This window comes from Schistocerca cancellata, chromosome 5 (genome assembly GCF_023864275.1).
Source record: "Schistocerca cancellata isolate TAMUIC-IGC-003103 chromosome 5, iqSchCanc2.1, whole genome shotgun sequence".
In the NCBI taxonomy this organism is placed as follows: domain Eukaryota; kingdom Metazoa; phylum Arthropoda; class Insecta; order Orthoptera; family Acrididae; genus Schistocerca; species Schistocerca cancellata.
The window spans coordinates 304,433,546-304,577,724 of record NC_064630.1 but is presented as its reverse complement, the minus strand read 5'-3'; positions in this window follow the sequence as shown (position 1 = coordinate 304,577,724).

Below are 144,179 nucleotides of genomic sequence, written 5' to 3'. Positions count from 1 at the left end.
CACAACACCCAGTCATCACGAGGCAGAGAAAAATTATTTTGGGTTTCTGTACCTCTAGTCGATATTTAATTGTCTTGAGATAGAAAAATATATATTTCTAAAAAACTGGAAAGGCTTTTGTTAAAATAAAATCAGTGTGTGTAACTATGAAAGCAGTTGCCCTTGCCTGTTGGGCTGCTGCAGCCTTCCACTTCACTGCCACTTGCGCTGCACGTTGAGTCTTTTAGCCCAAAGAGACGCATTACAGTTGGTGTGGCACCTGGAAGAGGAAGACATCCTATCCCGGTGGAAATTACTGAAGAGATTGCTGTTGTTTTAAATAATCGTGCGCCACGTCCCCCGGGCAGTGCTACTGCTCGTGCTGTGTCACGAAAATTGCCCGTCCAACGGTCAACAGTATTGAATGTGTTGCGGTCTGTATCGCACTGATACCTGCACAAGATCCAGACGGAGCAGCAACTGAAACATCGTGATCCGCAGCAACGTTCTAAATTTGCTCTTCGTTTTCTGGCATGTATCGAAGTTGATTACATGATGCCGGGCAATATTCTGTCGAGTGAGAGACACATTTTCCACTACAGTGTGCAGTAAATACCCAGAACTGCCGAATTTGTGGTACTGTTGAACTGTGTGTTGTGCACGAATAGTCACTGCACTCGCCGTATATGAATTTGTGGTGTGGTTTCATAAGCACCTTTATTCTCGGTCCGTTCTTCTTTGAAGAGACTACACCCAGAGAGCATGTCAGGTGTACCGTGACGACTGAATGTTATTGCGATCTCCTTGAACAGTGAATTCTTCTTTGGTAGAGTACAGATTTGTGGGATCCACTGTTTTCAAGCAACACCTTACGACATCCGACCAGTGAGAGATCTACTTCACGCAACCTTCCACGAACGTGTTATCTCCAGAGATTTTCCGGATGCATAGTCTGCAAGATACCTGTACTGAATCCAAGTGACTTTTGACTCTGGGGGTATCTAAAAGAACACATTTACCAGGGACACGTTTGGTCCCTACCTGATCTGAGGGCAAATATACAGGAAAAAGTGGTTCAGTTTCCGCCGGAATTGTAGCTATCCACTGTTGATCACGTCGTTATACGGATGCAGCATCCTACCGAAGCCTCCTTTGCTCATGTTGAACAAAACGTGTGAGCAGCGGTTAATAATACAAGTAACATTATGCCTTCCTCACTTGTTTGATCTTCTCTGTCCACCTCCCGTTCCTAACCCATTACGTACGGAAAACTATCAATACGTCTTCCCTGCAATCACAGTGTCATATTTGCACCTAGCAGCTAAAACTGGAACTAATTTATTTCCGATGTAAATCGTTTTCGTATTAATGCATTAGAATATCTACCAAGTTAACCTGCCATACCCTAATTACAACCCACTATGGACCTCTGTGAGTAGCTGCACTTTGTGCATAGCCACCCAGTCATTGGAAGAAGTTCGGCCATTCAGACTAAGAAGTCACTTCAGGTGATGCGGTATGGTCCGCCTAATTAGAGCACATTTTCACAATGGAGCTAGTGGCGATGGTGTCTAATGTGAATCTTCTAAAAGGCGACGGACAGTGCATTGATATATTCTAGTAGATTGAGGTTTGGTACAGACACGTAGATTCAATCCAGACGTTACTTAGGCTAAAATTACCATAAATATCTGTATGAGAGCACAAACATCTTGGTATATTTATTTTGAGTTTCAGCCGTTATGGACTACGTTCAATTCAACTGTTTCACTTTTCTTTCCGTCCATATTTCTCGATGCTTCTCTCCTCTTTGGTCTTTTCAAGGAGCTGCAAACTTCATCATGGGTTTTTCATGGAAGCCTTCGGAATCTCTCTCTGAGCGGTAATTGTTCCTTACTATCTTGTGAAATAACTCTGAATTCGTCTATGTCCCCTCAGAGTTCCTATCATCATTTTGTTACCCCCTCTTAACTTACAGAAAGAAGTGGATATTCTTTTTGTCAAACTGTTGGAGGTCACTCTATGAAGATGGTCTTAGAAAGCCATTCTTTCCCTAATCAGGTCTGTAATTTTTCCAGTTGTGTGTAAAGCTCATTTTCACTATTATAACTTATTTTATATTGTGTTCGCTCTCTAACCAATACCAAAATTTTCCTTAGTATGAACAGCTAGTTGTTACTTTTATTGATTAGGTCATTTATTAATTTCTTGCTCATTTCGAGGGCTCTCTCTATGTGAATCCTTTCTTGTTCCTGTGGTTCACATGTATACTACGATTATTACTATTACTATTATTATTATTATTGTTATCGTCTTGTTTGGGATGTGGTCCGTCTAGGCACCTAAATAACAATCTACACTGTTTATGCCACACCCGTTTGGCTTCTTTTTTATCAGGCATCCTGAATGTTGTGCAATACATGTTTGTTGTATCCATATAGTGAATGAGTTGTATAATGTTTCGAGACATGTTACAACATAACAGTTTTTTTTATTATTCTGTTACTGTTAGGTTAGAAATAACGCTCTGGAGCAGAAGATAGGCTGAATTACCGTTTGATTCTTATTAGTGTTATTTGGGACCTTTTCAACACAAACGCGTCGATCTGGAATTGTACGTTGTTGTCCTGTGTGCACCAGGGTAATCGATTTTCGGCGTTTGTATGCACACTTCGCGTATCAGTTCTCTTTTACTGTGTGTTTCTGTAAAAATGTGTGTTGGTCGTGTGTGTACTGTTTATGTGGTTGGCAACTTTCGTTGCGTGTTTTTCGATCGCATTTTGTTTGCATTGTGGTGTATGCAGTTGGATATTAGTTTGCTTGTTATGTAGGTGGGTTAGCTATTACATGTGATGGGAGACGCTCAGGCCAAAGAGGGTGGGGGTGGTGGCTTGTGAGGGGGACGAATTTGAGTGAAAGGAACCGCATATTTTTTATTAATGGAAGTGTCTGTGGAAGGATGCATGGGGAAGTTGTTATCAAATCTTAAATTTATCCACCGTTATCTGTGTTTACACAAACATGATTAAGTAACAAATGCTGATTTTTGTACTAATACACAAGAGAATAAAAATCACGATTGGTGTTGTTTCCTATTATTCAATCTGTCTGTATTCTGCTCCTCAGTTTGTTAGCGTTTTGGTGGCTTACATGCTCAGTGGGTTTACTTTTATTGATTTCGCCATTTATTACTTTCCCGTTCATTGCGAGGGCTCTTTTTAAGTGAAACATTTCCTCTTGTGTTAGGAATCGTCGTTTGTGATCCATCATTCGAATAATTTTCGTACCCTGTTCTACGCTAGATTTTAACAAAATATTGCCGGCCGGGGTGGACGAGCGGTTCTAGGCGCTACATTCTGGAACCGCGCGACCGCTACGGTCGGAGGTCCGAATCCTGCCTCGGGCATGGATTTGTTGGATGTCCTTAGGTTAGTTAGTTTTAAGTAGTTGTAAGTTCTAGGGGACTGATGACCTAAGAAGTTAAGTCCCATAGTGCTCAGAGCCATTTGAACAATATTTTTACAAAACATTCAGAGAAAGTGGAATGGATGTTTCCACATTTCGAGATTCTTGCCTGTTCTTTGTATTTCTGCCTGTCATACGCGGGTACAGTGCAGCTTAGATATGATCATTACTTGCAGGTCAACGCTCGTAAATTTTGCGCCCGCAGCACTGACTCTCAGAACATACAGTAGGCATGTATGAATGTCAAAACGCGATTACGCTGGGATGTTGTCGAATAGATCTGGGGGTAAACAAGACGCCGTAATGGCAGGAGACCGCAGAGCGGTAACTGCGGAGCGGCCGATGCGCCGAGTCGTAAAGCGCGCTGAGATGATGCGCCGTTAACACTCCCGGAATCGTGCCGCTCTTTTTACGGCTCTGAATTTGACAGGTTACACCATGTTACCCAGCTGCCAGCTGCAGAGCGGGTTTACGCCTGGCCTTAGCCAATCAAGGGAGCCAGCCACGGCGTTAACGCGCCGGCAAGCTGCTCCCAGTTATGGCTCGTTAACGGCGCACTGTCCGTATTAGCCGCTGATGGGCAGTTAGGCCGGGCTCTCCTGTGGAAGACTCATGCCTTGTTCTCGACATGACGTACAGCCTGCTCGTCGTTATCTCTTAACTGTACACGGCGGATAGCGACGACTTGGCACGGCTGTTACACGATGTCCGAGTTTAACAAGCGCAGGTTCCAGTCTCAGTGAAATACAAACAAAAGATGTCTCTTCTGCTCTTCAGGCGGGGTAGGATATAGCCTGTCCCTCCAGGACGTAATTAATGCCTGCTATCTACAATCAGGAACAATTTTCAAATGCTGGCTCTTTCTTTTGTTACTGGTCTCATCTACTCAAAATATGGGCATTTAAAACGTACTCGTATTTTATGTGTATCTTCATATTTTCGCTGGGCAATGATTGTTCCATAAAACGTCGGGCGTGCGGCCGCATAAATTTCACTTCTTCTTCTAATATTTCAGCTGTATACTGTCCAGCCATCTTCAGGGTGAGCCGAGGTGACTAACGCTCCAGCACTTGCTACGTGCTTTTAAACCAGCGGTCCGCACCACTGCCACAGATACACAAGCCACCAGAGGCGTTGACCGCCGGCAAAGAGGTGTAACATATGCATGGAATTAGATACAACAGAATTTCAACTGCTTCTTTCACTATTGTGCCCCGGAAAGATGAAGTCGAGGCTAAAATTTCAACGTCATCGTACATCATAGAGCGTCCAGTGTCAATACAGCACTCTGCCACACCCGATTGATTAGGTTTTAAGAACCAGGTATAACTGCGGTGCTCTGTGCATCCATCATGGACTATACGTGTCATCTGTCCGATGTATAAACAGCCAGAGCCGGCCTGTGTGGCCGAGCGGTTCTAGTCGCTACAGTCTGGAACCGCGCTGCTGCTACGGTCTCAGGTTCGAATCCTGCCTCGGGCATGGATGTCCTTAGGTTAGTTAGGTTTAAGTAGTTCTAAGTACTAGGGGACTGATGACCTCAGATGTTAAGTCCCATGGTGCTCAGAGCCATTTTGAACCATGAACAGCCACACTCACAGGGGATCTTGCGAACATCAGGCTTCCGAAGCACTACATTATCTTCAACGGAACCCGGGAATGCTGCTGTCTTTGGTGCAGGACGAAATTTTACCCTCGACTTCATCTTCCTGGGACTCAGTAGTGAAAGAAGGAATCGAAATTCTGTTGGCGACGAATTTGATTAACACAGATGGCGGCTTCTGTTTGGACAAATCATGTAATCCGGCACTTTCTGTAATGGCCCCTCAAAAACATCGCGACGGTGCAGCTCACAGTGATACAAATCGATATCGCCGCGCGGGAATAGCCGAGCGGTCTCAGGTGCTGCAGTCATGGACTGTGCGGCTGGTCCCGGTGGAGGTTCGATTCCTCCCTCGGGCATGGGTGTGTGTTTGTCCTTAGGATAATTTAGGTTAAGTAGTATGTAAGCTTAGGGACTGATGACCTTAGCAGTTAAGTCCCATAAGATTTCACGTACACAAATCGATATCACCGTGTGAATTGACCGCACAGCCGTAGATCTAAATCCACGCATATGTTATACCTATGTGCCGCCAATCAGCGTCTCTAGCGCCTTGTGTGTCAGTAGTCGCATAGGGAGTGGTGCGGTTGGCGGGTCTGAAAAGACGGAGCAAGTGCTGGGGCGTCAGTCACCTCGACTCACTCTTTAAGGGGCTGGACGGTATACAACCGAAATATTAGGAGAAGAAGTGAAATTTATGATGCTGCTAGCCCGAAATTTTATGGAACAATATTCGTATTTTATTTCTAAAGCTCCTCAGCTTCTTCAAGGGATGAGGTATTAAATAACTACCAAGAGTTTATTTAAAACTTTATTTATTTAAGACACGTTTCGATAAAACGATCATTTGGTATCACAAAATTATCAGCCTATATGGAATCGCCCTTAATGTTCCTTCAAAAAACTAATTCGAAAAATCATCCTTTGCCACTAAAACTACTTTCAGTAATTTTGAAGTTCATGAACACACGATGTACGTTTAATAAGTAAGACAACAAATTTTTCTTCTGAATGCACGTTTGATTTATTCAAGGTTCCAATAAACCATAATATTTTCCACTCTTTTGGTTCTAAAATTCTACTTTTCAACATAATCCCCGGTCATTGCGAGCAGCCCATGTCACTTAATTGGGAGTGCCTGAATGCCAACATGCTACCACTCTATTGGGCGACGTCGGAGGCAACCTTCTGCTGCATCAATATTATTCCTGTCATCCACGTACTCCTTCCCGGGAAGTGCATCCTCCTTTGGGCCAAAAAGACGGAAGTGAGAGATTTGGACTGTGGTGTGGATGAGGAAGAATAGTCTAATGAATCTTTGTGAGCTCCTCATGGGTGTGCATATTTCTGTGAGACCTTGCCTTGTCACGGGCAAGGAGAAATGCGTTTGCATTTTTGGGGCGACGAACCTAGGATGAGAGTGCCCTCACGTTCCACATGAGTCACAGCTGAATGCGTTCGGCTGGCATGCGGGAGATTGGACTAGTTTGCGCGACCTTGATGCGATGCTGATAGACGCCCCGCCCAAAGACTCACCGCATTCTTGTCCACTGCTGGGTCTCTGAAGACATTCTGCAAGCACGTATGTATATATACGATGCTCTTGTTTACCGCCGAAAGAAACTCAATGACAGATCTCATACTGGAGCGTAACTCAGTTGCAGATGCTATTTTGAAGGCTACGTGTAGTGTGCCACCTATCGGAATTCCAGGAAACTTTAGAGGGTGGAACGGGGAAATTCTAAGATGTCCCATAACGAATTCCGCATTTTTTCGACTGATATTGGGCGAGAAATCAAATGTGTTGCATTATTTATTTAACGCGCCTCGTACAAGCGAATCCTGTGTTTGCAGACCATGCGTTGTTTTTTTTATGTTGGTGTGATTCCCCTGACTGACTGGCCTGACCGAAACACATTTATGTTGCCATAATTATTTGGTAGAACCTCCATGGTGACCTTGTTCCTCTCTGATAACACACCCATCCTACTACAGAGTAAAAAGCCGTAAGACTAACCCATAGTAAAAATCTAGTCCCTAGGCAGACAGAAATAGCTTTAAAGGAGTTCCAGCCCCATATTCCAGTAATTGTGCAGCATCCTCGATAAGAACAGCTAACCTTAAGAACCCCTGTGCGAACTCTGGAACGCATAATGTGCCACAGAACGAGTATCCTTAGTAATCATTATACAACAACTGGTAAAATACAACTCACAGAGGAACTCATTATCAAAATCACATCCTGATGATAACACAAGAACCAGCAAAATGCCACATCACACGTCGATGGAACACCCATAAACGTGTATCAGCGTTCGTCAGATAAATAAGAACCGAATACCGGCCAGAACCAATTAGAGATGTCAGTAAAACAACATTAATCCAGAATTAATGACAAAAGAGTCCATCTTCCCCATTAGCTAGCAATTGCAAATATTTCTAAAATGTCTGACTATATGTGAAGATACCATAACTTCAAAAGAAACACTCATCTAGAAAAACGAGGTAGCAGGCCGTATTAGCTCCAGTTGGAATAACAATGAATAAACCATCCCTGATCACGGGTACTAAAAACACGCGGACCTATGTATCAATATGACTTGTCCTATTGGTACAATCGATCCCTATGAACCACAAATGGCAGTATGATAAATTAGGCAAACCAATACATACATACATACACAGAATGAGTATGTGGAATCCTAGAATCCTAAGGGCCGGGACACACACATATCCATCATACAAAAACGAACAGACTAAAAGCAATAGCAGTGCCATACAGTTTGAAGTAGCCATACAAATGGTAGTCGTAACGAAAATTTAAATATCAGGTGAATACCTCATCGCTGTTGTCTTCGAATCTTCGCATGGCGGAGACCCATCACTGGCTCCGTGCTCACACTCTACGGCCGCGGAAACGAGTAACCAACCGATGGAAAACATCCCCAATAGTGACTCTGCTTTGCCTGAAGCGGAGGAGCAACCGCTACCAATCCCTGAAGCCTAGACGAAAACAGGTGCCTGTCTGACTGAAGTGACACAAGCATTTAGGATGGCAACAGAAACTCAAAGCTTATCTATCTTTCAAACTCTATCACCCAGCAGACGATCCTTTCCACAAATCAACATTTAGCAACACATAGCAACACATAGCAACATACAGGGAGAAGAATGGGATATGCATAATGTGATTTATAATAAAGATATGCAGTGACGTTCCTTCCTTCACCAGCGGTTGACAGATAATATGAAGAAACATGAAATGACAATTTACGTAATTCGAGCAACAAAAGCATAATGTCCTCATGTTAAGGTAATGAGGCGGAATAACTGGTTCGGCATCATAGTTTTCAATTTTCTTAAAAAATTTGCGCTGAAGTATGAGCGATACCATACTGCTGGTGTAAATAACTTTGTGACACATGATGACGATCGTTTGAGAAGATAATGGCGTTATAAGTGGGGGTCTGAAGCAAGGCCACGAACTCATTCCAAAGATCATGTCGGGTTCAGGTCAGGACCCTGGGCGGGTCTGATCGTTACAAGACTGTGACTGTTCACAAAACACTGCCTCATATTTGCTGCTTTACAATAGAGTGAACTGTCGCGCTGATATAAACAGTTATGGGCTCCGAACCGTTTCTGTACTGTACGTAGTACACAATACTGTGAAATACGTTCATATTATTCCGTACTTAGAGTTTTCTTAGGTGCAATACGGGCATCACGTCCTAACCACGGAAAACGCCCCATAATCTAACACCGAATCCTACACTGAAGAGCCAAAGAAACTGGTACACCTGCTTAATACCGTGTAGGGCCCCGCGAGCACTCAGAAGTGCCACAATACAACGTGGCAGGGACTCCACTAATGTCTGAAGTAGTGCTGCAGGGAACTGGCGCCATGAATCCTGTAGGGCTGTCCATAAATCCGTAAGACTACGAAGGGATGGAGATCTCTTCTGTACAGCAGGTCGCTAGGCATCCCAGATATGCTCAATAATGTTCATATCTGGGGAGTTTAGTGGTCAGTGGAAGTGTTTAAACTCAGAAGAGTGTTCCTTGAGCCACTCGGTACGAATTCTGGATGTGTGGGGGGTCGCATTCTCCTGCTGCAATTGCCCAATTCCGTCGGATTGCACAATGGATGTGAATGCATGCAGGGGACCAGACAGGATGCTCACGTACGTGTCATCTGTTAAAGTCGTATCTAGACATGGCAGCGGTCCCACATGACTCCAACTGGACACGCTCCCCACCATGACAGAGCTTCCACCAGCTAGAACAGTCCCTGCCGACACGCAGGGTCCATGGGTTCAGGATACCTCCATACCCGTACGCTTCCATCCGCGCGATAAAATTTGAAACTAGACTCGTACCACAAGGCAACATGTTTCCAGTAGTCAACAGTCCAATATCGGTGTTGCCTGTCCCAGGCGAGGCGTAAAGCTTTCTGTCGCGCAGTCATCAAGGGTACACGAGTGCGCATTCGGCTCCGAAAGCCCATATCGATGAATGGTTTGCACGCTGACAGTTGTTGATGGTCCAGCATTGAAACTTGCACTGATTTGCAGAAGGGTTGCGCTTCTGTCACGTTAAAGGATTCTCTTCAGTCATCGTTGGTCCCCTTCTTACAATATCATTTTCCGGCCGTAGCGATGTCGGAGATTTGATGTTTTACCTGATTCCTGATATCGTCGTACGAGAAAATCCCCATTTCCTCAGAACCTTGGAGATGCTGTTTCCCATCGCTCGTGCACCGACTATAACACCACGTTCAAACTCACTTATACCTTGATAACCACCCATTGTAGCATAACTAATCGATCTGACAGCTGCGCCAGATACTTGTTGTCTTACATAGGCGTTGCCGACTGCAGCGCCGTATACTGGCTGTTTACATAGCTCTGTATTTGAATACGTATACCTGTACCAGTTCCTTTGGCACTTCAGTGTATAAGGAGTCCCATCAGTGTTGGTTCCGTGTCATATCCACTTTTCCAAAGATGCGCTCAATTTTTCAAAACCATTCTGTGGCCAAAATCGCATAAAATGTTTCTTCATTTATGATAACTGGTTTCAACAGACTTTGCTGTTATTTTCAGGTCTTAAAATCTTTCTGTTGTAAGAAATGTTCAGTTTAAACTGAACCCCACGCACAATATGTCTATTGGATAAACATCAGCACAAGATAAAGGTCTGTCATTGCCATAATATTTAAAAACATAAAATACCTTCTGCAACTGGCAAAGTATGTTTCATGTTTTTAAATATTTGAGCAATGACAGACGATTATAATGTGCTGATTTTTGTCCACTGGACATCTTCTGCATGAGATTCAGCGTAAAATGAACAGGTTTCACAACAAAAAGATTTTGAGGTCTGAAGATGACAGCAATGTCTGTTGAAATAGATTGTCTTAAGTAAAGAAATATTTTTTGTGTCCTTGGCTGTTGAATGGCTTTTAACATTTAAAACACATCCCCTTTCAGTACCCTCAAAAGGAGAAAATTCAATTCGCTGAATTAGCCGAGTCCAAAACAGATATCCGTACCTGAGGATATATGACTACCTCTTATTTTGAGTGTTAACCTTACAGTATCTACGTGCTGATGGCTTTCATTGACTAAAGGTATCCCACAGACCTTCCTGTCATAACAGATCTGAAGTTACACAGTTAAAACATATTTTTACTCAAGCAATTAAACCAATAGGGATCAACCAGTTGATGGTACGGCTAGTGAGGCGCCAATCCTCGTGACCTTGATCCCACTGCAGCCGGCCGGTTGGTTGGTCGGCTGCTCCACGGCTGAGTTCAGTTGGGCTACCCCCGCTGGCCCGCGCGCCGGCTTAGCGTTCCCTTTGTTCGCGGCAAGTCTCCGCTGGAGGGCCCTCCTCATTAATTAAAGCGCATTGTCTCATTATCGTCGCCCCCTTGCCCGCTCCAGTTCCATCGGGACAGCAAACAAAACCGTTTCGCGTTCCCCTTCTTAACGACTCGGCGATTTCTCTCTGCCTGGCTCTCGCCTCCCGTCTTCTGGGCGCTGCCATCGGATTTGGTTTCGGTGTCCGGAAGCGGAACTGCTCCGCTTTGCTGCAACCGTAACTTGGAAAACTGAAAGGGGTGTTTCGCTTCAGTTCACTTGTATCCAGAAGCAAATGTGCGGCCGCTGCAAAGCAGCTAACTTCCACTAGCGAATAATTTCTAGAATGAAGTCGACCATTAACCTCGTCCGCTGGGATGGAAGCCGAAAGCTGTTGGCGCGTGAGAGTAAAGAGACACTGCAAATATCATCGAGAAGGTTTCCAGCCTCTTCTGAATACGTTTTACTATAGTCGAAAATGGTTAGTACTAATCTAGTGACGGAATCCTGAAACTCTGACTGTCTAAATAAGACATTCAGCCAAAAGTAAAACTTAGCTTAAATTTTTTGGTTATTATTGCACTTACTTGCAATTTTAATGTCATACGGTACCTACGAAAAGAAAAATAGTTGGTGAGTGCGATTGGGAGGCAATACTAGTTTCTCATCACGGGAGACAAAACAAGAAAAATGTTGGTTTATCCCACATTCAAGATATAGATTTTTTTTTTTTTTTTTACACCGTCATACGCCGATGGCGAATACAACATTACGTGGTCAAGATATCGTACATATTATTTCTGAAGTCAACATCTCTTTTTTTCAAACGTAGTAATCGTACCAGGATAAATGAGGTATTATTCGAAAGGTTATCCAACCGGCTTCTGACAATGCATATCGATTTAGCGCTAAATCGTACTATCTGCGGAAAATTTTAACATAATATAAACTTTTAGCTACCGTAGGGTTGGTTCAAATGGCTCTGAGCACTATGGGACTTAACATCTATGTTCATCAGTCCCCCAGAACTTAGAACTACTTAAACCTAACTAACCTAAGGACATCACACACATCCATGCCCGAGGCAGGATTCGAACCTGCGACCGTAGCAGTCGCGCGGCTCCGGACTGAGCGCCTACAACCGCTAGACCACCGCGGCCGGCAGCTACCATAGGGAAAAGGATATCCTGGATGCCGAACTTCATACCTATATTTTACTTATTAACCTCGACTAAGAGGTTCACCTTCCATATTATCCTACTACAAATACTGTTTTATTTCAAGAATGAGATTTTCACTCTGAAATATGCCCCAGGCTGTGGCTAAGCCATGTCATCGCAATATCCTTTCTTCCAGGAGTGCTAGTTCTGCAAGTTTCTCAGAACAGCTTCTGTGAAGTTGGGAAGGTAGGAGGCGAGGTACTGGCGGAAGGACAGCTGTGAGTGGGTCGTGTTTGGATAGCTGACTTGATAGGGCACTTGTCCGTGAAAGGCAAAGGTCTCGAGTTCGGGTCTCGGTCCGGCACACAGTTTTAATTTGCGAGGAAGTTTCACAGTTTTATTTGTTTTAAAGTGGGTCATTTGTATACAACATAGATAATAACCAGCTCGTCGTACAAGCTGACTTTTCTAACCGAATATACTCGTACTTTCCGATATGACAAACATATTTATTATTTTCGCCTTGAAACGTGATTAACCTATTGCTTCTAAGGCTTAACGTGCTTACGGTAACGGAAAATGATTTCTCAAGTTAAAATTATAGGTTATGTGGCCCTACTTACAGTCCCTGATTCCTCCCATCGTACAAGCCGGGACGAGCATTCAGAATGCAGAACACATCTTTGGACACATGGAAATGCATATGCAAGTATGCATCATAAATTCATAATTATTATGTCACGTCGTTCAGATCAGTTTTAAAGATGTTTTATCTTCATTCGCACAATTACTGTTATCCCAAGTACTACACTGTCATCATTTAAAACTGTTAAAGTGCGAAACTTACGCACAGATCGTCTGTTACTGTATCGGAAATTTCATTAGTTAAACGATGACACAAAAAGAAAACGAATTCAGGTAGGTTGTGTATTTTCAATCTGTATTTTTACCTCAGTGTTTGTTTAAAAGCCACATCATCCTTACGAACTACGTCGTACCTTGGAATGACAGTCAACGTAAATTAGCCACTTGGACGAGAATGTGCATGCACAGGTCTTTCGTCGAGCAGTGTCCAAACTTATATATGCTTTAAGATTAACTGTGGTATTTGACGATCAGATGTTTGTAACATGATATGACAGTTCAAAAACACAGATTTTTACCAATTTTCCTTTTACTGCTTTTGCCCTACCAGACTATAACTAGTTGTACCATACGCTACCATGACTCCTGTTTGAAAAAGAAGCTGATCAAGAATCGGAAACATTTTCTTATTAAGACCCATAAGCCACTTCTAAGAAACAGCTATTATCGATAAATTTCAGGGTCCATTAAAAAAAATATTATACTGGAGTTGCAGAAAACGTAAAGTGTTTTAATATTCTAGATCAAATTACTGTGTTCGTTAACCACACTTTTGTGGATGAAATTTAACATTTCTCTTCAGAAGTGGAATATTTATTCATTCAATTGTATGGTTGATCTGTCGAAACAGAGGAACTTTAGCAACAGTTGGAAGATCTGAGTGCTAAAGGCCTTGCAGGAAGGATGGTTGTGTGTAACATCCTGTCGACACTGAGAACAGCGGAGATTGAATACATGCCTGTTGTACGATACTGAAAAGGAAAACTAACCGTGCCCTTCATAAAGACACTGTTCCGGGATCCGCTTGAATATTTATCAGTTCCTGAAAGCCTAAAAGAACTTATTTGTGAATAGTAATTCAAGCTAATTTATCGAGAAACGTATAGTGTACAACAGTCAGTATCAACTAGTTGCTTAATTAACTCCTGGATGTGTAAGTCATTCTCTTAATCTGCGGTGAACACGTTCCTCATCATGCCAATATTCCCTTAAATGTTGCATACAACATGTCAGTAGCCAAACTTAAATGATAATGTCATTTTCTGATGTCAAAATGACATGACGTTAAGTTCTGCGCCATCTCTGAGCGTCATGTTACTTCTGGCAATCAAGAGTAACACTATCAATCTTAAATGAATTTTGTCCATCCTTCATAGAATAACGACGAATATCTCCAGCAAACCGCTTGTTTCCTGGTTGAGATGTGTGTTCTTGAAGATACATTCAACAGTATTATTAGTAATCCTGTTTTCACAGCGAGATCCCTCTGACTTCTTTTTCTTAAGGAGGGTCCTTTTTAGGATAGATTTCATAAATATCGTTGCAGATGAGATGTCGCTGTTACTATGTGAAATGACTCTGATATGTTAGTTTCACGATTATATCAATACAGCATACAGGAGAGATTGATCAAATGCTAATAATAAGTACTACAAAAAATGTTCACTCGAACGGTACGAAAATATTCTTTACTTTCGTAATCCTCCAGCCAGACGAAAAAGTTCATAACAGTCTGTTAACAATGGGGTGCTTCAAGATTTGTTGATCTCGCCTACTGCCAGTAGTTGTGGATTACGGTCGATCTATCCAGAAACACAACCTTGTTTTCTAAAGTGCTCTATTTCCTTATCACTGTTAGACATAAACTCGTTGTAAGGCTTTCAAATTCAGTATTTTGCGTCTTGCTGCAAAATGTTCAAATGTGTGTGAATTCCTAAGGGACCAAGCTGCTGATGTCATCGGTGCCTAGACTTACACACTACTTAAACTAACTTATGCTAAGAATACACACACACACACACACACACACACACACACACACACACACACACACACACACACACACACACACAACACCCATGCCCGGGGCAGGACTCGAACCTCCGGCGGGAGGGGCCGCGCACTCTGTGACATGGCGTCCGTGACATGGCGCCTCTAGCCGCACGGCCACTCCGCGTGGCTGTCTTGCTCCCCTGTACAACATGTAAACCTATGGCAATGAGTTGTAGTCAGTGCGAAAGAGCCAGAGAAAAAGCATGGTAGTGTCTATTGTGAGACGCCACAGCAAAGACGTAGCGCATCACGCGACAGATTTCTCTTAAAAATCGAAAGCGTGAGTTCTAGTAAGAATGAGAAAATATTTCACCCACTTAGGGTAAAGCCTGAACTGCATGGAGGATATTAAACACTGATGTGCAAAACCAAAGAACGAAAGTAACTTTAGCATGATGTGCCACGGCCAAGTAATACAGTTCGATGAATCTTGAACTATACATAGACTGAACTGTCACAGTGTATTACAGAATATAACTGAAAGGAATAAGCTACTAGACGAACAGCAATGAGACTTTTTTTATCAAATACAGAATTTACCCTGGAGTCACTACCATTTATGGTGGTCCACTGGACATTAAACTAGACGGTGAATGGTTCTTCATAGAATGTGTGATCACGACCGACGCGTACTGCCTAAACTGAACAGTTGACGACTGTTAGATTGTCGTTGGTGCATGTGGAATTGCTGCAGTACGCCTCGCTAATGCATCCCACACGTGCTGGAAGGCAAGCGGACAGTTAGTCTATTCGCAATATATCCTCATTTTCCAAGCGGTCCCCATTTGTGATGCTCGATGTGGTTGCGCATTTTCATCCATAAAAATGATGTCAGAGCCGAATGCATCGCTAATAAGACGCATCTATTGAAAGAGTACAGAGTCAGAATGATGTTTTCCGATGAATGTGCCGTGTTCAGAGCTTAGTGACGGTGCTAAGGGCTTAGGGACTGGACCAACGAGATCTAGGGACGCTTGCTTTTCTCGGATGAAAGCATTTTCAGCCTGTGTAGTGATTCGGTACGAAACTTCATACGACGAGAGATGGGACGTGTATTGTACCTAAGAGCGCCGTCGAACGTCATGATTTTGGTGGTTCATTTACTCCCAAAATGGAAGGGGTGACTTACTATAAAATACGTGGAGCCCTACAGAAGGTTAAGCCATTATTCGGCTGGACATGAAAAATACTCACGCTATATGACAAGATTTGACTGCAGATCGAGCAGTTCATATGATTGTGGCTGTTAATGAACTTTTGACGGAGTGATTTGGAAGTGCAACAGTTGGTAATTATAGCTTTCGTCCATTATCGTGCTCTGTAATCCTGAGAAAAGACAGGCTATGTAATAAATCCCGCTAAACAAAGAAATAAGGTTTTCCTGAAGGTATTAGAAATGTGCCAAGAGGAAGGGAGGGAAAACCTCAGAAAAAACCAAGATATCCATCTTGCAGAAACAAGAACAGCAGCGCGGAAAGACTCAGTACATGATGGAATAGTTATGGAAGTTGTCAACGTTGCTTCGAGTGCTCCTTACATATCCTCCATACAATCACGATCTCTCCTTATGTGATTTCCATGTTTTTCGAGTCACGAAGAAGGACATTCATGCCCGTCGATTTGCTTCGGATGAAGAAGTGCACCCCTTGGTACAAATATGGGTGCGTATGTTACCGAAAACATTTCCCCATGAAGGCTCTGATCGTCTTATAAGTACGGTTATGACGAATACCTTCCACATAATAATCAATTTACTTACTTTTCTTCCATCTGTCTCGTTTTCATTTGACTGCCACTTGTAATATTAAATGGAGAATGTGAGTATATGTTTGTTGATTTTCGGGGCTTAATGTGTTTTGTTTTTGTCTTGTTTGCGAACTGTGAGACACGAAACTAGCTGGTAGCTGTGGCCCTCATTGAGTAAACACTCACCAAATGTGGACTCACAATTCTGCAACCTCCATCAGCGTTCATGTTCAATAACGTGGTTGCTATGTCTTTACCTGAATGAACATACAATATCCATCAAATGCGGACATGCAATTTTGTATAGTTCACTGTTGACTAGTAAATAGTTCTAGCATATTCAAAATATATTAGGCTGTGGTTTTCCTCACATATTAGGAAATGCTGTAGTTGCAGGATTTCAGTGGTTTTAAAATACTCTCTGATACCTTTCATAGGTGTGGGATTGTACACCACTTCCTGTAGAGGTTGGGAGTGGCAGAAGATGGAGCGTAGAGGAGGGATAAAATTTTCAGTTTTGGTTTCGTATACTAGATACGGTAAGTATGGAGACACTAGTTCAGGCAAAATTATCATGCCTAGCTCTGCTCTGAAATCCGCTTTGGACGTGGGGACAGATACGACAGGGTGAACCATTGAGTGAAAAGCTGCATGTTCGTTAGCTACTGTGTGTTGTGAACAGGAAGATATTGCTACATTTATAAACGTAGTGCTTCCATAAATTTTGAAACAATGTGTGTGTGTGTGTGTGTGTGTGTGTGTGTGTGTGTGTGTGTGTGTACTGATATCAACGTTTATATGTAACTAATATATGTATTTGCAAATCCAAATTTTGAACTGAATATTTTTGCGTTGACTGTTTAACTTCTGTAAAATACGTGGAGCTGTCTTGCAGTACCTATCGATATACCCTGTTCTTATCTACATATCTGGTCCAGTACACACTAAGGGTCTTTCATGAAAAGTTGTTGCTCATAATCGTCCAAGAATATTTCAGTCAAAAGTAGGGAAGTGGGACCCTCATAGCTAAGCAATCTAACTGTTCACAGAGGAGTTACTTACAACTGAAAATAGTTTTGTGCTAAGCAGGTCTGAGTGGCCAGTCCCAAGTCATTCGGTTTTACACCACTCACACTACATCTTTACGTTAATTTTTCAGAATATCAAAGCATTTCCCTAACTTCCATACAGATATGTTGGAAAACAAGCGGAGTACATTAAAGGAAATAAATGTAGCCCAGAGGGGGATAGATAAATCGCATATATTATTTACAATATCCTTTGAGTTAGAAATACCATGCTTTCATTTGAAATCCACAGCATCTCGACCCCGGGAAATATTATGTTCGACAATATTTCTGGGAGAGCAGCGTATTCACACCTCGCACCGTATGTAGAGTACGTCGTCGAAGGTTACGCCACGAATTGACCGGCCTGATTGTCCCACAATTAAGAGACCATCGACCACGTGTGGGACGCGCTGGGGAGACTTATTGAACACACACCAACGATCAACCTGCAGCTACCGACTTCGCTGTTGGAGAAACGGAACGCTCCTACCACAATATTTATTTACGAACTTTGTGGTGAACATGGGAGCACGCTGAAGATCATGCACTGCCATGCGTATCGCGTCGGCCATGTCCCACCGTTTCTAATGTCCAGGAGACCATCGCGAATGGTGGTGTCCTATTCAGCGAAATTAATGACTTTGAATAAAAGAGTCGTTTCTGTGCGTCTCATCGCGCATTTATTTCAGTTACCTTGCTTACTATGCCGTAGCAGTTCGTTCTATGTACAGTCTAAGATTCTTCGACATATGGTACGTGACACTGACACATCTTGTGACAGTTACTTTCGTCCTTAACTTTTGCACACCGCCGTATTTTTGACTGTTTTGTTTCATTTGCGATTAGAATACATTTTCAGAGGGAAACCTGCGACCACCTCAGTTATAAGCAGCAGACATATTCTCCTTTAGTTGTTGTAGCTAACAATGGACGACCGACGTCATCAACGGCCGGGAGCCTTGGAAAGTGCCTTTTGGCTTCTACTCAGTCTTACGTCAGAGTCGCCATTACGAAACGACATCCTCCCGAATACGATGGAGAGGGACGACAGAAGGAGAGAGCGAGGCAGCGGAATGGAGCTGCTGCAGTCATAGATGTGCGTTCTTCGGTGGAATTATTAATTTCGTTTCCCGCGAGTGAAAGGAAGAAAGAAAGTTTTCCGATGTATTTCCGTGGCGTTTGGACACAAAGCGCGGGCGGCAACTGAAAGGCGCTCCCTGAGCGGCTTCGCGCCGATTGCGCTCTTTCAGCGGCGGACGAATGCGTCTGTCGGGCTGCCGACGGACGCCAATTACGCTCCGCCCCCGCCGCCCCCACCGCCTCTCACAGCGGCCCGTGGAGGGCCCTCGCCGCCACTCGCTCGCCTCTCCTGTAAAACCGCCGGCCGGCGTCACACGAGGCAGAGCCGCGCCGTCAATGACTCGAGCATCCGTACACGCCGGACGGAACGACGGGTTACCAGCCAGGCTCCCCATCAGTGCTTGCCACATTTACATCAACAACTAGCCTTGAAATGTATGGAATAGGTGTGGTGGCACTATCATTTTTCCTCTTCCCAGCTCCATTCGCGAAGGGTGAGTAGGAACAACGAATGTCGATAAACAAGTTTATGTATAATTTCCCTGAAGTTCTCATCGTGGTCATTACACAACGTGCTCCCCGAGGCTTAACGCCACAGTTTCAGCTGTTGTATAGAGGGACTACGGGCAGATATCTCGATCTCCTCGAAGAGATGGAGACATTCTACGATCAAAAATCGGACAGCGCTGTCCTGCTCAATAAGCAAATGATGACGAAGACCACCCACTTCTTGGAGTTCTGCGAGGGATGGCTGGCTGCCCATGTTTAAAAATGAGCAGTCCATCCGTCTCCTAGGAAGGCTCTAACACGCCCTTTCTTAAGGAAAAAATCTTCTCATTTTAATGGCCTCGCCCCATATGCACCTGGTTGGCTGTCACCGGATACAAATCGCTGTTCTTCCGCCACAAGAGAAAAAGTTCAAAACATATAATAAAACTGGACATTGCGATTGAAAAAATGAATGTTTTACACAATTAAAAGACACAGCTGGTTGCATAATTCAAAATATAAAAGGGAGATTTGTTTATTAAGTAAAAGACTGACAAAAATGAAATGGCAAATAAATGTTTCACAAAAGATAAAAGACAGAGGGACAGTTGTACAAGTTAAAAAGGTAGAAAGACGGGGTGTTGACTGAGTAAGTTAAAGTCACACACAGATTAGTCAGAGTATTATGACCACGTACCTAATAGCTGGTAAGTCCAGCTTTAGCACGTACAACAGCGGTGACACGTCGTTGCAAGAAAGCAATAAGATCTTGGTAGGTAGTTAGACGGAGCTGGCACCACATCTTCATACACAAATCACTTAAATTCCGTAAATACCTGGAGCAGGAGAGGGAGGGGGAGGCAGGGCATAACCTCTGACACCACATTCTGTCACATCCCAGATGTTCAGAGCTGGCGAGTTGATGGGACAGCACATCAGCTGGAATTCGCCAATGTATTCCTCGAACCACTCCGTCACACATTTGCCCTCGTGACAAAGCCACTGTTGTCAACAAATACACTCCTGGAAATTGAAATAAGAACACCGTGAATTCATTGTCCCAGGAAGGGGAAACTTTATTGACACATTCCTGGGGTCAGATACATCACATGATCACACTGACAGAACCACAGGCACATAGACACAGGCAACAGAGCATGCACAATGTCGGCACTAGTACAGTGTATATCCACCTTTCGCAGCAATGCAGGCTGCTATTCTCCCACGGAGACGATCGTAGAGATGCTGGATGGAGTCCTGTGGAACGGCTTGCCATGCCATTTCCACCTGGCGCCTCAGTTGGACCAGCGTTCGTGCTGGACGTGCAGACCGCGTGAGGCGACGCTTCATCCAGTCCCAAACATGCTCAATGGGGGACAGATCCGGAGATCTTGCTGGCCAGGGTAGTTGACTTACACCGTCTAGAGCACGTTGGGTGGCACGGGATACATGCGGACGTGCATTGTCCTGTTGGAACAGCAAGTTCCCTTGCCGGTCTAGGAATGGTGGAACGATGGGTTCGATGACGGTTTGGATGTACCGTGCACTATTCAGTGTCCCCTCGACGATCACCAGTGGTGTACGGCCAGTGTAGGAGATCGCTCCCCACACCATGATGCCGGGTGTTGGCCCTGTGTGCCTCGGTCGTATGCAGTCCTGATTGTGGCGCTCACCTGCACGGCGCCAAACACGCATACGACCATCATTGGCACCAAGGCAGAAGCGTCTCTCATCGCTGAAGACGACACGTCTCCATTCGTCCCTCCATTCACGCCTTTCGCGACACCACTGGAGGCGGGCTGCACGATGTTGGGGCGTGAGCGCAAGACGGCCTAACGGTGTGCGGGACCGTAGCCCAGCTTCATGGAGACGGTTGCGAATGGTCCTCGCCGATACCCCAGGAGCAACAGTGTCCCTAATTTGCTGGGAAGTGGCGGTGCGGTCCCCTACGGCACTGCGTAGGATCCTACGGTCTTGGCGTGCATCCGTGCGTCGCTGCGGTCCGGTCCCAGGTCGACGGGCACGTGAACCTTCCGCCGACCACTGGCGACAACATCGATGTACTCACGCCCCACGTGTTGAGCAATTCGGCGGTACGTCCACCCGGCCTCCCGCATGCCCACTATACGCCCTCGCTCAAAGTCCGTCAACTGCACATACGGTTCACGTCCACGCTGTCGCGGCATGCTACCAGTGTTAAAGACTGCGATGGAGCTCCGTATGCCACGGCAAACTGGCTGACACTGACGGCGGCGGTGCACAAATGCTGCGCAGCTAGCGCCATTCGACGGCCAACACCGCGGTTCCTGGTGTGTCCGCTGTGCCGTGCGTGTGATCATTGCTTGTACAGCCCTCTCGCAGTGTCCGGAGCAAGTATGGTGGGTCTGACACACCGGTGTCAATGTGTTCTTTTTTCCATTTCCAGGGGTGTATAAACTTCATGTTCTGCAACCAGTGTACGATACTCCTTGGCCATCATGGTGCCTTGTCCAGCTCCACTGAGCCCGTGGGAGTCCACGTGATCGTTCCCCAGAACCGCCGCCAGCTTGTTTCCGTCTCGGAGTACAGGTGTCAAGAGCTGTTCCCCTGGAAGGCGATGGATTCGCGACCTCCCACCGGCTTGATGAAGAAGATCTCGGTATTCATCCGAACATTCAACGCTCTGCATTGAGCCAAAGTCCAGATCCGACGGTCACGTGCCCATTTCAGTCGTAGTCGCTGATGTCGTGATGCTGACAATGGCACATGCGTGGATCGACGGCTGCGGAGGCCTATCGTTACGAGTGTTCGGCACACTGAGTGTTCAGGCATACTCTGCCCAGCACTAAAGTATGTTGCTGGTTCCGACACATTGGCCACCTGCCCTGTTTTACCAGTCTGCCAGCCTAATACGGCTAACATCTCTAATGAGATGCGGCAGCCCAACCCCACGAAATTGGCACGTGGTTTCACCTCGGTTTCGCCGTGTGTTGAAGACACTCATCACAGCATTCCTCGGACACCCGAAAGTCGTGCAGTTTGCAAAATGCTCGTGCCGAGCTATCACAAGCTTCCCCTCAGTCTAACTCAGATAGGTCGCGCGCCTTCCACCTAGTCCGCGCGGGCAGCACACACACTGATACTATGCGCACAGTGTGTATTTATGACTTGCAGTCATTCCTCGCGAGGTGACGCTGCCACCACCTGGACGTGTTTATATCGATAGTAGATCGGCGGTGATAATGTTCTGGATGATCAGTGTCAAGAGTGGATCGAGCAGTGGTCATAGAATTAGTGGTCCTGTACTACCGAGTCGAGGGGTATCATGGGAACTTAGCAGTAGGCTTAGCGCGTAGTAGTGTCTTTGTGTGGACAGATGTTGGGAGGAGGGATTCGGTAGGGTGAATAGGGGTACCGTTCGGGACTAGGCCTTAGGTTATGGGTGGAGAGGAGTGAAGAGGAGTGGATAACTGACCGGATAGATGAGGTGGGTTCTTTTTCCGGTAAGTTAACACAGATTTAAATGAGGGCTTATACAGTGCCATGATAGCTGTTCACATTGCGAGAAGGTTTTCCATACTGTTTATCTGTACACATTTCATTCACTAACTTGTTCTTTTTTGTATTCCTATTATTCGTAACTTTGAACGACAACGTACGTTTGTTAGTATAAAGAAACTAATATTAATGTCAAGAAATCACGCTGTATCATACATCTAGTGGCCACCAGCCGCAAGTAAATATTTTTAAGACGGTTTGTCCATGATATGTATTGGTCCCTTGAAAGAAACGAAAAGTCTTGCATCTGTAATTTGTCTAAAGTAACTGCCAATAATTTCTAAAGTGGCAATGAAATAGATTTATTTGGATTTCACACGCAAGAGGGCATATTTTTTAATCTTTTTTTTTTTACTTTCAGTTACAGTTGAACAAGATACTTTAATAATAAATACATGTATTTTATGTGTTTTTGTTTTTAACTAACTCATATTTCTAGAAAAGGCAATTCTATTGGTACATACGCAATTTGAAATTACTTGTAATACCATTCAACATTATAGTTAGCGTTAGTAGCGTTCGAATTATCTTGCACTGTTTTTTTTTTAAGGTAACATATTTTTATCTCTATAATCCTACATTTCATTTAAAATAAATCTCTGTACAAGCTATTCCTTCTACTGTACAGACAAATACTCTAACATAAATGTACGCAACAAAGAGAGCGCTGATGACTTCCACCACAAATATGGAGCTTAGGTGCATAGGTTTTGTAAGCAACTGGCTGAGTTTGAATCCTACATGCTAGTTCAGATGATCTCCACTATGAACACCTATGTTTGAAGTTACATTCGTTCATGACCGTACAGGTCCACTGGACTTAGTCTTGGTGTGTATTTTACCTTGTAAAATTCAACGTTTTCTATTGCAAATTGACATATTTGTTTGTACAGTCATCTTTCAGGTTTGACTTTGTGTGTCTGTCTTTCATTTTAACACTGAAGAGATCACTTCGTGATTCAAATCTTTATGCAAAAAAACTGTTTTAAATCACTGCCACCAATGCTGGTGTTTCTTTGCTTAGAATATTTCTTAAAACGTGTCGGTTGGAGATATTAGGGTAAAGTGACCATATTTCAGGTGGTTGCCTAATTCCAGGTAGCTAAATAACTACCTTGCTTTGTGCTATACTCTGTAGCTCCAACAACCAGTAGCGAAGATCATTCTGGTACGTCATTGTGAGTTTGGGACCGTTTCGGTCTCCAAGGCTATTTTTGCATTACGGACAAGATGAACATTTTTTACCATCTCCCTTAAACCAGGTAAGACATCCTTTCAACGTTATTTCTTGTGAGACAATAGCTTCATGCATACTCTTTCTTACGTCATTGATAAGACGTATCGTCCACAGTGCACTTAAAGGTTAGGTCGTGAGTAAATAAATGTAACGGATGGTTCCACTCTTCTGGTACCCGAAATTTGGCGGTAGTTCATGCAAGCAGATGTTCCGAATTTAATTTCAGATGCCACATTTGCAGTGTTCGTAAGAAAAAGTTGTTGTGCCATTGATGAGTTGGGCATACTGCAGAGTCGCAGCAACGTAAGTCAACAAAAATAGGGATACGCTATAGGGAAAGGAGGGTAAAATACAATATGCACAAGATCAAAGACGCAACTATTAGTCTAGAAGATCAAGAACGAATCGCTCGTATTAAAAAAGCGCGACTTTTTTCTTCTATTTTGCGTATAACAGGGACGATTTGACCAGTTGTCTAAGGGAGGCGTCATTGATAAACAAACAGAACGTCACGGTTCCGTGTTCGAACCCCACAGCTGCATAAATATTGATCAAAAATCATCAGCAATGGCGGCTGAAGACTTTCGGCATAAGAAGTCACCCTCATTCAGCCAACGGCTTTGCAAATAGGGTGCAGGAGCATAAAGAGGCGGAAGAATCAGAAATTATTAATGGCATGCACATGCAGAAGGCAGCGGAAACCACTGCATTAAAGACACATAATATGTATCTACAGCACATGTACCTCGTAAATGAAAAAAAGAAAAAAGAAATTCACGATGATCTCTCCATCGATGAGATTCCGGACTAGTACCCCATTTGGAGGATACACTTGGGAAGGCCGAGACAGACGGGAATTAGATTACTTCATTGTCAGGGAGAGATGCCAAAATCAGATACTGGATTGTAAGACGTACACAGGAGGGAAACGATAGCAGGGAAGAGTAGGCTGAAGTTGGAGTGTTGAGTCAGGAAGATTCATTACACAAAGAAACGGGATACGGAATGTACTAAGGAATGAGGAGGTACGCTTGAAGTTCTCTGAGGATATAGATACTGCGATAACGAATAGCTCTGTAGCCAGTTCAGTTGAAGGGGAATGGACATATCTAAAAACTGCAATCACAAATGTTTTAAAGAAAACCGTAGGTACACCGATGCTTCAGCTGATCTATGAAAGAAGTCACTTAGGAATGAATTAAATAGGAAATGTAGGGAAGCTAACGCGAAATGGCTGCATCAAAAATTTAAAGCAAATGAAAACGAAATGATTGTGACTGGCGATATACCATCAGACTTTCGAAAAGACACCATCCACACAGTTCCGAAGACTGCAAGAGCCGTCAAATTCAAATGGTTCAAATGGCTCTGAGCACTATGGGAATCAACTGCTGAGGTCATCAGTCCCCTAGAACTTAGAACTACTTAAACCTAACTAACCTAAGGACATCACACACATCCATGCCCCAGGCAGAATTCGAACCTGTGACCGTAGCGGTCGCGCGGTTCCAAACTGTAGCGCCTAGAACCGCTCGGCCGGCAACCGTCAAGTACGAGAACTATAGTACACACAGCGTAATAGCCAATCCATAAAAGTTGCTGAGAAGAATATCATACAAAACAATGGAAAATTACTGAGGGTTTATTAGCTGACGATCAGTTTGGTTTTTGGAAAGGTTAAGGCACCAGAGAGGTAATTGTGACACTGAGACTGATAAAGGAAGCAACGCCAAGGGAAATTCAATACATATTCGTAGGATTTGTCAATCTGCAAAAAGATTTTGTTAATGTCAGTTGGTGCAAGATGTTTCAAATTCTGAAAATAGGGTACGCTATGTACAAAAGCCAAGAGGGATCTACAAGAATGGAAGACCAAGAAAGAAGTGCTTGGATTAAGAAATGTGTAAGGCAGAGATGCAGTCTTCCACCCCGACTGGTCAATCTATACATCGATGAAGCAATGACGGAAATAAAAGTAATGTTCAAGAGTGGAATTAAAATTCACGGTGAAAGTGTGTCACTGATAAGGTTCGCTAATGACATTGCTGTCCAGAGTGGAAGAGAAGAAAAGTTACAGGACCTACTGAATGAACTGAATGTTCTAATGAGTACAGAATATGGACTGGGAGTAAACCGAAGAAAGGATAAAATAATGAGGTGCAGCAGAAATGAGAACAGCGGAAACTTAACTTCAGGATTGGTGATGACGAAGTACATGAAGTTAAGGAATTGTGCTACCTAGGAGGTAAATGACTCGTGACAGACGAAGCATAAAGAACATCAAATGCAGACTAGCACTGACAAAAAGGGCATTCCTGGCCAAGAGAAGTCTACTAGTATCAGCCATAGGCCTTAATTTTAGGAATAAATTTCTGACGATGTACGTTTGTAGAACAATATTGTATTACTTAAAGATGCGCTGAGGAAAAACCGGTAAAGAAAAGAATCGTAGCATTTCAGATGTGGTTCTACAGATAAATGTTGGAAGTTAGGTGGACTGATAAGGTAAGGAATGAGGAGGTTCTTCACAGAGTCGTCGATGGGAGATATACATGGAAAAAACTGACAATAAGAAGGAACAGGATGACAGGTGCCTATTAATACATCAGGGAGTAACTTCAGTTGTACTAAAAGGAGACGCAGAGGATAAAAGCTGCAGAGGAAGACAGAGCTAGGAACACATCCAGCAAATAATTGAGGTCGTAGGTTGATAGCGCAACTGAGAGATGCAAAGTTTGGCACAAGAGAGGGATTAGTGGTCGGTCGCCTCCAACCAGTCAGAAGACTGATGACTGAAACACAAAGTAAATTAACAGTAAAGGATTGCTTTACGTTTTTATCTACATAACATTTATAATTGTCGAGAACCAACCCCCAGTCCTTGCACCAACCACCAGTTCTCAGTTTCTTGTCAAACATGAATGAAGAGGAAAACTTTGGCAATGCATGTACGCAAACATCTTTACTCTGCTAACCACAGACGGTGTGTGACAATTCTTCCCTGTTCTATTCGCAAATACCGTGTCGGAAAACAAACTGTCCTTAATGCTCCGTATAGACTCCCATTTCTTTGATCTTCTCTTTGTGTTCATTTCGCGAGACATATGCTGCAGGAGGTAATAATTTGCGCGACTTTTCCTCGAACGTACGCTCTCGGAATCTGAACAGTACATTACTCCCTAAAGGACAATGCCTCTCTTGTAGCGTCTCCCACCATAGTTTGACGCGCTCTCCACAAGGCTCTCGCGCCTACCTAAAATTACCATGACGGTTAATACAGTTTGGTAAGACTCCCAAATCGATGGGAAATCCGGCAAAATAGGTCCACTAAATGTTTTTATGCTACTTTATCCTTGTACATCCCTAAGTTTCTCGAACGGGACGGGTAATCAGAGGTCCTGTATGGTTTTCAAGAGAATCTTATACCATTCTTCCTGCAAAACAGTGGAATGTTCAGGTAACGATGAAAAAGGCTAAATAATATTATTATCTGGAAACTATGGGGGCTGGGTAGATGCGACCGTTCATTCTCGTGATCACGAAATCTGTCTTGGACTATGCGAATTGCTTGTACAGGGGCCCTGCCGCCTTGGAACAGGTACTGTGGAGTATTCCATTTGGTTGATTTATTTTGACTGCTGTGAGAAAATGTTGCTGAGGTGGGCGAAGTCCTGCTCGTACATTATCGTCTAGAAAAACGAACCCATCGCTGTAATATCGACAGTATTGAAGGTTAGTAGGACACTGGAGAGCCGTCAAATTACCATCGAGAGCGTCCGATATCAATAAGGGATACAGGTCCAAAACATGACTGGCCCATTTCCCTGCTGAACGCATGGGATTAAATGGCTGGCCATACATAGTTGCTAAGCTGTCTTATCACACGTCTATGGCGACCTTGTCAGTGAATCCTGCAGCTTCGGTGACAAGAAGACGCCGCTATTGACCCACGTTGCACTCATGGTTTCCTCTTGTCCATCTTATTCGCGATCGAACAAGACACAACGGCCAGATAAAACCGGCCCCGTAAAGTCAACACATGAACATAAAAAGAAATGTAAAGCACTGAATATGATTACTCACCTTCACAGTAGGTGGCGAAAGTGCCCTCCGCCCACTTCAGCACTCATGTGATCACGCTTGAGGAGATTCACATGTAATGTTGGCAGTACTCTTGTTGTGATGCTATTGATGACATCCTGTATCCTGGTCTTGAGATTTTCAGTTGTGTACGTGTTTGTTTCGTGTACTCTTCCCTCTAACAGGCCCCCACAAGTAAAAATCACAAGTGTACAAGTCTGGTGACAGAAGACACCACAAGCCTATGCTGATTGCCCTCTCTGGTGTAAGCATCTCATGCATACGGGACAATGTTGCAGCTGATGTGTGTCTTTATCTCAACTGGTCTCGACAAGTTTCACCAGCTGCGGCAGCAGCTCCATTATACATCTACAAAGATCCGCACAGTGTCGGTACATCAAGGGAAATGGTTAGTCCGTGAGCGATTGTCTGGATGACGTTTCACGTTTTCCATTTTTACTGACGCATGCGCTCTCAACGTTACGTACAACGAGCCGGTTTTACGTGCCGCACGCTGCAGGCCTATCAGTCCATCAGTGAAGCATCACAGTGGCCGACATGGGTCGCTGTTGACGTGGTAATGGTAGTAGAAGTGGTACCAGGAGGTAATTTGAGTATATCCGAGGGTCGGAGTGAAATGAAAACCTTAAAAGTGTAATTAAATGTCTACATTTTCGGTCCATTGATCTTAAAAGACAGTATTGTCAACAAGGAAAGTCCTACAAGTGGCAGCATGAAACAGACAGGCCAAATTTGGCGACAATACTTGTCAAAATGGATGCCCCACTTATTCCATGCAGCACGGAAGTCATTTATCCCGTCGAGACTTCTTCCAATGAATTGCACGTCTGTGGATATACAGTGTCTGAATGTTACACTGCAATCTCCTCCAGTCATGGGTGCATACAATTTCGTTTTTCCAACGTGTATGTGGAAGCAGCCCACACAAGATAGTGCTGATTACTTGTTTCACGCGACGCCTAGTGTTGATGGAAAATCTTGATACCATTACAATCAACATCATTTTTAAAACGGAATTTTCGATGCCAATTCGATTGAGCAGTCCGAAATTAGTCTAGTGCGATTTTTTTTACTGATATGTATTAACATGGGTAGCAAAAATGTAGAATAATATTTACACCAGCTGCGACTGAACAGCGGTATACTGCAGGGACGAAGCTGTTAGCGGGCACAGGATGGCGTGTAAGTTGCTGCTGGAGTAGTGTTTTGTTTTCGTGTTCTACTGTCCCCTTTAATAAACATCGACGAAACAAGTATCGCACTAATTTGAAACCGCTGTATCTAGCGGGCATGTAAAATGTAAAATTCCGCTTTAAAAATCATTTTGTTTGTAATGGGAAACAAACAGACGCTTTTCATTGACACTTGGTGTCGCATGGAACATGTGGTGAACTATTTGGCCTACTCCAGCTACCCACTGCAAATCAAAATAGCAGATATCTGCCCAAATACCACAGAAAATGCACCTGATGGTTCGGATGAGAGGCATCAGTTACACATATGTGTGTGTGTGTGTGTGTGTGTGTGTGTGTGTACTACGCGAACTGATGACTTTATAATGTTTCCTTAGAATTTCCGCTGGCAGCTGTTGGAAAAGAACTGCTCAAAACAAAGACTTCCAATAAAACTTTAATAATAAGTTCATTCTTGCAGTATATGTGTTTCCCTGTTATTAACATGTTATAATTCTCAAACATTTCTTTTTTTAAATTCAGATCTTTGGTGAACAGTAAATGAGCAATATCTTTGCTTAATGGACTTGTATTGTGAACAAACACGTTAGATGTCCGCCGCTCGTGGTCTCGCGGTAGCGTTCAAGCTTCCCGAGCACGGGGTCCCGGGTTCGATTCCCGGCGGGGTCAGGGATTTTCACCTGCCTCGAGATGACTGGGTGTTTGTGTTGTCCTCATCATTTCATCATCATCCAGGAAAGTGGCGAAATTGGACTGAGCAAAGGTTGGGAAATTGTACGGGCGCTGATAACCACGCAGTTGAGCGCCCCACAAACCAAACATCATCATCATCAAACACGTTAGATGTGAGGCACAAGTGCGAAGCTCGAGTTGCCATGAAGAACAGTGTGAAGTGTTTATGGGCCACAAAGGTTTATGTAGAGCATGTGTGTGTTTGCGCTGCAACATCTTGTTTACAGAACTGGAAAACCATAAGGACCATAGCAAGAACACTGCCATCCCCTGGAATATATGCAAGTCTATACAATTGTTTCACGCTATACCCAAAACAATGAAGACATATTAGCATGTTTTAGTATCGGAACAACATATGAAGTGGCATTAAACATTAAAATAGCCTAGTACAGCGCAGGAGCGGATCATATGCTAGTGACTAAAACATCAACGTAACCACAAACTTTAGCTCTCTGAAGGTGTGAAGGCCAGCCCGAAACATGTTATGACATTCAAATAAAAGGTTGTAATGGTTTTTGTGCCTAGTTTCGTTAATCATCAACAATTAAAACTAACAGAACTCAGTCCATATCTCAGTGATTCAGTGTGGTAAAACAATTCCATGTACTGGGGATACATCTAAAACGAAACTTACATATTTTCTATGGAATAAATGTCTGTCTTTATCTGTGGGCGCCGCGTTGAGCCAACTTTTCAATACTCTCGTCATAGAAGCTGTTGCTCAAATGTTCAAACGTTCAGATGTGTGTGAATTCCTAAGTTACCAAACTGCTGAGGTCATCGGTCCCTAAGCTTACACACTACTTACACTAGCGTATGCTAAGAACAAGACACACACCCATGCCTGAGGGAGGACTCGAACCTCAGGCGGGAGATGTCGCGCAATCCGTGACATGGCGCCTCAAACCGCGCGGGCACTCCGCACGGCGAAGCTGTTTAATTGTACTGCGTTGTACTGTGTCAGTGTACTGAAAGTCCGGATGGAGCATAGCAAGAAAAGAGTGCCATCCACGGAATCTGCCAATTCTCTATGCTGGTCTGGCGCTCGTTGTTTCTGCCAAAATGCTGTCATCGTAGAAAGCAAATCATGTGAACAAAAAGATGAGAATCAGAGGGAGCCAAATCCGCGTTGTACGGTGGGTGACGAAACACTTCCCAACGGAAAATGCTGCAGGAGCGTCTTTGTTGCAGCTCCACTGTGTATCCGAGGGTTGTCATGAAGAACGACACTGTCTGTTGAGAAATTTCCTCTTCGCTTGTTCAGAATTGCCTTTCATAGACGATTTTCACTGATCGCCTGCTCCCCTCGTTGACCATCGGGTGACACTCGCTTCCTCAACTGACCGACTGTATCATGTACGTCTGTAAGTATTGCTTCAAAGTACCTGCACCATTACCGCACACTGATGTAACATATGACAGTTACATTATGTGGGCTGCATGAAACCATGCAGAACCTCCTCAGTATGAAGCACACACTTCGTGTGTGGTGAGAGACACTATTGTTCTATGCGACTTTACGTGTTCATTGTGTGCTCTCAGAACTGAGAAGTGCGACGTGACGCGGTACATGTGACGCTGTAGACGGGCAGATTAGAGGCACTACATAACACACCTGCGCAAAGTTTCATCGGATTTTTCACTGTCGTCTTAATTTTGAGCCCGATTGAACCTTGAATAATTGTTCACATAAAAACTTTTTTTATATAATATGTTTTTAAACTTGGCTTACAAAAGTATAAAATAATATTGCCTTTCTGCATACAGATTCCTAACCCCATACATATAGTCGAAAATTGGCGAATTTTTAATAACTATGACAATACTTGTAAAATTAAAAACGAAAAAACCGAGGCACATGCAATATTGAAGTTTATCCCCGAAATTCGAGGTTCCTGTAAAAGGCATAGACTTAATACCTAAAGCAACATATGAAAATTTGTTCCGGACCGGGACACCAACGCTGATTTCCCATTCATCGCGAGTGGCCGCCTTCCCACTTAGGCTAGCCAAGCACGCTCTCCAGACCAACACAAATCAATGATGCACAAATAGTTAACCTACGCCACTAACAGTTTTATTGCTTGCAAATGATATGAAATGTTTTGTGATTTTTGTCAAGGACAGCCACTCTATATGCTCCTATCAGCTATTGCATGTACCCCATGTTATTCGTTTTATGTTTTAATTGTCATAACTATTAAAAATTCAGAAGCGCAAATTTTCAGTAGTGTCCATCTGAGGTTAGGGATCTGTAAGGAGCTATGAGATATTATTTTATAGTTTTTAGTCCGTTTTAAAAACGTATGATACTAAAAAGTTTTTATGTAGGTAGTTATTTTCTGGTTTTGAGACACTCTGTGTGTTATTTTTCAATAGATTTCAAACATTTCGGTAAAGTTACAATGGAGGCATGTGGTAAATTTCAGGTTTATATCAGTTTCTCTTCACGTAAGCCAACCAGTGTAGTGCGTCCTTTTTCGCATATCTCGCGAAAGGGTCGTGAAGGTAATAACCGGAGAGAAACTAGTTCACACGGAGGCTTAACAATAGTCGCCATTGTTGCGAAACTTTTGCGACTGCAATAGGGAAACGACGAATTAGAAGTGGTACACAAAAATACTATCCACCACACTGCAGGCAAGAATGCGAGCTAATATTTCATTATCGCCCAGTTTTGAGGTATATTCAAATTTTCAAGTCTGTAGCTCATGTAGAAGTTACTTTAAAATCAATTGCAATATTTCTGCTGAAAAGAAAAGGAGACAGAAAGAAAGCTAATAAAAACGTGATAAGAAAAATAGCTCTCGTGGTAGCCTGATGTATAAGAAGACCTTTCCAAAAGAAAATTAAATAAACAAATGAGAAAAGAATAATGCCGAGAGTAGTTACAGTCAAATAAATGTTTTAGTGACTTGTTAGTGGTAACGGCATATAAAAACGTCAGGAAGATCTTTAAAGCAGATCGAGGCTACAGGTGTTTACTTATAGAACTGCTGACCGTTTACAATTTTTCAAATAGCACGGTGAGCAACACCACGCAGATGTAGAGCGAAAGAAATGTTAGTACTGCCTGGTGCGGTACCCCTACGGGGCTCATTTCTCGTTAATTACCATCGTGCAGTACACACAGAAGCGGCGGCGGCAGCAGCAGCTGCGTCGGCAGGGATCCAAGGGAAGGAGGCGACCGCAAACAGCAGGCCTTCCCCCGCATAACGGCGCTGCAGTCGCGATTAGCAGGCGATATCGCGCCCCACTGCTACACACCTGGCGCGCCGTGTTCGGGCTTGTAATCCGCAGCCAAATGTCTCCCCCACGTCTGTCCCTGCACAGCAGAAGGCTCGCTCGTACTGCTCGCTACCTACCGAGACGTCGCAGGAGGGGGCTGAGAGATACGGGACGATCCAGCTAAGCCGCTCACCTTAGATACTTGAGGAACTGTCTAAGAAATCGTAATTTTTGGTTTCAGGAATAAAACTCCATCGACTGTATGTATTTACTATTTTCAGGATTTTATTTGGAAATAAAAATAAAAAATGGACCAATATGAATTCTTTAAAATATCCTAATTTTAGTTTTGCCAAGAAGAATTGTATGAAAATTCTCGCTAACCGATGTGTAACACCATCTCGTAGGTGTGTCAGTTACGGAAATTAATATCGATGTATTTGTTGAAACTGAACTATTGTAATATATGTTTGGTGTAACGGGTGTAAGTGAAGATACTTTTATATTCGGTACCTTAATATGAACATACGTCATTATGTTGATTTTTTTCCTCTCTATCAAACAGTCCTCCCACTGTAACACCATAGCTCTAATATTCTACTGATTTATTTTGCTTTTGTTTTATTTAATGTTACATTGTTGATCTTCTGTAAATGTGTTTCAATCGATAACATAAAATTGTATACTCCTTTCTTTGTTAAAACTTTGATGTCCTGGTTTGATTCTGTGCAATGTAGTGTATCTGTCATTTAAATTCTTTGTCCCATTTGGAGGGAACAAAACTTACTATATATAATTGTAATTTCTGTGACAATAATTTTTTTTGTAGAAATGTCAATATGTGCAAATGTTCTGTTTTATTTAATGTCTTTGTTTGCTGTTATGTAAACTGCTGATCCTCACTTAGGGTTCTTAGTTAGTTTGTATGTAAAAGGTGTAGGGGTTCTCCTCGGGAACGGAACTGTGTAGCGCGCGCAAATTGTGGTTGGCCTATGTAGAAAAGGTGGAACTCATAGTCAGTCGGGGACAAGCTACGAGTCGGGGACTAGCTACGAGTCGGGGACGAGCTACCAAACTGTGCACTGCTATGTAAATGTTCCATATTGTGCTGATTCCGAGAGAGGCTTTTCCTGCCGCTTTACAATGCCTCGGATGGATGGATAAATAGCTGGAACGATTCTGGAATTGGTATTCATCATCGCCACCAAGAATGGACAGAGTCCAGCAATTCTGCCTGCAAATCCACCTACCAACATGCAGTTTCCATCACACTGCGCAATCACTGTAGCGGAATGCTATAATAATGTATAGTGAAGGAGCAGCTCATTGGATGTTTTAGTGTGCACAAATATAAGGTAACTTATAACTGAATTTATGTACCTACCTTGATTTTTTCCTCGTCATAACACCTCTCAGGTTCCTCTCCGTTTGAACTAAAGTGATTACCGAGTGTCCCTACTGAAAGAACGTTTAAGACCAGCGTTTTTGCTAATTAATGCCTCTTGCTCATATTAAAAAAAGAGAGTTGAAGTTAATGTGACAAGAGATTGAGTTAAAGCTAATGATGCTTGCTGAAAATAATTTTCCTAGTAAAACAGCTTACTAACGTGTTGTTGCCAACTTCAAATTAAAAGTTCTTAAGACTGAGGCTTATAAAGTTTGACTTAGTAAATGATCACATTACTACCTGTTGTAAATCGCAGAAGGTGAGTCAGCATCTTACATATATGTTAATTTTGTGTCTCACTGTGGTAAAAGTGGAAAAATGCAGTTGTGAAACGTTGTATACTCATGTTTGCTAAGTGTTAGTCTCTTGTGTATTAGTAGTGCATATTAATAGTATAAAAGGATCCACAGTTTGTCTATTGTGTTAATGCTCAGTAACAAATAACATGAAGATCACTAATTATGAAAACCATAATTTCTTTATTCAAATGACAGTGAGAAGCAACCTGTTGGTGGATTCCAATTACCTTCCATTTCAAATAGTAAAGTAATTAACTGAGAGAGACTTAACCTATGTCCAATTTATGATCCTGGAGGGAATATTAATAGTAATGTTATAAAGACCATTCAGTTTGTGTAAGCAATGAAAGTAATAGTGTGTTTAGGTATCTGTTATATTTTCGCAAATAGTTTGTGCTGCTCCAGTTGTTAGTTTCAATCTTAAAACATATGTATGTTTCAGAGTTCATTGCACTCGCGTGTGGCCAAGTCTAGGTTGTGTTTGTCCGTTATACTTATACCTACTTTCTTAAACGAGAATGTTAATCATTCTCCTGCCTAGTTAGGCTGGCGACCGTTTTCTTTATCCGTTGAACAGTGCAGATAGGCAACATTTTGTTTGTTACTGTTCGAATATTTACGTAATTCTGACTTTCACTTCCGATAAGCCATTCCCGTCAACGGTCAACATAACAAAATTCCTCTCAGGGGGTAACACTGCTCTGTTGCTTTATACCATTATTACTCCAATAAAATAATTCCGTTTTGCAAATTGTCTCCAGTTTCGAGGTTATGGTATAGCAGTAGCAGACGGAAGTGTTATACCACAAACACCTGACAAACTTTATGAGCTGATATTTTTTGCGCGGTAGTACTGCACTAAGTGGATTACATCTGCTAGTATAGACGAACGGTCCTGAATCCACCTGCTGTCCAAGGGAAAATATGCTTTAATCGATGCTCCTACTCTGTTACTAGGAGGCACTAACCAAGCTAAAAATATACGGCTTGTAATAACCACATATTAGTCTCCAAATGTAAATATTGATGTAACGTTTACTACGCAGCCCTCGCTCACCAACAAAAACATCTACAATTTTTGCTCAGCTGGTCCCACCCCTGTGTTTTATTCAACGTGTATTGCCCTAAAAACCATGCTTGATGTTTTCATATTCGTGCTGATTATTAGTCGTATAGAAAAAATTAAGTAATTGCATTTTGTACTGGGATACGATTTCGCTTGAGGCCACCGAATTAGATTTATTCAAGAAAAACGCACTTAAAAGTCACTTTTCTACGTTTTCCTTGAATAATTTGAAAACTACGGCACATGGCAAAAACGTATCCCAGTGCAAAATTTAACTGCGTTAACTCTTCTACAAAAAGTTTCCGTTCATTTTTTTCTGTTTGCTAGTAGTTTGTGCATGGTGAGCAAGAGAATATGAAAATGGTGTGTGTGGTACCTAAGGGCGTTATATTTCCACCTGACGACTCTTAGGAGAGACACCACACATATACAGGATGGTTCAGCTAGGCCTCTCTATGGGTTTTATGCTCTTATTCTCTCGCTTGGTACGAACAAACTATTAGCCCCACAGAAAAAATAAACAATGCATTTTTGTAGGAAATTTCACAAACTTTTCTTGAGTAACGCTGGCCTTCAGTGAAAATGTATCAGTACAAAATTTACTTAAGTTCAGTTTCCTACAAAATGGTCCTGTTCAACCTTTCTGTGGGTCTAACAGTTTGCATGTGGTGGGCGAGAGAGCATGAAAAGTCTCGCTTGTTGCTATCCAAGGTGTCATGGGTCGCATACGTGTAGGAAGGGACAGCTGAACAGAGAGAGAGAGAGAGAGAGAGAGAGAGAGAGAGAGAGAGGGAGAGAGAGGGAGAGAGAGAGGGGGGGAGAGAGAGAGAGAGAGAGAGAGTGAGAGAACAACCAACATCTTTACGTGAGTACATATTAGGGTACAACATATAAAAATATTTGCACTTATACCCATTACACCACATGATGTAATTATGAAGTGATGGGTACAAATATTTTTCGAAGTGATACCTTAATATGTACACATAATGTTGGTGTTAGATGTTTTTTTTTTCTCTGCATCGAACAGTCTTTCCACAAACACGTCACAAAATTTTGATCTGATGTTTTCTGTACAGTCGTAATGCTCCACTAAGTGGACTATTCCCCCGTCAGTAAACATATACACTCTTCAGCACCTGACCTTCTACCCATGAAAAATAAACGTTAACGGCTTGCTTTTGCCACAATACTTGGTGGTACTAGTCAATCTAAAACCATACAACTTGTGATGGCTATAATTATTAGGTTGGAAATGAAGTAAAGTTTATACCCAATTTGTTGCAAATTTGTTGGGTTATCAACGCGGACTGTCGGATGTTCGTTCCATTTATATGTGTTAACAGGGAAATTAAAGCACGAAGAACAGCGAGTACTCGAACATCGAACGTGCTGCACCCTGGCAGTGCTGTCTGTTACCGCCGCTCAGTCGCTGCTGGACTCGTGGTTATTCTATCAGATGGCCATGTAAAATTCCGCTTTAAAATTATCTTTGTTCATAAAAGGAAACATCAGTAAAGGGAGTGGCATGAAAGTAGTAGTGAGCAGCTTTTGTTTAAATTGACTGTAGCTACATATCCCAAAACCCAAATTCGGAATAGCGAACGAAACACTATATATACACCACAAACACCCATTACTGAATAATTATCAGCGAGGAATTGGAAACAGTCATATCGTTTAAATATCTGACCGTATGAGTACAGAGAGGTTTAAGGTGGAACGACGATATAAGACTATTGGTGGGTAAGGTAGGGCAGATAAGCGTCGTTAGGAAAATCCTCAGGACATGCAGTCCATCCTCAAATGACGTAGCTTACAAACATCTTATTCATTCGATACAAAAATATTACTCGACAGGCACAGGTCTCCCTCTGTGCCTGACATTGGTATGATAAGCCCAACATACAAAAATAGCCCTTACTAGCGGATACTATTGGACGTGACTGTATGCGTATAACAACAGCAGCACCAACTTCTAACACCAGCTTCCAACAGGGTGGAGGAACTGCCCGTACAGCCGGCCGAACCTTGGAGCACATTTACAAAATCTTCATGGCTAACAGAGTTAACAGAAGAGATTAGTCTTGTCTCGACCCTAGCTAGTCACCCGGGTCACCTGTCAGTGTGCGATTGCCTCGTAACCTTGTGTGGGGATCCTCAGGTAGGGGTGTACCGCAACAACCCTCGTAGTCTTCGAGAACTGCAGCAGAAAATTTCTGCAGTCCAGCTTCGGCCGTTAGCAACTTTCTGAGCAGCATCCGCTAATCAGGTTAATACTGTATTTCCTATCGTCTGCTGCATTTCTTTATGCCCAGGAACCGTCTTCTCCAGGCCGCTTCTATCTGCCCCACCCTGCACTACTCAGCCCGTTAAAACAGCACACGGATCGCTTGAAATACTGCAGATGGCAGTGAACTTGAGTCAGGGCAGTGAAGTGGTGTGTACGTGTCTGTCGGTTCTATGGCATCAGCGCCCTAAGGTGGTTGAACATAGAGAAGTGTTAGCATAGCAGGTAAACAGTTACGTCTCTGCAAGCGCTCATGATTATAACGTTAATTAAGTTGCTCGATTTGATGATGTAGCAATGCGGACTATTTATGTGTTTGCAAGGAGTCGTGTACCACACGCAGCAATGTTATCCGGCATGAGAGCAGTAGTCGTAAAAAAGATCGTAAGTGGCAGAGATCGGAGACGTCATATCTTTTCGCTGTCAGTCGGTCTCAGACCCGACGGGAATTGTTGTCAGCTACTGTAGGTCCACCTCAACCAGTTTCCGTGAGAACATTCCGAAGGGTACTGCATGTAATGGTTATTCGGAGTAGGGCAGCACCTGAAGCGAATAGAAATGAGACTAACGCGCAAAATAGGAGGTGTGCAAGGTGAATCGAAGACTGTTGGAAAAATTCTGTAAGGTATCTGATCATACGTAAAGAAACCCACATACCTACCAGCGGCTAGTACAGCTTGTATCCTATAGTACTGTTCCTGCAGTTTAGTGTGACTGTAGACACTCGCAACACTACTGGATATATGTAGGAGACCGTCGTCCGAGGAAGGATGTGAGGCAATTATTTTGCGTGCGTCGTATATAACACGTATGGATCGTGAGAATAAGAGAGATTACGCTTGTAAAGAAGCATATGGGTCAACTATCTGTCGAGGAATATGAGAATCGCAAGACACGAAATTGAAAATACTTGCTAACCTTTCCCTTCACCAGTGTTAAGTCTAAAGAATAAGAGAGATTACGCTTGTAAAGAAGCATATGGGTCAACAATCTGTTGTCAAATGTGAGAATCGTAAGACATGATATTAAAAATACTTGCTAACGTTTCCCTTTGCCAGTGTAAAGTCTTCAGTTATGCCTTTTACGTTGGCAACAACTGAGACAAGCGATCTGTCGTAATTTTTATATTAAGGACTGAAAATCCGCGAAGTGGTAAATAACTTTTCATTTTCATTACTAGTTTGAGCTACGCACGAGCCATCACAATACCATAAAATATTCTCAATTAGTGTAATTACCACAATGGCTCAACAAATCCTTAAAACATTTTCTTTTTATTTTGTTCTACTTTCTTAAAATGGCAACATTCATATAGAACGTTACACAAAATACCTTTACATTGTTCATAGCCCATGAAGTAGAACGAATGTCATAAGGCAAACTAAGTTTATGCGCAGATGTAGATTTAGGAATCTTTGTGGAGGAATATTTAATAAAGAATTATTTAGAAACTTCACGAAGTTTGCTAGAGCGTTGATCGATGTAGGTGACGCTAGCTGTGACGTTTGAAATACGGTAGCCTTTATTTATCAGAGAATGTGTGGGGGCAATGGCGTAAATACGGCGCCTATGCGTGTGAAAGAACGTAGCTTGTGCATTATGGGAAGAGCAAACGTTCCAGTTTCAGACAAGAGTCTTCTACAGAATCATAACATAAAACTCACATTGCTATACGTCTTTGTACTCGAGAACCGTGCGAAAGATAAAACAGACGACACAAATTTTATTATGTCTGCTCTTGGTATTTAGCTGTCTGTGGCTAAGGAACATGTAAGAGGGCCAGGAAATCCTCGCCGTAATTCCGTTCTAGCAGCCGTCAGTCCGATTCTGACTGCTGTCAAAACGAGTACCAGGAGTTTAACCTTTGTCGAGAAAGTTAAAGCCCTTTGCTGATCTCATTATTTCCAAGTTCTTGGCAAGATTCGTAAAGCTGGAGCTCTTCTCCGTTCTTTTCAAAAAACATTTCCAAGAGATTGGATGTTCCTGAAGGAAAGTGAGGAGTTATGCAGGGAGACGAACAAAGGGTAATGGTCTTTCATATTACTCTTCATTCTTTTGCGTCTATAATGCACTTTTATTACTGTCAACACAACAGACTCAACAAATTAGAAAAAGATTCAATCTGTGTCTATATAGAGCACCCAATCTTTATTTAAATAGCATTTTATTAGCATTAAAACTGTAATCTTGACTTCTGCATTGATTATAACAGTCTACGCGACACCTTCTTTTTACAGTCGCAATATAAAACAGTAAATCTTTAATCCGAAACATAAAAATAAGGTAAAATATTTACCCTCCAGATCACCATTCAGTTAATAGGCATATCTGCGTGTTTTCATTAAGATTCCTCCAACAGCAGGCAGCATTTCTATCTACTGAACAATCCAGTTACGCGTTAGTCGCAGTGCACTCAAATCTTCACGTAATTAACACTCCCCACGCGTTGAAAAATGCTGCATGGTGTTATAAATAACTGTAAGGCGACAAACGGAAGGAAACTGAAAAGGGAGTTAGGTTATCCCAAACGTGAGTGATGTAAGACATTGATTTCCAAGTGGGGTCTATAAATCACTGTAGATTTTATGGTGAGTGTATATGTCATTTGTGCTTTTGTACATATCACTGCAGGCAGCGACTGTAATTGAGAGAGCGATCGACATTACTGTCTACTATTTTAGTGAATTCACAATCTTAGTTTGACGGTGCAACGAGTACCTAGCAAGTTAGAGTGGATGTTGGATACGAAATTAATTCTTCTCTAGCATCACATCTCAAATGCTTCGATTCTCTTGAGTTCAGGTTTCCTCACAGTCCATGTTTCATTACCATCCAATGCTGTGCTGTAATCGTACAATCTCAGAAATTTATTCTTGAGATTAAGGCCTATGTTTGATACTGGTAGATTTCTCCTGGCCATGAATGCCCTTTTCGAGTGTGCTAGTCTGCTTTTTATGTTCTCCGGGTTCAATCTGTCATAGGTTATTTTGCTGCCTAGGTAGCAGAATTTCTTACCTTCACCTACTCCGTTTACCCCAGTTGCGATAATAAGTCTCTTACTGTTCTCATTTCTGCAGATTCTCATTACAATTCGCTTTCTTCGCTTTACCCTCAAGCCATATTCTGTACTCAATACACTCTTCACTGCGTTCAACACAGCAATTCCTCTTCACTTTCACAGGGGATAGCAATGTTGTCAGCGAATCTTATGGTTTACATCCTTTCACCTTGGATTTTAATCTCACTCTTGAACGGTTCTTTTATTTTCGTCATTGCTTCTTCGATGTATAGACTGAACAGTAGGAGTGACAGATTACATCCGTTTTTACATCTTCTTTAATCAGACCACTTCGTTCTTGGTTTATCACGTAGTTATACCTTCTGAAAACACAGTTTTTAAACTTTCTCACGCACCAGATGTTTACCACTCGCTGCGCCTAACGCACAAGCACGAAATACTGTACAGTAGAGAGAGTACACGGTTTATGAATTCAATGTATCTTAGTGTGCGGTATTTAACATGCAGCTGCTGCAAGAGGTCTCTTTGCTTCGAACGTTCTTATGTTAAGATTCGCAAATGCAGTACAAATGAATGAAACGCCTTAGAATTTCATTAAGGAAGTAGCACAGCACAATGTAATTATTATTAACGTAACTGCTGTGCTTTATTTTCTTTCGATATTGAAGCTAGCACTGTTAAAGTGAAGTACAGCATATTTACAGGAGATGTGTGATACTTAAATTGTGAATCGAAAATGACTAATTACATTTCGCAACAATTCTCCATTCCCTTAGGAGTCTTCATTTTGATTTTGAAGCGAGTGTATAGTTGCAGTATATATAAAAATAAATATCGGTACGGCGTTGACATATTACATATTACTTGCCGTTTCTCGCGTAAAATAATGTTTTCTCGAACAAGGTTTCAAAATAAATTGGGCTAACGTATACACCATCTCTCTCCTCTTTCTCGCCGTCGACATACCACAAAGAGAAGGTCTCTGGTTGTCACTCTGCTGAACAGTGTTTCACGCTAGGACATTAGCTGGTTGCAGGGAGGCGGAAAGAGTGACAAGAAACTGGAGGTAGTAACTACATATTATCAGAGCTATGGCCCAAATTTCCGTATGCGGTCGGTTGCTGTGACTAATATCTTGCATGTGTGCTTTTTTCGCCTTGGAATGCGAGATCGAGTTGTGATGTTTTCTAAGTTACGTTGCACATCCTGTGGAAACATGTCCCGAAACTTTTCAAGGACGTGGGAAGAAACGGATTTCCTCCAGCATGTGGTGGCAGTATTTTCATCCCAGTTGAGAAACTCATCAACATTGCACCCAAGTACTAACGGTTTTTGGTAAGGTATTCAAATATCCCCATAGAGGAAATATTTATTTCGAAAGCGGGAGAAAATTGTTCCCCGGCTGCCAATTTCTTGGCATCAACAGCATTAGGTATATATCTAGAACGCAAGAGAGACATACGAAGATTTGTGCTGGATCGGGACTCGAACCGGATTGGCTGAGTACGGGTCGGTCAAGGAGCACGCATCGACATCCGAAGTAGCTAAGGGGACCACCGGCAATTAATTAGTAATCGGGGTTTAACTCCCGGTCCGGCAAAATGTTTCGTGTGTCAATATTGGGTAGTAGGTCTATACCTAAAACAACTGATGTCAAAGAGTTCGCAGTCAAGGAATAAATTTTAAAGCATTACATACAGATATAGATCGTCAAAATTGTATGTCCTTTGAGGAATGCATGTAAGTATCACAAGACTAGGAGGGCATACGACAATAATAACATTGGTCTCCATTACTCAAAGTCTCAGTCCCCCTGCAGCAGTAATCCAGCAATGTTACGAGCATTCGATAATGAATTTAGTGGACTACAATCTAAGGATGTAGACAGTGTGACATGTAGAAGTTTCGTTCGGTCCAGGAGCGTGCACAGACAGACGAAGCGATTAAGGCAACCGCTCACGATAAATGAGAATTCTGGGTTCGAGTCCTGGTTCAGCACAAATTTTCATACCCCACTATTGGGTAGTAAATCTGTACATAATACAGCTGATACCATCGTATTCTTAGTTAGCTTATTACTTTAGAAGTAATTTGATAGCTGAGGATCGTCAACAGTCAGTGTCCTTCATCATATGCGTGTAAAACAGGGTGGGACTTGTATGCATTTAGTTGAAGTGGCATGATTTTTGCTCATCGTATCACCAAAGACAGATGACCATTCATCCTGGCGTTCGGAGTATAGATGTTTCCAAGTCTAACGTGTAGTTCAAGCTTATTTTCGCCGAAATGTAATTGATATTTGAAGAAGAACCCACAACGAAAACAATAATTGGTCCAGGAGTGACAAACGTGAGACTCCTGACAGAATGTGCTTCCGGGACGGAATATCATTTCCACAGATCCACAAGTCACTTCAGCTTAGCATCTGACATTTTATGATGTCGTCTTTGTCTGAGAGGCAGGTCAATGCAGACGGTATCATATGCTTTGCTGAAGTCTAGGATTGACATTATTGTGGTACACAGTTATCAATGGCATATTTCAGGTCATCAGTTACTTTAATTAATGTAGTGCTTTTTCTATGATGCTTACAACGCCAGACATATTTGCAGACAAGTTGAATTTGTGTAATTGGAGAATAATGGCTGATTGTACTGATCATCGAAGCACTTATGGCCTCGTTGAAGTTCATCTAAGATGCATGGATGTCTTCTTGCCTGGTCCTAATTCTGAAATGTCCCCGTCTAAGGAGTCATCCACAAAAGAAGGCAAGATCTTCCAAATTTATTGATAAACTCAGTTAGAATACTTCCGAAGTTCTTGTGAGTCTGAATGGAACAAAAGTCTTCAAAACGCAAATATATGAAACTTCTTCACCAATGAAATTAGTTTAAAGTTCCAAGTTCACAAAATAAATAAGTAAGTTCAATGATGCTGGAAACAGTCAATCACTTTAAGTAACCAAATAAAGCTCGCCCGGTTGGAAGTGCGGTCTAACGCACGGCTTTCTGAGCTGCGCAAAATAAGTTCTCCACGTACGCGTACACCACCATTACTCTACCACGCAAACATAGGGATTACACTCCTTTGGTGTGAGACATTCCCTGGTGCGTCCACCGGGGGCCGAACCGCACAGTAACTCTGGGTTCGGTGTGGGGCGGCGGAGGGGTGAAGTGGACTTCGGGATTCGTCGTGGGGTTGTGACCCACTGCGGCTGCAGCGGGGACGGAGCCTCTCAGTCGTTTCTAGGTCCCCGGTTAACACAGAATACAATACAAACCAAATAAAGCAATATTCAGAATTTCAACTTGAACAGGAGAAAAGCTTTCTGCATCTCTGGTTTAGTAAACCGGTCTGCAGTCAGCTACTGTTTATAGAATGAAAAAACACTTGACGAAATCATATACAGTTACTGCACTTGCTGAAGTCCAACAGGAAAGAAAATTTATAAGTCCGACTGAATTAGTAAAATTTAGTTCTGACTCTGTCTTGACGGTCAGTAGAACTAATTCCCAGCTGTGGCGTGGCCTAACAGTGCAGTGGAGGCCTCTTGCTATCCAGAGCGGAGGATGAGTCCTTGGCGCGGTGTTCCTCAAGGACCTCCGGCTGCTGGCTACGACGGAGCTGCCGTCCAGAGCTTGTGCGCAGTCCTAAATAGCCAACTAACGGATGGATTCCTGGAGGCCTATTTCCTGCAAGTGATACGGCGGATGTCTGAAGAGTGCAGCTTCTCAAAGACCTCTATCAGTCATCGTGGCCTGACTGGAGCGCTGTTGATGCCATTTGCTGGTCTTGTCATTGTGTTCCTGGCTTTCGAAGTCTGAACTGTAGTGGCTGAGCTTGGTGCAAACCGCAAAATGTATTGTTGCGAGTGATGTCATTGGCACCTGCTGTCTAGGGCGACACGGCACTTACTAAATGGAACAACAGCTGACTGACGCCAGTCTCATTGGATTTTGTGTCCACCTTATGTGTGTTCCTTGCAGCCAGTACTGAAAGAACTACACTGAAATATTAAATTCAAGAACTCTAGCGCGAATTTTTTACCTACAATTTCTCTTTACAGTTGTTTCTCTATGCTTGAAGGCCATACGCTCTGTTTTAAAGAAATAGCCGTCTTGGCGGTTATTTGCATTACACCATCAAATATTGACACGTAAAAAAATACGAGCAAGAAAATCGTGTAAAGAATGAAGAGGTTGCCTACAGAATTGGGGAGGGAAGGAATATAACGAAAACACTGACGAGTATAAGCCACAGGGTGATAGGGTATCTGACAAAAAATCATGTAATAACTTCCGTGGTAATACAGGCAGCTGCAGTAAGTAAAAACTGGAGACAAAGACGGAGGGTGGGAATACATCCAACAAATAATTGAGGACGTAGGTTGCGAGTGCTATCCTGAAATGAAATGGTTGTCACAGGAGAGGAATTTGTGGTGGGCTGCATCAAACCAGTGAGAAGATTTCAGCCCCATTTGGCACAGAAACAGCGGGCATCAGGAGTATTACCACTGTGGGATTTATGGCCTCCTAGCCCAACTTTTGTGATGTAGCCTGCTCTGCACAACAGGCAGGTTGTGTGGGAACTATTGGCCTGTCAAATCAACATGCTTTGCAGGGAAACCTACACGTCTTGGGGAAAGAAATGAGCTCTGAAATGAAGGCTGACCTGTGTGACAGGTGTGTTGTGTTGTAGTAGTACTGGCCCAATTTATCGACATATTTGGCATAGCAAACTGTACACCTAGGACAAGTCCTTGATATGTGGTCTCCCCTGCATGACAGGCAGATTGGTTTACTCTACTGAACTGCATTGCATGGGTTACACATGCCAAAGAGAATGACTGGGGGCTGGCTTAAATCGGTAGAGGAAGGGATGGGTAGGAGAAAATGGGCGGAGAGAGATGAGGAGGGGAAGATGAATGAGGCAGGTGGAAATTGTAGTTGGGTCATAGGTACGTGGAAAAGGGAGAGCGTAATGTGGAGGTGGCAAAAGAGAGGGGAGGAGAAAATGGTCAGAGGGGGTGGGAGAAGATAAAGTATGTGAAATGGTGGTAGAGGAAATGTACAAATACTAAGGACAGAAAGAGATATAGATGGTGAGACAGAGGAAATAGAGAGACGTGGCAGGACGAATTGGGCAGACTGAGGAAGGAGAGATGGGCACAGGGGGCAGGAGTAGTAGTAGTAGTAGTAGGAGGAGGAGGAGGAGGAGGAGATATGACCAACGCATGTGTCGAATGCTTGCTTATATGGGAGAACCCACAGATGGAATTTATAGCAAGCTCATCATAGTGATTGTCATGAAAAATTTGTAGTTTCCAGTCAGGTGTAAAATTGGGTGTTATCTCCCTAATCTGCTCGGGTTAAATAAATGAATATATTAATTAATAAATAGGTAACCTCCATGTTACATGGACCGGCAGTCTTGGGGCCCTCTTGACCGAAGCATAGGATGCATAATAAAGGCAACCATCTGGATGAGCAACCATAGCCATCATGCTGTTACTCGCAGTGACTCTTAGTCTAGTTTAACAATCGTTGATAGAACATACTATCGTCGCCGAACCACGAAAACATCTTTTTTACTGTTCAGGTATTGCAAATCTTCTACTGCAATTGTAAAAATTATTTGACAATGATTCCCTCCTGCTCACCTCATCGTATAATGCTATTAGTTACCGTCGAGTTTCTTTATACACCTACCTGAACATTATATGCAAAATTTATTCTTGTGTTCGGTTTAATGACGAAACCAGTCTTTGTTACCCATTTCACTGTATCGATATTCCTCAACTGGTATGCTTGATTCGTATGTAACTTTCAAGATCACTGTATATCTTTTCATTGACTCAAAGGAAGCTCTCATTTCTCTGGCGTTGTTAAGCTCCCCCGCCTACTCAACTGTCTGTCTTAAAATTCTTTTTCTAATCACGTCAACTGCGTCCGAGTCAATAGTTTGATCTTAATTTCACTATGACGTTAGGGAATCTGATGGTAAGTATCAGTCAGAACGGAACCTAATACGCAGGCTTACTTTTAGCAAAGCTTACCCAAGGGGAGGGAAGACAATAGCCGTTATTCCCGCAACTGATGGTCTACAGACATTATGCAGTAACCAGGAAATTGCACCTGATCAGAAGGTAAATAAAAACAAAACAATAAACAAAGGCCAATTATAATTATTAAAATGTTTCGTTTCATGAGAAAAACAAGTGAAGATCGGAAAAAACTTTGTCATAATGGTATATGCCTCCACTAGTAACATGATAGGAGAGATGGCCTTGCTTCAGGTTTTAAATACCCAGAAGAAAACATGAATTGTAAGCAGAAGTAACCATCCATATTTTCCACCAATGATGTTCCAAGCAACTCACATTGTAATTTTTGCATCAGTGTTAGCAACATCACCCGTTTCCAAAGAGATGGGTAGTTACAAGTACATTTAACACAACTGGTTTAAAGGGCTGTATCCTCTCTTCATCATACTGTTGTTGTGCCTGTTAATCTACTTTTAAAGCTTGTGCCTGCAGACCAAACCTAGCTGAGTTGAATCCTTTTACGACCAGAGAAATTTTCAGTCTGCTTCAGTCTATCCTTATCCTCTCAATGATGTAAAGAATTACCAGGAACGACATGTAGTTCGGATTGCACGTTAAACTCTAGGCCCCCCACTCGGCCATTAAACTGGGCTAGATTACGTCATCAAAGGCACGTCCTAATAAAATACATGCACCTGAGCGCTGATTCACACGAAATTATTATTGTTAATATTATTATTGTTATTTCTTTCCTTCCTCAGACGTTATGTCTGGTTAAAAATAGAATGTGACACGGACCTTGACCAAGCGTGACGTCCTTTTAACTGTACGGTATAGGTTACATTGCATTTAGGAACTTTCGGGTAATTGAACATGTATCAATAATTACAGATTTCTGTAGTTGCATATATACGTTTGGATGTAGCTGTATTGCGTTGATGTACTGGTGGATATTGTGTGGTATGACTCCTGTAGTTGATAGTATAATTGGTATAATGTCAACTTTATCCTGATGCCACATGTACTTGACTTCCTCAGCCAGTTGGATGTATTTTTCAATTTTTTCTCCTGCTTTCTTCTGTATATTTGTTGTATTGGGTATGGATATTTCGATTAGTTGTGTTAATTTCTTCTTTTTATTAGTGAGTATGATGTCAGGTTTGTTATGTGGCGTTGTTTTATCTTTTATAATTGTTCTGTTCCAGTATAATTTGTATTAATCATTCTCCAGAACATTTTGTGGCGCATACTTGAATGTGGGAACGTGTCGTTTTATTAGTTTATGTTGTACGGCAAGTTGTTGATGTATTATTTTTCCTACATTGTAATGTCTTCTGGTGTATTCTGTATTTGCTAGTATTGTACATCCGCTTGTGATGTAATATGCTGTTTCTATTTGTTGTTTGCAAAGTCTGCATTTATCTGTTGTGGTATTGGGATCTTTAATAATATGCTTACTGTAATATCTGTTGTTTATTGTTTGATCCTGTACTGCAATCATGAATCCTTCCAACTCACTTTATATATTGTCTTTTATTAGCCATGTGTTGGATGCGTCTTGATCGATGTGTGGCTGCTTTAGATGATATGGGTGCTTGCCACGTAGGGTTTGTTTTTTCAATTTACTTTCTTCGTATCTATTGATGTTATGTGATCTAAAGGGTTGTAGAAGTGGTTATGAAATTGCAATGGTGTAGCCAATGTATTTATATGAGTGATTGCTTTGTGTATTTTGCTAGTTTCTGCTCGTTCTATAAAGAATTTTCTTAAATTGTCTACCTGTCCATAATGTAGGTTTTTTATGTCGATAAATACCCTTCCTCCTTCCTTTCTGCTTAATGTGAATCTTTTTGTTGCTGAATGTATGTGATATATTCTATATTTGTGAAATTGTGATCGTATAATTGTATTGAGTGCTTCTAGGTCTGTGTTACTCCATTTCACTACTCCAAATAAGGAGGTCAATATTGATAGAGCATAGGTATTTATAGCTTTTGTCTTGTTTCTTGCTGTCAATTCTGTTTTCAGTATTTTTGTTAGTCTTTGTCCATATTTTTCTTTTAGTTCTTCTTTAATATTTGTATTAACTATTCCTATTTTTTGTCTGTATCCTAGATATTTATAGGCATCTGTTTTTTACATTGCTTCTGTGCAGTCGCTGTGGTTGTCCAATATGTAATCTTCTTGTTTAGTTTGTTTTCCCTTGACTATGCTATTTTTCTTACATTTGTCTGTTCCAAAAGCCATATTTATATCATTGGTGAATACTTCTGTTATCTTTAGTAATTGGTTGAGTTGTTGATTTGTTGCTGCCAGTAGTTTTAGATCATCCATGAATAGCAAAGGTGTGATTTTGTGTTGGTATGTTCCAATAATATTATATCCATAATTTGTATTATTTAGCATGTTGGATAGTGGGTTCAGAGCACGGTAGAACCAGAAAGGACTTAATGAGTCTCCTTGGTATATTCCTCGCTTAATCTGTATTGGCTGTGATGTGATATTATTTGAATTTGTTTGGATATTAAGTGTGGTTTTCCAATTTTTCGTTACTACGTTTAGGAAATATCAATTTAGGATCTACTTTGTATATTTCCAATATTTGTAGTAACCATGAGTGGGGTACACTATCAAAAGCTTATTGGTAATCAATGTATGCAATGTGTAGCGACCTTTGTTTAGTTTTAGCTTGATATGTCTCCTCTGCATTTGTTATCAGTTGCTCTTTACATCCTCTTGCTCCTTTGCAGCAGCCTTTTTGTTCTTCATTGATAATTTCGTTCTGTGTTGTATGTGTCATTAATTTCTGTGTACTGACTGAAGTTAATATTTTGTATATTGTTGATAGGCATGTAATGGGGCGATATTTTGTTGGGTTTGCTGTGTCTGCTTGATCTTTAAGTTTCAGGTAAGTTATTCCTTGTGGAAGTGTATCAGGGACTATGTATGGGTCTGCAATTCGGTTAGATGCGATTGTGTTGAGGTGAACTTCTTTAGCCAGAAATTTTCTATTTCATGTTATCTAGGGGCTTTTCAATTGTGCATAGAATTAATTGCTCGGATGACTTCATGTTGCAAAATTATCACTTCAGACATTTGTGGTATCATCTTGTACGTGTCTGTTTCTGTTTGTATCCACCGTTCATGTCTGTTGTGTTGTACCAGGTTTGACCATATGTTGCTTCAGAAGTGTTCCATGTCTGTTATGTTTGGTGGATTGTATATTTTAATGTGTGTGTTATCTATTGTCTGGTAATGTTTGGTTTGTGTTGAAGGTTTCGTTTTGTTTCCTTCTATTTTCACTTTTTTTGGTATTTTCTAAGTGGTTTGGCCAATGCTTGTAATTTCTGTTTCTTTTCATCTAATTGCTCTATCGCTTCTTGTTGTGACATTTTACCTGATCTATTTCGTTTTTTGTCTGATATTTCATTTCTCATAAATTGTGTTAGCTGTCCGATGTCTTTTCACAGTTTTTCTATTCTTATCTGTAGCCTGTGTTGCCATGCTGATTTTGTGGGTTTCTTCTGTTTGTTGGTTGGTTCTGATATCTGCCTAGTGTCTATATTTAGTGTAGTGAGTGCTCCTAAATAAACCAGTAGTTGTAACTCTTCCATTGTTGTATTTTCATGTATTTTGCTTTGTATGATTGTGTTGATAGTTGTTATTGTTGTTTCGACTTGTGGGTTATTTGGTGGTCTATGCAAGAATGGTCTAATGTCTGTATTTGTGTCTTTGTTTTCTATATATGTCAGTTGTAATTTTGTTTCTATAGCTAACATGTGTGTCACTTCGTGTTCTATTTGTGCTTGTTTTGTTGGCTGTCTTAAGATCTCGTTTTCCTCTGATTGTTTAATCGATGCGTGTTGTTCTTTGTTTGTTTGCTTTGGTATGTTTGAGTCCATTACTGTATTTTCTTCATCTTCTGTGTGCACATTATTTTGTTTTAGTATTTGTTGTACTTGTTGTTTGATGTTTTGTAATTCTGATGGGGTATCCTGTTAGTTTTGATTACTACATGGATCTGATCAGCTAATCGTTGTTCTGTTAAAAATTTTAATTCTGGGTATCTGGTAATAAATGTTGTGTATACTTGTGATCTGTATCCAGTTGTGTTGGTTCCTAAGTTTGTTGCTTGGTAATAACAGAATATGAGGTGTCGGTTAACTTCATCTGACCATCTCATCCTCTGTCTTTGTTTTCCTTCTAGAGTGGTTGCAGGAAGCATATCCTGCAAAACGCCTCTATTTGGATTTAAATCATTTACCGTGTGGCTAGCAGTGCCGTTAACGTTGTGGACGGGCATAGGGTTCAAGCGTCGTCCCAGACCATTACAGCGCTTGTCCGAGGCTTCATTAGTTCTGTCCTGAACCAACTAATCACACTAAAATAGGGGTTAGCCCCATTAGTGGTTTGTTCCTTTCGTCGCCTTTTACGACTGGCAGAACATACCGGAGGCCTCTTCTTTTCCCGGGCCTCCACGGGTTTTATTATTATTATTATTATTATTATTTTTTTTTTACTTTTTTTTTCTCAGACTTAAGTCTGGTTAAAAATGGAACGTGACGCGGACCTCGATCAAGCGTGACTTCCTTGTAACTGTATGGTATATGTTATATTGCATTTAGGAACTTTCGGGTAATTGAACATGTATCAATAATTACAGATTTTTGTAGTTGTATATATATGTTTGGATGTAGCTGTATTGCATTGATGTACTGGTGAATATTGTGAGGTATGACTCCTGTAGTTGATAGTAAAATTGGGATAATGTCGACTTTATCCTGATGCCACATGTCCTTGACTTCCTCAGCCAGTTGGATGTATTTTTCAATTTTTTCCCCTGTTTTCTTCTGTATATTTGTTGTGTTGGGTATGGATATTTCAATTAGTTGTGTTAATTTCTTCTTTTTATTGGTGAGTATGATGTCAGGTTTGTTATGTGGTGTTGTTTTATCTGTTATAATCGTTCTGTTCCAGTATAATTTGTATTCATCATTCTCCAGTACATTTTGTGGTGTGTACTTGTATGTGGGAACGTGTTGTTTTATTAGTTTATGTTTTATGGCAAGTTGTTGATGTATTATTTTTGCTACATTGTCATGTCTTCTGGGGTATTCTGTATTTGCTAGTATTGTACATCCGCTTGTGATGTGATCTACTGTTTCTATTTGTTGTTTGCAAAGTCTGCATTTATCTGTTGTGGTGTTGGGATCTTTAATAATATGCTTGCTGTAATATCTGGTGTTTATTGTTTGATCCTGTATTGCGATCATGAATCCTTCCGTCTCACTGTATATATTGCCTTTCCTTAGCCATGTGTTGGATGCGTCTTGATCGATGTGTGGCTGTGTCAGATGATACGGGTGCTTGCCGTGTAGTGTTTTCTTTTTCCAATTTACTTTCTTTGTATCTGTTGATATTATGTGATCTAAAGGGTTGTAGAAGTGGTTATGAAATTGCAATGGTGTAGCTGATGTATTTATATGAGTGATTGCTTTGTGTATTTTGCTAGTTTCTGCTCGTTCTAGAAAGAATTTTCTTAAATTGTCTACCTGTCCATAATGTAGGTTTTTTATATCTATAAATCCCCTTCCACCTTCCTTTCTGCTTAATGTGAATCTTTCTGTTGCTGAATGTATGTGATGTATTCTATATTTGTGGCATTGTGATCGTGTAAGTGTATTGAGTGCTTCTAGGTCTGTGTCACTCCATTTCACTACTCCAAATGAGTAGGTCAATACTGGTATAGCATAAGTATTTATAGCTTTTGTCTTGTTTCTTGCTGTCAATTCTGTTTTCAGTATTTTTGTTAGTCTTTGTCTATATTTTTCTTTTAGTTCTTCTTTAATATTTGTATTATCTATTCCTATTTTTTGTCTGTATCCTAGGTATTTATAGGCATCTGTTTTTTCCATCGCTTCTATGCAGTCGCTGTGGTTATCCAATATGTAATCTTCTTGTTTAGTGTGTTTGCCCTTGACTATGCTATTTTTCTTACATTTGTCTGTTCCAAAAGCCATATTTATATCATTGCTGAATACTTCTGTTATCTTTAGTAATTGGTTGAGTTGTTGATTTGTTGCTGCCAGTAGTTTTAGATCATCCATGTATAGCAAATGTGTGATTTTGTGTGGATATGTTCCAGTAATATTGTATCCATAATTTGTATTATTTAGCATGTTGGATAGTGGGTTCAGAGCAAGACAGAACCAGAAAGGACTTAATGAGTCTCCTTGGTATATTCCACGCTTAATCTGTATTGGCTGTGATGTGATGCTATCTGAATTTGTTTGGATATTAAGTGTGGTTTTCCAGTTTTTCATTACTGTGTTTAGAAAGTGTATCAATTTAGGATCTACTTTGTATATTTCCAAAATCTGTAGTAACCATGAGTGGGGTACACTATCAAAGGCTTTTTGGTAATCAATGTATGCATAGTGTAGGGACCTTTGTTTAGTTTTAGCTTGATATGTCACCTCTGTATCAATTATCAGTTGCTCTTTACATCCTCGTGCTCCTTTGCAGCAGCCTTTTTGTTCTTCATTTATAATTTTGTTCTGTGTTGTATGTGTCATTAATTTCTGTGTGATGACTGAAGTTAATATTTTGTATATTGTTGGTAGGCATGTTATGGGGCGATATTTAGCTGGGTTTGCTGTGTCTGCTTGATCTTTAGGTTTCAGATAGGTTATTCCATGTGCAAGTGTATCAGGGAATGTGTATGGGTCTGCAATGTAACTGTTAAATAACTTAGTTAGATGTGAATGTGTTGAGGTGAACTTCTTTAGCCAGTAATTTGCTATTTTATCATTTCCAGGGGCTTTCCAATTGTGTGTAGAATTGATTGCTCGGGTGACTTCATGTTGCAAAATTATCACTTCAGGCATTTGTGGTATCATCTTGTATGTGTCTGTTTCTGCTTGTATCCACCGTGCATGCCTGTTATGTTGTACCGGGTTTGACCATATGCTGCTCCAGAAGTGTTCCATGTCTGTTATGTTTGGTGGATTGTCTATTTTAATGTGTGTGTTATCCATTGTTTGGTAAAATCTCTTTTGGTTTGTGTTGAATGTTTGGTTTTGTTTCCTTCTATTTTCACTTTTTTTGTATCTTCTAAGTCGTTTGGCCAATGCTTGCAATTTCTGCTTTTTTTCATCTAATTGCTCTATTGCTTCTTGTTGTGAGATTTTACCTAACCTTTTTCGTTTTTTGTCTGATATTTCATTTCTTATAAATTGTGTTAGCTGTCCGATGTCTTTTCTCAGTTTTTCTATTCTGATCTGTAATCTGTGTTGCCATGCTGGTTTTGTGCGTTTCTTCTGTGTGTTGGTTTGTTCTGATCTCTGCCTAGTGTGTATATTTAGTGTAGTGAGTGCTCCTATATAAACCAGTAGTTGTAACTCTTCCATAGTTGTGTTTTCATTTATTTTGTTGTGTATGATTGTGTTGATAGTTTTTATTGTTGTTTCGACTTGTGGGTTATTTGGCGGTCTATGCAAGAATGGTCTAATGTCTGTATTTGTGTCTTTGTATTCTATATATGTCAGCTGAAATTTCTCTTCTATATCTAACACGTGTGTCTCTTCGTGTTCTATTTGTGCTTGTTCTGGTGGCTGTCTTAAGATTTCGTTTTCCTCTGATTGTTTAATTGATGCGTGTTGGTCTTTGTTTGTTTGCTCTGGGATGTTTGAGTCCATTACTGTGTTTTCTTCTTCTTCTGATTGCACATTATTTTGTTCCAGTATTTGTTGTACTTGTTGTTTGATGTTTTCTAATTCTGACTGGGGTATCCTGTTATTTTTGATTATTACACGGATCTGATCAGCTAGTCGTTGTTCTGTTAAAAATTTTAATTCCGGGTATCTGGTAATAAATGTTGTGTATACTTGTGATCTGTATCCAGTTGTGTTGGTTCCTAGGTTTGTTGCTTGGTAATAACAGAACATGAGGTGTCGATTTACTTCATCTGACCATCTCATCCTCTGTCTTTGTTTTCCTTCTAGGGTGGTTGCAGGAAGCATATCCTGCAAAACACCTCTATTCGGATTTAAATCATTTTCCATGTGGCTAGCAGTGTCGTTACCATTGTGGGCGGGCATAGGGCTCAAGCGTCGTCCCCGACCATGACGGCGCTTGTCCGAGGCTTCTTTAGTTCTGTCCTGAACCAAGTAATCACACTAAAAGGGGGGTTAGCCCTATTAGTGGTTTGTTCTTTTCGTCGCCTTTTACGACTGGCAGAACATACCGGAGGCCTATTCTTTTCCCGGGCCTCCACGGGATTTATTATTATTATTATTATTATTATTATTATTACTATTTTTATTATTATTAGGAAGCTGTTACCACACAGGCTGTAACAAGCATTAGCATCCAGCTGAGTTATGAGCAGGTCGATAGTAGTCCCAATTATACACTCCTGGAAATTGAAATAAGAACACCGTGAATTCATTGTCCCAGGAAGGGGAAACTTTATTGACACATTCCTGGGGTCAGATACATCACATGATCACACTGACAGAACCACAGGCACATAGACACAGGCAACAGAGCATGCACAATGTCGGCACTAGTACAGTGTATATCCACCTTTCGCAGCAATGCAGGCTGCTATTCTCCCATGGAGACGATCGTAGAGATGCTGGATGTAGTCCTGTGGAACGGCTTGCCATGCCATTTCCACCTGGCGCCTCAGTTGGACCACCGTTCGTGCTGGACGTGCAGACCGCGTGAGACGACGCTTCACCCAGTCCCAAACATGCTCAATGGGGGACAGATCCGGAGATCTTGCTGTCCAGGGTAGTTGACTAACACCTTCTAGAGCACGTTGGGTGGCACGGGATACATGCGGACGTGCATTGTCCTGTTGGAACAGCAAGTTCCCTTGCCGGTCTAGGAATGGTAGAACGATGGGTTCGCTGACGGTTTGGATGTACCGTGCACTATTCAGTGTCCCCTCGACGATCACCAGTGGTGTACGGCCAGTGTAGGAGATCGCTCCCCACACCATGATGCCGGGTGTTGGCCCTGTGTGCCTCGGTCGTATGCAGTCCTGATTGTGGCGCTCACCTGCACGGCGCCAAACACGCATACGACCAACATTGGCACCAAGGCAGAAGCGACTCTCATCGCTGAAGACGACACGTCTCCATTCGTCCCTCCATTCACGCCTGTCGCGACACCACTGGAGGCGGGCTGCACGATGTTGGGGCCTGAGCGGAAGACGGCCTAACGGTGTGCGGGACCGTAGCCCAGCTTCATGGAGACGGTTGCGAATGGTCCTCGCCGATACCCCAGGAGCAACAGTGTCCCTAATTTGCTGGGAAGTGGCGGTGCGGTCCCCTACGGCACTGCGTAGGATCCTACGGTCTTGGCGTGCATCCGTGCGTCGCTGCGGTCCGGTCCCAGGTCGACGGGCACGTGCACCTTCCGCCGACCACTGGCGACAACATCGATGTACTGTGGAGACCTCACGCCCCACGTGTTGAGCAATTCGGCGGTACGTCCACCCGGCCTCCCGCATGCCCACTATATGCCCTCGCTCAAAGTCCGTCAACTGCACATACGGTTCACGTCCACGCTGTCGCGGCATGCTACCAGTGTTAAAGACTGCGATGGAGCTCCATATGCCACGGCAAACTGGCTGACACTGACGGCGGCGGTGCACAAATGCTGCGCAGCTAGCGCCATTCGACGGCCAACACCGCGGTTCCTGGTGTGTCCGCTGTGCCGTGCGTGTGATCATTGCTTGTACAGCCCTCTCGCAGTGTCCGGAGCAAGTATGGTGGGTCTGACACACCGGTGTCAATGTGTTCTTTTTTCCATTTCCAGGAGTGTATTTCTGCAGGCTATAATATGCTAGCGTTAGATATCGTCAGGTCGGTAGAGAACAAGCGACATTGCATTCTACCAACGGTAGAAAGCTGTGTTGTTACATGTTGTAGCATATGGTGGCGTTTCCACAGCGGATTACATGACCAGAGCTGGAGTTCTTTGAGAAAACATCCATCCGGATGGAATATGAATTTTCGTGTCTCGCCTAGAAGTTTTCGGTATACTATCTTCTTCTGGCGTTATCTTTCGAATGTAAGGGTAGTCAACAAAGGTCCTCAGCAACAATGTCTATGAATTAATCGGCAAGCCAGCCTAATGGTTCCTGGCTTCGAACAAATTCCGCAGGGGCAGGGCTGCTCATTGTCCTCCTGCGCCTGGAACATCAGCAACCCGCGTCGCTCTGACTTTTAACTCCGGTCACCTTCACGTTTCTGTCAGGCAGCCTGCTGGGTCTTGCATCAGCGGTTGTGACAAGGGGTCAGCATGGACGTGAAGCGCTGATTCAGCCTTCTGTTCTACTGACGTAACACAACCACACTTCGATATTGGCGGCAACAACTGTATTGAAATATGGAGACATAGATCAACAAATGAAGCACAAATTTGTCTTTCATTACTAACTATGCACCTACTGTGCAGGAATCAGAAGGGTCCACCTATTAAGACTACAAATTTTACCGGAGGAGCTAGGAGTACGGATACTTCCTCCACCCGGATATGTTTCTGCATGTGATACGCTCCACTCACTTACTCAGCTGTGGAATTGCAGCCGTTGCTAGTTTTCTGGCGGCCTATCGACACCTTCCCATGTATTACTACAGCATCCAGGTATAGCATTATGACTACGGCTTATGCGTCTATACATCTGCTGGTTGAGAAGGGCCACATGTAGCAAGTGTCACACCAAAAATTTTAAGATATGCGTATACCATATATTGTTGTAAAATCAATGGAGAGTCATTACAGCGCACAGCTTGAAAGATAGGGAGACGAGATTCCTCACGCCACACCTTTGTTATGAAACACGCAGCCCACTGTGAACCAATGCCTTATCACTGATTGACGAATCAAAGCTATGGCTGAGGTAGCAATAACAAGTGCGTTATAACCGCCATAGTCGTGTGCAAATCTACCTACCCCAACTTTACTATATTACAGAACGTGTATCTTACTACATCGATTACAACTGACATTGAGGTAAAGATCAAGCGTAGTCTCTATGGCGCACATTTTTAACAAACTGGCACGTCGTTTTGCAGCCCATGCGTTGTTAAAAAGCTATATACAGACTTAATATGCCCTCTTTGTAGTTTATTTCCGCCACTGTCTCCTGTAAGCAATTAGCGTTTGTGAAAAACAGTACTTGCTTTTTAATTTGTTCGATTTTCATACTGCACACGCAGTGTAGGCTGCGAACGTGTAACGGAGACTGTGACGAACAGCAGTAGTCCGCCACTGTTAGTCGCACAGCATGTACATTCAGGTTCAAGAGTAGCATTTGATGGCGAAAGAATTTGTGATGGCATTTCTGTCATCTGTGGAAGTGAATAGAAGAAGAACCTGTTGACTGAAATAGACATTGTAATGAGCACACACTGTGACCAAACCAAAGGTAGTAATGAGGAGCAGCAGAAACGAGATTAACGATATTCTGTGCTTTTTAAACTGGGGACCATGAAGGGCCCGAAGTGAAGGAATTTTGCTTCGTTGGAAGCAAATTAACAAATGACAGAAGAAGCAAAGTGGACTTAAAAAGCTGACTAGTTCATGCAAACAGGGCTTTCCTGGGCAAAAGAAACCCATTAACACGAGGAAAATGTTACTAAGAAAGTATTTTATGAGCACAGACTTGTAAAGAGATGAATGAAAATTGTGGGGAAACCGGAAAATAGTCCATGGAGATATTTGACATGTGGTGCTGTAGATGGGTGCTAAAAAATTGGTGGACAGAATAGACAAGAAATGAGGTTTTGAGCAAAGTCAGTGAGTACTAGAGGGAGCTGTAAACGGAAGAAACTGCAAGGGGGAGAGAAACAGGAATATGTCTAACAAATATTAAAGGTCGTCGTGAGGAGGTATCACTTTTGAGATGACGGCGTTGACAAAGGAAAGGATTTCCTGGTATGCCTCAGCAAACTAGTCAGAAGACTGATGATAAATAAAAAAAAGACAAAAAGATATTCTTTGGTAAAAAGTTACATGCAGTCGAGAGTAATATCCTGAACAATGTGCTGATATTCAGGGCTCACTGGTGTGGAAATGAAACAACAAAACAGTGATTTTCATATTCATACAGAAACGCCAAAACACTTTTGTGGGAAGGTTGTCGCTCTGCTGTGCGTATATCGATGTTCATGAATTTGACCCAACAGGAGGGTAGTTTTTACTTACAAACGGAAAATCCAAACCCTGTTCTTGCATCTACGTTGAAGAACAAGTCACTCTTGAATATTCGGTAACGCTGCAACACTATTATAGTAAAGAAAGGACTGTGTCCTTCTCATGGACTGTCACATTAACGTGGTGAGGAGGGTTATGTATCTCAATGATCAACAGAGCTATGGTGACTGGAGCTTTGATACCGGCAGGGTGATCCGTGTCCTACTGGTCAGTAGGTGGGATAGCAAAGAATAGTCCCACTAGGTGGTCCCCTATGGGGGTAATGTTGGCGACAACTAAATGGGACCATAGCTCTGTCTGACATTGCTTCCATTTACTTGTTGAGATAAATTCTGTTTTCTTTCCTATCGGCCTCTCTTGACCGACTCTTGTTTTTTCGACCCTGACGGTATTCGACGGCTCGAGGTTATCTTTCATTTTTATTTTCTATTGAAGAGAATATCGGCGGCTCAGACATCCCAATGATACAAGTGGCAGAAGACATTTCTCCACGGTAGGCAGAGCTTAAAGCTACGATAAACGGTCTGCGTAGGAGTGGTAATCCGAAATATTACTCAGTGGGCTTGGAAAATGTAAGGTGGCTGCCCCATCACCAAGCCTAAGCTGCGCAGCGCTCTTAACTCGGTTAGGTGGTTCTATACAAGCTGGCTCTTTCCAAAATACGCAGCCTCAAATGAAAAAGAAAGCATCAGGGAGACGACGAAGACAAGTCATGAATAAATGAGTGGGTGTCACTGACAGGACAAAAATAGCTACGTGGAACTTAAGACAGATTGGAAACACATCAATAGAGCTAGAGCATAAATTAAGAGATAAAAAAGTGATGCAGCTATTTTATAACAGAAACGAACAAGAGGTTAACAGACACAGTAGATCTTCTGTGATTATAATAAATACATGAGTGCACAAAAAGCGCGGGCGAGTTGTGTGGTGGCAATCCTAAAATGTAAGTAGTGGAATTATAGACTCATCCGTTACTAATGAAAGAATTGTCACATGTATATTTAAAGCTCATTGAGGATATTTAGTCATTATTGATGTATAAGCACCTAAAGAAGGAAAGCAAACACAAACAAAACTTGCAAATTCGAGCCATGTTGCCGCAGGGTGGTAGGTTCGCTATTGTTCAGTACCACTACATGGACAAAATAGAAAACTATCAATTTCCTTAGAAACAAAACTGTTCTAAAACAAACTGCAAACGGTCCAAAATAAAGTAAATAAGTGATATATCAGTTTCTCATATATAGAGTAAGCAGCATACTTGTCTGAGAAGTTGTGAATGCCTTTGCTGAATAACACTCCATCAAATATGGCGAAGAACTTGGTCTCGAGCGCCGGCCGGAGTGGCCGTGCGGTTCTGGGCGCTACAGTCTGGAGCCGAGCGACCGCTACGGTCGCAGGTTCGAATCCTGCCTCGGGCATGGGTGTGTGTGATGTCCTTAGGTTAGTTAGGTTTAATTAGTTCTAAGTTCTAGGCGACTGATGACCTCAGAAGTTAAGTCGCATAGTGCTCAGAGCCATTTGAACCATTTGAACTTGGTCTCGAGCCCTCAACCAGCTTAAGATCGCTGAGATATTTTTAGAAAAAAAGAGAGGTACGTAACATTACTTGGAGTGCTAGGGGCTGTAAGTGTTTAACAGACTACGTAATGACAAACGAGAGTACATGTAAGAAAGTTCACGATGTAGATGCAAGTCGAGAAAGCAATATCTGTTCTGACAACTATTTAGTCATCGCAACAGATACAACGCGTGCTACGTGAAAGAAACCGGTCAAGAAGACAAAAAAATGCTTGCGGATTTCTTTAAAGTTTATTTTATGTAACAAGACAGTATTAGAAAATTTCGTCTAATCCGGCTACAGAAACATTTGCTAGGACTCGAACTTTTCAGGTTGTATAGAAATAATGAAAAAATATTAAAGAATGCTTACACAGGGCGCAAAAGAGGCACTGGGAAAAAGGTGCACTTAAGTAAAAGTAAAAGGGCTAAGGGTTTGGAATGACAACATTGCAAAAGATATTGAAGAGAAAGACAGCGCCCACAAGAAATTCTTCTGTCTCTAATGATCTCGATGTCGGTGGGGCTCTAACCCTTCTTCTTCAAAAAAACTGCTCCAGCATAAAACACCAGTAGCCAAAAATTAAGGAAAAACGGAACCGTGCTGTACAATAACTATGTTTGCCCACCAAGTGTCATGAGATCAAGTAATAGATGAAGTAGAAGAGGATATACATGGGAGGGAAACTTTAGTCTATAAACTAACGGAACACTTCCGTACAGCAGAATTAATATAATTACCGAAGACCAGTGGAAATAATTTTATAAAAGACTGTGGCGAATAGATGATTCAGGATTCAAGGTGAAGGAGAACACAGTACATAAAGGTACTGTGGATTCTGTCACAACAGAAGAACTGAGTGTAGTTTTAAAACGTATAAGAAACAGAAAATCGTGTGTATCAGATGATATTAATATGGAACTTTTAAAATATGCTGATCCCCTTTATTATTTTAGGTTATTACATTTATTTAATGAATGTTGGACTAGTGCATAATTCCAAATTCTTAAAAATTATCGGACGTGGTAACAAGGTCAAAGAACAAACAGTCCTGTTGGAAGAACATCCGCAACTGAGCATTATAGCAGAGGTTGAAAATACCGCTTCAGTTGTAAATTACTTTATTTTCACGACCGGTTTCGGTCTGTTATAAGCCCATCCTCAGGTGTCGTAGCTGTTCTGTGGTACCCGAGGGCCGCTTGTACCAGGAGCGATGTGCTGCCTATGGGCGTAGAACAGAACTTAATGAGTAGCCAGTTACAATAATGACTGTGTGTACGATGTGGCCTACTCTACACCGTATTTTAGATCTATGTGACGATGCTGTCCTGACTATATTTATATGTTTTGATGATGCCATTATGTCGTTATCACTTTAGGACATGGTGTAGAAAAGATTTGAGAATGGTCATTACGGACTGAAACCGGTGATTGTCAAAAGAATTGATATTGTGATCAAAGACTGGAATAAAAAACATTTGACAGTATTGGATCACTGTTCGTATATGCAACTATGTCGCAGCTGGTGATATTAAGACTCAACTAGATATTTATAATATTAATGAAAAGATTGAAAAAATATAACATTATCAAAACATCGCGTAAAAGGAGTGAGTATCGAGAGAATCATACGTTAAGCCATGCAGTACCAACTGAGAGGAAGAAGGATCATAGAAATACCCAGAGGTGGAGTGAAAAGTAAAGACAGAATAGGCACAAGTGCCTAAACCGTGACGTGCAGAAAAAAAGAAGAAGAAATGACCGTCCAGCCTAATTTCTATATAGCTATTTCATCGTAAACACAAATCGTAATTAAAGGTCAGAAGGGTATTTTGTAACCAAGATAATTCTATACGTATGCTCATTTTAGATGTAGGTTTGCATTATAATGAAAAATGTCTTTGATGTTTTCATCACTTCTTCGTCAAATAGGGGAGAAATACCTTTCAGGCAGTGTACAATAGCAGTCTTGATATTCTGGTGATTGAATGTATCGTATGCACATGAAATTTCCTGCTGTATTTGTGACGAAGATCACAATAAAATATTGTCGATATTGTTATACGAAGTGATCAGCAATCTATTTCTAGACTGGTGTACGTAGACTGCCCCATTTTGTCTCATTTCGCTGTATGTCACCACTTTTACTGCGATAGTTATGAATGTTTACTTCATAATATGCTGCCATTCGCCGATTTCTGAGAAAAGATCGGAATTTTTTTCCCTGAAGTGTTTTCTTCTACTAAGTTGCTTCTTAGAGAGTTGTCTGAGGCAGCTAATAACATTCCTGCAAGATACAATCGGTAGGGCTTCTCTCTCAAGTAGAAATTATTGAACATCTGGAAGTCTGATACAGTTTAGTCCATCGTTCTTTTGCGTCCGAATAATATCGAATAACATCAGTTCTGTGATCTAGAGGAGCTCCGCTGCATTCGTAACAGACGTAAGCCCTGGCTATCCGATAAATGAAGAAAGATTTTAACGCTTTGGCCGGATCTCTTCGAGATTCATTTTGTACAGGGAATTCAATAAGTTCTCTGTATCATTTAGAAGTCCATATTTCAATAATACGAATTGCCTTACTGAATCTAGAAATTCCATCATGCTCTTAAATCTAAAAACTGAAATTCCTTTCCTGTTTCTTTCGAAATGATATTGTTCGTGTTGATCTTTCACCTCAGCTTACGATTCAATAAGAATGTAAATGCGCTGACATTTCACTGCTACGGCTGAAAAATAGTGTTTAGAAACACATGCGGTTTTTGCTGCAGTGGGAAACATTCGTCCACGTTTCAGTCATTGCTTCATACATTAAAAATTTCAAATGAGTCACAAATATTCCAAATTCACAAGACACAACACAGCATGGACATTTCACTCTACTGTTTCACCACAATGGCGACAAGACCGCATTCTCTTCTACACTGGTAAAAAGAGTATGAGGCCATATGTAATATCAGTTTGTGAAACTTACAGTCTCGAATGAATCGTGGGTACTAGTGGCGTGTCATATAACGTCTATGCTAGCGGCGATGCGCTAGAGCAAACAGAGCGACATCCCTTCAGTGGTACTGCATCTTATTCATATTAAACATGTGCGATAATTTACAAGTGTGCTATTAACTTAGGCTAAACCATGGTTAAAAATTCACATGATTGATGATTTAAAAAAGTCATGTATGTTCAGCGGCATCTGTGGTCGTTGTCAGATCCGTTTAATTCGCTTGGGTTTCTGATCATGTCTTGTTATTTCGTTGTGGGAAGCTGTACTCGATCAGTAGTTACTGTAGAGGAAGGTCTGTTAAATTATTGACAGTCCCTAAGTATATAGATTGCGTCAGTTAAGCTATTCACCTCAGGTACGAGAGGTGTTATGTAAGTAATGCAATACTTTTTTTCTCGGCCATTTTCGGTTGAAAATATGCAGAATTTGTAATGGGACATCATGGAATATTTCCGATTCAGCCCGTATAGTTTCATGAATTTTCGATAAATGGCGGAAAACCAGCATCGAAGATATTGATAGACGCTTACTGAACGCCTACGGAGACCTGGCAGTGAACAAAAGCACGTTGAGTCGTTGGGAGACGTGTCTGTCATCATCGAAAGATCGTGCAAACGCGTACGATCTTCCGCGTGCCATCCAGCCGCAAATAGTTGCGACTCCTTCAATTTTGGAATGTGCTGTCATTTTTAATCGAGATGATCGACGGATAGCAGTCAAACACCTCGCTACACAGCTGTACATGTCTGTTGATAGTGGTGCCACACTATTCCACTGGTTGGGGTACACTAAGGTGTGTGCCAGCTGGGTTCCTAAACGTCTAACAGAAGGCGGACCACGAGTGCATATAGGTCCTCTCACTAAAGTGGCGTAAGGCCGTCGTATTCAAGGGAGAATATATTCAAAACTAGAATTTTACAGCCAAAGCAGTGAGGAAGAATATGGTGTACGGGAATCCTGAACAAAACTTGTTTAGCTTTAGAAAAAAGGTGTTGCCTTACTTATTCAACGCCCCTCGTATTTCCAGAATGTTTCTCGATATTGCAGTTCTGTTTTCACCAAGGTGAATTCTGAGAAGGTCCTCGCCCCACTCCTTGTAGTTTCTTTTCATACCTACATTAATTACAGTGACATCGGCATCACTTTCGCCTTTCCAGTAGCCTGTTCTTAGTAACGTATTTTTAAAAGAGACGAATTCAACTGCATTTCGCCCCTAACAATCTGATTGCTGGTTTGAGAGCTGCTGTAATGTTTATGACTTACGGTTTATCATTTTTTTGCGGTTTTCAAAGGTGGGGGTTTGTAGTTAGCAAATGCTGAGGCGTATACGTATCACGAAACTTTTCAACGAAAAACTGAAACTGTCTTGTAAACATTCTGTGGTTGGCAGGCTAAAATGTGCTATTATTATCCCTTAAGATGGCTTCTTGCTCATGCATCGCACAGTACTGATATATTTTTATATCGCAGAAACCACGGTAATATACTACGTTTGCAGCTGAACTAAGAGTGGCCAAGCCAAGCTCCCATTGCGGCAGTATTAAGTACCTGAAGCGCAGAAGACGCTATCTTTTTAATTTCGCCTCCTCAAAAGGCAGCGTAAGAGCCATGTCAAGAGTTCCCGTTGGCTAGCAGAGCAGAGCAGAGCAGAGGGTCCCTTTTAATAAAGCGGCCCGGAACGGCGCGCCGCGCCTCCGGCAGAAATGAAGTACGGGCCGGCCCCCGGCCATCACAAAGAAACCCGCTTCATTATGCGTCGATTAATTGCTACATCCGAGTTAATATAAATATTTACTTCCAGTCTAAGCTTTTTCCGATAATTGATATCGGAAGTTTTCATCTTACCCATTATCATGAAAGCTCTCTTTTAAATCAACATTTGGAAAAAAGCAGACTATAGCAGCTATCGTCACGCCCTTGTATCAATGACTGTTGTACTTTTGTGCGTAGAATCGGTGCACAGGAATCTTCTATGGCTTTTCTTCTTTCTCTGGTTTCCGCTTGGCCATTAAATTCTTTAGGAAATCAGGAAAAAAGCGCCAACTAGAGCAGTAGTTGAACCTGCACTATAGTGCGAGAAGGGACGTAGTATACAAAATCGTGTTGTTGTCAAACACACGACGAAGTCAGAGATATTTATCAAAACTTGTCACGGAGTCAAGTGACAGGCTGTCCAGCATATAATCGAGTTCTGCACGCAGTGCAAAAAATACATGCGGGTTCTACCGTAGTCCTTCAATGTCAGACATAGCGTCAGTATTTCGAAGAGTTTCTTCTCATGCTACGGAAGGAATGGCCACGATTCATGTGTCTTGCAGCTGTCGAAGGTGACGACCTCCCGCTGAGCACGTGATGTTTGTAGTTTTAGATTGCCATTTAATCGAATAGGGCTTGTAGCTATTAAAAGCCAACGAAAATTTGAAGAAACGTAAAATTTTTTTCCAAAATTTTTAGAAAAAAATTCAATTAACCTCTCACGATTACGATGCTTAGATCATCTAATACAGCACCGCGTTACCATAGGCAGTTCTCACAAATTAAGCGTACCTCAATGTGCATCGTAACAGCATAGAACCTGGTCAAAAGATTTATGAAAATTCTTCGATTGAATATTGATTATAAAAAGCGATACTTAAAAGTGCAAATGTTTTCCAATAATGTTATGTGTGTAGATGTTTTCTAACGAAGTTAAATGTCATTGACGATGTGTTAAAAGTAAACGGAGTTTGTGATATTACTTAAAAATCTAAGAAATGGTTCAAATGGCTCTGAGCACTATGGGAGTTAACTTCTCAGGTCATCAGTCCCCTAGAACCTAGAACTACGTAAACCTAACTGACCTAAGGACATCACACACATCCATGCCCGAGGCAGGATTCGAACCTGCGACCGTACCGGTCGCGCGGTTCCAGACTGAAGCGCGTAGAACCGCTCGGCCACTCCGGCCGGCAAAAATTTAAAAGCATAATAATGAATGGTTGCTATAATTATAACGAGTTTAATATTTATTGGTTAGCTGAATATGTATATTACTTTTGACAAAGCAAACACGAAATTCAGGAATCGACTTCGCGTTATCAAACTGCTGTTGCGTGGATGACCTAGGCACTATGTGGTGCGGAAAGGACGGAGCGAAAAGAAAAGCCAGCAGCAGGCTTGTGTACGTAGCTGTGCCATGTCTGGCGATGTAAAAATTTTGTGTGCTAAAACTGCGCGTAATCTAGTGAACGGTAGTGTGGCAGCGGTATTTGTGTCATAAAGTCCTCTCTAACAAACGTGGTAGCTGGAAAGCAAGACGACCCAATATTAATGTAAAATGGAATTTGGAGGCTATGCAACTTCAAGGAAATTGGCTACTGCATACGACGTGGTAGTAATGAATCTATTTCGTCCTACAAGACACGTGGAGAGCGTAGCCAATTATCATTCAGCAATTTTCAAATATGGACCACAGCAGCTACGATAAGGAAGACAAGACTTTTTATTTAATCTAGGTAATCAGAAGCGTAATGGGTTATCATGTTACAAACTTTATCCTATAGTCACAAACCTAATCCTAATTTCACTGTGTTTAAATAAGTTCGAGTATATCCAAGTGGTCAAAAGATCGTGTAAACCAATTTCATAATTAAGACAATGCAAGACAGTCCGAAGTATATTTAGCTATAAAATACTATTTTAAATGTATATTGTCAGTATAAAACTATCTGATCACATTGCTAATTCATTTAATGGTTCAGGTTTTGAGATTACTTTCATATAATTTTCATTTATACGTAACTGCAGATTTTAAAGATGGTAGCCATTGGCCTGTGAAAGAATCTCAAGCATGCATCAATCTTGATTCCAAGTAGAATATAGAAAATTAATCGTAATAAAGTAAATTCATTTCAGTAACAGTTACATAATTTTTGAGAGGGTAAAATTAAATTACTAGTTCAGAGCTGGTGACCACAAATCTATTTGAATTAATATTTTCTTTTTTTTATCTCGAGAGCGACTGTCTTACGGTAATGTTATACGAATCTACAATTCGTTCGCTACTGTGGGGAGAATAAATTGGTTAGTTGGTTGGGTTGAGGGAGGAAATCGAAGAGCGAGGTCATCGGTCCCATCGGATTGGGAAAGATTGGGGCAGGAAGTGGGCAGTGCCCTTTCAAAGGAACCATACTGGCATTTCCCTGAAGCGCTTTAGCGAATCACGGAAAACCTAAATCAATATTACCGTACGCGTGTTTGAACCTTCGTCCTTCCGAACGGGAGACCAATGAGCTAACTACTGCGGCACCTCGCTCTGTGTGAGGATAAAACTACAAGGTAGGCAGTACAGTGTATTCACTTCGATACCCTTTGTTGTGTGCCGAAATTGCTGATCGAGCCCCGTTATCCTCATCAAGTTTTGGAGAGAATTCCAACTCGAGGCAGCAGCTGGGTAGAGTGCTGCGCTGTCGTAAAACCGAGCAGGACAACGGCCGGTCTTTTAGTAGCTCCGTGGGTGTCTAAGCCTTTCCTTTCCAATAAATTAAAACGTTGTTATACACCGTATCAAACATCACGGAAGGCAAGCACAGCTATTACATTTGCTAAAAGGTGCTAGTTTCGTAGTTGAAAAGAAATGGTTTCCCTGCTACGAAAACATTAAAAAGTTCGATTTCACGTTAAAATTAAAAGAGGAATCCGTGACATGCGGAAATCGCGGATTCGGTTATATGTTATAACGTACACATACAGAAAAATGTACAGGTTTCATGTTCCGAACAAAGGCAGTTCATTATTATTACAGTTTCCATTTATATCCAGGCAAAAGTATAACCTCAGTCCTAGAACCCAAGAAAGGGAAGAAGTTGTAAATTACGATGTACAGAAATAATATAAGTTTATGCAAATTTTGGTGTGGATTGCAGATTAATTTCAATCGAACAGTACTTTACACCACAAGAACCCACGGTCGGAGGCACTAAAGTAAAATACAAGTAAAACACAATTTTAGATACAAATACACTTAACGTTGTGATCAAGTGATACAAACAGAAGAAGTAAAACTTGACACACTGTAAATCAAAATAAATTAAATACACATACGAAGCAGAAAATTATAGCCACCTGCTTAAGAGCGCGTTGCTCAAACCTTGGCAAAGCAATTCAGCAGCGATTCTGCGTGGCACGGTCTCGACATGTTCTGATGGTTCAAATGGCTCTGAGCACTATGGGACTTAACATCGGAGGTCATCAGTCCCCTAGACTTAGAACTACCTAAACCTAACTAACCTAAGGACATCACACACATCCATGCCCGAGGCAGGATTCGAACCTGCGACCGTAGCAGTCGCGCGGTTCCGGACTGTAGCGCCTAGAACCGGTCGGCCACCATGGCCGGCTCTCGATTAGTCCGTGATAGGTTTCCGGAGGTAGAGGTATGCAGCACCCCATATTTACCCACAGGTTGCGCAGTTCCGATACATTTTGCACCGACGTGGACGTGGAGCTGGCGTCCCGGGTGTATACCACCCCCCTCCCTTTCCGCCCCCACCTCCGACCCCTTCCTCTCTTTCGTCCCCACCACTCCCCTTTTTCAGATTCCCGTAACACATTGCTACATAAATGTTTTGATAAAGCAAAATATAGGAGAGTGATGGCGTATCTCAGTACAGATACTCTACAAAAACTTTCAACTACCAAGATCGCATAAAATATATCTTTATTTAAGACAGTCGTTTTCAACAGACCTTACTGTCAGGTCTGTAAGAAAGTTCATATGCCTACCATATGTCTCATAAGCTAAGATGAAACATTTGATGTAGTAATATTAGTTTGGTATTCTAAAAATCGGAAGTGGACCTGTATATTCACATAACTCAAAATCTGTTTGTTGTAAAACATGTTCATTTGACGCTGACCCTCACGTACATTAAGTCAAGTGGATAAAAATCGGCACGTTGTAAAGGTTTGTCATCGCTAAAATATTTAACACCCTAAAGCACCTCGTACGAAAGGCCATGTCCACATACATGTATCTCACAGATGCTTGTTACATTATATAAATACAATAGCACATCTGTCTACACATGCTGAACATATTCTAAACAGTGCGAATCCACTTTAAGTGGTGTATAAGGTACAACTGACAGGTATTATTGTAAAGATAACATGTATATAATGTGTTGCAGCCACTAGATAGCCCTTGTATCGGAACCATGTAACAGATCACAAATACTTCTCTTTTCATATTCACAATTAACTAGTGTAGTGAGTAGCCTTTAAGAATAGTAAAGATAACGAAATTTTACTTTACTAACAATTGTAACACGTATTGAATTCTCACAATCCTCTCCACGCGCTCTTATTACTCCAAGCATAATAGGAAAATTAAGGTATTCACTCTGCAATTTTTTTTATATTGTTGTTGTGGCGCTTACCTTCCGCAAGCGCGTCAGACGCATAAGCTCACTGTTGCGTGTGGGAGGGAGGCATAGGGGAACATGCAATGAAGAAACAAATATTTTATCGATAACGAACGTTTAAAATGTGCCGATTTTTATTCACATGAAATCTTGTGCGTGACGTTCAGCTGAAACTGAACATGTTTTACACGAAAAACGTTCTAGGGTATGCAATGCGCAGGTCCACTTCCGATTTTTGTAATACCAAACTAAAACTTTTACATCAAATGTTACATCTTAACTTAAGATACATATTCCATGTATATGCACTTTCTTACAGAACCGAAGATGACAGCAAAGTCTGTCGAAATCGGTTGTCTTGAATAAAGATATATTTATGTGATCTTAGCTGTTGAATGCTTTTTACAATTAAAAATGATCGTCCTTCAGTACTCTCAAACTGAGATAATTCAAACGCATACATTGTTGTCACACTCGCAGTTTGCCTTCAGGATATGAGGATATACAGAAAATGCAATTTTGGGACAAACGGTATTTTGTTTGATTTAACAAAGGCATTTAATTCTGTGGACCACATAGTACTCCTGTGCAAGTTGGAACATTATGGAATTAGGGAAAAATCTCAACTATGATTCACTTCACACCTCGAAATTGGGAAGGAGTAGGTATTCCTCCAATGTGAACAACAGGGAAGAAGTTGAAATTGACCAGAACTGTGAAAAGTGGAAGAAACTTGGGAAGAGTAGTGTCAGAGTGTTGTGTTATGGTTCTTTGCTTTCCCTAATATACATCAATGATCTGCCGCTAAACATGACAGATGACTCAAAGTTTTTTATATTTGCATTATGAAAGAATGCCTCAAAGTTTTGTCCGTTTGCATAATCAAAGTCGTGGACCCAAATACAAACGGTGTAGCTCAGAGAGAAGTCAGTAACATTTGCGACTGGCTTTCAAGGAATTAACGCTTAACTGCAAGAATTCTAACGCTAAATTCCTGCTTAAACCGTATTTTAGGGTAAATGGAAATTAACGGTTGGCGCCATTGGCCGGGAGGCCCCTTGCGGGGCAGGTCCGGCTGCCTTGGTGCAGGTCTTATTACATTCGACGCCACATTGGGCGACCTGCGCGCCGGATGGGGATGAAATGATGATGAAGACAGCACAACACCCTGTCCCTGAGTGGAGAAATTCCCCGACCCAGCCGAGAATCGAACCCGGGTCCCTTAGGACGGCAGTCCGTCACGCTGACCACTCAGCTATGGGGCGGACGTATTTTAGGGTGTCAAGTAGTCAAACAATCAGTCAGATCAACAATTTCAAATTCTTAGGGTTACGTGTTGATGAGAGGCGTTCTCGGATGTAGAACGCGCAAGATCTTCTGCAAGAACTCAATTCTGTTACCTTTACTGCACGAATGATCTCCAATGCCGCTGACACTGAAACTAGAACACTTCTTTCCTTTGCTTGCTTTCAATCAACACTGAGGTGACAGAAGTCCTAGGGCAGCCATGTGTAAGTATGCAGATGGCTGATGTATCGGTAAACAAGGTATAAAAGGGCAGTGCATTGGCTGGGCTATCATTTATACTCAGGTGGTTCACCAGGAAAGGTTTCCGCTGTGATTATGACCGCAGGACGGGAGTTAACAGACATTGAACGCGAATGGTAGTTGGAGTGTATACATGGGACTTTTCAATTCGGAAATAGTTAGGGACTTCAGTATGCCAAGATCTAAAGTGTCCAGAGTGTGACCGGAATATCAAATTTCAGGCATTACGTCTCATCACCGACAACGCAGTGGCCGACGGTCTTCACTTTACGACCGAGAGCAGCGGCTTTTGCGTAGGAATGTCAGACCCAACAAACAAGCAACACTGCATGAAATAACCGTAGAAATCAATGTAGAACGTACAACGAACATATCCATTATGACAGTGCTGTGAAGTATGTCGTTAATGGGCTACAGCAGCAGACGACTGACGCGAGTGCCTTCGCTGGCATCATGACATCTCCTGTAGCGCCTCTTCTGGGTTCACGATCGTATCGATTATATCCTAGACGACTGGAAAACCGTGGCCTGGTCAGGTAAGTCCAGATTTCGGTTTGTAAGAGCTGATAGCAGGGATCGAGAGTGGCGCAGATCCTACGAAGTCATGGTCACAAGCTGTTCACAAGACACGGTGCAAGATGATGGTGGGTCACGTGGTGTAGGTTGACTGCGTCCACTGGACCAATTGAAACGATAGTTAACTGAAAATGGTTACGTTCCGCTAGTTGGAAGCCATTTGCAGCCATTTATAGACTTCATGTTCCCAAATAGCGGTGGAATTTTTATGGATGACAATGCTCCATTTCACCGGACCACAAGTGCTCGCGATGTTTTGAAGAATATTGTGGACATTTCGAGCGAATGATTGGGCCACACAGATCGCCCGACACGAAGCCTATCGATCATTAATGGGACGTAATCGAGAAGTCGGTTCATGCTCAAAATTCTACATCGTCAACGTTTTCGCAATTATGGACGGCTGAAGAGGCAACATGGTCAATATTTCTGCCGCGGACTTCCAACAACTTGTTGACTGCAAACAACGTCGAGCTGGTGCACTACGCACAGCAAAATGAGGTCCGACACGAATTAGGAGGTATCCCATCACTCAGTATATATATATACATATATATATATATATATATATATATATATATATATATAATTTTGAGTCATCAGTCTTCCGACGGGTTTGATGCCGCGCTCCACGAATTCCTCTCCTGTGCAAACCTCTTCATCTCGTAATAACTCTGTACGCTCAGCAAGAATAAATTTAGAACAGGAAACTGTGATCGCATTGATCTGCTGTGTCGGATTGTGAACTTTATTCAGGACATTGTTCAGGTGTCTCTGGATTCTGACACTGTGTCCCTGTACGTAATTTCACTATAGGATTTTCTTTTGACGGTACTGACTTATCAAAGGATCTTCATCATTCATTTGGGGACCACTACACGGAATAAACAATATGCACTTAGGTAAGACACTTCCTGCAAACCTTGTACTGTCTGAGTCCAGATTTGGCTCGCATAGCCCCACGGAACCTGATAGATAAACGAAAATATGAAGTAAAAGAAATATTAAACAGAAAATGAGTATACAAGCAAGAATTTCACGAGAAAATTCTCTAAATTATATACTTTTCAGATTGTTCCTATTCAAATATCAGGATTCCCATAATTGAATATCTCCGTCAGCCCCGTAGGAGTATAATGCGAAAATGTGCTTCGCTATTTTTATATAGTGAATTTTTCCTACGTAGCTTAACCTTTAGTATATGAATCGTCGCGGCAACAAAGTTTGATCGCTTCTGTGATAAATGCTAAACAGGAAAATTGAAGTTTCTGCTGTAAATGGCTGATTTGCTTCCTTCAAAGCTCATCAAGAGAGATATGTTATTCCATCTGTCATCAGATAAAAACATATATATATAACAATAATTAAGTTATAAAAGCAGCTTCTAATTATTTGGAACGTATAAGGTATCCTTCTACAAACTACAGAAACCGTCATCATAATTATGATGTTTTATGCTGAATATATCTGCAAGTGTTCCCATTTTCCTGTCTCATTAGTTTTCAAACAACAGTTCTCTTGAATTGCCTCTTACCCAAGCTTCTACTCCTTTGGGCTGAGTACAGTTGTGAAGCAATCCCATTCCGAGAACTATGTCCTCGTATTACCTTTGTGACAACCTGCCAAGTACCTCGGGCAGTGCCCTGAACTCTGCGGCCAGGCTATAAATTCACAAGAACTATGTCGTAACCTGCCCCTGGTCGTGGAAGAGGGAATGCCACCCTCCCTCTTCCACGCTGAAAGCGCTATTGACATGCCGCAGCCTGCTTCACTCTTGTGGCTTCCTGACACTCCAGCGACCCGTCTCTCACCAGTGGCTTGCCCGAACCGCAACTTGTCTCCTCGAGGAGACCGCATATACTTCAGTGTTCCTATCAAGGCCGATGTTGCTCGGTCTGTAGCTTAACCGTAGCCTGACGTTGGAGGGTCGTTGAGGGTTTAACACATCCCTTGGAACACAAACGTTTGTCACACGTCATACTTATCAAGAGCTAAATTTGATGAAAACTACAGGTGTTCTTGACAGCTGTAATTAGCCGCTGGAATAGGTGAGGCAGATCTCTGTGTTCAAGTTGTGAAACGAAGACGTTGCAGTGCACGTTGCATAACGGAGGTTAATGTAGAGAACATTTATGAATTACTTTTCTTTGTGGAGATGACTAGAAATGCGACTAACTAATCTGCTTATTGTTCAGCCAGTCTAGACTATGTAATTTATAATTTTCGCAACTAGCAAGATTTAATCTAAAGCAACATTAACTTATCAGCACGTAGACCAGTAGAGCCTGAACTGTACCTATCATGTTGCCCTCCTTGTTTCTTGGGCTCCTTCTTCCCGCAGGGGCTGTTATAACAATAAAGTAGGCTATGACCGTCCTTTGCGAATATAGTAAAAGTTACTTCCTAAATGTTGTTGCTAAGTATTGTCAAGTCATCTGCAAATTCAAGATATTTTATGATTGTCTTTTTTGCACGTGTTCCTCCTAACTGAATTCCTTTCACTTTTTCTTCCCATTGCTTGATAATTTTGTCCAGGACTATGTTGGATAGAAGTGGTGAGAGACCATCTACATGTCTGACCCCTATATATATAACAAATGGTTCTGAGATTTCTCCCATAAATTTTATTTTGGATGTTCTGTTAGTGCCCTAGTTTTTCTGTCTATTCCATATTCTTCTAGTGTGTCAAAGAGAGTCTGCCTGCCAATGGATTCAAAGGCTTTCTTATGGCCCGAAAACGTAACTGAAGTGTTGTTCGCCTTTCTGACCTTCAAGAGCGTTCGGAGGTTCCAAATTTGTTCAATACAAAGTCTTCCCTTTCTTAACTATTCAGTAACACCCTGGACAGAATTTTGTAAGTGGATGGTAGTAATGACATTCCTCTCTAATTATTAGAGTCTGTCCTGTCACCCTTTTTGTGGAGTGGGTGAACAAGTGCGCATTTTTATTCCCGTGGAATTTTCTTTGTACTCTACATTGCCAAGCGAATTTTATGTATTTCCTCTGTGATATTTTGGTCTGTGAGATTCCAGACCTCGGCGATAACACCATCTTTTCTTTCGGGATCTGTTGTTCGTTAGTCATTTCATAACCTCCTCTACCAATGTGATTGTAGGCGGCTTCGCCTCTGGGATAGGTAGTGTTGTCGTGAAGTGTAATTTTTCTTTGGGCTTCTCATAGTTGAGGAGTTTATCAAAGTATCCTTTAAGAATATTGCAATTTTCTTTGGTGTTTGTTTCTAGAGATCTATTTGTTCTTCTGAAACATATTTGGAGGCTGATAACCCATTATATTTTCCCTGGATATTCTGCAGAAATTTCTCGTATTATTTTTCTTGAAGTTTTCCTCGATTTCATTTAGTATATTTTTGTCGTATGCCCTTTTCACTGTTCTAATATCTTCGAGGAGTGTTTTTGGACTTTTTGGAAATCTTGCCATGTTCTGTTGTTCTGTTGCTGCTAAACTTCTTCCATGCCTTTACTCTTATTTTACTGTAGCAATTTCGACGTTTGGACTATTATCAACAGGTGCTGCAAAAGATTTTGCTTCAGCACATGTCAGACTTTAAAATGCTCCGATATGTATACATGTCATCGTCAGGACTAAGTCATTTTTCTGTCGGAATACAGTAAAATGAAATGATTGCGAAGCTGTGTACATCGTGAAATGATGTAAATTAGATGAACTATTGCCAATGTGAACACTCTTAACACAAACAGCTACAAATCAATGATCGAACAGACAATTTTTTTTATTTATAGGGGTTTGCGTTAAGAATATCGTCACTGGCAACAGTTCACGTAATTTACATCGTTTCACGAAGTACGTTGCTTCTCCCTCGTTTGATTATACTATATTCATACATTCAAAAAGATAAGTTCTTGCTATAACATGTGTACACGTGACAATAAAGTTTTACATGTGTCGAAGAAAAATCATTTGTAGTATCACTCGATAATTGCCCAAAAACCGAAATTGCAATAGCAATATAAAAAGTTTCTACTGTCAACGGCGAATATGATGTCCCTCAAAAAAATATATTAAAAGTCTTATTGAAGCCATCTGCGTCCCGCTTTATTTCAAAGCACATTCAGTGGTCAGACTCCTTGCTTCCCACTTCGTTCTTAATATTCTCGCACATGTAGATGGTCGATTTTCTTAGAACGTTGCTGTATAATGACACTGTATACATTTTCAATTTATTTAGCATTATTACTTTTCTTGACTGTAGGTTCGTGTTTTTCTGTGATTGTGTAGAACTTCCCGGTTATGCAGGAGAATTAGTTTCGCTTGCTCTTGTTTTGTAGGACACAGTCCAGCGAGTCAATTCTAAAATTTGCATCCACATTACGCTATTTACGGTTTCGTGTGTAAATATTTTGTAAGTTATTATTTCACCAATAATATTTTTTTGGTCAGTTCCGTTTCAAACAGCCTCAATACGCCGGTCGGACTCATTTTGTTTGCGCAGTTGCGTCTTCAGTATTAGCTCCCAAGGAGCTATTGTTTATGAGAACAAATCTGCATTGTTGCAATTCTGATTACACTTCGAGGGTTCACGACGGACGTTGAACCAAGAACAAGAGCTTCCCTCTCGGTTGGGGGGGGGGGGTGGGGACACCCGAGTGAGACGGCCAGCCTCATTGCCATATTTCCTGCGAGTGAATGGCGAGCCGTATCGTTTGTGGCAATGCCGGTACTGCCACCGCTGCCTTTCTGCGAGGACGGCGCGGCACTCAGAAAGCAGATAAATATGTCCGTTTAACATGGAATATTAAAACTCGATCAATGGGCCAGTATCTGCAGTTGAGCGAGTTTGAAATTTAATATTCTGCTCGGCAGAGTTGGGCGACGACGACGACGACGATGGTGACGGAGGCGGTGATTTTGTCTGAAAGGACGCGAACGACGTAATGAGATTAGGCGGCCAGTGAAAAGGTCTAGGATGATGAAGGCCTCGCGGAGCGTGGAGAGGGGAAGTGAGGAGGAGGGGTGAGCATTGGATGGGCTGGGGAGGGGAGGGGACAAGTCGCCGCCCATGCCATAGCAAGCCACGCCACTCAATCTGCGGCCGCGGCTGGCCGATAAACGGGCCGGCCTGCAGGGGACGGGCCGCCAGCCCAGAAGTGCACCGCGTGCCCTCTAGCCGGCCACGCGGTTCGCCGTTGGACGACAGGCCGTAGCGTGGCAGTGTCACTCGCTTACCCCGCCACCACTTTGTAACAGAACTAAAGGGACCAACGTATGGCACGGAGCGAATTATCTTCTCTCGTCCTAAGAAGCTGTTCTGCTCTTTGTCAAAGTCGCTAGTGCAAGAGGGTCATAAGGCTAGTGAGGCCACACCCCCTGCAAGAACATTACACTTTTAAATGCAGGTTGGTTATAATGAAACTTTCTACCACCTATCCGATGTCTTTTTCATTCCAGATGATCCCTAATTTGATTATTCCCTCTTACTCAACGTCATCGAACGTACAGATACTTCCGCTCCTCCCCTTGCTCCTAGCTTTCAGTACTTGGGGCATTCATCACCATGAGAACTTAACACTCCCATCACTACACAGGACATCAACCTCACACTCCGCACTAAACGCAACACCACTCCCGGCCACGGCCACGTTTCCTACCGCCATCTCAAACACTGCCCTACCTCCTACTTTGCAGTCCTTGCTGCCCTCTACCCTGACCTGCGGAAAACCTCCCGCGTCCTGATGCTCCACAAAACTAACAAGCCTCCATCTGATGCTTCTTCCTGTCGCCCTATTTGTCTCACCTGGGTGTTCAGCTAGCTCTCGGAATCCATTCTTACCCAGCGCATTCATCACCACCTCCATCAACACCACTCTTTACCAACACCCAATGTGGCTTTCGACCTTCCTTCTCAGCCGACGACCAACTTCTACGCCTCTCCCTCCAGCTTAACTCCCGTTGCTCCCCCTTTTTGTCTCGCTTGAACTCGAAAAGGCCTACAACTGCATATGGCATCCCAGTCTCCTGTTAAAATTCCATATTTACGCCATTCCTATCAACTATGTCTGTCTGATTGCGTCCTTCCTCTCCTGCCGCCCTCTTACGTTACCATCCTTAACGCCGATTCCCGCACGTTCTACTCCTCTGCGGGTGTGCCCCAGGGCTCTGTCCTCTCCCCTCTCCTCTCCCCCCTGGACACAGCTGATATGCTCCAAACCCCCGCCAGTCCACCTCCTGCAGTATGCCGATGACATCGCCTTCCTTACTGTTGCTCCTACCCTTCAACGGTCCTGACGCCTTCTTCAGAATCACCATGACCTTCTTGCCAGATGGCGTAACCACCCGATTCCCGCACGTTCTACTCCTCTGCGGGTGTGCCCCAGGGCTCTGTCCTCTCCCCTCTCCTCTCCCCCCTGGACACAGCTGATATGCTCCAAACCCCCGCCAGTCCACCTCCTGCAGTATGCCAATGACATCGCCTTCCTTACTGTTGCTCCTACCCTTCAACGGTCCTGACGCCTTCTTCAGAATCACCATGACCTTCTTGCCAGATGGGGTAACCAGTGGCTCCTAAAAATCAATCCATCCAAGACCCAGTCTGTCATCTTAGGTCATACAACTCCCTCCTTCTTGCTCCTTGATCTTCCCCTTACAACCTGCGTCCATCCTGTCCACCGCTCCCCCACTCTCACCTACCTTGAACTCACCATTGACCGTGACCTCATCTGGATCCCTCATATCCGCTCTATCCAATATAAAGCCACAACTGCCTCTGCCTTCTTAAACTCCTGTCTGGGCTGACATGGATGTTGAAATCCTAAACCATCTTCCACACCTCACACCTACAAATCTTTGATCCGTCCCATCCTTTGTTATGCCAGTACGCTCTGGATGTATGCCCCCCCCCCCCCCCCAATTCTATAAGTCCCTCCAGTTCCTCGAGCACCACGCACTCTGCCTCACCCTCCTGTCCCCCATCTGTTCCTTTTCCTCGAACATATCCGAGTCCTCTCCACCTACCACAGACTTGTTTCCCCCCATCCCCTGGTCGCTCCACTCCTCTCCAACACCCTACCACAGCTATGTCTATGTCGTTGTGTCCCTCCTACTCTCTACCTCTACATCCTTCATCTCCTTTCCCAAGGTGGCTTCCGTCAACTCCCCCTTCCGGATGATGCCCTCTCTGTCTCCATTTATTCCTCATATAAACTCATCCTCACCTCCCCCTCCCTCCCCCTGTCCTTTTCCCGGGCTGCCTCTTCCTAACTTCCATCCTGTTTTTTCCCCGCCTACCCTCTCTTTGAATCCATTCTCTCCCCTGAGTCCTTTTGCTTTCCCCTCCACTACCTTCCCCACTCCTTCTTGAGTCCACCCTGCCCCCCTTTTCGGTATTCTCTCCCTCCCTCCCTTTTGCTTTTCCTCTCCTCCCCCTTTTTCCGTCTTATCTGTCTGGGTCCTCCCCCCCTGCATATGGCTTCGTATCTACTCTATAGTGCAGTGTTTATGTGAGTGTTCAGTGTTGGGCGCCCCCTATTTAAGTTTTGCGAGCTGACACCATACTGTCGCTAGTTGTGTTTTTAACTCTTGCAAACAGAAACAAGACTGTTGCCGTGCTTTTTAATTGTGCCTGTCTAATTACTATGTGTTTTAATCGGCATCACCAATCCTTTGTTTTTATATTTTTAATCGGCAACTTTTCGCAATGTTACATTTTTAAACAGTCACCGTTTTATCGCCTGTTAGTATTGTTTTGTAATCTCATTATGTTTCTAAGTCTTTTGTTGGCTGCAGAGCGGCATATAATGCTGCTGCCAGCCGGCCCCCCTCTGGGGCTGAATCGAAATTCAGTAAAGAAAAAAAAAGAAAAGAAACTTTCGCTACTCTAGAGACCCACCCTGCACCCATGTAAAATAAGTGATTGTAGGACACTGAAACTTTGTGGAAAAATTTGCAAGGACATGCGGACGAGAAGTAATGAATGAATCATTGACAGAAACACGTGTTAATTTGTTCATGGGAAGATAACTTTCGTGTAACTGCGTACCGTGTTTACGTTCCAGGTTACAAACATCGCTCCGTATGTATACCAGCTGCATTCACGACAGCCTGGAAGCGCAGAAATTTTTGAACAGCATTTTTCGAACGGTGGACCATGTAATGTTCATCTTTCGTGATTCATTTCTTGAAGATTTCATATTGCGGGCAGTATTCTCAGCTATGAAAACTGCAGTTCTTCAGTAATTTGTGGTCCAATTCACCGTCAACCTCTCCCAGGAGCAATTCTAAAATTGCTAGTTAATTCGAAATATCGGATCGTAGTCTCCATGACTTCTCCATGTTCAATTAATGAGTGGGTACGTACGCAAAGCAGCAGCACTACAGCTGTTGTTTTGGTAAAACAGCTTTACGAGTAAAGCCCTTGTCACCTTGTCCAGACCCATGTTGGCGGCTTGCGACTGTTATGCACAGTGGTGCTTATATTTCAACTCAACATGGCGCTACCAATACCGGCATCCAACGGCAAGTCATGACAATTTTTTTTTCGTCAGTCTTCTGACTGGCCCACCCTAATTTCTCTCCTGTGTCAACCTCTTCATTTCAGACCAGCAATTGTAACTTACGACCTCAAGTATCTGCTGGATGTATTCCCATCTTCGTCTTCTCCTACAGTTTTTACACGCTACGGCTCCCTCTAGTACCATGTAAATCAGTCCCAGATGTCTTAACAGGGGTCCTATCATCCTGCTCCTTCTCATAGTCAGTGTTTTTCACATATTCCTTTCCTCTCTGATTCTGCGCAGAGCCCCCTCATTCCTTACCTTATCAGTCCACCTAATTTTCTGCATTCATCTGTAGCACCACAGTTACTGCCTCTGGTCACAGAGTCCTGGGTTCGATTCCTGGCCGGATTGGGGATTTTCTCTGCCGGGGGAATGGGTGTTTGTGCTGTCCTCAACATTTCATCATCATCATCATTTGTGAGAGTGACTAGATTCGATTGTGGAAAGAAAATGGACTGTGTAAAAATTAGAAATTTTACGGGAGCTAATGACCGCTCAATTGAGCGCCCTACAAACCAAACATCATCATAATCATCATCATCATCATGTAGCACCACATGTCAAATGGTTCTTTTCCGGTTTTCCCAGTCCATGATTGCTTACCATACAATTCTGTGCTTCAAACGTATGTTCTCATAAATTCCTTCGTCAAATTAAGGCCTATGTTCGATACTTGTAGACTTCGCTTGGCCAGAAATGCTCTTTTCGCAAGTGCTAGTCTGCTTTTGATGTCGTCCTTGCTCCGTCTGTCATTGGTTATTTTGATGCCTATATGAGTTTCCTTAAAACAACTTGTATAATTCTACCTATAATTTTGTGAGTTTCTTGATAGTATTTCTTAGCTCCTAATACGCTGGTTTTCTTAAAGATTAGAAATAATAAGGTCCATTGTTGTACTCATCAAGACAAGAGAAATTATCATAGAAAGGCCGTTGGCACCTTCTGCGATTGGATCTTAAAAAAATAGCGCACATATGTTGGAACCGAACTATGGTTCAACTAGTGACAATCAGGTACTTTGACTGAGGGCTACTTGCAGAACGACGCTAACAGCTTCAGGCAGCATCGAGCGCTGTCAGTAAAATCACTTTACTTTTCGCAATGTCTGTTGACATACTAAGGACCTACTTCCGTGTATAATGTTTAATTGGTACTAATTTGCAATGTGTGTATAGTATGTCTCGGTTGTATGGTAATATGTTGCCGCTATAACGCAACACGCATTAACCGTCGAAAGTCTTTCCAAAAATTTCTACGTGGCTGTATACGCCGAGAATGCCCATTGTGAGCCTTTCCCGTTTTCCGTACGAACAGTTCTCTTTCTTTGACTGTGCAGTGGCGTAGTATGTGACTTTGACTGCTGGTCGCAAGACATATTTGTAACTGGGACAATAACTATAGGTCTAGATGTGGTTAGATTAGATGATCAAAGCTCATGCTGGCTGTGCTTACTATCAACTGTGTATATAGTCAGTGTTGTGGTAAATAGGAGCAAATGACTTTCTGGTTGTGACTGTGTGTGAAAATTTAATTGTGGTGGAGAATCTTGGTTGTCGAGGTGTTAAGCAGTACCATAACTGTTCTCAAGTTTCTCTTATAAGACCCCACATGGCAGCATATTTTGTTTGATATACCACTGTGGTCGTTAGTTTGGCAGTGTTACGTTGGGGAGACGATTACTTTGAATTGGTAGCTTCTGTGAATTCTAGTATGATGCACAACCAAAGCTTTAAAAGTATAGGTGAAGGTTTCCTGGGCAACCAAGCTCTTCTCGTGCCCACAATTCACATAAAGACTGTGTGTGTGCTGCCAGTGAAAGTACAACGGCAGAACGAGGGCAGACCGGGTAAAGGAGGCGAGATTTATCAGGTTGACACATCGCAGATAAGGACTGAGTTGTGGAATCCACCAGGAAGAAATACTCTAGCACTAGATCGTGAGGATTCCTTTTCATTGCAGTTGTGGCTTCAGAGAGTTCTTTTCCACAGAGACGATGTTGTTTGTGCCCTTTTCACCTATCTTGTAAAAATCAACGCATAAACATTAACGTACAAGGTGAAATAAGTCATTTTTGAAGACTGCTGCTTGTCGCCGAAAGACTGTCCTAATATGTGGTATTCCAGTACCAGAAAAACGCGTTGTTCAGTGGTGATGTCAGCCTCTTCCTTAGGTTTACTAACCGCCTTTCACATTTCAGAGATAGAAATGATAGCTCTAAGCTACGGTGTACTACTTACAGGCACTACATATTGCGATTACAGCGCAGTCAGTTAGCAGCTTTTGGAACTATTCCGAAACATCTGTATAAAGTTCTTGCAGCTTTCACACGAAGCATGTATTGTTTGACACCGGCCCATAAACCTCAGTTTGCGAGATATTTAATAGTTAAGTGAGGGGCTGCTTGGCTGGACATCACACAAACAACAATCTATATTTAATACAGCTTACATTTATATTGATCACGTGCGTGGCTGAACACCTGGGTGGGCATTAGGCCTCAGAGAACATTTCAGCCAGAGGAAGGAGAACATTCAGGGGGTAGCCATATCTATTGCTAACAACAAATCTGACAAGGTTCGTGATTCAACATGCATAAGGGGCAAAGCACAAGAAGTTGAGTAGGAAAAGGGAAAGAACATGCATTACGATAATAACAACAGGATAACTTCTGTAAAATAGGCGAAAATGACTGAAAGCAACAACGTCGCTCCCACAGCCATGGGCTGCAGGGCTGTAGACACGTATGCACAACTGTAGTCCAAAGTAAAACTCTCATGCTGGTGAACACCATTCTTGTATTTTATGTAGTGACTGTTGTTAATTTTTCGGTTGAATTTTTTGTATGTTTTGTTCTTGTTATCTGCAGTCCGAAGACTACTTTGATGCAGCACATTTGTCTGTCGCGTGGAAGGTTTAATTCTAATATAACTATCTGCTACCTATTTCAATCGAATATTGGTCTCCTTCGATAAATGTTAGACCACCACTACTTCCAGTAACAAGCTGACGTTTCGTTGACGTCTCAGGACGCATCATCTTTTTAAGTCATCAGTTATTTGACGGGTTGGACCGCCATTAATTCCTGTCCTGTGCCAAACTTTCCATCTCAGAGTAGCACGTCCTTAATCTGCTGTATGTATTCCAATCTCCGTTTTCCTCTACAGTTTTTATCCTCTACAACTCCCTCTAGTACCATGGAAATTATTTCCTGAAGTTTTAACAAGTCTCTTCTTCTTGTCAATGTTTTCTATATACTCTTTTCCTCGTCAATTCTGAGGAGAACCTCTTCATTACTTACTTTATCAGGCCACCTTCCAACAGTCATCTGTAGCGCCACGTCTCAAATGCTTCTATTATCTTCTGTTGCGGTATCCCCACAGGTCGTGTTCCGCTACAAACAACACCTTGCTCCAGACGTACAATCTCAGAAATTTCTTCCTCAAATTAAGGCCTATCTCTAGTACTGGTAGACTTTCCTTGGTCAGGAATACCTAGCCTGTGTTTGTCTACTTTTTATGTCCTCCGTGCTCCGTCGGTCACAAGTTACTTTCCTGCCTAGGTAGTGGTATTCCTTAATTTCGTATAATTTTGAACACTAATACTGATATTAAATTACTCACTGCTCTCATTTCTGCTACTTCTCATTGTTTTTCCCCTTTTTTTATTTACTGTTAATCCACATTCGATAGCCATGGGACTATTCACTCCATTCAACCGATCATGTAATTCTTCTACACTTTGGCTGACGTTAGCGATGTCATCAGCGATTCTTGACTCTGATATCCTTTGACTTCGAGTTTCAATCCCACTCTTGAACTTCTCCTGTATTTCCGTCATTGCTCCCGCGATGTCTCGATTGGACAGCAGAGGCGGAAGACTACATCCCCTTTTTAAACCGTGAACTCAGTTTTTGGTCTTCTACTCTTATTGTTTCCTCCTGATTATTCTACATACTGTGTATTACCCCTACTTTTCTATTCCATTATCAAACGTAACGTCAGGTCTACCTCTGTGGTGCCTTTACCTTTCCTAGAACCAAAATGACCAACATCTGACAGACCTTTAATTTTCTTTTCCATTCATCTGTAAATTATTCTTGTCAGCAACTTGAGTGCATGAGCTGTTAGCTACTTTTGCGGTAATTCTCCCACTTTTAGGCTCTTGGAATCTTCAGAATTGTGTGGACGATGGTATATCTACAGACTCAGACATTCTACACACCAACACAGTAACATGTTCATTGGCACCTCCCTCAATCTTCCAAAAGAGTTCTAAATTCTGATTGTACGACTGCATCACCTATCTCTTCTGTATCGACCCCTGTCTCTTCTTCTGTCACGTCAAGAGATAAATCGTCCCACTTGTAGATGTTATCAGTGTACTCTTTCCCCCTATCCGCTCTCTCCTCTGCATTTCACAGTAGAATCCCCATTGCGCTCTTAATGGTGCCATTCTTACACCGAAGGTTAGTTTGACTTTCCTGTATTCTGAGTCAGACTTTCCTACCATAATTTCATTTTCGATTTCTCCTTACTTTTTATGTGACCATTTTGGTAATTTGTATTTCTGTGTTCCTGAATTTTCCGGAACATTTTTGTACTTCCTTCTTTCGTCGATCAACTTCTTTTGTTACCCATGGTTTCTTCGCAGTTATGTGCCTTTTTTGGAGATGTCCACTCCTCTTCAACTGAAATACCTACTGAGCTATTTACTATCGCAATATCTACAGACTCAGAGAAGTTTAAGCGTTCCTCTTCATGCGTTAGTACTACCATATCCAGTTCTTTCTGCACTGATTATTCCTGCCTGAACTCTAAAACTTCGTCACTATTGAACGGTCTCTATATCTTTTCCTGGATACGCCTTAGAATGCAGTATCTGATTTTGGAATCTCTCCCTGACCATGAAGTTATATAGTTCAGATCTACCCGTGTCTCCAGACCTTTTCCAAGTATACCTCCTTCGCTTGTGATTCTTGAGCAGAGTATTTGCTCTTACTAACTGAAATTTATTGCAGAATTCGTCTTTCTCCTCTATCATTCGTAGTAGCATGTCTATATTCTCCAGTAACTCTTTTTATCTACTCTTTCCCGTACAACAGAATTCCAATCTGTCATGTCTATCGTATTTTCATCTCCCTTTGGGTACTGAATTACCCGCTCAGCATCCTCGTATGCTTTCTCTGTCTCTGTATTTTAGGCTTGCGACGGCAGCATATATACAAGAGCTATCATCGTCGGTGTTGGTTGCTGTCGATACTGAAAAGAATAAATCTATTACTGAACTGTTCATAGTAATCCCCTCTGTCCTACCTTCTTATTCATAACGAATTCTACTTCCGTTATACCATTTTCTGCCACTGTTGCTACTACCCTATACTAACCCGACCAGAAATCTTTGTCTTCTTTCCATTTCCCTTCAGTAATCCTCACTATATCTAAAATGAGTCTTAACATTTATCGTTTCAGATTTTCTAGCTTTCGTACCATGTCCAAATTTATGGCATCCCACGTTCCGACTGGTAGAACGTTACTCTTTCGTTGATTATTCAATTTTTTTCTCCCGCGTGGCAGCCCGTCCCGTAAATCCGAATGGAGATCTAGTCAGGAGCGTTTTGCCAATGGAGAGATCATCATAACACATTTTCAACTACAGGCCACATGTGTCTTTAATGAAGTGGTTTCCATTGCCTGCTGCATCCTCATGCCGTTGATCATTTCTGGTTCTTCAGCATTTTAGGGACAGTTTTGCACCCAAACGGCAAGAGAAGGCCCTGAACATTTATCCGCCTCTCAACCTGCTTCGGCAAGACCATTGGCAGACTGAGGGTGACTTCTTACGCCCAAACTCTGTAACCGCCACTCCTGATGATACTCAGAATTTAAGCAGTGTCAGTGTTCGTACCCGGGAACGAGGATGTTTTAATTTCTTTTTCCAAGGGGGGCTCGGGTTGTTTGGTCCGAATCACCGAAACTTATCACAGCTAAATCATAATATGGTTAAAACCAAACGAAGTTCTTTTATTTTTTATGAAAACTTGATAGACACAAATTCCACAGTTCCGGGACTCGAAAGGAAACTATTTTTTTTCTCTAAGAGAAATAAAATTAGAGAAGGCTCCAGAACAATGAAAAGGGAAAAGGCAATCCAAGTCTTTGGCTATTAACATATTTGCAAACGGAGCACGTTAAGGTGGGAGCCTCTGCCACTTGAAATGAGCGTTCTTCATATATTGGCGTAAAAGAGAAGAGATCATGATCAAATGACGAAAAAGTTTGGACGCAGAAGAAGCTCAACTGCGAAAGCAGCTTCAGCTGATTGGGTAAGGAAAGCCATTTGTCAGCGAATCTGGTGCCAGCATTTTAGTCCACAAGAGACATATCTTTGTGGTATTGTATCACGTTGATGGCATTTGTCGCAAAGCCCAGTCGGCGTTCGTTGGTCGGGCTCACACTGTGAATAACCCTATACCATGATGAGGTGAATTCCATCGCGAGGATAGGAAAAATAACGTGAAACTACATTGTTATCCAGGATATCAATGGTTTGGCCATTTCAGTTGGGGAGAGGGATGGTTGTACTCGACAACGAGAAAGCAAAGATCTGTTGGTAAGTTGTGTAACTGATAAAATATCGGCTCTCAGAGCACATCTTATAAGATTCACGTATGGGCCGCAGTTTAGAGAAGATCCGCCCAACACTGGCTGTGGGAGTTAAATTGGCCAGCCGAAGACACGTAAGCAAGCGAGATGTAAGAGAATGAGCAGCTCGAATACATGCTGAAAAGTTAAGTTGGTATCGACAATTCCAACACTCCAAACGAAAGGGACCTCGCACCACTTAATACCGAAGTCGAAAAATATGACTTTTCCAAAGGAAACGCCAAAATAATTAATTTGTGTTTCATCATCGCGGGGTGGGACTATTTGTGCAACATAGTAGAATTCGCTTTAAATGTAGGCATCTAAGATCCCAGTTTTGTGAAGAAAACTAAGGGAACGAGATTCGTGTTCAGAAGGGCCCCTTGAATGCGATTCGTCACCTCCCGCCAACTGAGTGCAGCCCTTTTCGTCGGGCAGCGATCCACGTTAATCCCCAATGATTTGCAGTGAGCAACCACCGTTGCCCATGAAATGACAACGTGATGAAAACCTCTGAGTGGTAACAGGGTACATTTCAGTTCATTAATAGGGGCCCAGGAGAGAACAAGTGTTGTTGAGCAAGGGTAAGTCATCGGTATGACGTAGCAGTACCATAACATCATCCCCGTTCGCTCTGCCAAGGTTTCTCTGTATATCTTGCAGCCATATAATACCGCGAAGCAGAGGTTCTAGGGACAAGACAAAAAGCGACATGGAGGAGAGGCTCCCTCGCGGAAGGCTCCGTGGGATGGGGTAAGATGTTCACTCAGTACGACATATGCTTGAATACCAGTAAAAAGGTTGGATAATACCTGACTAGCAGTATGACTGAGACCGGTCACCTTGAGCACCTGCATCAAGAAACCATGACTGACCCGGTCAAATGCCTTATTAAAATCAATAAAAGAGACAGAAGCCGCTAGTAGCCACCGAGACGACGACCCGGCATTCGGCTACGTTAAGTCAGAATCGTGCGCCAACCCACATAGCATTGGCGAACAGCGACAATTCTCTGTAAAAATATCGACAAAAGTCTATTACCCGCCAGGGCGACACTTTTGGAATCTAAAGTAAGTAGTGTGGTGGGGCGGAATTTATGTGTCTAGACTTCCGGTAGTCTTCAGAATTAGAACGATTTTACCAACCTTGAAAGAGCAGGAATCAATTCGCCATGAATCATCTCATTTATCAGTGACGCAATGGTATCACCTACAAGAGGCCAAAAATGTACAATAAATTCCTTGGGAATACGTCGAGTGTCGGCGACTTTTGCGATGGTCGACCAACAAATGGTTCAGATGGCTCTGAGCACTGTGGGACTTAACATCTGAGGTCATCAGTCCCCTAGAACTTATAACTACTTAAACCTAACAACTAAGGACATCACACTCATCCATGCCCGAGGTAGGATTCGAACCTGCGACCGTAGCGGTCGCACGGTTACAGACTGTAGCGCCTAGAACCGCTCGACCACCCCGGCCGGCGTCGACCAACAATATAACTATGTGTATATAATAGTGATTAAAGTCATTAAGATTTTCATCGCCGCGCAGGGTGGTCGCGCGATCTGAAAAGGCCTTGCCACGGTTCGGAGGTTCGAGCCACTCCGAGAGGAGTGGAGTAAATCCATCAGGATCAATCGTATCAGTAGTCGTTACATCATAAACGTGGGAAAATTAATTGTAGATCGCTCAGCAAATGTGACGTTGGGATGTCAGTACGTGACCATCGATGTGAGTGAGGGACGCAATAGATGCTCTTTTTCAACGCGTTCGCAAACGGATATGGTGACCTCCTTATGGAGGTCAGTTCAACCCTAGGAAGGGGCGGGATTTTAATAGCACCTTGAGTTCTTCCATTTGTCGTCTCTTTACCTGAAGAAGCTTCGCCTTTTATGGCGTCCATAATCCGTAACGAAAGTTGTCTGGCACCTTCTTAAAGCTCTCGCAAGACGGAATAGTAAAATTCCGTGCCCGATGGAGATCCCTCGCCGTCTCAGCGCCGTAATGGATTAACGCTTTCCGCAACAATGGTTTTGCGTGCCCTGAACTCAATTACATAAAAGAAGGAGAATGGTCCTGCGAACGCAAGCTACGGCCCAAAACTCTCGAACTATAATCTCGATGGATTCTTGAAGAGAGATGTGTTCAACATACAGGGGAAGCGACTCAGCTTTACTTGTTGCGGCACATAATTTAAAGTTACAGCTACGGCACAGTGATCAGTGAAACAAGTGTGTATCACGTCTATCGTTAACAGCTGTCCACGTAACGAATCAGATCGACAATAGCGATCGAGTCTGCTGCTGGAAGTAGCTGCAAAATATGTGTAACTGATGAGAATGGGATGCTGACAGATGCACGCATCCCAAATTTTCAAAGAGTGCACCAAGACGTCTAGTTCCTTACTGATATTAAAATTAGGGGTGTGATCCACAGGACGCAAATCACAATTGAAATCTTGGCCTAACAAAAGATTCTGCGGGGATTTACGGAATAAATAAACTGTATACTCGTTATAACAACGCGCGTGATCTGTGAACCGGCAAGCTACTAAAGGTACGCAAAAAGAATTACAGTAAGGTCACAAACAGTATTAGTAGATTGTTCAGGGGTCACATGAAAGAAAGTAGAAATGTCGGAAATAGAAAAAATTATGGTCAAACAACACTTCTTGCAGAAATATCACGTCTGCACTTGAGTTGCAAATAAATTGCCCCAGTGCTGCAAGTCGAAACTCAGAACTAGTTCTGCTCACATTCAAGGTAAGAAACGTATACGTATCCATCTGTTTATTACCAAAACTATGCAGTAGATTACTTGTAAGCGACCTTTAAATTCGTGTATCACAGACCACGGCAGAGTCAACGGAAGACTCCGAATGTAAAGAGATGTATCTCTCTCGGCCATCCGCTTCCTGTTTTGGTTTTTCTACGATGCCGCGCGCTAAGGTTGAAAACACTGTTTGTTGCGGCTTTGCGGGAAGGCGACCACTGCATGCGGCTACGTGACGGGGGGGATTCTGCAGAAATTCAGCATTAGTTACAGAGGATACAACACCCCAATCTTCCGTAGTTGCGCGGTTCGGCTCCTTGGAAACGAAAACTGACGGTACGTCTTTTAACCTGACCACATGTTCCACTGGCTCCCTTGTGCCGATCTGGTTCTGATCAGCAGCAACCTGTGGTATGCTTTCCCAATCTGTGGGCGCAGAAGAAGATTGGGAATACATTATAGACTCAAGAATACATCGCAAGCCAGTCGATATAGTGCGGAGCTCAGGAACACGTCTTTCCTCATGTGATTCCGAAGACGCGATGTAGATCTCGGGAGACACATCGGAGGGTGTGCTGGACGCTTTCGAATGTTCAGTAGCATCCAGGATCCGACCTGTCATCATCCGGTCTGATCTCGAGGAGGGGAGAGGTCTTCTCCAACGGAATCTTTTCAGTAGAGCGGAGAAGGGAAGAGGAATCGTCTTACCCCTCACGATCTTGCGTTAGTCTACGGTTATTCTGTAGTGGAGGTGGTGGCTGCGCGGAAGTTAAACGAGGTCAACAACGGATACGCGGTAGGACTATCACGCAGTGGCTCGTGTTGCTCCTCAGAAACTTGGTTAGGGGCAATAGCTGTTATTTGGTGCAACAGCTCTGTAAATGTTACGTCTGCACAGACGGCCCCTGCCAGGCAGACTACACTCAAGACACCGCTGTGTACCATATAACATACACAAGCACTTGCATGCGCAACAAAGAGGAAAACAATTCTTCCAAATAAACAGAACTTCCTAGAGACTAATGCAAACCTTTTTCTGCAGAGGTCGCCTCACAGACACAGGGAAAGTTGTAGTTCAAATGGTTCAAATGGCTCTGAGCACTATGGGACTTAACATCTGAGGTCATCAGTTCCCTAGAACTTAGAACTACTTAAACCCAACTAACCTAAGGACATCACTCACAGCCATACCCTAGGCAGGATTCGAACCCGCGACCGTAGCGGTCGGGCGGTTTCAGACTGAAGCGCCTAGAACCGCTCGGCCACACCGGCCGGCAAAGTTGGAGTACTCCGCCGACGTCCGCCGGCTTTATAAGGCCAGCGCAGCAGCAATACAGCCAGTTCCTCCTAGGACCAGCTCTGACGGACCTCACCGACGCTCTTAATGAATAGTCGTCTACATGTTATTTGTTTTCTTTGCGTGTATATAGTGATATTTCAGGAAGTGTAGTTCAGTTTCAATAAACGACGGTATACTGAGTGTTCTACAATACTGAGTATTCTTCAGTAAGTTTAGCGTTTTACGTTGTTCATGAGTGGATTTTAAGACCGTGACACCACTCGGGCAATTTGTGCGTAGGTGACCATTCTCATTATAAATGGAACAGGTCCCTTTTTGTCCTGTGTAAATTATGTGTACCCAGAATCCATACACCTGTAACTGAGAGGGGATATTACGTTTGATTACCCTGTCCACGGAACGAACTCCACTATAAACTTGTAAACGATATTGTGCGGATCAGCGTTCCCCCGGGTATTCCGGACGTCCCCAAGCGGAAGCAGTACAGTCTTGAGGAAACTGTCATCAACTTCGGGCGGAATGTTAAACACCCTAACATTCGCGTATTCTGCCTCCGCGCTCGCCATAAGAACCATGCTATTACAGCCATCGCGATGAGTGAAAGGGACTTCCTCTCCGTCCTTTAAAAGAAGCATGTCAACCTGAAACTGGTCTACAAACTTCACATATAACACGTACGATTCAGCATCGATGTGAACCTGTTATGAGTTACTTTGATCGTATCTGCAAGCCTATCGTAAATTCTAACGAACTTGACTGCGCATTCCGTGTGGACTTGTCAAAATTAAAACTGACGATACCCGTGTGCAGATAACGCTGAGTGAAAAATTGAACCACACACACGAGACGCCAAAAGAGAGACAACGAATTAAGGCACACAATAACTCACACGACACTGATGACAAACAAGGAAGCTCTCTCAGCCCTACGATAGAAGCGGGAATAGGCAGAAACTAATCGCCTGGCATCCTTTACACCACGGGTGTCCACCATGCTATTAGTTAGGTTTAGTCCTCCAGTCGATTCAGTGCAAATCATCTTAATTAATTAATCGATCTACCTATTGAAAACCTCCTCCCTTTCGTTTTGAACTAAACTGAGTGCATACGATATATACCTTCAGTATGATGCCCTGAAAATATTCCCTCTTATACAAAATGTTGACACTAAAAGTATTACCAACGCTATATGACCTAAGACTAGGTAAAACACCTCTACCTCCAGACAAGACTTTCTAGCATTTTAATTTATAATCGACATTATACTTATTTGAAATTCTTATTCTTGCTGTTACCATTCATTAACATCCTCCCGACTTCGGCCATCATCAGTTACTTTGCTGGCGAAATAGTAAAACACATCAACCGCTGTTAGTGTCACATTTCCTAATAAAGTGCCTTCGTCATCGTCTGACTTTATTCGACTACCTTTCATGACTGTTGTAAAAATATTTTGTGTAGTTGGCGTTGGGCAGCTTTCAGAAACGTATAAAACACAAGTGTACTTATTATTGTCTGTTGATTATCAGTTTCAGTTCAAATGGCTCTGAGCACTATGGGACTTAACTTCTGAGGTCATCAGTCCCATAGAACTTAGAACTACTTAAACCTAACTAACCTAAGAACATCACACACATCCATGCCCGTGGCAGGATTCGAACCTGCGTCCGTAGCTGTTGCGCGGTTCCAGACTGTAGCGCCTAGAACCGCTCGGCCACCCTGGTCGGCTATCAATTTCAGTCTTAAAACCATTTGAAGTGTGTGCTCTATAACTGCAAAGACTAGCCGTCAAGAAATCTATAGAAATACAAGTGTACCATATCTGTAGAAGAATACTACACGTCTGTTGTCTTGCAGTGCAAACATCAACAAATCTTGAGCCCAGGTAGTAACATGATGAAGATCCTAACTTTTGTTTGTTGATATTCATCTTGTAGGCTTTTTCACGACAGTCTGTAGAAGTTGTAGCTACAACGTTGTCTCAAATTTTGCTACACTTTCATGTTCTTCGACTGCTATAACAACATTCTGGTTTGTGTCCAAGTCGTACATTCCCTATATCTAATCCCTGCTACCTTAAAAATTTGTGACATTGTGAATGTCTACCTCGGAATTCACAAATTCTGTATACGTGGGTTTTCCTTACTTTAATGTGTACTCTGAGACAAGTCGTGCAGTCATTATTGCCTTACGTGTTTCTACGTTTGTCCAGTAGCCAAACAAATCTTCCATGACCTCACCCACTACGTTTTCACGTTAAAATGCTGCAGTTTTCCAAAATTTAACTTCTTGGAAGTTATAAGAAGGCGAAATGCTAAACATTTCTGTAAATAATTTATTATTGTTATTTTAAAACAATTAAAACAATTATTTATTTCACTGCTGTTGTCGAAATTTATAGTCATCTGTGGTCCGCAGTGATTTTTGTTATGTGTGTGTGTGTGTGTGTGTGTGTGTGTGTGTGTGTGTGTGGTGGGGGGGGGGGGAAAAGATGTTCACAAACTGTGACATGTTCTGTATCATATCAGTAGTACAAACGTTTAAAAAATGTCGTCTATTCCCACAGGACATAGTACTAGTAAAATCCATAACACAGGCTACAAACATACATTGTTAAATACACTCCTGGAAATGGAAAAAAGAACACATTGACACCGGTGTGTCAGACCCACCATACTTGCTCCGGACACTGCGAGAGGGCTGTACAAGCAATGATCACACGCACGGCACAGCGGACACACCAGGAACCGCGGTGTTGGCCGTCGAATGGCGCTAGCTGCGCAGCATTTGTGCACCGCCGCCGTCAGTGTCAGCCAGTTTGCCGTGGCATACGGAGCTCCATCGCAGTCTTTAACACTGGTAGCATGCCGCGACAGCGTGGACGTCAACCGTATGTGCAGTTGACGGACTTTGAGCGAGGGCGTATAGTGGGCATGCGAGAGGCCGGGTGGACGTACCGCCGAATTGCTCAACACGTGGGGCGTGAGGTCTCCACAGTACATCGATGTTGTCGCCAGTGGTCGGCGGAAGGTGCACGTGCCCGTCGACCTGGGACCGGACCGCAGAGACGCACGGATGCACGCCAAGACCGTAGGATCCTACGCAGTGCCGTAGGGGACCGCACCGCCACTTCCCAGCAAATTAGGGACACTGTTGCTCCTGGGGTATCGGCGAGGACCATTCGCAACCGTCTCCATGAAGCTGGGCTACGGTCCCGCACACCGTTAGGCCGTCTTCCGCTCACGCCCCAACATCGTGCAGCCCGCCTCCAGTGGTGTCGCGACAGGCGTGAATGGAGGGACGAATGGAGACGTGTCGTCTTCAGCGATGAGAGTCGCTTCTGCCTTGGTGCCAATGATGGTCGTATGCGTGTTTGGCGCCGTGCAGGTGAGCGCCACAATCAGGACTGCATACGACCGAGGCACACAGGGCCAACACCCGGCATCATGGTGTGGGGAGCGATCTTCTACACTGGCCGTACACCACTGGTGATCGTCGAGGGGACACTGAATAGTGCACGGTACATCCAAACCGTCATCGAACCCATCGTTCCACCATTCCTAGACCGGCAAGGGAACTTGCTGTTCCAACAGGACAACGCACGTCCGCATGTATCCCGTGCCACCCAACGTGCTCTAGAAGGTGTAAGTCAACTATCCTGGCCAGCAAGATCTCCGGATCTGTCCCCCATTGAGCATGTTTGGGACTGGATGAAGCGTCGTCTCACGCGGTCTGCACGTCCAGCACGAACGCTGGTCCAACTGAGGCGCCAGGTGGAAATGGCATGGCAAGCCGTTCCGCAGGACTACATCCAGCATCTCTACGATCGTCTCCATGGGAGAATAGCAGCCTGCATTGCTGCGAAAGGTGGATATACACTGTACTAGTGCCGACATTGTGCATGCTCTGTTGCCTGTGTCTATGTGCCTGTGGTTCTGTCAGTGTGATCATGAGATGTATCTGACCCCAGGAATGTGTCAATAAAGTTTCCCCTTCCTGGGACAATGAATTCACGGTGTTCTTATTTCAATTTCCAGGAGTGTATATACTTTCTGTCATGCATATCAGCTGTTGTACGGTGTCCATCTGTATGTTGACAGTACATTAGCTGCTTTGTGTTGTTAGCGCCCATTCTTAACACATCCTTCAGGCTTCCTTCCTGCCAGGGAACATAACTGGCTGCCCTCGACTTAGTCAGATACGTAGAACAGAGGCTCCTGTTGCTCAATGGATTCAGCATGCACAACTGACATTAAATGCAGGAACCAAAGCGAGGAATCTGGTGGACTTAGGTCAGTGAGCCGGCCGGAGTGGCCGTACAGTTCTAGGCGCTACAGTCTGGAGCCGAGCGACCGCTACGGTCGCAGGTTCGAATCCTGCCTCGGGCATGGATGTGTGTGATGTCCTTAGGTTAGTTAGGTTTAATTAGTTCTAAGTTCTGGGCGACTAATGACCTCAGAAGTTAAGTCGCATAGTGCTCAGAGCCATTTGAACCATTTTGACTTAGGTCAGTGAACGACTTCCTCGAACAACACATGGCTCATTTAATGTTAGTCTTTGGTACAGTCGTAGCACGTTTTCAATATGTGATGCTACCCCTAATGCATAACCCAAATCCAATGTGTTTCTCTGATGGTAACGTTTTCCAATAGTCGGGCGGAAAACGGTGATAAAAAGCATCTGTTGCTGTCTACGTCTATTGCCCTAATGGTAATAAACAACATCTGTTGCTGGGACAGGCTATGGCCATTTGATTCTGACACCCACCAAAACTGTCCATACTTCGGTAGTGAAGCAAATCAGATGCGTTACTTCCATCATAGCTCAAGGACTTGCGTATCTGCATAGACGTAGTTCCTATGGTAATTTATTATCTCAGCCTGTGCGAATCCCATCTTGTCAGTAAAGAAAACGTAGTCTATGAAGCGTGTACCTTCAGCGTTGTGCCTCAGTATACATTACTGGATATGTGCGTAATCCATTACGGTGGCCTTGTAGCCTGAGAACTTGCACACGCTGTATAACGTTTGGATAAACTAACTACTCAAGCAGAACTGACCACACAAGGGCGTGGCTTATAACTTCCAGAAACTCCAGTTTTATGCATACTTGTTTCAGGGCATCCTGTATTTGTCGTTGCATTAGCTCTTCCTTATCTGGCATGCAAGCTCTACAACGGTTCAGACAGAGTGCGGCTGCCATGACACGTGCCTGTCCGATAACGGACTTGGCTAAAGCGTAGCGGAATGCCACGTCTACCATTTCCTGTACGGACTGTTTGCATCGTTCACTATCCACAGATTCAGTAATCCTGTGCTGATGCCGCATAAACCGGAATGGCTGATGTAGGAGATACAGTATAGGCCTGTGTCTGACGTAGCACCACGTTAGCAGAGCTGCGTAATGGGACAACTTGAATGGAGGACTCTAAGTTATTTCGGCTCGTCAGTCCCCAGTTTTTGAGGAAACTGCCACGGGGCCGCAAAAGTATATTTTCCTGGATATCGAGGAAAGAAACTTTCCTAAACAGCACGTCTATACACAAATGATAACGCTTGTTCAACGAAGCCACCGCTCGTGTAGCGACCAAAGCATCTGCCTGCGGAACGAAAAACCTGTGTTCGATATCCAGTTGTATTCTGCAGGGTTCTTTTACCTTATTTATCAGCTTTTCTTATTTTTGTCTGTTTATAAATTGGTAGGCGTAGGAGGGTTAATTAGGTGACAAAGCAATAGACAATTACAACGAGGTTGGCAAATAAAGTTCTCAAACAGCTTGGATTAATGAAGAATTTAATCCTGGTCGTAACAGTGATCAAATCAGATTCGTTAAATGTGCTGTTTATGTTACAGGTTAGAAATAGGGAGAGACAACAACGTTCATACTAAGTGCATAGTGCAGAAGTTGGTTGAGGTACTACTTGGTGGAAATCGGTTAAACTTGCTTTGTTAATCTGTCCATGAAATTACACAAACTGCACTAAATTAAGACCGTGAGTAACAACAGCGAATACTGCACTAGATTACATTCATTACTATTATCAATGGATTTAATCTGATACACTATTGGATTGTATTACTACTGGATGTGATGTAGTGCACTATTAGATTGCGTTTGTGCTACTTATCCACATGAAAGCTGTGGTGTCACCGCCAGACACCACACTTGCTAGGTGGTAGCTTTTAAATCGGCCGCGGTCCGCTAGTATACGACGGACCAGCGTGTCGCCACTGTCAGTGATGGCAGACCGAGCGCCGCCACACGGCAGGTCTAGAGAGACGTACTAGCACTCGCCCCGGTTGTACAGCCGACTTAGCCAGATATGGATCACTGACAACTACGCTCTCATTTGCCGAGACGATAGTTAGCATAGCCTTCAGCTACGTCATTTGCTACGACCTAGCAAGGCGCAATAGCATTTGATAATTATTATTGTGAAGCCTACCGCACGCCAGTCAGCGTGTAATTAAACGTGTGCATTTCGGCCTCCTCTAGCATCACAGTGTTGGCTCTTCTGCCAACACTTCAAAAGCGATATGTGCCTTTACACATGTACTGGTATATATTTAAATGTGATCTAAAACTTGAAGTTTATGATAAATGCTTGAAAATGACTAACAACCAAAATTTGCTAATAGCACGGAAAAGTTAACTTGGATCATCATGGTTTCTTTCTTACAAGGTAATGGGGCTGCGGATATACATAAATTTTCTCAAGATGTACTTTGTAAACTCAATTCTTCAGCCGGCTGTAGTAGCCGAGCGGTTCTAGGCGGAACCGCGCGACCGCTACGATCGCAGGTTCGAATCCTGCCTCGGGCATGGATGTGGGTGATATCCTTAGGTTAGTTAGGTTTAAGCGGTTCTAAGTTCTAGGTGACTGATGACCTCAGATGTTAAGTCCCACAATGCTCAGAGCCATTTGAACCATTTGAATTCTTCTATTTGCCGGATTAGGAGAAAGTGAAGTAAACACGTTTTAACACGTAGATTAAACAAATGGCCTCTTATATCCCTCGAGGACCAAATTAATCATTGGTTTCATACGAGCACGTGGAGAATTTAGACATAATTTTCCAGACGCTTTGATGGAATATTGTGCCGTCTACGAATGTGTTGTATTCCGCATGCTACCAACTCCGAAAAGGGTTAGTTTATCTGATTAGTTTTCTTTCCATTATGTGATAATCAACAGCAGCAGGAAATGGTATAATGGGAGTGGGACTCGTTATGAACAGGAAGGCAAGACAGAGAAAAAGACTGTGAACAGTTAAGTGAAAGTTTGTTCTCGTCAGACTCGACAGCATACCAACACCGACAACAATAGTCCAGATATACATGGCAACAACGAAAGCTGAAGATGAGGAGGTAATTCAGAATGTAAAAGGGAGATGAAAATCTGATAGTCAAAGGGGACTGGAATGCGTCTTACAGCAAGGAGGAGATGAAAGTTATACGGAAGACTATGGATTTGTAGTAGGAATGAGAGACGAGAAAGAGTATCTGAGTTCTATAATAATTTTCAGATGATGATAACGAATATTCTGTTCATGAATTACAAGAGGGGGGAAACATATTAGCAAAACACAGGGAGATAGACGAAGATTTCAGTTAGATGACATCACGGTCAGATATTGTATTGTAAAGTGTATCGAGCGGCAGATACAGACTCAGACCACAATTTAGTAAAGATGAAGAGTAGGTTGAAATTCAGGAGACCAGTCAGGAAGAGTCAAAGCACAAAGATGTGGGATACAGAAGTACCAAAGACTGAAGAGATGCGCTTGAAATTCTTTGAGGTAATAGATACTGCGATAATGAATAGTCAGTAGGCAGTTAATTAGAAGAGGAATGGACATCTCTAAAAAGGACAATGAAATAAAATGGAGAGAAAAAACGTAGGTACAAGAAAGTTAACTGTGAAGAAACCATGGGTAACAGAAGAAACACTTCAGATAATAGACGAAAGGAGGACGCACAAAAACGTTCCGGAATTTCAGGAATATAGAAATACAAGTAACTTAGGAATGAAGTAGTCATGAAGTGTAGGGAAGCAAAGACGAAATGTCTACATGAAAAATGTGAAAAAAAACCAAAAGAAATAATCGTCGCAAGGATTGTCTCTGCTTGTAGAAAAGTAAAGACAACCTTCATTGAAATTAAAGGCAATAGTCGTAACATAAAGAACTCAATGGGAATTTCACTGTTAAATGCGGAGGACAGAGCGGAATGGTGGAAAGAACATATTGAGGGCTGTTTGAGCCGGAGGACTTATCTGACGACGTGATGGAAGAAGAAACAGAAGTCGGTCGGGAAGAGGTAGGGGATGCAGTACTACAATCAGATTTAAAGATGATTTGAAAGACTTAAAATCAAATAATGCATTAGAGATAGATAACACTAGCCAACAATGAATATGTAACTGAGATGAAATAAACATTTGTTAGCTCTATCGATCGAGCTGATAGCGAAAACGAATACGAAAATCTCGGATTAGCTGTCCTTTCCAAGTTAAAGCGTCGAAATCTTGCTGATAATAAACTGAGTGATGAAGATTCAGGCAACAATAGCTGTGTGTGTCGCAGTTTCTAGCCCGGGCTCGTAGCACCAAGGGCAAGAGGAAAAGAAAGGGAGGAGGGGAGCATTCTTCATTTAAGCGTAGTTTCATTCTGATCGAAGCAGTTCTGTTTGTGTGCTGAAGAATGCGTAACTGAAGTGCAGTTAGTGGGTGTGATATTCTCATTTTTGTGATTCAATAAGCGTCGCAAATGGGTAATAGGTACTGACAAGTTTTGCTATATTTGCAGACAGATTACGTTGAAATCTCGAAGGAGGCCAGTAACGCCAAATACACTAGTCATCAAAAGTATCCGGACACCTGGTTGAGAATGAATTACAAGTTCGTGGCGCCCTCCATCGGTAACGCTGGAATTCAATATAGTGTTGGCCTACCCTTAGCCTTGATGACAGCTTCTACTCTCGCAGGCATAGGTTCAATCAGGTGCTGGAAGGTTTCTTGGGGAGTGGCAGCCAATTCTTCACGGAATCCTGCCCTGAGGAGAGGTATTGATGTCGGCTGGTGAGGCCTGGCACGAAGTCGGCGTTCCGAAACATCCCAATGGTGTTCTATAGGATTCTGGTCAGGACTCTGTGCAGTCCAGTCCATTGCAGGGATACTATTGTGGTGTCACCACTCCGACACAGGCCGTGCTTTTGGAACAGGTGCTCGATCGTGTTGAAAGCTGCTCTTCAACAGTGGGAAGCAAGAAGGTGCTTAAAATATCAGTGTAAGCCTGTGCTGTGATAATGCCACGCAAAACAACGAGGGATGCAAGCCCCCTCCATAAAAAACATGACCACACCATAACACCACCGCCTCCGAATTTTAATGTTGGTACTACACACGCTGGCAGATAATGTTCACCGGGCATTCGCCATACCAACACCCTGCCATCGGATCGCCACATTGTGTACCGTGATTCCTCACTCCACACAACGTTTTTCCACTGGTCAATCGTCCGATGTTTACGCTCCTTATACCGAGCGAGGCGTCGTTTGGCATTTACCGACGTGGTGTGTGGCTTATGAGCAGCCGCTCGACCAGGAAATCCATGTTTTCTCACATCCTGCCTAACTGTCATAATACTTGCAGTGGATCGTAATGCACTCTGGAATTCCTCTGTGACAGTCTGGATAGATGTCTGCCTATTACACATTACGACCCTTTTGAACTGTCGGCATGCTCTGTTCAGTCAGTAGATGAGCTCGGCCTGTACGCCTTTGTGCTGTAGATGTACCTACACGTTTTCACTTTACTATCACATCGGAAAGAGTGGAGAAAGGCATGTTTAGGAGTGTGGAAATCTCGCGTACAGATGTATGACTCAAGTGACACCCAATCACCTGGCCGCGATCGTAGTCCGTTAGTTCCGAGGAGCGCCTCGTTCTGCTCTCTCACGATGTCTAATGACTAATGAGGTAGCTGATATGGAGTACCTGGCAGCAGTGGCAGCACACAGCACCTGATATGAAAAAAGCATGTTTTTTGGGGTGTCCGGATGCTTTTTATCACATAGCGTATTACGAAGGCATACGACTGTAGTTTGGCTGTGAAATCTCTGACCAGGACAAGCCCTGGTTTCCTCGTGTATGTTGCATATCTTGTGTCTCGAATCTTCATTCGCAGTAGAAATGTGAAAGGTCTTTCATGGGCTTTGTAATACTCATGATTTGGTGAGAACCATCAAATCACGTGAATGATTGTTACTTTTGTATGACAGTTATATTAAAAAATACTATTTCCAAAACGAAAACGTCTTCCTTCACATATCCTAACATACCTTGGGTCCCTAGACACGCATACAATACAAGATGAACATTTCAACACCATTCCGATAGGTGAAGTAAAGTTAGCTTGTGATGCCTTTGTTCAAGTGTCAACAAAATTTCTAGGAAATAAGAGGGCAGAAATCTATAAGAATCTTGAGGCAAATCTTCTGCACTACTACAATAGACTGGGATGCAACGTGTTCTTAAAATTACATTTCCTAGGTTCCCACCAGGAATTCATTCTTAACCTGTGGTTCTGTAATCAACGACTGCGGTGTTCCACCTGCAAAATACGTTCATGGGACGTAGAATGCATCATTGTTAGCCGATTACTGCTGCAAACCATTCAGGGAATCATCAGCAGAAAACTACAAATGCCAGGCAAACAGTTGCGGTTTCACTGACTTTCCTCCGAGGGATAACACCGAGGGAAGTGCATGCGTAAGCTTATATACACAATAACGTCAAGTTATCAAAACATAGAATGGAAGTTAATTTTGCACTTTCATTAATGTTTTAGTTATCAGCACATCTGAAAAGAATTTAAAATGTAGTGCTAAAGAAGTTTGTTGAAAATTAGGTGGACAGTAGAGGGTAAAAACAGTAGAGGCACACAGGGATTGGGATACATCTAGCACATAATTGAGGAAGTACACTGCAGGTGCTATCCGATACAGTTCCGCACTGTCGCCTGATAAACAAAATAAGAGCCTACGGAATATCAGACCAGCTGTGTGGCTGGATTGAAGAGTTTTTAGCAAACAGAACACAGCATGTTGTTATCAACGGAGAGACGTCTACAGAGATTAAAGTAACCTCTGGCGTGCCACAGGGGAGTGTTATGGGACCATTGCTTTTCACAATATATATCAATGACCTAGTAGATAGTGTCGGAAGTTCCATGCGGCTTTTCGCGGATGATGCTGTAGTATACAGAGAAGTTGCAGCATTAGAAAATTGTAGCGAAATGCAGGAAGATCTGCAGCGAATAGGGACTTGGTGCAGGGAGTGGCAACTGACCCTTAACATAGACAAATGTAATGTATTGCGAATACATAGAAAGAAGGATCCTTTATTCTATGATTATATGATAGCGGAACAAACACTGGTAGCAATTACTTCTGTAAAATATCTGGGAGTATGCGTGCGGAACGATTTGAAGTGGAATGATCATATAAAATTATTTGTTGGTAAGGCGGGTACCAGGTTGAGATTCATTGGGAGAGTCCTTAGAAAATGTAGTCCATCAACAAAGGAGGTGGCTTACAAAACACTCGTTCGACCTATACTTGAGTATTGCTCATCAGTGTGGGATCCGTACCAGATCGGGTTGACGGAGGAGATAGAGAAGATCCAAAGAAGAGCGGCGCGTTTCGTCACAGGGTTATTTGGTAACCGTGATAGCGTTACGGAGATGTTTAACAAACTCAAGTGGCAGACTCTGCAAGAGAGGCGCTCTGCATCGCGGTGTAGCTTGCTCGCCAGGTTTCGAGAGGGTGCGTTTCTGGATGAGGTATCGAATATATTGCTTCCCCCTACTTATACCTCCCGAGGAGGTCACGAATGTAAAATTAGAGAGATTAGAGCGCGCACAGAGGCTTTCAGACAGTCGTTCTTCCCGCGAACCATACGCGACTGGAACAGGAAAGGGAGATAATGACAGTGGCACGTAAAGTGCCCTCCGCCACACACCGTTGGGTGGCTTGCGGAGTATAAATGTAGATGTAGATGTAGATGTAGACGGAAAAGTTGTCACAGGAGAAGAATTCGTGGCAGGTTGCATCAAACCAGGCAGAAGAGTGATGACTCAGGAAACGAAAAAAAGTGATAACGTGCGCCGAATGCTGGTCTTCGCAGAAATCTTACTCGAAACTGTTTTCATACAGAGAGACTTAAAATTTTAAATTTTTATTAATCCATGCTGTTTGAGAAATTTACTTGTCTACTTTTTTGTTATTCCTTATTCGTTCACTTACCTTATTAACCGTTCTTTTCCAACTAGTTTCAGTGTGGAAAAATACGAATGAAAAAAAAAAAATGCAGAACGCAACTGGGAACCGAGCACAGGATCCTTGCTTCCGAAGCAGATGGCTTAGTAGCTATACTAGTGGCGCTTTCGTTTAACGGCACATACTTTATGGATACATAAAGGGAAGTTCAAAGAAATTCTTCCCTAGATTTCTTGAAAAGTCTGCGTTTGGGGGCGCAATAATTGTTGATAAATATATTCGATGCTCAATCTTAAATTGGACACAATCGACTTGCTAAATGTGTGCCGTGTCTGAAACCTTCCTCTTGTGAATACAGTTTCTAAGTTTATAAGATTATTTTCCAGCTGTCTCCTGAATAAAAGTGTGACACTTATTTTTTAAACGCTCTCTTGAATAACGCCTCCTTACACTGCACTCCGAACTCAAAGATCTCCCTCAAATTTACAAAAGAGAGATGACCGCCATTCCTGTTTTTATATTCTGCAGCCTGCCAGAACTTAACGTGATACTTATTAGATGTGATTCTTTAAGTGTACAGTGCTTGTAACACCACAGCAATAGGGATATACAGTAACGTTAAGACACGTGGATAGTGCATAGATTGGTTGAGATATTGCATTGTGGAACCTGGTTTAACTTGCTTTTGATATAATCTATCCAAGGCATTACACAAACTAAGTGCATGTACTTTTACGCAAGGACGGTCACTTGCGATACTCTGCTTTTGATGCATGCGTTCACCTACCTAAACTTGAAGAATGGGACTGGGAGAAGCGCTATGGTTTAGAGGTCGCCAGCAGTATAATGCTCAAAAACATGTATCATAGAATACACTTGTTGCAGCTGGGATTCACAGTCATAAAAAATTTTTGAACGACATCATATTTATGCCAAAACGTTGGCGTAAAGATGATGTCATTCAAAAATGTGTCATAGTAAACATGTATCACAGTAAACTAATACGAATCATCGAGCGACAAAAATGTATTGTCTCTGTAGAAATGCATTTATTTGCAACTAAACGGCCGGCCGTTGTGGCCGAGCGGTTCTATGCGCTTCAGTCCGGAACCGTGCTGCTGCTACGGTCGCAGGTTCGAATCCTGCCTCGGGCATGGATGTGCGTGATGTCGTTAGGTTTAAGTAGTTCTAAGTCTAGGGGACTGATGACTTCAGATGTTAAGTCCCATAGTGCTTAGGGCCATTTGAACCAGTTTGCAACCAAACGATAAATTCGTACTGTTTACCTTAATATCTGTGGCCGTTTGGTTCAAACAATCATCCCACAGCATTACTACTGAAGCAGTCTACCTCCGACACAGTGAATGGGAAAGCACTCATTAACTTGAGATATGCAGACTGTATACTAGTTCTTGCCAACAGTAGTGTAGTATTTCAATCGTCTATAAAGGAGTTATTAGATATTTGCGCAAAAGTGGACCTTTCCTTAAATATATCGAAAACAAATATAATGCACAGTCAGTTGTTAACTCAAAGACAAATAAAATTGAACACCGACTGTCTAAACATTTTTGACAAATATGGGTATGTTGAACAGTTAATTGATATCTGAAAGGTATAAAATCATGAGATCTTCCACCGAATCAAGATTGTCTGGAAAGCTTGTGGAAGAATGGCAACCGTTTTTAAATTTTACACGCTAACAAACGTTAAAAATAGTTCTTCTCAAGTTTTTTTCTCCTTCTACACAAATATGGCTATTAGACTTGGGTTTTAAACGATTTTTTCAAAAGAAAACATCGAACTGTTCAGAGAGCTGTGAAAGACCACCTTCAGGTCTCATTAAGAAGAAAGATCAGAAAGGAAGTGGATACGTAAGAGCAATAACAGGAATTCAGGAAGTTGCGGAAAGAGTAAAGGCTCTAGAAAGTACATGGCCGGGACATATCGCAAGAACCCATGTCGTAGGCCTGACAAAGGCAGTACTTGAGAGGAGTCTTAGGGAAAGACGAAGGCCACGAGGCAGACCACCCGGCCGCTGGGATCGGGAACTCAACAAAGTCGCAACTTTCAGCTGCCAGAGCACAGCAGCAGATAAGCGAGCATGAAAGCGGCGACTGAAATTGTGTTTGTTAAGATTAAACAGGCCACGAATGGTAATGGTTCAATTAGCGGAACAATAAATAAAGAACTTCCTGCAGGATTTTCTTGCGACAAAACAAAGTATGGGGTAGAAATTTATCTATTTAGCGTGTAGCACAGTATATGAAACACAGTAAAGAATATATGGAAATACTTAAAAAGACATAAATGCTGATAATACAGGGTCATTATAATTAAAGTTAAAATTTCAAAACGTTGTAGAGATAACATCACTGGTCAGAATGACGACAAATTGCAACAGGATATTATCGGAGAAGCGAGAAAACGTATGGCAGAATAAAAAAAAATAGTGTCAAAATTGATCAATAGGTGGCGCAGTGTGTTTCAGCGAACACCTGCCATGCGCACGACCCACTAAAGTTGGTGTTAACACTCCGGGTACGCGGCTTTTCCTCCTTTCACACCTGCGGCGTTCAACATGACTGTCTCAATGCAGGATCGCGTTCTGCTTGTATATCTGTTTTACAAGAATGATGACTATGCAGAAGTTCCGGACACTGAAGAGTTTGAAAAAAGGCGTTCGCCCGATGATTGCTGAGGGCCTGGAGAAATAATTCGGAAATTAAAAAAGACGGGTTCTTGTGGTGTCTACCTTGTTAGATGGAGGAAACGAATTGATTCGACGTCAGTAAAAGCAGTGGCCACTGCAATGCAGGAGGAGACGAGTGGTTGTGTGGAAACGTATAGTGCACGGAGAATTGCCCGGACATTGGATACACTCGTGATAACTGTGCGTAAAATTCTACGAAACATCGTTCTTTGCTATCCATTCAAATTTACCCATGTGCATGAGATGTTTCCTATTGACCTGCCAGCAAGAGAGACCTTTCTTTTAGAATTTTTTGCTCGCATGGAAGTGGACAATGATCAGCCGTGGAAGATATTGTGGATTTTTCCCATCCGATGTGATATGACCTTGCCATGGTAGATGGGCCTACGTTACTAATAGTATCAGACCTGTACATCCATGCACACTGAGTAGTATAGTTTGTTTAACGTCAAACATACACTTTAGGCATTGTTGTATGATTCATTTGACATTTGTAGTGGCCACTATTAAATTATAATGGTTACAGCGCCATCTAGGCTACATTTTTTAACTATTTATTTTTCTTCTGCCAAACGTTTTTCCCTTCTCGGATAATATTCCGTTGCAGTTTGTCGTCATTCTGACCAGTGGTGTTATTTCTACAGCGGTTTGAAAGCTTAAGTTTAATTATAATCACCCTGCACATTTAAATATGTGTTACATTGTAATGTCCAGTCTCCTTATCATGTCAAAGCTTGATGCTGAGTCAGTGAAAGTGTCGTTTACGTTACACAGGTAAACTCTCACTTTACACTCCTCCACGATGAGCGGGATGGTTTCCTTCGACGCTCCAAAGTCACAGGTTGAGGTGGGCGGCTTACCCCACTTGTGCAGACTGTACGCACACGCTCCCTGTCCTGTTGAAATGCGATTTATATTCTTCCAATCATGACGTGGGAGTTCAAAGCCCTTGGGTCTCTGTAATGGGTCTTTAGTATATCAGACTAGAGGTGGAGCATTGGTAGTCTAGCTTTCACGCCAATTGCTGTCAATGGTGAAGTTGCTCTCAGCGAGCTGCGGGGCCAGACACAGGTGTGGGTTTCTGGAACAAAGCCTGTAAGTTCTCAAACCGGAAAAACATTTTTATTTTTATTTATTTATTTATTATTAAGTCATCAGTCTGATGACTGGTTTAATGTGGTCCGCCACGAATTTCTCTCCTGTGCCAACCTTTTCATTTCAGAGCAGCAGTTGCAACTCACGTCCGCAATTATTTGCTGAATGTATCCCAATGTCTTTCTTCCTCTACAATTTTTACCGTCTACAGCACCCTCTTGCACCATGGAAGTTACCTAATGATGTTTTAACAGATGTCCTATCATCCAGTCACTTCTCCTCGTCATTGTTTTCTATGTATTTCTTTTCTAGTCTATTATAGCAAGAACCTCCTAATTACTTACTTTGTCAGTCCATCTTTCAACAGCCTTCTGTCACACCGCACCTCCAATGATTCCACTCCCTTTCGTCCATATATCACTAACATACAGTGCTGTGATCCAAACGTACATTCAGAAAATTTGTTCCTCAAATCAAGACCTATGTTTGTTACTAGTGAACTTCTCTTGGAAGAAGATTATTCAAGATTTTGGAATAGTCTTTCAGCAGGGCCGCTTTTCTTCTTAGGAGAGTAAGAGCTATGTGGCTGAGTCCTCGATGTCAGCATAAGAGAGTAGCTCTTATGCAACTAGAAATTAATCTTATGAATGTACTGAATTGGCTGTCTTATTTACGTGAGAAATGTTGAAGATATCAAACCGAGCACCGACTTTCGAAATGTATCCATTGATGCTCTCGAGTTGGTACTCCGCAATTTATGGATACGTTTGTTTGGTGCGCTTAGTTTGCAAGAAGTTTTTCTGGATGCTTCGTGAAAGATAGCGATTTATCCAGAGTCATTTCAAGATAATTTAGGAGGTCCTGGTAAGAGAGGCCTGTGTCGTCCGTACGGACCTACAGTTTATAATCTGCCGCTTTGTTGTTCAGTTGGAAGCTTCTGAACACTGTTTCAGAAAGACTGGGTATGAGCCTCCACAGTGTAAAATATGTATGTTTTGTTTGAGGTACAAAGCAAAAGCATGTAATAAGCGGGATAGGTTAGGCAAACAGAGCATTCTTCGACAGTAGAAGTGAACCGGTATCAAACGAAAGCCTTAATTTCAGGAGAAAGTCGGTTGTGAACAGTGTGTTATATGGAAAACGACAATGAAGAGAGATTCTTGGTTATACAAAAAGTAATCCTGGTCATTGGTTTTTTGTAAGAGCTACGTTGTTGTGGTCTTCAGTCCAGAGACTGGTTTGATGCAGCTCTCCATGCTACTCTATACTGTGCAAGCTAATTCATCTCCCAGTACCTACTGCAACCTACATCCTTCTGTGTTTAGTGTATTCATCTCTTGGTCTCCCTCTACGATTTTTACCCTCCACGCTGCCCTCTAATACTAAATTGGTGATCCTTTGATGCCTCAGAACATGTCCTACCAACCGATCCGTTTTTCTAGTCAAGTTGTACCACAAACTTCTCTTCTCCCCAATCCTATTCAGTACCTCCTCATTAGTTATATTACCTACCCATCTAATATTCAGCATTCTTCTGTAGCACCACATTTCGAAAGCTTCTATTCTCTTCTTGTCTAAACTAATAATCGTCCATGTTTCACTTCCGTACTTGGCTACACTCCATACGAACCCTTTCAGAAAAGACTTCCTGACACTTAAATCTATACTCGGCGTTGACAAATTTCTCTTCTTCAGAAACGCTTTCCTTGCTATTACCAGTCTACATTTTATATCCTCTCTACTTCGACCATCATTTTTTATTTTGCTCCCCAAATAGCAAAACTCCTTTACTACATTAAGTGTCTCGTTTCCTAATCTAATTCCCTCATCATCACCCGACATTCGACTACATTCCATTATCCTCGTTTTGCTTTTGTTGATGTTCATCTTATATCTTCCTTTCAAGACACTATCCATTCCGTGTAAGAGCTAATCCGAGATGAAAATAGAGGAGTCGCAGGGGAGGAAATCGTGGTGATCTGCACCAAACCAATCAGAAGTCTGATGTCCAGAAAAATGGGAAAGGAAACCAGTACAGACACCGGAAGCACTCAGAGAGAGTGTTAGAAGACGGACTGATCCTAAGGAATCAAACACTCGGTTTGAAAGAGAGACGTCAAAGGTCAGCAAAATTAAGGAAAGAAACAGCACGGGTCAATTGACATTCCGTTCGCAGTACAGCACGCGAATCAGGCAGAAAACAAAACGAGAGGAGGGTTTAGGATCAGGTGGGGCATCAGGGAGTGAGGAGGGGATGTTCGTCCTCGGGGTGAGGAACCTGCCCCGCCCCCGGCCGCGCTGTGTGACACGAAACTCAATGCCGCCCCTAGTCTCTCCCTCTGCAGAAGCCACCGTACGTCCCTCCTAAATGCCAGCCAACACTAGCTACGCAACGCCCCCATTACGTCCAATTACGCCCGTTGCAAATTCTGCTGCTCGCGTCCCTACTCAGAAACACGCCCGTTAAATTTACGTAATTGTGTAATTTCGGCCTGTTAAGGAACGGAAACGCAAAGATGTTTGCTGCCTGCCGGTATTCGCAATCTTCAAAGAGCTCTCAGGTAACCGGCGGGGTTTCAGGCAATGAGAGTTTTATTCCAAGGATACTGGAAGCCATTTGTGTTTACAACTTTACCGCCGTGCTGTTATCTGGGAGTAATATTAAAGGAACGCTCTCAGTGGAAAGGGGGAACCAACTAATTTCGTTTGAGCTTCTGCTGCTTTCTACTGTTCGATTAGCTTAACGTTAATGTTTCCTAATCCCACAAACAAGCTGGAACACCAGTAATGAATTGTAAATATTGTGTCTTTGCTTTTACGTCACATTCAAGAAATTCGTTCCTTTACTCAATGAAATTTGTGGATTCAGATATCCGTATCGTATTTTTGTAATGAAAGTGCAATAGTTACAAATAAAATTATAGTAGATAAAACGGAGTCTGGCGATTTTTTAACAATCAGTTGCACGATTTATCCGGGAAAAATGTAAAAACTTCAATGTATAGTGAACATATCCACAAAGAGAAAGATAAGCCACTACAAGGCAACAGTGAGGAATGCAGTATTATATGCTGCCGAGACGACGACACTAGGAAGAAATCGGGCAGAACAACTAGAGAAAGAAGAGAGAAAAATACTGAGAAAAATACTAGGTCCCAAGAGAGGTGGATGCGAAGACCTAGGGAAGAATTGTACCGGAACATGAGAACAATATCCGGGGAAATCAGACTGAAAAGGGCAAGGTTTGCTGGGCATGTAGTTAGGATGAGTATGGACAGAATGACGAAGAGAGTGTGGGAAACAACAGGGAGGACAAGGGGAAAGACAGGAACCAAGTGGATTGTTCAACTACGGAAGGACTGGTTGGAATTGTGGGTCAAGGTCGAAGGAAAGGAAAATGGGAGGAACATATATACACCGACAAATATGCCGGAGATCAATGACGGAGAAGAATACAGGAAAAGATTAGAATGTCACCAGTGGAGCCGCCAGGAGAAACGGAAACTGAAGATCTCGGAAGAAGAGCGGGAGATTAGAAGAGAAAGAATGAAGAGGTTCTGGAAGAAGAAGAGGAAAATGCAGTCCAGGAAGGGGCTACACGTGGTCCTACAGTGGCCGTAACGCAAGAAGAAGAAGAAGAAGAAGAAAAAGAATGTTGAATGCATCGAGAATCAAAGTAAAATTTAAAAAATTTTACATTAACAAGTTTTTTTGCATGGCCATCATCCGCAGCGAGCACAGGAATATTCGTTTTATAAATAAGCAGAAAGAAAAGGCAGTTTTCAGAGTGATATTATGAAACTTACTGACAGAACAAAAATGTGTGCAGAATCGCGACCCGAACTCGGTACCTTAGCCTTTCACGGGCAAGTAGTCAGTAACTGTAACAAAATCTATTAAAATCATCACAATTCTGTGTCCAGTTACTTCCTGTAAGGCCAAATCAGCTGCAGAAACAACTACCTACGGAGCTAAGCTCCTGTGTTCGAATCTGATAAATTAACATAGTCAGTAACTGTAACAAAATCTATTAAAATCATCACCATTCTGTGTCCAGCTACTTCCTGTAAGGCCAAATCAGCTGCAGAAACAACTACTCTCGTTAGAGTTACAGTCGAACACAAGCACAAATCACGTAATGGCTGAAATGGCTCTGAGCACTATGAGACTTAACAGCTGAGGTCATCAGTACCTTACAACTTAGAACTACATAAACCTAACTAACCTAAGGACATCACACATATCAATGCCCGAGGTAGGAATCGAACCTGCGACCGTATCAGTCGCGCGGTTCCGGACTGAAGCACCTAGAACCGCTCGGCCACACGCGGCAGGCATCACGTCATGGATAATATATGAATTACATATTCCAGCTTATGTCTCACCATACGGTTATTATCTTGAAATACCATCATTTCATTACCAAATATACTAATCGGAAATGCTGTAACGCAAGTCTAATCGGCTGGTCCCTTCTTCTATTAGAAGCAGTTACTGCACTCCTTTACTTGCCTCTTATAGATAGTTAATTAATTCATACTTTATTTGTCGGCTTAATTTATGAAACCTTCCTATAGAATCACAAAGAAAAAGAAAATTACTTTTTCTTCGGTTTTCGGAAGTCCACGTTTCCCTTCCATATATTTAATATCTTCAACAATTACTATGATTATAACAAAGTGTGCGTCGTCATTAAGCTCACATAGTGGTGAATCCTAACACCCTACTCAGAATGAGCAACGTATCAAGATCATGAACCTCAGATTGGAACACAGCTACCGTTTGAGAAACCTATGACGGATGTCTACGGCCAGAGAAGGAAGTGTAGGAAAATTTACCGATAGGGTAGGAAAATGTTAATATTATCATACCACGTTGTTCCATTCGCTAAGCGAAGGAATGCTTCGAAACGGAGATAATTCTAGCTGCACATTAATACCTAAGTATTGTATTATCCTGACAATGATATAAGTGATTATAACAGTGAATATTTCACGTATACATCTTATGCTTCATCTTATTTACCTGTTGACTGGTTTAAACACTCCGAGAACGTAACATAAGGACGGCTTATTGACACAAAACATCCATAAATTAGTGTAAATCAAAGTTGCCTTTATTCCATAATAAATTTCTGGCTAATAAATCCTACTATAGAAACTGATAAATGGTAGTAAATATGACACACGACGTTAATTACATGAGGGCTATTAAGACACTGATGTCAGCGAGGTTGTCTATGTTCAGCTACTAGTGGCATGAAACAAGCGGCGGCGTGAACATGTTTCATTGCTGATATAAGTTGGTAGGCTGCAACAGCCAGTGTCTATTTGAATAAAATAACTTTGGGATTGAGCTGCGTCGTTATAAAATATTCACTGAAGTGCCAAACAAATTGGTATAAGCAGGAGTATTCAAATACAGGGATATGTAAACATGCAGAATATGGCGGTGCGGTTGGAAACGCCTATATAAGACAACAAGTGTCTGACGCAGTTGTTAGGTCGGTTACTGCTGATTTTATGTTGGGTTACCAAGACTTAAGTGAGTTTCAAGGTGCTGATGTAGCCGGCGCGCGAACGGTGGGACACAGCGTCTCCGAGGTAGCGATGAAGTGGGGTTTTTCCATACGACCATATCACGAAGTACCGTGAATATCAGGAATCAGGTAAAACATCAAATCTGTGACATCACTGCGGCCGGGAAAAGATCCTGCAAGATCGGGACCAACAACGACTGAAGAGAATCGATCAACGTGACAGAAGTGCAAGTCTTCCGCAAAATGCTGCAGATTTCAAGGTTGCGCCATCAAGAAGTGTCAGTGTGCGAATCATTCAACGAACATTATCGATGTGGGAATTCGGAGCTGCAGGCCCATTCTTGTACCCTTGATGACTGCACGACACCAAGCTTTACACCTCACCTGAGGCCGTCAACCCCGACAGTGGGCTGTTGGTAACTGGAAAGACGTTGCGCGGTCGGACGAGCCTCGTTTCAAATAGAATTTAGTGGATGAACGTCTACGGATATGGAGACAGCTCTTGAATCCGTGGACCCTGCATGTCAGCAGGGGACTGTTCAAGCTGTTGGAGGCTCTATAATGGTGTGAGGCATGTGCAGTTGGAGTGATATGGAATCCCTGATACTTCTAGATACGACTCCGACAGTTGACACGTACGTAAGCCTCCTGTCCGATCACCTGCATCCATTCATGTCCATTGTACATTCCGACGGACTTCAGCAATTCCAGCAGGACAATTCGATACACGTCCAGAATTGCTATAGAGTGGCTCCCAGAACAATCTTCTGAGTTTAAACACTTCCGCTGGCTACCAAACTCCCCAGACATGAACGCATCTGGGATGTCTTGCAACGTGCTGTTCAGAAGTGATCTCCATCCCCTGGTACCCTTACGGATTTATGGACAGCCCTGCAGGATTCATGGTGTCAGTTCCGTCCACCACTACTTAAGACATTAGTCTGGTCCTTGCCACGTCGTGTTGGGGCATTTCTGCAAGCTCGCGGCGTCCTATACGATATTAGGTAGGTGTAGTAGTTTCTTTGGCTTTTTTTGTACTATGCGATTGTTTATTTTCAAGCGACCAAAATATGATATTCGCTTTCTTGCTGACAGTCTTATTCTTCGGCTATCTCTTTAACATTTCTTAGTTGTAAACTGCTAATTCGGGCTACCTACAGAGGATGGAGCGAATGGTAAAAGTCAATCTACGAGATGACCTATTTACGTACAGAAGAACACACGAAGCAATATTGACTCTATGAATAGCCACAGATGACATAACGTAGAACGCCAATCGCTCTTTTAAAGGATCTCTACATTAAGTGAATCGTTTCGCCAATTTTGAGAGGAGTAGCATGGAAAAATACACTGAACGACAGGTTCTTTACAATTCTTACAGAAACTAGACCGCAGTTATAAGGAGTCAAATTACATGAAAGGGCAGCAATAGCTGAGGGGGGATGCAGGTTTGTAACCTATCCCCCACGTTGTTCTGTGTGTATAATGTGTAAGCCGTAAAGGAAACTAAGGATTAAGTTTGAAAGAAAATTAAAATACAGGGGAGAGAAAATAAAACCGTTAAGGTTTGCCTGTAATGCAGCCTGAGCCAGCTGAGGTCTTGAATGATCAGTTTATTGTAATTAATCGAGTTTTGAAAAAAAAATCCTTAAGAAGTTAAAAACAAAAATGCAGTTTATTTGAATTACCAAAGCTATTTAAATGAGTTTGAATTTAATAATTAGGTGACGTATCTGAAGCGTCGCAGCCACCACGCGGAACACGTGCTTCCAGACGACCCTACGCAAACAAATGACCCTCGCAGTGGGAAACATTTCCTGACAGTTCGGCCCGCTAACGAACACAGTGCTGCCCTCCTGAACGCTCCACACAAATCAGCGACATTCAGCGCCCACAGGGGCCCGTTACACCGACGACTTGTTTGACGGTACAGTTCTAGAAATTTAAAGGGCGGTGTTCACACAAGCCAGTGACGTGACTGTGACAGTGCGAAACGTGCTCCTGCTGGCGCCGTAGGCTAATCACTGTAGTTATAACCTTCAATATTTTGTCACTTCACGGCCGCGGCACGGTCAGGTTGTGTTGTAGTGCAGTTGTTTACCATCACAAATATGAATGACGAGAAACTTATTTAATTAGTGCTCAACGTGTATGATTTCTCCAAATACATGGACTCAGAGCTCAAGACACTCTCAAGAATAAAATAGAACAGAAATAAAACAACTCGTAAGTACATATGCCTGTATTTCTGATATTACTTAAATGAAGCCGGCCGGGGTGGCCAAGCGGTTAAAGGCGCTACAGTCTGGAACCGCGCGACCGCTACGGTCGCAGGTTCGAATCCTGCCTCGGGCATGGATGTGTGTGATGTCCTTAGGTTAGTTAGGTTTAAGTAGTTCTATGTTCTAGGGGACTGATGACCTTAGAAGTTAAGTCCCATAGTGCTCAGAGCCATTTGAACTTAAATGAATACAACCATGTATGTAAAAGGTTATTGTTTGAGGTTATTGGCTATAGCTGCAACATTTTCTTTCCACATTCCCTCAGTTTCAGTAGCAATATAGTTACAATGAAAACGTAAACGGTTGAAGTTACACGATAGTAAATGAAAAACGTTTCAGTAAACAATGGTTTGGAAACAACGAATAATTGCAAACTTATGTTTGTGGGCCGCCACTGCCTTAAATACGAAATGTTTTATAGTTATTACATGTACTACGTTTCACATGTTCTGGATCAAGTTACCCATCACATTGCATCGACGCCTATTGCGCAACGTTGAAGAATACGGCAGTATATTTATGATGGAGAAACTGTGCAATTTGCTGCTGAACTTAGGCGACATCTAACATTCCAGTATTGTCGAAGATACGTTGCGAAGTGCGCGTCCGTTGGACTCGAAAATCACCTGGCCTAAATCTTCATTTTCCTGTCTGAAATAACCTCAGAATTTAAGTGAATAGCACTCCCACTAAAACTGTTGAGCTGCAACAGAGAACTGTACGTCTTATCAAAATTTGCGAAATGGTCGGTGGACATCTCAAACAATTAGTAAACCACCGGAGAGATAAGGGCAGTAATGCATTCAGAATTAAGAACGAAATGTGGAAAACTTCCTTTAACAGGTATGAGTGTATACTGAAACCTCTGCAGTGATGGTGCTCTATTTATTGCCAAAAAGATCGAGAAAGTTTACTTTTGAAATACATTTTTACCTAGTCAGTATTTCATACAGAAGTTAGTGACGGCTCACAACGACACATTCACACTTATGCTACAGACGCCTCGTCAGCAGACCCATGGTTTTGTTTATGATTTCGTTTAGTATCACAGTCACTGGCCTAGTTACTATGTTGTTCAAAAGTACTTCCGAAAAAATGCATATATATTTCATGGATTTCACAACGGATGTATTCTATTCTTTCGGAAATGCATGCATGTCCGAAGGAACATTTCATTGTACTTCTGAATAACAAAGGCACTGCAATATCGTTTTTACCCGCCAACACCGAGCAAGTGATATCCACTTAAAAACTCTACCCCGCATGGAAGGGAATATACATAATGGAGGCACGAGTGCAGATTGTAGGCACATGGTAGACGACATATTGAAGTTTGCGTCTGACTATGAAGAGTACTCGGATAGCCTAATGGTGAGGTGATTGCTCGCAATAAGAGGGAAATTAATATTCGAGTGTCATCCCGGCAAAAGTCTGTACTGTCATCATTCGATTTAACAGTTGATGGTTGTCCATGCGAATGCATTTCATGTAGACCGGTACTTGTTACGAAAAGAAAGGGCGTTGCTGTAGCGTTTATGCAATACAACATGATTACATTGAGTGTACAGGGTGAAAATTATTGAACTCTATGAAAAAACGCAAATTCGTTACAAACTACGGCGTGCACACAATTTTTTCAACATGTAAACGCCACTACAGATATTTGGATTTAGGTAATGACATGTTCGATGTCCCTGCCATCATTGGCGATGATGTGGAGCAGACGAATAGCGAAATTCTGCAAGACCCACTGAAGTGTCGGGACGTCGATGCTGTCGATGACTTCCTGAAATGATTGTCTTCAGCTCAGTAGTGGTTTTGGGCTATTGCTGATCACATTTTCACATAGCGCCACAAAAACGAGTCGCATGTTCAGACCCGGACAATGGCGTCCAATCGAGGCCAATGCCAGTGGCGTCTGTGTATCCCCAAACCAGAATACGGTCTGCAAAATGTTCCTCCAGGACATCTGTCTCCTGCTTCGATGGGGTCGAGCACCGTCTTGCATGAAATCAGGGTCAATTTGGCTAACGGGGTGAAATCATCTCCCAAAACTTTCACGTACCGTTCGGTAGTCACCGTGCTATCAAGGAATGTCGGGCCGATTATTCGGTGACTGTAAACTTCACACCACACACTCACCCGTTGGGGGTGAAGAGACTTCTCGATAGCGAAATGAGGATTGTCAACTCCCCCAAATGCGCCAATTTTGCTTATTGAAGAACCCATCCAGAGGAAAGTGGGCTTCGTCGCTAAACCCTCGGGCAACCGTGCAGTTTTAACGTCCTATCGCAAACTGTTCAGAAGTTATGAAGATTTTATTTAATATAGTTCAATAACTGTCAGACTGTGTCTAAGGCATGTAGGAAAGAGTTTAGTTTGGCGTCCGTGCCTTTATTACCAAATGCCTTCAAACAGGACCAACGCGCTTTTATTCTGTTCTTGGCTGCTGAATGACACACCGATAGAAATCCATCGGAGAATGAAGATATGTATGGGGCAGCATGTCTCTCGAAAACCACAATTTAATATGGTGCGACAAGAAGTGCTGCTGTTTCATGATAACGCACGTCCCCATCCGCAAATTTCTTAACGGAGAAGTTACGCCATATCAAGTGGGAGACACTCGAATACCCAATCAATAGTCCTCATCTCTCCCCATATCTATTGTCTCGCCTTCGGTCGCTTAAACAAGACGTTGAAGGATAGACGATTCCTGTCGGACGAGTATGTGAGCTGGCATTACGGACTTCTCCAAGCAGCAAAAAATGGTTCAAATGGCTCTATGCACTATGTGACTTAACATCTGAGGTCATAAGTCCCCTAGATTTAGAACTACTTAAACCTAACTAACCTAAGGACATCACACACATCCATACCCGAGGCAGGATTCTAACCTGCGACCGCAGGAGCAGCGCGGTTCCGGATTGAAGCACCTAGAAACGCTCGTCCACAGCGGCCGGCCTTCAAGCAGCAGGGCACGGTATTTTACAAAACTGGTACCTTTATCCGGGTGCGTCAGGGGGACGATTATCTCAAAGCTCATGGCCATTTTGCCTGACCGGCATACAGGCTCTGCAATTTTAAGTTTTTATCGTCTCTTATATATTCCTCTAGAGTAAATGAGTTGTTACCGAGAACAGCTTTAATCTACATTAACTGAAAACACTTCAGTTATCTATTAATGTTTTATTTCCATGGGCAGATTGTCAAAAGTTTTATAGCTCAATATTTCACTCCGTTCTGTGTGGAAGCTGGATTCATTAAAGGGTTTAAGTTTTCCTTCTTATACTGAGCTTTTAAATACATTTGTTACCCTCAAACTCAAGTGTATTGTTAATTTGTAAGCAAATAATTGTATTGCGAGGCTGTTGTTAATAATCCCGGCTGCTTGGAGAGATGCCTGCAAGATATTCATGTGTGTGCTAAGCACATAATTGTAATTACTTTTTTTTGTACAGTGAACACTTTTAGCCTAAGTGAGGAGTTACCATAGAATACTATTTACATTGGACCTCAGTGAACGGAAATGGAAAAGTATGCAACATACAGACTTCCGTATTCCCAAATTTTACAATTACTCTGACGGCTAAAGCACGAGAACCTAAAGGTTTTAGTGGACCTACTATACGATTTTTCCACTTCTCAAGTTTTTATCAATGTGCTCATCAAAGCACCTAACTTCTATTTATTATTTGTTATTGATATACTAGGCTAATACGATGTATCATGTTTTTGACATTACGGAACCGGGCGAGCAGTGTTTCTTTCTAAGTTTAAATCGCATTTGGGCAAAGACAGTCAGTCACTTTCGTAAAAACATTATTTATTCCTATTTCTGTTGGTGCTTCTTTGCTCGGCTAAAGAATAATGTTCGTATCTAACGCAAATAGACCTAACTATGCCCCATGATTCAAATAAAATGACACATCATTAAACGTAGAGTAAGAACCAAGGTGAACAAACTGAGGGACTCCCAGTGCAGATAACGTGGTATCGTTCTGGGGTTAATCGAAGGACTTACGTTTTGAATCTTTCCTGTATAAAATTGCACTCTGCAGCGGAGTGTACGTTGCCACAAAACTTTGTGGCAGATTGAAACCGGAATTGTAACTCGGGACTTTGCCTTTCGCTGACATATGCCGCACCAATTGAGGTACCCGAGTACAACCCACTACCAATTGTCCTAGCTTTACTGCTGTCAGTACTTCATCTCATACCTTCCAAACACCACACAAGTTCTTCTGTAGCGCCTGCAAGACGAACACTTCTGAAAGAAACGATATTGAGAGGGCGCAGATTAGGCGCAGCCTGTAGTATTGGCTGTAGATTGAATTTTCACTTTGCAGAGGATTCTGCGCTGGTATGAAAGATCCTGTTAGTTAAATACCCTCTCTTCCACGTGTGCTACACTTACAAGTTTCGCAGGAGAGCTTCTGCGAAGTTTGGAAGGTAGGAGATCAGGTATTGGCGAAAGTAAAGCTGTGAGATCGGATCGTGCTTGTCGCCTAGGTTACTGAGCTGTAGAGCACTTTCCTGCAATAGGCACAGGTCCGAGGTTCGAGTCGAAGTCCAGCACACACTTTTAATTTGCCAGGAAGCTTTCAGCATTTTGTTTCTTGAGTAAGAACAGACCCAGGCACGTGTGCATGCGTGTGTTTGTGTGTGTGTGTGTGTGTGTGTGTGTGTGTGTGTGTGTGTGTGACAGACTGCTACGGCCGGCGGAAGTGGCCGAGTGGTTCTAGGCGCTACAATCTGGAACCGCGCGACCGCTACGGTAGCAGGTTCGAATCCTGCCTCGGGCATGGATGTGTGTGATGTCCTTAGGTTAGTTAGGTTTCAGTAGTTCTAAGTTCTAGGGGACTGATGACCTCAGATGTTAAGCCCCAGAGCCATTTGAACCATTTTTTTGTGTGACAGAAAGAGAAAAATAGAGGGAGGGAGAGAGAGAGAGAGAGAGAGAGAGAGAGAGAGAGAGAGAGAGAGAGAGAGAGGGGGCATATGCTATTCTTGTCTTTACTTGCTTTGGGCTGACTTAATCGGATATGGCGTGTTAATGGTCTAACAACACTGTAATCGTCAATGGCGCTGAACTTGAATTTCATATTTCACAGAAGAAAAATACAGCGATGTACACGTCAAATGGCAATTCATTGTGCAAATGAATGCTGTATGAATGTGGCGCAGCAACATCGTAAACTTTTTAGTGCAGTACTTTAGCCCACGAAACGGCCACGGTTGCACTACCCTTGACAGATCTGTACAGAGCGGAAACTGATCGAGCATACAGGGTGGTGATTTAAGTTCTCTTAAGCGGGCGGGCGTCCACCAGTGAGCAGCGCGGCCGGCACGTCCGTCTGTGTGCAGCTGGCCACCAGCCGCTCCGTTTAATTAGTACAGCACAGTACAGCGACTGCAGAGTCGCCTTAATTAACGCCGCCGGCTCCGCTCTGGTGGGGCGACGACTCTGTTCTGCCGGCCCAGGAGCCCGGCCGGCGCTGCAATCAAAGGGGCAGCCCCGATACATCCCCACCAGGCCCCCGCCAATGGCAGTCAAACAGGCCGTTGTTTCATTAAATCGAGTGCGGAGCCAGTAAACGTCAGAAATCTGTGCAATGATTCGTTAATAGCACGACGCATGACTAAAAGAGAGGGAGTTGCGGGGAATGTGAATATTGCTTTCACTACTACGGGGGGTAATCAGGTTGTTTTACTTTCGTTTCGGAATAATCAAGCTGCAGCCATGAAATTTGCTAATGGACTTTGTAGAACAGAGATCAGAAACGAGCTCTGTACACTCGTCTTAAACTCGCCAGCGATTTACATGACGCCGTCTGCATACTTGCCGACTCCGTGTGTTCGGGGACACGACTAGCGAGGGTCTGCTGCCGCCAATTTAACGAAACCTCGTCACATCAGTCTGTCGTCTGTGACAACTGGATTCGTCCCACCTGGAGAGGAAACCGAGTCCACGAATTTCCAAACACTCATACAACTGCGGACTATACTTCACATTCTCTGAATACATGACATACTAAAATGAATTTCCAGTATTCCCCGAAAAAAGTCATATACGCTACTGGCCATTAAAATTGCTACACCACGGAGATGACGTTCTGCAGACGCGAAATTTAATCGATAGGAAGAAGATTCTGTGATATGCAAATGATTACCTTTCCAGAGCATTCACACAAGGTTGGCGCCGGTGGCGACACCTACAACGTGCTGACATGAGGAAAGTTTCCAACCGATTTCCCAAAGACAAACAGCAGTCTACCGGCGTTGCCTGGTGACACGTTCTTGTGATGCCTCCTGTAAGGAGGAGAAATGCCTACCATCACGTTTCCGACTTTGATAAAGGTCGGATTGTAGCCCATCGCGACTGCGGTTTACCGTATCGCGACATTGCTGCTCGCGTTGGTCGAGATCCAATGACTGTTAGCAGAATATGGAATCGGTGGGTTCAGGAGGGTAATACGGAACGCCCTACTGGATCCCAACGGCCACGTATCACTAGAAGTCGAGATGACAGGCATCTTATCCGCATGGTTGTAACGGATCTTACAGCCACGTCTCGATCCCTGAGTCATCAGATGGGGACGTATGCAAGACAACAACCATCTGCACGAACAGTTCGACGACGTTTGCAGCAGCATCGACTATCAGATCGGAGACCATGGCTGCTGTTACCCTTGACGCTCCATCACAGACTGGAGCGCCTGCGATGGTGTACTCAACGACGAACCTGGGTGCACGAATGGCAAAACGTTATTTTTTCGGATGAATCCAGGTTCTGTTTACAGCATCGTGATGGTCGCATCCGTGTTTGGCGACATCGCGGTGAACGCACATTAGAAGTCTGTATTCGTCATCACCATACTGGCTTATCACCCGGCGTGATGGTATGGGGTGCCATTGTTTACACGTCTCGGTCACCTCTTGTTCTCATTGACGGCACTTTGAGTAGTGGACGTTACAATTCAGATGTATTACGACTAGTGGCTCTACCCTTCTTTCGATCCCTCCGAAACCCTGCATTTCAGCAGGATAATGCACGACCGCATGTTTCAGGTCCTATATGGGCCTTTCTGGATATAGAAAATGTTCGAGTGCTGCCTTGGCCAGCACATTCTCCATATCTCCCACCAATTGGAAACGTCTGGTCGATGGTGGCTGAGCAACTGGCTCATCACAATACGCCAGTCACTACTCTTGATGAACTGTGGTATCGTGTTGAAGCTGCGTGGGCAGCTGTACCTGTACACGCCATCCGAGCTCTGTTTGACTCATTGCTCAGGCGTATGAAGGGCGTTATTACGGCCAGAGGTGGTTTGTTCTGGGTACTGATTTATCAGGATCTATGCACCCAAATTTCTTGAAAATGTAACGTCATGTTAGCTCTAGAATAATATATTTGTCCAATGAATACCCGTTTATCATCTGCATTTCTTCTTGGTGTAGCAATTTTAATGCCCAGTAGTGTATATTACCTAGAACGCTACGACCACCTACCTAATAGCCGGTATGTCCACCTTTGACACGGATAACAGTAGCGACGTGTCGTGGCGTGGAAGTAACGTAGCCTCAGTAGGTCGCTGAAGGGAGTTGGCAACACATCTTCACACACAAGTAAACTAATTCACATAAATTTCGGGGAAGAGGGTGACTGATGCCACGTTCAGTCATATCCTGAATGTGTTCGATGAGGCTCATGATGCTGTGGGGCCCAGTACAACAATCGAAACTCGCCACTCTGTTTCTCGCTCTTCTCCATCACACTCCTAGCCTTGTGACATGGCGCGTTATCTTTTTGAAAAATGCCACAACTGTCTGGAAGAACGATAGTCATGAAGGGGTGTACTCGGTCTGCAACTAGTGTACGATACTCCTTGCCGTCATGGTGCCTTCCACGAGCTCCACTGGACCCACAGATGCCTACATGCATGTTCCCCGGAGCATAATAGAGCCGCCGCCAGCTTGTCTCCGTCCTGCTGTATAGCTGTCAAGGGGCTGTTACTCTGAAAGGCGACAGATTCGCACCCTCCTGTCGGCATGATGATGAAGGTATCGGGGTTCATCAGACCATTCAACGCTCTGCTACTGCCGCAACGTCCACGTGCCAGTTTCAGTCGTGGTTGCCGACTTTGCGCTATCAAAACTGGCAGATGCATGGGTCGTCTGCTATGCAGGCCCATCTTTGAGAGTGTTCGGTGCATTGTGAGTCCAGATACACTTGCACTCTGACCGGCATTAACGTCTGATGTTGGTTCAGCTCGCCGCCTGTCCTGTTGAATGAGTCTGGCCAGCGCACGACGTCCGACATCTTTAATGATGGTTCAGATGGCTCTGAGCACTATGGGACTCAACTGCTGTGGTCATAAGTCACCTAGAACTTAGAACTACTTAAACCTAACTAACCTAAGGACAGCACACAACACCCAGCCATCACGAGGCAGAGAAAATCCGTGACCCCGCCGGGAATCGAACCCGGGAACCCGGGCGTGGGAAGCGAGAACGCTACCGCAGGACCACGAGATGCTGGCCATCTTTAATGAGGGGTGGCCATCCAACCCCACGACGTCTGTGCATTTTTTATTCTTGGTTTCACCACGTGCTGAAGACGCTCATCTCAGCTATCCTCGAACATCCAACAAGTCGTGCCGTTTCCGAAATGAGCCGTAAATATGTCGGACATGGAAGGCACTATCGATATTCAGTTTTCACAAATTTGAATTGTAAATTAGGGCGTGTATTTAGAGCCAACACACAAATTTTGAGACGTTGACGAAAGTGCACATTTTTAGAATTACGAATTTTTTCATGGGACAATGCCTATTGACACGAAAGTGCTAAAGGTAGCTTAAATGAGATTGTTAATGGCCTTCGTTGCAGGAAGGTAGTGCAAGTAGTTTACGAGTTATCGTATTGCGAACGTTGTGAACACCGACAGCTGGTTGTTCTATCCAGCTGTTTAGATGCTAGGCGCCCGTGATATGTTTGTTTACATTTCGTTGCGTATGCACCTGTCACTTATTGTGTGACAGTGGCCGTAGTACGACGTGCTTGGAAGAAATGCGGAAAAGATGTCACGCTCATCCTTTATAGTGAATGTAGGAAGTATTCCTTTCGTTCGTGTAACTTGGCTCCCGAAAGATATCCCAATAGATGTTAAATTTTTCATCCTCTTCTAACAGTTACAGATGATGTGGAATGGCCTGATACTGCTGCGTTCACAGCAGTTTTCACTGAAATACTAGAATGTGTGCAGCAATCGTTATATGACAGCTTATATTGTCCCTGGTAGTGGATTCACTGCTTCTTTATGTATCAGACACCACAGAGGTACTGTATTCACCTTTTTTGTCTTTCTTTTATCCTATGTAATGCCCCTTTAACAAAACGATACCTCCGGAGACTTTTTCAAATCTGCTTAAGGCTGCACACACGTACCAACGTGAAATTCACATTCGTCTGTGCTGCAACATGGAACAAACAGCTGTTGGTGTTTACAATGTTCAGGCTACGATATCTCGTAAACTGCTTGCACTAGACTCCCGCAACAAATACCACTGTCTCTCTAATTTAGTCCACTTTGATTGTGGTGCTGTCAATAGCCATTGTCCCTTTGAAATATTTGTACCTTTATAAAATAAATACACATTTGAAATATGTGCTGTAATAATTACGTTACTGGATGCAGCTAAGTCGCATGACAAGCCTTTTGACCTCAACTGCTTGTAGAAGATTTTCAGAAGAGACGCACCTATCGAGTTCAGAAATCGCTTACCTCCTTGTGACGGTCAAAATTCGGTATGGGGAAGGAGGTCTAGATGGTCTGCTGCGGTACATGTAACCGCTGCGAGTGCCGCAGCAGAGCTGGAAGAACATGGAAATGATCGCATGGCATCAGTGGCTGGGAGTTCCCAGGCGGGAAGATCGGCCGCCAAGTGTAAGTCTTAATGAGTGCGAAGCCACATTGGGCGATCTGTGCGTCGACAATGGGGATGAAATAATGATGAGGACAGCACAACACCCATCCCTGAGGGGAGAAAATCTCCCATCCCAGCCGGGAATCGAACCCGAGCCACCGTACGTGGCATTCCAATGCGCTGATTGTTCAGCTGTTGGGGTGGACAGAGCTAGAAGAGAGGGTGTAAGACGAGAAATTAGAGGAGAGATACCGAAGAAAGCAGTTCTGCGGGAATCCAGGACCACACTCCTCAGCGAGATGGCATGCACATCAACACCATACGGATACGGTCAGCACGGGGCGCTGGTGTGTTGACTACAATAGTTAGAGGCATATGCTGTTTACTACGCTCACACATACAGCATTTCAGGCAGGCAAGGAACGGCTTCAGTAGATTGCAACCAGTACAATAGTAGTGGTTTTGAGTAAATGTTGGTAGCCGGATGTTATCTTCAAGTTGAGGCAAAGTGTTTTATGGAAAGGTCTATTAACCGAAGTCAGTTGCAGCTCACTTCGTCTGGAAGTTGAGTTACAGCTTGTTGTGGCGGAGGCGTGCTAAGTGGACACTGTGCAGTGCACACGAAGTGTGCTAGATATTGGTCATAAAGGAAACCGGTTCGTATGAGTAAGTACAGCGTGCGTGATTGTGAAAAAGATGATTGTAATTCCACATTTAGTTACAACTATGGACCTGTTCTGTTCTCTGTGGTTTTAATGTTGATTCAATAAAGATATTATGTTGAAACTGAGGTTCATTCATGTGTAGTCGCATAGATGTAGATTGCGAATTGTTATATTCACTTATATGGTTGAATCCCGTATATAACTGGTGTACTGATCACTTATAGGTAATTGTGGGTCGTTGAGTAGTGATTTGGTAGTTTTTGTCTTGTTGATTGATGGTAGCTAGTAGTAGCCATGCAAGCAGCAGCTTGTAGCGATTTCATTCAGTTTTCTGATATCAATAAATGAATATTATTTGGTGTAATAACTTAGTATTTATTTATTGATTTATTTAACCTGGCAAGATTAGGGCCATCAGGCCCTCTCTTTACATCTAACCAGGCATTCTACTTATTTTACATTCATACGGTTTAGTAGGCATGTTAAACTACGTCTAGTACAAAAAGTGAAATAAACAATTAGAAAGGTACACCTGGAAAAATACATACGTATAGAGTTTATATTCGTAGATCATAAGTACTGTTATAATTAGACATTATTGAAGAGACAAATTTTAGATAGGAGTGCTGGCAGCAGGGTGTATGAGGGAGACTAATGGTGGAGGGAGGAGAAGAATAGAGAGACATGATGAAACATAATTAAGGAAATATAAAGGAAAAGAAGATTGCGTGGCTAATAGAGATAGATGAAGAGGAAGGCATCTCAGGAGCAAGATAGGAGACGCTAGCTTTGCTATTTGACAGATGAGAGTATTGGCCTGGTACATTAATTTTGTGGAGAACTTTATGAGGATGATAGTAGGAAATGCTTCAACTTCTTCTTAAAAGCAGCAGGAGATTGAATTTTGCGCAAGGTAAGGGGCAGTTTGTTCCAGAGGCGGACAGCGGCGACTGAGAAGGAGTTTGCAAAAGTTTTTGTTTTGTGAGTGGGCACAGTTAGGATACCAAATAAGAGTGACCTCGTGTTTCGATTATGATGACATGACAGGTTTTTAATCTCTGAAGCAAGGTACTGGGATGCTTGCGCGACGAGGAGTCTGTGAAGTAGACATAGAGTGTGATGATGATGTTTGGTTTGTGGGGCGCTCAACTGCGTGGTTATCAGCGCCCGTACAATTACCCAATCTTTGCTCAGTCCAATTTCGCCACTTTCCTGGATGATGATGAAATGATGAGGACAACACAAACACCCAGTCATCTCGAGACATAGAGTGTGGTAGTCATGCAATTTGTCCGGCCGCAGCCACCCTAGCTCGGAGTATGAAGCACTAACATGATCATATCGGCGAATGTTGCAGGTGTAACGCACACAGGCATTCGTGGTTAACTCTAGCCGCCTTTTGTTTTCACTACTCGTGCCTTGCTGAATCACATCACAATAGTGGAGGTTCGGTAGAACGAGTGCTTGCACGAGCTGGCGTTTCAAGTCCTGTGGAAATATGTTCCGAAAGTTTTTGAGAGCATAGAGACAGACGTCTTTTGGCACACTGCGACTGTATTCTCCGCCCAGTTGAGATGCTCATCCAAAGTTACACCCAAGTTCTTCACTGTTTTCTGATATGGTATTGGAGTACCGTCGAGCAGAATAGGAGGTAGCCGTTCGCGGAAATCTGAACTTATTAATTTCTGATGGGCTATTAAAATTACTTGCGTCTTTTTTGCATTTAGTTTAAGCCCCAGGTTTTTCGCCCATGTCACTACTGAAGACAGATCATCATTCATCTGAGCGATTGCAGTGTTTACGTCTTCAGGTCTGACGCTTAGGAAGAGTTGGAGGTCGTCGGCATAGAAATGATATTTACAGGAGGACAGACCCGACGAATTATCGTTGACATATAAAGAAAACAAAAGTCGTCCTAAGACTGATCCTTGTGGCACTCCCGAGGAAACATGTTTCCAGGAAGATTTTTCATTTACGCAGACAACACATTGCTGTCTGTCTTTTAAATAGATTTGAAACCATCTCATAGCACTATCAGAGAAATTAAGCTGTTGCATTTTTCTGAGCAATATGTCAAAGTTAACAGTGTCAAAAGCTTTACTGAAGTCCAGTAGCGTCAATACTGTTGCCTTTCGATTGTCGATGGCACATTTCAGGTCATCAGTTACTTTAATTAGAGCAGTGCTTGTGCTGTGATGTTTACGGAAACCTGATTGAAATTTTTCATATAGGCTGAATTCATGCAAGTGTTCAGTGATTTGGCCATGAACAATATATTCAAGTGCTCTGGAAACAGCAGGCAGTATGCTAATTGGTCGGTAATCACTAGGCAGTTGCGGGTTTTCGATCTTAGGGATGGGTCGAATTATGCTTCTTTTCCATGCAGTGTGGTATATTCCGTTCACGAGGGAAAAATTAAATATGTTAGTTAAGACAGGTACTAAGATATCGGCAACATTCTTAATCATGGTTATACCGATAATGTCGTTGCCTATTGCATCAGAAGAGATTCTCATTATTGCTTTTCCTGCCGTATTTGTTGTTACATGTTTTAGATGGAAGGTATCGTTGTTAGTTATCCTGTTTGGGGATTCTTGTGGACGGAATTATCAGCCATGCTGGTATTCAGAGGTGCAGAGAAGAATTCATTTAATTCGTTAGCTGACACATGAAACGTAGTTTCCGATTTTGCATTTCCGACCCCCAAACTACGGAGATTCTTCCATAGAGTCGTGGGCGTCAGATCGCTGCATACAAGGGAGCGAGCGTGCCTGATTTTAGCATTGCGAATGCATTGTTTCACTCTGTTCCATAGCTTTCTGTATTCTTCGAAACGCTCGGGTTTCGGATCTGCCTTGAAACGCCTGTGGGCAGCATCCCTATTAGTCATCATTTGAGGTGATTCAGCTGTCAGCCATGGACCAGGAGATTTTCTTACACGGATTGTGCGCACAGGTGCATGTTTGTCTTAGAGGGCAGTGAGATTATCCCCAAGTTCATTAATTTTGCCGTCGATTGTAGGTTCTCTGATTATGTGATGCCATGAGATTTCTGAGCAATCGGCTGTTAGAGCGTCAAGGTCAGTACGTTTCATGTTCTTACAAGTTATGTAACGCGATCTGATCCTTGGGGGCTGCACAGAGTAGGCCAGGAATATTACATCATGTGCTGAGAGGCCAGGGGCCGATGTTTGACCAACATCTCTTACTTTGTCAGTCTGTTTCGTTGCGATTACGTCTATAAGAGTATGACTGTGCGCCGTATGGTGTGTAGGTTGTAATGGAAGAATGTTCATGCTATTGCAACTAAACAGTCTTCTTAGGTTTATTGCGGAAGGAGTGTCTCTTAGCAGGTCTATGTTCAAGTCACCCATTACGATGACATGTTCGTATTGACACTGAAGTGAATGTAATTCCGACTGGAAGGAACTCACTGAGTTTATTTTTGGCGGCTTGTACACGACGCCAGTCAAGAGTTTCCGACGTTGTATATTTATTTCAATGAACATGAATTCAGCCTCTTTTTCTTCAGCAGGATTTGACGTACATAAGACTTTCGCTTTGAGATCTGTTCGTATATACGCGCCGACCCCGCCACCTCGCTTTTTTTATCTGTCTGCCCTAAGAAATGTGTACCCTGGGAGATGAATAGATGCAGAAGATATGTGTGGTTTCAACCACGTTTCGGATAAGAGGATTACGTGGTAGTTTAGTTGGTTGAAGAGGAGGCTAAGTTCTTCGTAATGTGCAGGTAAAGACTGGATGTTGCAGTGAGCTGCTAAAAGCTCTGACGCGTTCCGCTGAGCAGCCTGGAGTAGGGTGGCAGACTGGTGTGTCCCTTTGTTAGGCACTACCTGCCGCGAGGGGCACTGGCCGGTGCTTCCGCCAAGTGACATAATACAGGGGTCCGAGATTTTGCGCGCCCTGTTTGTGACTCCGCGAGTGCCGAAAGAAAGGCGACTGCAAGAGATTTTCTGGGGTTGCGGGAGTATAGAAAATGGATTAGTGGTATTCGGTGCAAGGAGAATATGACCAAAATAGTGACGGCTGTGTGTCACTGTGTATCCTATGTCGTAAGAGGAGAAATGTAATTAGCGTATTTGAAACAGGTTAGGGTGGAAATAAGGGAAAGGGGAGTGATTTAAGAGGCCGATGCTGCCAGCAGAGAGAAGTAAGCTTAATAATTAATAGATTATCGGATTATCGTAGGAAGCTAGAATTAAATTGAAATTTACTAAAGTGATACTGGTAGTGATTATCGTAGGAAGCTACAATTAGATTGAAATTTGCTAAAGTGATACTGATGGTGATTTTTGTTATTAACAATTTAAACCGAAGAGATGGGTGATTAATGAACTAAAGGAGAGAGTAATAATTGCAATAGAACTATTACAGAATGAAAGAGAATAAACTGAGAAAATGAAAAAAGTATTAGCAGTAACTAAAATTAAGTAATGGTTAGAGCTACAGACACAAAAAAATAGTGAAAAGTTAATACAGTTACAAAAACAATTAGTTGAAGGTACAAATATGGGTATAATTGAAAAGTTAATACAATTACAAGACTATATCTGAGTATAGGGCTGTTACAATTTGCAAATGGTGTTAAGTTCGCACTTTTGGCTCGAGTAGCTTCACTTAATACTATTCAGTTCTGTCATGTTTGTGACTGTCTTCTTTCCAGCTGCTGTCTTAATGATTACTCTGCCATCCTGAGTCCACACATTCTGAAGACCGAAATGGGATATGGCACTGTTTAAAATCTTTAGCCGTTCGTGTGTCAGATCTTCCCTTATTGTAAGCCCTGTCCTTGCTAACTTCTTCTTCTGGGTAAAGATCTCTGCCCTTTTTCGGTACGAAAGAAATTGAATTATTATTGGACGAGGTTTGGTATCACCTGGTAGTTTTCGTCCCACCCGATGGCTCCTGTCAATGTCTGCCTTGGTCACTTCAACACCTAATTTTTCACGCGCAGCCTCTATAAGCAGGTTGTCTGTGTCTTCTTCCTTATTTTCTGCCACTCCAAACAGTCGTAGACTATTTCGCCTTTGGTACTGTTCTAGCTCGTCTGTTGCGGCAGATAGTTTCACTTCCAACTCTCGTGCCTTTTTCTCGTATTCAGACACAGACTTTTTTAGTGCTGTAATTTCGGCAGTATTGGCCTCAACAGTTTCACGCATTTTGGCCAATACTGCTGCCGTTACAGTATCTGATATAGTGCCTGCTATCAGATCGAGATTGTTTTTATCGCGATGCGCAGCGTTTACCTCAGAGTGGACCAGCTCCGCTATACCGGGAGCCGCGGCCGCACCTTCCGCCAAGAGCAGACCCGCCGCACCTGCAGCTTCCCCGCTGCTGGACGCGCTGCTGTTGGCTCTTCTGTTTACCATTTTCTCGAAGATATTGGCGGAGCACAGAAAAAAATAGCACTACTGCACAGAACACTGTTGTTTACACGATTTCCTCTTGTACTAGACAACACCACCTGCGAGAACACCTTCGAAATCAACTAAATTTCGCGAGCCGAACTTAACACGTGTTGCACTGCAGCCGCCATGACACCCTCATAGTATTGTCATAGCTGTTGAGGGCAGAAGACCGTAAACTGTAAACCAATATATATTGTTATCTCTTACGTTGGCTTATGGTTTGCCTGCGCGGGTCCAGATTGAATTGTTTTGTAATAGTTATTGTTATTATTGCAAAAGATGCGTTGTATTTTCCAAGCTATGTTCTAGTTTATTTGGGCCTCGGAGAATGTTTCGTTTATAAGTTTTAGATCTGTTAAATTGAGTCTGGAGCCGCGCGGTCGCTAGGGTCGCAGGTTCGAATCCTGCCTGGGGCATGGATGTGTGTGATGTCCATAGGTTAGTTAGGTTTAAGTAGTTCTAAGTTATAGGTGACTGATGACCTCAGAAGTTAAGTCCCATAGCACTCAGAGCCATTTGAACCATTTTGTTAAATTGATCTTCACGTGGTAAATTGAGCTCTAACTCTTCAGAAATCCCAGTCCGAACCCTACTACACTTTAATCACACGCTGCAGGATGTAATACATGGTTGACAAAGTGGGTGTCTGGGATAGGACTACTGTGTGAAAAGAAATCGGCCCGGCATTCATCTTAGTAGACTTGGCGAATGTTGGAGCATACATCTTGATGGGCGGACCGGGATCTACACCCAGATCCTCCCAAAATCGTTGTCATTGTGCTTATTCTTTACAGTTGACACATTTATCTCAGAGAATTTGTTTGTACGTGCCATTCGGTTGTAAGGAGATAGGTAGACGTGGTAACGTGACAGAAGTCAGAAAGGAGCAATCGTATATGAGCGGGAGTGTCCATGGCCATTGTGTTCGTTAGAAATTCCTTTCTCTTTCTAACTCATAATTCTTCTGACTGATTCTCTTCGGCCAGCTACGTAAGAAACGTGATCTTAAAGTGATCCTATCCTACTGGTACAGGAGACGATTGTCACATATTTTCAATGAAAATCAGTTGCGAACCTGACAGGAATTGCTGCTGTCAGTGAACGCAGTTCTACCAAAAGCAGTTTTCTAGCGAAAATCGAGAAGCGAAATAAATGTAATACACAGTCGCAGTCGGGAGTCCTACGGAAGGTTATTGATCACAGCGGCACAAGAAGTTGCGTCTCTTGAATAGGTCAATCGGCCAAACAACACAGAAGCTAGACAGGAACTGAATGGAGGCTTTTAGCGTGATAAGAAGACTCGTGATTTTATCTCTTTTCAAATGGTACTAGGAGAGAAACCAGAATGTATATTTCAACATTATTGGTGAATCATGTTGATGATGAGTATGCTCTGGCTACTTTCGAATTTCAGGTTGGCAACAGCTGTGCTCATAAGGCTGCGCGAATGTGTTCTTGGTTTACGTGAACTTTGGCACTAGAATACTTCATGACCGAGCAAGAGAGCACAAAATACACGTGGGCCGAGCACAGCTGCACCAGCTGTAATGAGCGAGCATAAAGCCAACCGAATCATGCAATAGAGAAAAACCAGTGCAGTAAGATGTAAGATCGGAACCAACGAAGAAAAGGGAAGGATTAAAAAAAAAAATCTCTTGTTCGGAGAGGAAAACATCTCGATACCTATCGTGCACAAACTGCTCTATATTACTGTGTTTGTAGTTCGAAAGGACTCATATAAAGAAAAACAGTTGTATCATATTCCAAACTGAGATAGCTCATTCAGGGATAGCGGTAATTATTTAAAAAAAATAGCAAAGTTTGTAGCAACGTGTGCTAAAGACGTGAGACGTTTTCATGTTGTTACTGGCGCGGTTTCAAAGAACTAGGCCAGGAATGTAGAGACCTAGTTGCACATTATGGAAAAGTCACCGCAAGTTCCGCTACTATAAGTAGACTTATCAAAGAACACTCCCATGCAGTTAGAAACAACATAATGCCTTCTGTTATTACATGTTGTTGTTGTTGTGGTCTTCAGTCCTGAGACTGGTTTGATGCACCTCTCCATGCTACTCTATCCTGTGCAAGCTTCTTCATCTCCCAGTACCTACTGCAGCCTACATCCTTCTGAATCTGCTTAGTTTATTCATCTCTTGGTCTCCCTCTACGATTTTTACCCTCCACGCTGCCCTCCAATAATAAATTGGTGATCCCTCGATGTCACAGAACATGTCCTACCAACCGATCCCTTCCTCTCGTCAAGTTGTGCCACAAGCTCCTCTTCAACCCAATCCTATTCAATACCTCCTCATTAGTTATGAGATCTACCCATCTATACTTCAGCATTCTTCTGTAGCACAACATTTCGAAAGCTTCTATTCTCTTCTTGTCTAAACTATTTATCGTCCACGTTTCACTTCCATACATGGCTACATTCCATACAAATACTTTCAGAAACGACTTCCTCACACTTAAATCTATACTCGATGTTAACAAATTTCTCTTCTTCAGAAACGCTTTCCTTGCCATTGCCAGTCTACATTTTATATCCTCTCTACTTCGACCATCATCAGTTATTTTGCTCCCCAAATAGCAAAACTCCCTTACTACTTTAAGTGTCTCATTTCCTAATCTAATTCCCTCAGCATCACCCGACTTAATTCGACTACATTCCATCATCCTCGTTTTGCTTTTGTTGATGTTCATCTTATATCCTCCTTTCAAGACACTGTCCGTTCCGTTCAACTGCTCTTCCAAGTCCTTTGCTGTCTCTGACAGAATTACAATGTCATCAGCGAACCTCAAAGTTTTTATTTCTTCTCCATGGATTTTAATACCTACTCCGAATTTTTCTTTTGTTTCCTTTATTGCTTGCTCAATATACAAATTGAATAAAATCGGGGATAGGCTACAACCCTGTCTCACTCCCTTCCCAACCGCTGCTTCCCTTTCATGCCCCTCGACTCTTATAACTGCCATCTGCTTTCTGTACAAATTGTAAGTAGCCTTTCGCTCCCTGCATTTTACCCCTGCCATCTTCAGAATTTGAAAGAGAGTATTCCAATCAACATTGTCTAAAGCTTTCTCTAAGTCTACAAATGTTAGTAACGTAGGTTTGCCTTTCCTTAATCATTCTTCTAAGAAAGTCGTAAGGTCAGTATTGCCTCACGTGTTCCAAAATTTCTACGGAATCCAAACTGATCTTCCCCGAGGTCGCCTTCTATCAGTTTTTCCATTCGTCTGTAAAGAATTCGCGTTAGTATTTTGAAGCTGCGACTTATTAAACTGATAGTTCGGTAATTTTCACATCAGTCGACAGCTGCTTTCTTTGGCATTGGAATTATTATATTCTTCTTGAAGTCTGAGGGAATTTCGCCTGTCCCATACATCTTGCTCACCAGATGGTAGAGTTTTGTCAGGACTGGCTCTCCCAAGGCTGTCGGTAGTTCTAATAGAATGTTATCTACTCCGGGGGCCTTGTTTCGACTCAGGTCTTTCAGTGCTCTGTCAAACTCTTCACGCAGTATCATATCTCGCATTTATTACATAAGGTATTAATAAAACATGTACTGCGGCAGTTGATACCTGGACTGTCTCACAGAGGTGGTTTATTTGACGCTTACACGACGTTACATCAACACACATTGGTCTCTTCTGCTTCTACATCTATACTTCGCAAGTCACCATTCAGTGCGTGGTGGAGGGTAGTTTATGTACCAGTGTCACTTCCCCGCCGGCCGGTGTGGCCGTGCGGTTAAAGGCGCTTCAGTCTGGAACCGCGTGACCGCTACGGTCGCAGGTTCGAATCCTGCCTCGGGCATGGATGTGTGTAATGTCCTTAGGTTAGTTAGGTTTAATTAGTTCTAAGTTCTAGGCGACTGATGACCTCAGAAGTTAAGTCGCATAGTGCTCAGAGCCATTTTTGTCATTTCCCACTTTATTGTTCCAGTCGCGAAGATTCGCGGGAAGAACGGTTACTGGTAAGCATCTGCGTTGGCAGGAATCTCTTTAATTTTGCCTTCATGGTTTTTTCGCGAGATATACGTATGAGGAAGCAACAAACTGGAAGACTTGTCCAGGAACGTACGCTTCCCGAACCTTAACAATGAGCCACACTGTGAAGCAGAACGCCACTCTTGCAACGTCTGCCACTGGAGCTTCTCCGTGACGCTTTCGCACTTGTTAAATGAAACTGCAATGAAACTTGTTGCTCTTCTATGGACCTTCTCTGTTTCCACCATCAGTCCTGTCTGCTTCGGATCCCACGCTTGTGAACAGCGTTTTATTTACAAGTAATTTTCCGAACGTTAAGAAGACGGGGGTTTAAATATTATAAAATAAATAGAAGAAAGGACGGCTGGCTGGAACATTTCAGATCATTGTTCCACAATATTGTTTTTGTTTCTCGCGAGGATATCAGTATATTAAAAGCCTTGGAAAATCAAGACATCGTTTCTAGTGCTGCTCATTGTAAAAACACAGCATTTACCCACTCTTTCGATCAAGATAGCACCACGTAAATCATACTCCGAGCATCGCAGCACCAATAAACACCGTTAATGCATTGTACAGTACAAGAAGAAAAGTATCCTCCGCTCATATTTTAAATCATCTTTGAAACAAAAAGAGGGCATACGTTAGAACAGAGTTTACATTATGCTGGAATCCTTACAGACACAGCATATTGAAGGTGTTGCTTTAATGACGTAAAAGATTTACGCTACAAATTGTAGGATATGATAAGGAGCTTGCCAGAAGAACTGTGGATTTCCTGAAAACGTTTGAAGAGCCCAGAGGTGAATTAGAAGGCAAAAGAATCTATAATTAAGTTAGTTAGTTCTTTGGTTCCACAAACGTCAACAAATCTACAGTGTCAATTACAATGGCTGGTAGCTTAATTTAATCAGTATAGTTACAGATACTATTTAGTTATGTTACGAGGCAGGGATGAATTTCTAATAAAACAGTGTTACTGTTGTATAGTAACAGATATGTATTTGCAAGAGATTACAAATAAAGCATGGATATTTCTAAGAGAGAAGATTGTAATTACGTCGTAGCTTAAAACTGCTACGTTTCTTTGGCTTCTGTCTGTCATCTTAATATGTTTACTACAAATTAAAAGAAGGAAATTCTTAACACTGGGCGAAAAATGTATGCAAGTTAAGTAGGTGCAAAACGCAGTCATCAACGTAATCCTTTTTGTATAGTTAGTACACAGTGTCTTATAGCCTAACTTAAGAAATAAAATTCATGTAATACTTAATCAAATGAAAACACATATTTTTCGGGTACGCTTTCATGAGTTCCAAATATGTTCTGTGTTATTTCTCTCTCTCTCTGGTTTGTTTATTAGCAGGGAGCCTCCAAGCCAGCAACAAGAAAAGGCCTCCAGACATGACAAAGTATGGTAATGGAACAGCAATGTGTTCGTGACCAGCGGCTCAGAGTGTTCTGAAAGCAGGCGTACCACAAGTAAGAGTAGGACACCGCAGTCTTTTGTCGGCACCGTCTGTTTGTCACATGTTCCCGGACGTCGGACCTGTATCATTTGACTAGCCTCGCCACCGGCCGTTAGTACAGAGACAGATTTTCAGAGTAACAGATGGGCTACTGATGAGACAATAGGCAGGGAGATAGTGCCAGAGGAGTATTCAAATATCGCGTAGCAAGTAGAGGTCACTTAGAATTTCTACTTCTTCACATGTTACGTAGCAAGTGGGATCACCTAGAATTTCTACCCTGATTCCTTAATTATTCTCACCGAGTTCAGTACTCTGCACCACTTATAGCTTCTACCTAGCTGCTGTCGGAACTCTACAAGCAGCCCTCGCAATCTTCCACTCATCGAGCATTCGCTTGAGGTAAGACACCTGTTATTGTAGCTACGTAACCTTCGTACTCCCTCTCGGGACCCGACAGAAGAAAAAAATGGTTCAAATGGCTCTGAGCACTATGGGACTTAACATCTGTGGTCATCAGTCCCCTAGAACTTAGAACTACTTAAACCTAACTAACCTAAGGACATCACACACATCCATGCCCGAGGCAGGATTCGAACCTGCGACCGTAGCAGTCCCGCGGTTCCGGACTGAGCGCCTAGGACCGCTAGACCACCGCGGCCGGCACGACAGAAGACTAACAAATCTTCCGCTGAAGACGAAGTAGATCTCCATATTTTAATGCACCTCGGCAATAATGATGGCATCTTAAAGCGATGTAACAGACATGTTAAGAATCTACCAGGCCTGACTGCAGTTCCAACAAGGGACCTAACGAATGTCGCTTCCGTAAAAGTGACAATCAACTAACAAAGTGCTGCAGGCAATTACACCCAGAATCCATCAGTGATCTACTGTTGATCGACAGTAACTAAAAATTATCTTCTCTTGCAAACAAGTGGAAGGTGTGAAAAACAACTGCCGTAAATACACAGGGCGAACATTAATAAAACCGACAAACTGCGGAGACGAATTCCCAACTGCAAATGGAGGAAAGAAAGTCATATGAACACGTATTCGGAAATGGACGGTATGGGTGCTAAGACAAAAAATCGTCCTGGAACACAGTACTGAGCTGCATCGCATACCCCGTCACAGCAAAGTGGCCTCCATGTGACGTACTGCACGCGTTTACACATACATGTCATGCAGAATACACATAATCGTACTTTTGCTTATGTCATGTTGGCGGCCCACTTGCCTCAAGCTTGCACTAGAGTTCATCTAAATATCCTGTAGAACCAGGTTCTCCAGATGTGGTGCATGCGCAGTCTGCCGCTTCCCTGCACGTTCGTTTGTGTAAAAGGACCCACGATCATACAAACGCCCAAAAAGGGCTTGAAGAAATGCTGTGTGATGTAGCTGGCGTCTTTGAGGATATTTCTTTTGGTATAGATGAGCTGCCTCAACCTTTTCCATCTGGTTGACCATACACAAACACCATCTCGGCTTGTTTCCAACATGAATACCGGACCATTTTGCTGCTCACAGCACGCTGCGTCAATCACACAGCTTGCAACACACAAGGAACACACAGCACATGGTCTGTGGAACTTTCATTCTTCAGAGCCACCTAACGTGATAACTGTGCATTTCCGGACACATGTTAATAGGACCCATTTTCCCCCATCTCCAGTCAAGAATCTGTCCCTGTAGTTTGTCGGTTTTACTAAAGTTCATCTCGTATAACGAATTCGTAAGTTTTCGTTACAAAGACAGATTGTAACACGCCCGGGAGTACGAATGGGTGGAGTACCGTTCGTGACCGTTTCTTTTCTTGACCGTGCGCCCTATCCACACCACGTACCTCGTAATCCCGCGGCGGTCGTACCGTTCTGCTCCACATTGCTGTTGGCTTGCCTGAAATTATATATCGAAATAATGCAAGCGGGCTTAGGGGAGCCACTCAACGTTTAAACGCAACACTGTCCTATGTCTGGTATGGACATCTATATTCTGAGACGGTATGGTAACCACAGGTTGCGCTGTTTACATTATAAATCGGAAATGTTTATCCAAATTAACAATCGTGACGATTAACAGTCCAAAATATAATTCAGACGAGCGTACGCGTAACCGACACGACGCGGGTGATTGTTGATGATGCGGAAGCCGAATGATCGAACGAAAGTTCTTACGCTCGTCACACATACAGATATCTGGTAATAGTCCTCCTTGTCACTAGTATTGATATAACACTGTTCGTAAAGTTAATTATTCAGTTCTCAGTTCTCACTTGTACGAACGTGCGCGTTGTTGATGATGCGGACCGCGATGATCGAGCGCACGTTCTCACGCTCGCTACAAATCACTGGCACTTGATTGCACTCTTCTGTGGTAAATAGTATTGCTGATTCACATTTGTTCATTCTTGGAGACCGAACACGGCGCGGTTGATCGACGCTATGCGACACGCAACGAGAGGATACATAAATACGTTATTAAAGCCACTGCTCATTTTCAATTACTTCTTGACGCACTTTCCTCTGAACCATTTCCATATGTCATCACTTTACTATAATAGCACTTGTAGCAACACTTCAACCTGAATACTAACAATGCTTCTACATGCAGAGCTACACACTACACAACATAACAGTTTTGTGTCACGTGCTCGTCTCACTACAGACGCTGCTGCCCGCAAAGATACTCCACAACTAAGCCAGCGATATGACAATACGCTTACAAGATGTCCCCTAGATTTCAGTGACAGTATTTATTTAATGTGAACGTAGTTTCCTGTTAATGGTAGGAAGAATAAATCATCTGTTCGGAGACGAACGTTATCTTTTTTCTCTATTTCTACTGTAATATCGAATTATTTTCCACGTGCCACATGAAGTTAACTTTGTCACCTGAGAGTAATTGGAAGAGTTATTTTTGTTTCAAAAATAAGGAGAGAGAGAGAGAGAGAGACGTTTTGTGTGTAGTGTTGGAGGCGAGGCGAGGCGAGGCGAAACTTTCCGAGGACCGCTCAGGCTCGGTTATTCGCATGTCCGGATCCTGGGCAATAGATATGAAGTGAGTACGTGACGGAGCAGTCATGTGAGATGGGAAATTAGCGGCTCGTTCCCCCCCTCCTCCGTACCCTTAATCGGGCGTGTCGTTGGTCATAGTTCGTTGCAGCACTCTGTTAGGCACCCTTCCTGAACAGTCTCATTGACTATCTTCCTCGTTAAGTTGAGGTCATCATGAAGGCTAGAGGCGTAAAAGTGCTTTAACAGAGTGATGTCACCTGGGGCAGAATTAATGTTTTGTTGGAAAGAAATTTTGCCTTATGCGTGACACCGTATTCTACTGTATTTTAGTTTTCACCAAGACATGTTTTTGTGCTGCTTTCAATGGGTTTATTCGTTTGTTTTGCTTCTGCAAAGTTGTTGTTATATGTAAACCTCTTATGTGGATTAAATTTGTGATTATTGTCAAATATCTTGCGTTAGTTTACATACAATGTAAAGTTGAATCATACATCGTTCTGCCATTCTGTTTTGTTCATCTACAGTATGTCTAAAGATTTTAATTTTTGTATTAAATTCTGAAATAAAGAGGCTGTATACACTTATTTACATAAGCTCTTTCTTGATTATGCTGATAGCTTTAAATCTACTACATAGTTTACAGCACATGCATTTTGTAAGGTTTCCCAAGTACAAAGTTTTAGTCGATATTGTGTTTTGTTATGCCAGTATCATGTTCAGTTGTTTCGCGGCATTTTTGTTTCGATGTGGCGCATGGGTTTGAATTGTTGTTGACGTTGGTGATGTTTAGCTCGCGCGCGAGCGCTTTTGTGTGTGTGTGTGTGTGTGTGTGTGTGTGTGTGTGTGTGTGGGTTGAATGTTATCTTAATAAATAAAAAATATCGAGAAGGTTATGTGAACGTGCACCTCTTTGCTTTACTTCTGGATAGTCTCTGAATGTGTAGGGCCGTTTTGAATGTATGCTGTGGCGTAACAAAAAATTTCATTCACTGAGAAGAAGTACATGCATGAGCTAACCTCACGTTTACATATAAGAACTAAATGTGTCTACGAGAATGGGAAGCAGATCTAGCTGCGAGAATGTAAAAGGAAAATTCCCTGTCTAAACCAACACTGTGTTTTTTAAGAAAATTGTCACTGTTCTTTAATGAGAATAATTAGGCTCAACACTGTTAACTAGCCACGTGAAACTGAGAATTCGTATCTCCTGTATTTGGCTTTGGCTTACCTGTGTCGCAATGGAGAGCGCCGTGCAACTGCAGTCATAGAGAAAGGGCAGGTCTCGATTTCTGAGCTGTTATCATCTATAAAGATTCACGGTGATCAATGCAATGCAATCTCTTAAATACATTCAGTGCAAACTTGGTTCTGGTGAAGTTTATTTCTCATAAAAAAGAATGATGATAAGTTAATGTGACCTGTATGATGACGTACCATAATCTGAGTTACTTTTCAGATAAAAGCTCTTCTCAAGAAAATGTAATAAAAATTAATCTCAAAAAAATTTCTTCACCTACTCTATTTACGAAATTTAATCACTGAAGACATAGCAACCAATAGGTAAATACTTCATTAGAAATTACAGTTACGTAAGATCAACGCTCGAGAAATACAAAATGCAACTCAGCAGGAAAATTTATTCTAACAGAAGAGTCCTCGTACCAATGATTGAATTCTTTTGGTTTTTTTCAAATCCGTTAACACTGACTATGCAGAACACTACAAAAATAGCAAGAAATTCCTGATTTGAATGTCAGCCTTGAACCAAGAATGCCTAACTGGATGCTGCCGCAATAAAGTGAAAGATGTTCATTCGTTACCTTAAATCCAATCTACTCAAAATAGTATCAGTCTTAGTAAATCTATCTCATTTAGCGCATAATGATAACATTCATTTTGTAATAATTATATCTTCCGTCAGGTCAATGAAAGAATTCTAAGAGCACATCTTCCAATGTCCTTCCTGTACAAGCTTACTGCCACGACACGCCCGCTACAACTCTCTTTCTCCTCTCCTCGCGATCAACTCTTACCAGCGGCGCGTCATCGCAGAGCAGAGTAGACCTAAGTAGTCTCCAGGCAGCGAATCGTTCCTGACGAGGCTACGAACGTGTAACAAAGCGATACATATATTACATGATCGTCCTAAGACATCCAAAAACAAGAAAATCACCTTTCAGTGTGTGTGTGTGTGTGTGTGTGTGTGTGTGTGTGTGTGTGTGTGTGTGTGTGTCCGAGACGCAGTAAGATAATTGTGTGCTTGCTGAATATATCTTACAAAATGCATATGTGAAGACAACAGCGAAAGAAATAAGCGAGTTACAGTACCTCTTCACACAAAGGGGGAAATACACCATAACACAAAAACTGTAAGTAACACGCTAAATAACCCGACATACAGCGATTATCAGTCGGAAGTGAACAACAAACAGAAAATTAAAAAAAAAGAAGTTTCCTTGTTTGCAGATGACAAGATGTAGACTGTGTAGTAGATTTAAAGCTACCAGCATAAACAACCAATAGCTTTGTGGGAGGTATGTAAATAAATATATTCATCCATTTTATTTCCAGATTTTCTGTAAATTCAAAACCTTTAAACATATCGTAAATGAGCAACATAGAATGCCACAACTCAGTGATACATGTCTCAGCTTTATACTGTATGCAAGGTTCAAATAGCTGTAATCACTATGGGACTTAACATCTGAGGTCATCAGTTAACTAGACGTAGAACTACTTAAACGTAACTAACCTAAGGACATCACACACATCCATGCTCGAGGCAGGATTCGAATCTGCGAGCGTAGCAGCAGCGCGGTTCCGAACTGTAGCACCTAGAACCGATCGGCTATAATGGCCGGCTGTAAGCAAGGTAATGCAAAATATTTGACAATAATCACTCCTTTTGCAAATGTAAATATCTTGTGCCAAAAGTTCATGTAACCCACCTGAGTGGTTAACATACAACAGGAGCATCTCAGCATGAAAATGAACTAGTAAACTCACTGAAGACGGCAGAAAAAGTGCTGATACATGTCTGAGTGAAAACGAAACTAGAAAACGGTCTCTTGAATAAGGTGTATTTCCTCTACAGGTTTTCTTAGCAAGCACGGAAATAAGAAGAACTGCAATTTCCACAAGATGATTGATTAATGGTTTGTTCACTGTGCTTCTTTGAGAAAGAAGGGTGAGCGAATGACTGCAATTCGCAATTTTTGTAAACCATTGTCTGTAGGTCTGACACAAAATTTCTACGACATTGACTGTAAACATATTACTTTCAAACCGGCAGGCAGAGGGCTCCGGTGCTTTACGTAGGGTTTAGCCTGTGGGAAGAGCGGATTTGTTAGTATACCGTGAACCGTGTACTTCCATTCTGTACCCTTAATAGTTTGAATAGGCGATTTGTCTTGTGTAGCTGAAAGTAACACTCATCCTTTGCAGTTTTCACAAATCTTTACCTAGCGATTCAGCTACTTCCGCTACCTCAGTCTCTTTTGAAACATCATGTATCAAATTACAATTTACGACTGCGGTAGTTCTTTAGAGATCCACACAGCTTCTCTTAATTTTTGAAGATGGCCGATGTCTGAATTTGAAAGTCAGTTACTTCTGTCACAGTTTAATTTCTGTGACTAACAGTATTTTTTAAATTCATTTTCGTGACTTTTTATGTTTCATAAATTCGTAATGCATCTTATTCTTTTTCGGAGCAGCAGCGCGCCTAACTCAATGGGTCCGCACTGTCTTTTACAGTGCTTGTCAGCAGTCAGTAGGCAACGTACTCAGATCATATTATGGTTTCTGGAGAGATGTAACTTCATGGAAAGGATACTTGCCTACCTCAAGGACA